General features: G+C 55.0%; 2 protein-coding genes across 2 annotated transcripts in view; both read left to right on the top strand.

Moving 5' to 3' along the window:
• CBR3 (carbonyl reductase 3) overlaps window positions 1–882 on the top strand; it is a 7,709-nt gene extending 6,827 nt beyond the window's left edge. The window contains exon 3 of the mRNA XM_056119529.1: window positions 421–882. Coding sequence (XP_055975504.1) covers window positions 421–857 — 437 coding nt within the window. The 3' untranslated portion in view covers window positions 858–882. The remainder of the gene's footprint in view (window positions 1–420) is intronic.
• Window positions 883–10,656: 9,774 nt separating this feature from the next.
• Window positions 10,657–93,004, top strand: DOP1B (DOP1 leucine zipper like protein B). The gene is made up of 37 exons (XM_056119525.1): window positions 10,657–10,799; window positions 17,157–17,304; window positions 33,965–34,146; window positions 35,393–35,563; window positions 40,612–40,801; window positions 42,679–42,777; window positions 42,995–43,118; window positions 45,893–46,002; window positions 46,272–46,386; window positions 48,003–48,123; window positions 49,372–49,491; window positions 51,952–52,057; window positions 52,691–52,876; window positions 55,078–55,732; window positions 56,954–57,225; window positions 59,330–59,482; window positions 59,999–60,099; window positions 61,293–61,483; window positions 63,381–64,956; window positions 65,773–65,884; window positions 66,688–66,876; window positions 70,599–70,721; window positions 71,100–71,234; window positions 73,967–74,022; window positions 75,931–76,035; window positions 76,126–76,192; window positions 76,530–76,674; window positions 78,692–78,774; window positions 78,977–79,086; window positions 79,182–79,328; window positions 80,157–80,218; window positions 80,823–80,951; window positions 88,962–89,098; window positions 90,097–90,152; window positions 90,385–90,525; window positions 91,696–91,825; window positions 92,351–93,004. Exons 2-37 carry the CDS (start codon window positions 17,167–17,169, stop codon window positions 92,600–92,602), a joined length of 6,789 nt encoding a protein of 2,262 aa, XP_055975500.1. The 5' UTR covers window positions 10,657–10,799; window positions 17,157–17,166; the 3' UTR covers window positions 92,603–93,004.
• The last annotated feature ends 14,048 nt before the right edge of the window (window positions 93,005–107,052 follow it).

The raw sequence follows: 107,052 nt of genomic DNA on the forward strand, positions 1-107,052 counted from the left end.
GACAAGTGCCTTACACCCTATACTATCTCTCTGGCCCAAGTGTGCTATTTTGGAAATGTGTTCTCTTCTCTGAAAAAATGATTAAAAAAAAATTTTTTTTTCGAAGAAAACCAGAAAAAAATAGCACAGCTGTTAGGATGCTTGCCTTGTGTGCCACTGTCCCGGGCTTGATCCCCAGAACCCCATGGGGTCCCCCAAGCTTGAAAGGAGTGAGCCCTAAGTGCAGAGCCAGGAGTAAGCCCTGAGAACCACTTGGTGTGACCCAGAAACAACAAAGAAAGTCCCAATCATAGGCATCCTCTAAAGAGTTGTTTTCCCTCCTCTCTCTGGGCAAGGAGCCCTGCCCCAGAGCCCAGGGCAGGCTGGAGGCTGCTGCCCACCATGACGTCCCCCCACTGTGTCCCTGTGTCCCCGTTTCAGGCCGGGTGGTGAACATCAGCAGCCTGCAGGGTTCCCGCGCCCTGGAGCACTGCAGTGAGGAGCTGCAGGAGAGATTCCGCAGTGACACCCTCACTGAGGACGACCTGGTGGACCTCATGAAGAAGTTTGTGGAAGATGCCAGGAACGAGGTGCATGAGCGGGAGGGCTGGCCCAGCTCGGCATACGGGGTGTCCAAGCTGGGGGTCACAGTGCTCTCGCGGATCCTGGCCCGGTGTCTGGAGGAGAAGAGGAGTGGTGACCGCATCCTGCTCAACGCCTGCTGCCCTGGCTGGGTGAAGACGGACATGGCCGGTGAGCAGGGCACCAGGACCGTGGAGGAGGGGGCCGAGACCCCCGTCTACTTGGCCCTCCTGCCTCCGGATGCCACCGGGCCACACGGCCAGCTGGTCCGGGACAGAGTCGTGCAGACCTGGTGAAAGGGCCCGGGGCTGAATAAACATGTGTGGAATGCAGAGCCGATGAGCTGTGTGGTACTGGGCTAGGGGGGCCAGTTCCACCCTCCTGGAGAGAAGAATCTGGGTCTGGAATGGACCTAATGGAGTTGGCAAGGCCTCAAGGCTATAGCCCGGAGGATACCCACGTGACAGCATCTGTTCATGCTCGGAAGTGGCTGGGGCCACTCTGGAGGTCTGTTCTCGAGAGCCCCATGTCTGGAATGTTCATTCTTCAGGTGTCTGGCTGGTGGTTCTTCTGGGGTATATGTGTGTGGGGGTGGTGGTTTGGTGTTGAGAAACAGTTTTCCCTTGGTCCAGGCAGACATGGGACGAAGGATGAGGGGCACATGGAGAAACACCCTCTGGGAGCAGCCGATGGCTATTCACTTTATTGCCAAATACACACATATTTTATAAAGGGCTTTGGCTTACGGGAAGGTCTAATCACAGAACGTTCAGCATTATTGGCCTATCATCTTTCCAACTCTGCTTTGCCCCAGCCCAATCCCAATCAAGTCTAGATGCTGCAGGTAGGATGACTTGCTAAGCTTACGTTACAGTTTCTGTGTCTTAGGCGAATGTGACTAGGAGGTCGAGTGAGGCTCAAGGCCAGACACCTGATGCTGGCTGACACCCTATTCTTGCCAACTTTGCCCAGATACTCCCTCTTGTGAGGCTTCACGTCTGGGCTGCCTTGCAAGGTCAGGTCTTATCTGCTCCAGTGCCCATCACCATGCTCCACAGTTTGGACCATACCTGGGAATGCTCCGGGCTTACTCCTGGCTCTGTGCTCCAGGATTACTCCTGGCAGGACTTGGGATGCTATGCATATGGTGGCCACATGCAAGGCAAGTGCCCTCGCCACTGTCCTGTTGCTCCAGGCCCCTGGCTAGTTGCTTTCTTGAGGCTGCTAATTTGTCCTGAAGCCCGAGCCTATCCTGAAGACTGTGCTAGGAGTCTGTTGATCTGACGTACATTGCTAATGGTTCTTACACTTCCCAGGACTCCCCATCTGAAGGGCTGAAGAGAAATGCCTCTTTTTTTTTTTCAGTACAGTTTCCTCCATAAGGATTCTTCTTCTGGGGTTGGAATTCTGTGTTTCTGATCTGAGTTGGATGTTGCAAGGTTGGGGTGGGGGAACTTCTCCAGGGATAGAACAGGGAGTGCTGGGGACCGAGGGGCACATGAGGATCCAGCTCAGGGTCTCACACAGGCGAGGCGAATGCTCTGCCCTCCCAAGCCCAGTCCCCGGCCCCTAAGCACTGTGTTCTTTCCAGAGGGCTGGTCAGGGTACCTTGCCACTTCTGACTAGTTCATCCTGTTCATGGGTTTGAGCTGTGTCCCCACCCACTGGACCCCTTTGCTCTGATACCTGCGGATATAAGGCTCTTTAATCTGTCTCCACTGAGTCACTGCTGGGGCGACCTTTCAGATGCCCCCAGCACACCTCACATGATCCTGATGACAGATGACACCTTTGGCCTTTGCTACTTTCAAAGGATGTGAATGGGCCAGAATGATGGCACAGTGGGGAGGGCACTTGCCTTGCATGCAGCCAACCCAGGTTTGGTCCCTGGCATCCTTATGTGGTCCCCTGAGCACTAGCTGGGAGTGATTCCTGAGTGCAGAGACAGGAGTCACCTCTGAGCATCACCAGCTATGGCCCAAAAAGAGGATGGCTGGATTGGAGCAATAGCAGAGCAAAGAGGGCATTTGCCTGGCACGTGGCCCATCCAGGTTATATTCCTGGTCCCACATATGGTCCCCTGAGCACTGCCAGCAGTCAGCCCTGCGTGCAGAGCCACAAATAAGCCCTGAGCACTGCTGGGTGTAGCTGCAAAACCACACACACACACACACACACACACACACACACACACACACACACGAATAAAATGGGATGGGTTTAGGGGGGTTGTTTGGTTTTATTTGTTCTTTGGTTTGGGGGCCACACCTGATGATGATTAGGGCTTACTCTGGCTCTGTGCTCAGGAATGCTCAGGAGACCATACGAGATCCCAGGAGTCAAAGCAGAGTCAGTTCTCTGCAAGGCAGGTACCCTCCCCACTATACTGTCGCTCAGGACCCTGGGATGGATTTTTGCACCAGCCTCCTAAATTCTGGTTCTATCCAATAGGAAAAAAAAAAAGATTTAGATCTGGAGAGACCGTGCAGCAGGCAAAGCGCTCCCTTTGCGTGCAGTCGACCCTGGTTTGATCCCTGGCATGATATATGGTCCCCAGAGCACCACCAGGAATGATCTTTGAGCACAGAGCCAGGAATAACCTCTGAGCACTACCAGCCCCAACTTTCCCCCTCCTCATTAAAAAAAGAATTGGAGAGGAAAGGTCTTATTAAAGAAGATGTAAAATAGTGGACCAAACAGCACCAGGTGTCCCTTCTCTCTCTGACGTGGGCCTACAGCACAGAGCACCCTTCCACCTCTTGTTACAAAAATCTGACCAGGAAACAGATGGGTGCAGGAGAATATAATGGAGGCACCCCAGTATATTTTGAATGCGTGTGGGCTCTGCCTGGCTATTGCCGAAAAAGGGTCAAGCCCCAAATGCAACTCACAAAGAGCTTTCAGAGACCGGACCTGTTTCTGAGGAAAACACTTTGCATTTAGCATAGACGGTGGTTACTAATGTGACTGTTCACGCGTCCAATAACCGGTGCAATGACGGTTAATACATTTCAGTTCCATATGGGCATTTCCTAATTGTTCAAGCAACCTCATTCTGGCAACGCGGTCAGACTCGCTCCCTTGCCATGTTCCGATGGAAACTCTGATTTACAAGTCTTTCATCTCTGCTACAATGGCTCACTCAGACGTCCTGAGTTTCCCTCTTCAGTACCTAGTTTTCCTGCTTCACCTTTATCTCACTTCTCTAGCCTTTAAAGGGGGGCAAAGAACCGGAATCCCGCGGCAACCCCCTTGCATTTCTTCACCCCGCCCAGCTGTGCCCTCGTCAATCCTGTCTGCTCTGGTATTTCTCTCACGCCAGAGCCTCTAAATATCCTAGTGGCTTGTCCACCGCCAAACCAAGGACTGCCTTTCAGCTCATTTCCTGAGACTCTTTCCAGCCCTGCAGCGAAGCCCAGAGCATAATAGAGCCTGTCCAGGCACGGTCCATGCAGCCACCCACTGATCCTGCCCCTTCCTCCACCCTTTCCTCACAGCACCAACTCCTCTTGGCCTCTAGGCAGGAGACATTCACTGGGCCAGAGGGATAATACAGGGGGCCAGGTGTTCACCAGGCCTGCGGCTGACGCCCTGCCCAACACCACCAGGAGTGGTCCCTGAGCACCAGGAGTGAACCCTGAGCACTGCCAGTTATGGTCACTGAGCACTGCCAGGAATGATCCATGAGCACCAGGAGTGAACCCTGAGTACCACCAGTAATGATCCCTTAGTACCAGGAGTGAACCCTGAGTACCGCCAGTAATGATTCCTGAGCACCAGGAGTGAACCCTGAGTATCGCCAGTAATGATCCCTGAGCACCAAGAGTGAACCCTGAGTACCACCAGTAATGATCCCTTAGTACCAGGAGTGAACCCTGAGTACCACCAGTAATGATCCCTGAGCACCAGGAGTGAACCCTGAGTACCGCCAGGAATGGTCCCTGAGCACCAGGAGTGATCCTTAAGCACTGTCAGGTGTGGCCCAAAAACCATACAAACAATCGATGGGAGGTCATGGGCAATCCTCAGTGTGATCTGCTCAGCATCTTCTTCCCCAGATTGGCTCCTGCCTGCCTGCACCCCTCCCCCTTCCCTCCCTGCCCCGGCACCTACCCCAGCTGTTTGCAGCTGCAGCCACCACAAGGTGGCTTTGCCCTGCTCGCCTCTGTGGGTGGCCCCAGCTGAAGATCCTCTTTCAGGAGAGCTTTCAGGACAGCTGGGCTGGATTAGGGAAAGTTCAGAACTGTCTAGTGAGTGGCCATGGACCCACACCCGGCGGTGCTGAGACTACAGAAGGGTCGGAGGAGACCACCAGCTCCCTCTTGTGGCCTCAACACAGCCCAGTTCTCACCGGGATCCCTTGCCTGGTCCTGGGCTTTCTCGAGGTACAGTTCTAAGAGGTGTACATCCCTAGTTTGTGTTGCATGCTCATGGCTTGGAACCCAAAGGAATTCAATTAGTTTTCTGGCATGATATAGTCGAGGGGGGTGGCGGGTGGGGGGAGGTGCAGTCAGACTTGGAATCAGGAGGTTTGGGTTTTTTTTAATTATTATTATTATTATTATTTTTTTTTTTGCTTTTTGGGTCACACCCGGTGATGCACAGGGGTTCCTCCTGGCTCATGCACTCAGGAATTACTCCTGGCGGTGTTCGGGGGACCATATGGGATGCTGGGAATAGAACCCGGGTCGGCCACGTGCAAGGCAAACCCCTACCCGCTGGGAATCAGGAGGTTTTAAGAAAACCAACATCCTGAGCTGGGAACCCTTGGCATACTAGGCTGGCTGCCTCCCTTCATGCTTTCCTAACTCTGCTGTACACAATAGTCCTTTGGCCTGGGTCCTGATGCCGTTTCACACGAGGAAATAAAGACCCGGAGATGTAGGTGGACTTGCCAAAGAGAGCCAGGGTGCTACCCAAGTTTGACCACGAGGTTCCCTGGAACATCCAGCTTCACTCTTACGAGTCCAGAGACCACGGGCCACTGTCCGTTTTACACCACTTAACAGGTGTCAACATGAGGGTGGAACAGGGCTGGAGACAGAACACTGGGCTGAAGGCACAGGCGGTGCCCTCAGTTTAATCCCTAGGGTCCCTGAGTACTGCTGGGTATGATCCAGCACCCTCAGCCTCTTTTTGTCCGTGTTCCCTCAAGAAATGAACTGAGCTCTGGAAGTTACCTGTGTCAAGTGGGCGGTGCAGGTGCAAGTTGGAGGGTCTGTCCCAGCTGCGTTTCCAGGTAAGCGCAGATGTGGCCAATCTCCACAGTCCTGGCTCCCGGCCTGTCCCTGGGCGTCCCCCCCTCACCTACTGAACTGTGGTGAGAATAGTGACAGGCCAGGATCGTGAACGGTGATGCAATGTGGAATGCGGCAGGTGACAAAGAGTCTCTTGTCACGGCAAATTCACCTCCCCAAGTAAGCCTGGCATCCCTGACGGAACCACAGGCCTTCTGGGGGGTGGATCAGGCAGAATCAGTGGCGGGGAGTGGAGCACAGTGTCTACTTACTGCATCTCAGCGAGCATTGGGCCAGTTCAGCCCTCAGTAGGCAGGTGGGCCGGCCTCAGAGAATGCCTTGTCACTGATTGTGTAGGATAACATGATCCTTCTCACTGTAGGATAACATTGGTTTGTCCTTTCCACCTTGCCACAGGGAGCTTAGGTTTATTGGGTTGCTCCCTTCACAGTGCTCCCATTCCTCTGTGTTTACTTATAGCCTCTTTCTTTGTGTTCGGTTGACTTGTAAATATTGCTTTTCTCTTCTCCTTAAGTCCTTTGCATAGTTAATTCAAAGCAATGTCCTTTTTGTATGGACACACGAATACAGTTAATGCTATGCTTTTGTAACTTGGAAGTTAATTGACTGAATAATATTTATCTCCTGGACATCTGTCCTCTCAACTTATGCTTCAGTTGCCCTTATTTCCTAGCACCCCGAAATCGGGGTCCCGACAAGGGACTGGATAGACCCAGGGCAAGCGGTGAGCTGTGTGCTACCCTGGCTTCGAAATGGGCCTGGTCAAAGCATCATAATACTTAACTATAAGTTAAGGGCATGGTCATGGACAATTTCTGTCATGATCCAAAAAGTAATAACTGGATTTGGACCCTGCTAGGGTTAGGAAAAATTAATCTGGCCTGAGCACTATAGTCTGAGTCTGTAGCGAGAATTTCCCAGGAGAGCCACCCTACAAGCTCAAAGTATCTTTTCCTGTGTCTATACAAGATAACTAACATTAAGAAGTAGAATTAAGATGTTAATTAAGATATTAAGTTATTGGACTGAGGAAAAGAGAAAAGCACTTTAAGTGGTATTTTGCCCAGAGCAAAGGAAGGGCTTTCTTATGTTGATTTTGCTGGCTGTAGTGTCTGCCCCCAGTGCTGGGGAGTTGGGGAGAGTCTGGAGAGTTGGAGAGAGACTGAGAGACCAGGGCAGCAAGATGCAGTGCGGAGAGACTAGCAAGGGGGACAGAGGGAGAAGAATGTAGGGGAGGTCGGGCCTGGAGCAATAGCACAGTGGGTAGGGTGTTTGCCTTGCACATGGCTGACCCAGGTTCGATTCCCAGCATCCCACATGGTCCCCCAAGCACCGCCAGGAATAATTCCTGGGTGCATGAGCCAGGAGTAACTCCCCAAAAAAGCAAGAATGTAGGAGAGGAATGAGGAGCAGGTTCATGGAGAGGTGAGAGACGTGGCTGACAGTGGGAATGCAGAGAGATGAGAGAGACAGGTGGAGACAGGAATGAGGGGCAGTGTGAGACTAGAATGGGGGGCTTAGTGAATCTGGAACAGGCACGTGGGGAGAATGGAATAAACGGCAACTGATCACCAACCAGCTTGGCCCTTATTTCCTCCTTCATCCAACCCATGACATTGCTGTCCTGAGCAGGGAAGTGGCCCAAGACCACTGAACCCGGGCGGTAAGAGGGAGAGCAACCGGGGCCCTCCCTAGCCGCCCGGAAATTACACAGTCAACTGTGTTGTCAAAAGGGGTAAGGAAGAAACAAAATCTCCCCAGCCCCAGAGTATCTGAGAATTCAACAAGCTGACCATCCTAGTTAGCTATGTTCAAATGACAAGAAAAGTTGACCCATGAAAACAGGTCTCTGGTTTTGGTTTGTTTTCATCTGCTGCTATCTTCAGTTTTTGTTTTGCTTTGTTGTTGTTTTATTGCATCACCATGAGATACCCATTTACAAAGTTATTCATGATTGAGTTTCAGTCATCCAATGTTCTAACACCTGTCCCTTCACCAGTGTGCATTTCCCACCACCAATGTCCCCAGTTTCCCTTCTGACCATCCACTGCTGGCCTTTCCCCAGCTTCTGCCTCTATGGCAGACACTTTGCTTCTTTCTGTTATTCAACAGGTTTCTTATAAGAATGAATGATTCTTAATGCACATGTGCTGTCAATCTTGATCATAAATGGGATTTCTTCTCCTAAGGATTTGCATGCAATTTGTTCATGTAAATTTCCCACATAACTTAGAATTTATGAGAGAGAGGTGACATAAATGCCAGGGATGTATATGATTTTAGATTTGTTTAAGGACAAAGTTGTATTTGGTGGTCTCTCAACACCAAATCTGCTGGCTCTCTCCAAACAGGGAGAATAACTATTATATCATCTTAATTTTATTTATTTGCTTTTTGGGTCATATCCAGTGGTGCTCAGGGGACCATATGGGATGCTGGGGATTAAATCTGGGTCGGCCACTTGCAAGGCCAATGCCCTACCCATGTACAGAAACAGGAATAACCCCTGAGTACTACTGGGTGTGCTCCCCCGAAAGAAAAATTACCTGTTATTGAGGCTGGAGTGATAGTACCAGCAGGTAGGGCACTTGCTTTGCACACAGCTGATCTGGGTTTAATCTCCGACATCCCATGTGGGCCTCCAAGCACCACTAGGAGTGGTTTCTCAGTGCAGAGCCAGGAGTAACCCCTGAATATCACTAAGTGTGCCCCCCTAAAAAAAACAACAAAAATTACCTATTGTCAATTTCATGTTTGTAAAACTGAGATTGTCATATCTTCATCAGGAAATCAATTCTTGCCACATCTTTTTCTTGTTAAATGTGGTTTAATTTTCTGGTTTTCCTCAACTTGTTTTGTTTTGGGGCCACACCTGACTATGTTTAGGTAACACTCCTGGTGGGGCTTGGGGAACCATCTGAGGTGCTTGGAGAATTGAACCAGGGTCAGCTGCATGAAAAGCAAATGCCTTATCCACTATGCTCTCTCTCGGGCACCTCAGCTTCTACTCTTTTGCCGGGAGATTTTTGGGCCACATCCTAGCCCTGCACTCAGGGATCATTCCTGGTGGGCTCGGGGACCATATGGGGTATAGGGGATTGAAACCAGGTCAGTTGCATGCAAGGCAAGCACCCTACGACCTGCACTACCACTTTGACCCTCAGCTACTTTTTAAGACTATTTTTAAAGTGACCCTTAGAGAATTTATTTGGTCTATGCCAGCTGGAGAGGAAATCAGAATCTGAAGCCTCTCTAGGTCAGAGCACTGTTAAAGTTATTAAAATAGACTTGCTGTTTGGAAGGAGAGGATAGAGTCCCTTGGGAACCATATGCAAGCTAGGCACCCTCCATTTGCCTTTCTGTTTGGGGGCCACACCAGGCAGTACTTGGGGTCTATTTCTGGCTCTGTGCTCATGAGTGACCCCTGGCAGTGCTCAGGGGATCATAGGTGATGCCGCGAACTTGGACCAGCGTCAGTTATATGCAAGGCAAACACCTTAACCCCTGTAGTATCTCTCCAGGAGCACACTGCTATATCCTTCCTACAGAAATATGCAAATATAAAAATGTTCCATATAATTTCAGAATGTTCACAGACATCTCTGCTCTGACTGCCATGACTTTCAGGGATTGCCTAGTGATTCCCCACCCTAGATCCAAACATTCCTTAGGGACCATCAGGGGTTAAATTGGCAGAGGCCTTTCCTGGAATTATAGCCTCTATCAACAGGTGGCATTGCTTGGCTTGGCAGGAAGTCCCAGCTGGGGTCCAGGATGCTCGAACCTGACTCCTGACCCTCAAGGTGCCTGCTGCATCGCAGCTGTCGGTCAGGTTGGGTGGGTCTGAGCTGTCCAGGTTCCGAGGCTGCTGAGCATGACAGGAAGACGTTAGAGCTTACCTGGAAGCTAACTCTGTAGAGTTGGCCTGAGGGATCCCCTTTCTGAGTCAAAGTGCACATAATGAAATTCAGTCCCGGAATTAGTGGACACAGAGGGTCATAAAGATCGGGCAGTGGTCATCTTAACCACAACCCTCTGGCAACCCTCTGTCTGAAGGATTCCCTGTTTCTGCCACTTCCCCGAGGGTGTGACCTGGACCTAACGGGTGGGGTGAGTTAGCAGCCAGACACCTTCCACGGTTCTCCTTGTTTTCATAACCCCAAAGCTCCTCTTTGAATAGGCTTATTCATGGCCATTCATTTGGGTGTCTCAGAGAGTCTCCTCTCCTAAGGGCTACCCGGGTGGGAGCTTGGGACTTTGACCCCAAACTGCATCTACCTCCAGGAAGCATAAGATGGGTCAAGGCAGGAGGCGGGCACACCGGGAGCCCGCCTTCGCAGCCCGCCCCATTCTCCCAGGGACCGCCTTGTGACCACGCCCCCCAGAGAAGGGCCCGCCTCCCAGCCCCGCCCTGCCTTCCTAGGACCGCCCTCTTCTCCCGCGAGCCCATCTAGGCCCCGCCTCCTCACGAGGATTCGCCTCGCAGCCCCTCGCCGCGCTCACAGGATTCGCCTCCTAAGCCCGCCCCTCTCCCACTGGGACCGCCCTCGACCACACCCTACACAGAAAGATCCGCCTTGACCACGCCCCCTGAGAGTCGTAGGCCCGCCCTCAATCCCGCCCCGTTCTCCTAGGTCACGCCCTACACAGGAAGATCCGCCCTGACCACGCCCCTGAAATTTGTAGGCCCGCCCCCCAACCCCGCCCCGTTCTTCTAGGTCACGCCCTACAAGGAAGGTCCGTCTTGATCACGCCCCCTGAGAGTCATAGGACCGCCTCCACCCCGCCCCCAACCGTAGGCCCCGCCCCGGCCCCGCCCCGCGCAGGAAGGCCCGCCCCGCCCGCCGGCCGAGAGCGCGGCTGCCGGGCCTGGGGCGCGCCGCTTCCTCCGCGGTCCCGGCTCCTGGCCGCTGCGCAGTCGTCGTTCCCGCTGCCTGTCGCATCCCGACGGGCTTCTCCGCGCCGCACGTGGGCGCGCCGGTAAGCCGCGGGTGGGGGGGGCCGCGGCGTCACCTCCCGCGGGCCCGCGACCGGCCCAGCCCGGCCCGGCGGCGCCCCCCTTGCCCCGGCGGGTCAGCGCAGGTTGCGGGCGGCGCCCGCGGGGGCGTCCCCGGGGCGCAGGTGACTCCGGGGAGCGCGGCCCGGGCCGGCTGCGCGCGCTGCTGCAGTGCGGGGGCGACGCCGACTCCGGGTTGGGGGGGGGGTGGACGGAGAGGGCGGCCGCGTGGGGGCCTGGACCCGACGCCCAGGGAGGGGCTCCCACCCCCGCCCCTGCCCCCCGCCGCGGGGAACGTGCTGCCACGCCCTCGCGGGGTCCCGGCGGCGCCGCGCAGCCGCGCGTCCTGCAGGTGGAGGTCAGGTGGGTCGCGGCCCGCCAGCCTCTCGCCTCGCAGGTGGCCGGGAAGGTGCGCCCGCCTTTGTTTGCTCCATCGCTTGCTGGCCGGGCCGGGCCCTCCAAGGGGGCTGTTGGCGGTCTCGGAAGACCCCCGCAGTCTCCCGTCCGGCCCCCAGGAGAAAGGATGGGCCCCAGGGCGCGGACTCTGCCCACCCGCCCGTCCCGGTGCCTTGCACAGTGCCTCGGCCGCGGCTCCTGGGATGCAGCCACCGCCCGCAGGTGTATTCCTGCCCCAGGACTGTTACCCCACACTTGCCCAAAGCCTTATAGGATGTTTTTCTCTTTTTCTGGCTTGGTAATAAAGGCCCTTCCTCCTCCACCCCCAGCCTCTACGCTCGAAGGGTCTTAGACGCCCCGCCCCATTGCAATTTATTTTGTTTTGCTTTTTGGACCACGCCCAGCGCTCAGGGCTTTCTCCTAGCGGGCTTGGGACCTTTAGGGAGTACTGGATCCAACCCAGGTGGGCGACTGTCCTACCCGCTGAACTAGGACTCTGCTTCCCTCCCCTCACTCCAATTTAATCAGCACCTTCGAATCAGGTGCCCTAGAGATGGTTCAGCAGGAGCTGGGCGCTGGTGCGCAGGGAGACTCGCCCTGCTCCGGTGCGTTCTCGCTCCCATGCCCACGGCATTTTTCACCTGCTGTCCCTGCATCCCATTCAGATGTTTCTTAATGTCAGATATGTTTGCAGTTGCCTCCTGTCGCTGATTTACCCGTTGATTCCCGCCCCCCCCCCTTCTCTTTCTTGTTTTTCGAAGAAATTCAGAACGGGAAAAGGTAAAGCTTAGGGCTTCTTGGTTGTGGTTCAGTTGTACGTTCTAAGGTGGCTGCTGTTTTGTGCATCTGTTAGCTGGCAGAACTCTGCTTCGGTGCTTCACCGGGTCTGTCATGCTTTATGGGAATCAAGTTCACTGTTTGAAGAGGGAGGGGGAGAGCTGTTGACTAGGGAGCTGTCCATTCAGCCTCAGCATCTGACCAGCTTCTGCTGGAAGTCAAATGGTTTTTGTACTAGGGCTACACCTGGCTTGCTCAGGGCTTACTCCTGGCTCTTCACTCAGAAATTACTCCTGGCAGTGCTTGGGGGACCCTATGGGGTGCCGGGAATTGAACCTGGGTTGGCTGTGTGTGAAGCAAGTGCCCTCCCACGCTATGCTATCTCTCCAGTCCCTGGAATCCTGATTATTGTGCCAATGGCTTGCTCTGGGACCTGCAGTGAATTTTTTGGAAGGGTCTTTCCCAGTATCTTCATCTTGTGGCCGATATAACACTCCCTTTGGTGGGACTCTGGCACCTGGGGTGAGAGCAATATGTGCGTACGTGGTAAGTTTTACAGGCCTGCCTAGAAGACTTGGCTTAGTGGCAAGGGTCAGATGCCCCATTCTGGAAATGGTGCTTGGCATTTGCTTGAATTACTGTTGCCAAATGTGGCCTCAGTGCTATTACTGTGTCTTCATGGAGCGGGTTGTAATACCCAGCGCCCCTGGAATCTGACCTGTCTCGGTCTGCAGTGAGCTAGGTGCCACTTTGCCACATCCTCCTTCTCACACCTTGTCACTCCTCCTTGTGAGCTGACTAACCCCAGGGATGCTGGGGACGCATCTGTGAGGTTCCCTCTGTCCACTCCACTGGCTAGCGCTCACTCACCGTCACTTCAACCTGCCCCCTGGCTTCCTGTGACCCAAGTTACATTTATTTATTTATTGCTTTTTGGGTCACACCCGGCGATGCTCCGGGGTTACTTGGCTCATACACTCAGGAATTACTCCTGGCGGTGCTGGGGGACCATATGGGATGCTGGGAATCAAACCCTGGTTGGCCACGTGCAAGGCAAACGTCCTACCCGCTGTGCTATGGCTCCAGCCCCCAAGTTACATTTAAATGATGTGTTAAGGTGTTTCCTCTTTCTCTGGGCTTCAGTCTGGAAGAGCAGATGTGTAGGGAGTTGAACCTGGGTCAGCCCTGTGCCAGGCACACCCCTTCCCTGCTGTCTCTCTCCAGCCTGCCCCCCCGGATCCTCCATCTTGTTCCAGCCCCTTGCCCCATGCTCAGACTCTTCAACCCTTGCTCTCCAAACCCGACCCCCCCCCCAGGTCTGACTTCCTGCTCCTACCTGACCCCATCCCCCTAACTTGCTAGCATCAGCAGGAGCTAGGAACTGTTTGGCTAGACTAACTGCAGATGTTTTCACTGGGGAAGAAAGACTGCCACCTCTCTTTACTCTTCTTTGTATATTTTTAAAAGTGTGAAGTATGTTTCAAGGAAAAGGGTGCCGGTGATTCCCGATCCCAGAGAAGGAGTAGGCCAGAGTAGTGGTACAGAGTGGGGCGTGTGTTGTGGGGGTGGCGCAGAGCAGCTGCAAAGGCCCTGCAGTAGGATGAGGCGGCCTTAGGAGCAGCAGAGCGTGTGTGGGGTTCCGACACACTGAGCAGAAGGGGCAGACTCCAAACTTGGTGGTGCCGTGCTGGGTTTAGAGGCTTCTTGGGGCCCCATGTGAAAATCCATCAGTGGGGCAGGAGCTGGGGGCACGGGTAGGACCCCTGCGTGTTGGGGTGGTGTGCAGTTAAAGCCAGAGTCACGTGATAGGCCCCAGGGTCAGGGATGGTGTAGGAGGAGGTGCAAGAGGTCATCCAGGGCTGCGCACTTGCCTTATGTGTGGTTGCCTGAGGTTCTGCCCTCTGAGCCCTGTTAGGAGTGACCCCTGACTTCAAAGTGAGCCCTGAGCACAGCTGGGTGGAGCCCCCGAACCAAACCAAGGGACAGGAAGCAGCGAGAAAGAAGGTCCGTGGGTGAGGTCACTGCTTTGCTCCAGACAGCTTTACAGGCTGCTCATTTCCCTGCACCACTGAATGATGTGTTGGAAATACCACAGTCCTGAGACCTTCCCCAACCCGTGACTGTCCCCAGTTGCAGCAGGTGCCTGTCTTCTCCCCAGGGTGCCCTGTTCCCATGCCCCACCCGGACAGCCCTTCCTTCTCGGCTTAAAGGGGCATTTGGGGGGCCACGAGCCTTGGCAAGGGCCTGCTGGTCCAGCCCTCCCAGGAGCCTGTCCTTGCTCCTCGCACCCGGGCCGCATTTTCCAGGCATGGGCCAGGCCTGCACTTGGTGGGTGAATAGGCCCGCGTCTGCTTGGGGGGCGGGGGGCTCCAAGTTCCAGAAGCACCTGTCGCCTTGGAGCCTAGGAGCAGAGGAGATGCGTGCCAGAGGCGCCCTGAGAATGGCCCTGCAGGGGTCCACGGGGGGGAAGGAGGCCTCTGCACGGGAAGCCAGGAAGGACAGAGGAGGGAGAAGGGGCAGGTGCACATGCTGGGCTCTCAGGGAGGGCAGGGAAGGGGATGGAGCAGAAGAAGCACAGGTGGGGACCCCCCGGCCGAGGAGGAGCAAGCGGTGGCAGTGGCCGTGAGCTGCCCTGTCCAGCAGAGGTGAGGTGACGGAAAGTGAGACCTGTTCTTGGTGGTCTGACTCCAACTGGCCCCAAGTGGTGGGCAAGTGTGGGGAGAGACCCAGGAGTCTCGCAGCGCCCCCTGTGGCCAGAGGAGGCAGAGGGTCAGGCTGTATCTCCCATGGACGGGTTTGGGTTTGGCCTCTTTCTGACCCCTCAACGTGTCGCTTGGCTGAGCGTTTCAGCCCGTCCCCATGACTCTGTGCTTCTCTCCTGCTTTCCAACCTGACTGTGGGCTGGGACTTGGCTGGGACTGAAGTAGGGGTGCGGGGAGGGGACCATGGGGTGGGTGCCCTCAGGCACCTTCACTCTGCCCACGTGGCCCCTCGCCTGAGATACTCTGGGCTTGTTTGGTGGGGAGGGGTGTCTATGGGGGTTGCTAGGTGTGACCTCACCTCCACCATCGAGTCTCTGTCCTGGGCAGAGGGAAGGAACGCTTGGGTAGCAGGAGCCAGGAATGGGGGGGCGGGCAGGTGTCTGTGCATTTTAAACAGATGTTGAACAGAGGAAGGCTAAGGAAGGGGGGGTCGCATTGGACCCCCAGAGCACCACGTTTGAGAGAATCTTGGTGTGGAACCAAGTGTGGATTTTTCCTTTTTTAATGCATGACATCCTTAGTTCTTTCTATATTTCTTCATCTAAGAGCATTTTTTTTCTTTTTTTTTTTGTGTGTGTGTGGGGTCACATCTGGCGATGCTTGGGGGTTCCTCCTGGCTCTGCACTCAGGAATTACTCCTGGCGGTGCTCAGGGGACCATATGGGATGTGGGGAATCGAACCCAGGACAGCTGCATGCAAGGCAAACACCCTACCCGCTGTGCTATCGCTCTAACCCCTAAGTGCATTTATAATCCACATTATAAATCCATGAGTCCGAGATCAAGCCAGAGCCCGGGACACCGACATGTGGTGGCCAACGTCTTCAGAGGCCGACCAGGCCTGTGTGCCACTATCAGGCTCTTGGGGCGTTGTTGGGTTTTTGTCTCCTTGGGGTCGAAGATAAAAGGGGGTATCTGGCAGCCGTCAGGCTGAGTGCAGCTCTCAGGTCCTGTACGCAGAAGGCCCAGGTATGGCCATGCCCCCCCCCTCCACTCCCCACCAATGAAGGGCGTTTGCCCTTGGAGTTGGGGTACATCCCATTCCGTCTCAGGCTTTGCTGGCCTTGCAGGGGTCCATCTGAAACAAGACTGAACAGTCCTTGAGAAGGGCAGGAGGGGGCTCCAGCCATGCTCGGGCTGCTAGCACGCCCCACGCCTGTACCCTGAGTCCCGGCCGGGGCAGGAGGGCCCTAGACAGGCCAGGGGGTCAGCCGCGGCTACATGACAGGGCAGGAGTGAGGGGGTCCTGCCACTGTGGCTGTGCTCCACCTCTCACCAGACATTCTTATAGTTTGTTTGGGGCTGGGGGAACAGCTGGGGAAGGGAGGGGCTCCCACTTGCAGAGTGCATGCTCTGCCTTCTAAACTGTCTCCCCAGCACCCCATCCTTAGGTTTGTTTTTTTAAATTTCCCCACCGGATTTGAGCCAAACCTCTCTCCTAGTGAGAGGAGGCAGATTGCTAAATAGATACTTCAGGCCCAGGGCAGAAACACCTGCTTCCCCGCCGCATATTAAAATGCCTTGAGGGGAGGCGGGATAGTCCTGCAGGAGGTTGCTTGCCTTGGACAAGTCTGACTGGGTTTGACCCAGGTCCCCTGAGCCCTGTGCCGGGAATGATCCCTGAGTGCAGAGACAGAAGTAAGCTTTGAGCTTTTTGGGTGTGACCCAAAATAAACAAACAAAACAGACTTTCAGATAAAGCACAGAGAAATAGGAATTCCCTGGTCCAGCTCTCTCTGAAATACTTCAGGGTCTCCTCTGAAAGGCTTCTGAGACTTTTCCCATTTGAGATCTCTGTGGGCCAGGAAGCTTTGATGTCACCCCTGATATGTAGTGAAGTACACGGGGCCGGAGGGGTCGAATGAGGTTATGTGCTTGCCTCACATGCAGTGGGCCCTGGTTAAATCTCTGGCACCCCGTATGGTCCCCCGAGCCTGGTCAGCAGTGATCTGAACACAGAGCTAGGAGTAAGCCTTGAGCATCACCAGGGGTGCCCCACAGATAAAACCATAGGGTTCAGAGAGAGAGTGCAGTGGGTTAGGTGCTTGCCTTGCATGTGGCTGACCTGGATTTGATCCCCGGCATCCCATACGGCTCCCCAAGCCCCACCAGGCGTGATTCCTGAGTGTAGAGCCAGGAGTCACCGAGTGTGGCACACCTTTCCCCCCCCCCCCCCCAGAAAATCAATTTAAAAAAAATCATACTCTTACTAATAAACCCTAAAGGAATTTATCCCCATTCAGTTCTGCAACCCCGCGTGGGCTCACGGCCCCCGGTTGAAGCAGCTGGGTTCGGTAAAATGTAAGGGAAAGGCCCATGCCTCCGTCGTGAGACAGGAGAAAGCCCGGCTGTGGGGCTGAGGCAGGGGTGGGGGCTGGGTGCTGACTCGCGCTGCTTCTCTTTCAGAGGATGTGAGATGGATCCCGAGGAGCAGGAGCTGCTGAGCGACTACAGGTACAGAAGCTATTCATCGGGCATCGAAAAGGCCCTCCGGAACTTCGAGTCCTCGAGCGAATGGGCCGACCTCATCTCTTCCCTGGGCAAGCTGAACAAGGTGAGGGGTCGGGCCCGGGGAGGGGAGGGAAGGTCTCTGCTTCCTGCTCTCACACTGAAATGCAGCCAGGAGGGACCCTCCCAGACCCCACGGCCCACCCAGTCAAGCAGGTGCCCCTCCCCCAGCTTGTTTGTCAGGGCTTCGAGTGAGCGCCTACACAGGTGCGCCCCAGAGCCAATGGTTTTTCCTTGGTGCTCAGCCCACAGCCGACACCATTATTACCCAGAAAGGGGTGGATCAGGGCCCCTTGTGTCTCCGCCGAGGATTTGTCCCACTTTTGTTGCCCATGAGCACAGTTACCGCCGTTTTACTGCTGGCTAGTGACTTCTAGAAGAACTTCCAGATGAGGAACTAGGCCCAGGAATTGCGTGTGCGGATGGATGAGCATGTGTGTGTGGAGCAGAAGGGTGTTCTGTGGGAGGAGGTGACGTGAGCTGCTCCGGCTCAGGGCTTTCACTCAAGGCTGCTTTTCACCCAGGAAGTTCAAACACAGCCCCGGGTGTATAAAATAGTTACATAGAGTGAGGAAATATTGATAAGATGTTGTGCACTTTAAGATCCAATTCTGCATGCACGACCCCCAGTTCTAAAAAGCGAGGTTCATCACGTTTTACTTGCTGAGGTCCGCCATGGTCTGGTGTGGGTGACTGGGTGAGGCCGCCATGGTCCGGGGTGGGTGATTGGGTGAGGGCACCATGGTTGACAGTGGTCCACGATGAGTTACTACTTGAGGTTCTGGATGTTTCACTGGTGAAGCGCCTGACTCCCTGATCTCAAAACAGTGTGGTCTGGGCAGGTGGCAGGGGAAGTTTTCACTGTGTTTTTGATGGTTGTGTTAAAAATTCCTCTAACACCCAAGCCCACCATCGAACTGCGTGTTACAGATTACATAGTCAAAGAGATCTTAGTGCCTTCTTGGGGTCTCATGACACCCACGATATAGAACTACATTTTCAGCACCCTGAAAGGAGACTCCCCCCTCTTCTCCCTGCCCCCACTCCTGGAAACCAGAAGTCCACTTTGCGTGTACATGGGTATTTCCTGTGTATGGAACTGTATGCCGTGTGACCTTCCCTGTTGGGCTCAGTTCACACAGCTTGTTCTAGGGTTCTCCTGAGTTGCAGCCCGTGTGGGTACCTCATTCCCATTTACATTCTGACTGTATGCACGGGCCACGGCATGGGCCACGCCATGTTCACCCACTTATCAGTGGATGGCTGTTTGGCCATTTGAATCGCCCTGCTGTGGAAAGGTGTGCACAGGTTCATGCTTGAACACCTGACTTCACTTGTGGGTCTATACCCACGGGTGGCATCCCTGGGCTGTGTGGTACTTATTTCTTAGCTTAGAAGATCTTCTGTGCCATTCTATTATTTTATTTTTTATTTTTTTATTTTTGGGGTCACACCCAGCGATGCACAGGGGTTATTACTGGCTCTGCACTCAGGAATTAGTCCTGGCGGTGCTCAGGGGACCATATGGGATGCTGGGAATCGAACCTGGGTCAGCCGCGTGCAAGGCAAACACCCTACCCTCTGTGCTATTGCTCCAGCTCCTTCTATGCCATTCTAAAGGACTCTTCTCTGCCGTTCTGCCTGCCACCAGCAGCCCATGGGCTCCGGTGTCTGGCTTCAGACCCGGGAGCTTTGCCGTGGTTCTTGCTGACAGTGTTCTCAGATTTTCTGTCGGCCACCCTTGTGGCTATAAGGCAGTATCTTGTGCTTTCTATTTGCATTTCCTTAAGACTGATGTTAACTGTGTCTCTTCATGAGTTTGTTGACCAGTTTTGTTTGTTTGTTTGTTTTTGGGTTACTCCCAGCTGACACCTGGCCCTGCACTCCACTCAGGTGACCAGTTCTCCAGAACCATACCGGATGCCGGGGATCAAACCCAGTCAGCGGCGTGCAAGGCAAATGCCCTCCCCGCTGTGCTATTGCTCAGCCCTGTGGTGGCCATTTTCAGGGCTTTGGAGAAGGGGCCTATCTGCGTGCCCTCCCATTCTCCGCCCGGCGTCTGTCTTTCTGCTGCTGACGTGTCAGACTCCTTCCTATTCCTTCCTATTCCTGTTCCGGATGCCAACCCGGACTGATGTTTGATAGGGTGTGGCCCCCCACCCTTGAGTTTTCGACTGCCCCTCATTGTGGAAAAGGGTGACCATGCAGCCTAATTGCTCTTGTCCTGCCCCACGTTGCCTGCCCTCTGGGGGATTTATCTCAGGCCCCACTGCCAAACCGAAGCCCGAAACCCAGCCCAAAACCCGGGGACAGTGGCCTCTGACCCCTCCTTAGAATCGCCTGGCCTGGCTTCTGCTCTTTGATCTGTGAGCTAATTTCTGTGCCCGGTGAGTGATAGGGCTTATCTCACACAGGCCTTGCACCTCGGCTGCTCACCCCTGCTCCCCAGCCCCGCCCATTCAGGAAGTTCTCTCTGGGAGTCTGAGGAACCTGCTGAGTCAGCAGCCCCCTCAGGCACTTGGTTCCTTTCTCAGCTTTTCATTTCCTTCCCCCCCCCCCCCCCCCCAGTCCGTGGGTCAGGGGCCGCCACCAGGTGTGTTTTGGTGGTCACAGCTTTGTCACAAAGTTTTGTTGTGTGAAAGTGAGAGTTCCCTGATGTTTCCCTTGACATTCCAGGTGAATTTTAGGGTCAGTTTCTCAACTTCTGCATCACACCCAGGGGAAATGGTGATGGGGATTGCCTGGGGCTGGGAGATTGCTGGGGGTGGGGGGGGAGGTGTTATCATGTGAACACCTGAGTTCTTTCTGGCCTGTGACATCAGGTGTCTGTTTCTGAGGGACATACGCTTTTGAGCCAGACATTATCCCAAACTCATACGTGTGATCCTCAGCTGTGAGGTCATCTGACCAACAGACGTTGTTTCATCATTGCTGGAAAAGGCCTTAACAAGTTTTCTTTTGCCTACTTTTTCATTTTCTTTACTCTTTTTTTTGTTTTTGTTTTTGTTGTTGGGTCAAAGTTAGCAGCGCTCAGGGCTGACTCCTGGCTCTGGGTTCAGGGATCACACCTGGCAGGCTCAGGGGTGATATGGGGTGCCAGGGATGAAACCCCGGTAGACAGCATGCAGGGCTGCTGTCCTGTCTCTCTGGCTGGTTTTATTTATTCCTTCAGCCTCCTACCTTTTCCCTGTTGCTGTTGTGATTGGGGGCTTCCCATGCACATGCCCACACCCCCTGGCTGCAGGACAGCGGGACAGCGGTTATGAAGTCAGGGCTTGAGGCGCGTGCCTGGGTGCACTTAACCCAAACTGAGTTCCCAGCAGCACGCCTCCCCTGGGGGCCTCCGGATATGGACCCCAGTACTGCATCCCAGGGCCCCGACACTGAGCCATTGGCCCATTGGGCTGAGTATCTTTGGAAGTGACCCCAGGGTCCCTTGAACACATCTTAGGCGGGAAAAAATAGGAAACCACATTGTCGCAGCCCATCCTGGGTCTGTCCCCGGCACCCCGTGGATTCCCAAGTCCCAATAGGAGTGATCCCTGAGACTGTTTGTTGTAGCCCCTAAATCAACACACACACCCCTACCAGCGCTGAGGGGCACAGCTCCCCAGAAGAGGGGCCAGGGGAGGGGTGGGCCTACCAAGGCTGAGCCCTGCTGAGTCACCGCAGACTGGGGGTGCCATGTGCTGGACACTTAGAACCTGCCTGCCCATCTCCAGAGCTCCTGGGGTGGGGTGGGGGGACACGGAGCCACCTGGTTCCAGGCTCAGGGCCCCGGGCAGCACCCCACGTCGCTGAGCGCAACCTTCCCCACCACAGGTATCCCCCCTGCAGCTCCTCAGTACCGCAGCAGCTGAGGGAAGGGAAGGGGAGGATGAGGAGCAGGGAAGGGGACTTGAGGTACAGACTCAAGGAAGGCTGGTGCTGTGCGGGGGACGGCAGGAACCCTGGGATCCCCCTGGGGCGAGGCAGGAGGGGCCCTCTAGCTGCTGGGCCCTGCAGACACGATCAGGGAAAGGCTTCGGGAGGGGCCCGTGGTGCAGCGCTCTGATAAGGCCCAGCTGCCCGGGCGAGTGGGCAGAGAGGCCATGGGGGGGCGCGGGCAGGGCTGCGGTAGGGGATAGTGGCAGCCCAAGGGCGAGGCCTTCCACCTCCTGGGCACCTCATGTCCCATCCCGGGGAAAGGAACTGCTGGGGGGTGGGGAGGGGGTGGCCACGTCCCACACGGGCAGCTCCAGCACCCAGAGCAGAGTTGGAGGATCCCCGGCATTGGATCAGCTTCGGCCTTTCTTGCTCCTGGGCACGTGGAGTCGGCGAATGAAGACTAAGGGGCAGAGCACACGCCTGTGAGGGGCGCCCTGGCTCCCCCGACCCCAGCAGCGGTCTGGGAGCACCCTCTGAGCTTTTAGCTGTGGTCTTGTTTCTTGGACTCAGACACAGCAGTCCAGCGGGAAGTGAGATGAGACGTTGGCCGTCGAGGGTGCAGCCAGAGCTGGCTCTGCAGACGGGCGGGTGGGCGGCCAGTGTGCTCCATCAGAAGGGGGCCTGAGCTCCAGGATCAAGGCGTCACTTCCTCGGGGGTCTCCGAGCACGGCTCCCCGACTACCCCAGTGCCCTTGGAGATAGGCCCGGACATCAGTGCGAGCTTCCAGGGCAGTTGTCCGCGTCCTTTCCAGGGCTTTCAACATCGGGTGATTTTGCTGAGCTGTTTCTCCGGAACGATGGGCCACTCATCAATTATTGCTTGTTTTTCGGGAAACTTGAGTGGGCGAGTTGGCATTTTGAAACCCTGATGAGCAGAGCCGCTGGCCCAAGCCTGGGCGCCAGCTCCGGGTGAGGGAAGGAAGCCGGCGGAAATGAGCCGGCTCTGTGGCATTTAGAAGCCTTCCCCCCAAGGGGCATTGCCGTCGGCATGACGTTACCCATCCCTCATTTGCTTTGCAGAATTAGAAAATCCTGGGCGCCCGTTTCACACCGTGATTGGTGTGTCTGCCTCGCCTCAGCCCTCTCTCCCCCTGCCCCCCACGCTCTCCTGCATCTCCCTCCCCGAAGCAGGCCAACCCTCCGTCCTCTCTCGCACCCACCTTCGTTTTGTTGTTTTTTGTTGTGATTTGTTAGTTCGTTGCAGAAGCATCCCCCTGGGTTTTGCTTAGTGAGTTTTTGTATTCCTTGGCGCTGGGGAGAGAGTCCGGGCCTCCCGCATGTGGAGCCTGCGCCCCCCGACCTACACCGCTAGCTGCCAAGTTGCTTTCCGACAGTGCTGTGGTCCCACGTGAGCCTCTGTTCTTGGAGGGGTTTGTTTTTGTTTTTGATATTTGTCTGCTGCTGCTTTGGACTGCGCTCAGCACTTCCCCCCCACCCTCCGGTTCTGTGCTCAGGGGTCACTTCTGGTAGGACCTGGGGACCCTGGGTCGCCACATGCAAGGCACGCAACTTCCCTGCCGTCCTGTCTCTCGGTCCCGAGTCTGTTGCGATGCTCATTCACTGCCTCATCTTTCACGCTGTGACCAGGAGGCAGGTCAAGGGTGTGAATGACCAGGAAATGGCTGCTCTCAGCGTCCGTGAGCCCTCCCTGTGCAGACCTGCTGTGTAAGGCCACCTGGTGGCTTCTGTGTGGGGACCGTCAGTGGGGAAGGCTGGGCTGTGTATATGCCTCTGTGTGTGTGTGTGTGTGTGTGTGTGATTCCCTAGAGTGGAGGATGTGTGTGTGTTTGTGTGTGTAATGCCTAGGAGCTGAGGGTGTGTGTGTGTAATACCCAGGAGCTAAGGGTGTGTGTGTGTGTGTGTGTGTGTGTGTGATTTTCTGGAGCTGAGGGTGGGTGTGTAACTCCCAAGTTGAGGACTGTGTGTGTGTGTGTGTGTGTGTGTGTGTGAGATTCCCAGGAGCTGAGAGTTTGCTTCATTCCTGGAGCTGAGGGTGTGTGTGGGATTCCCCGGGGCTGCGGGTGTGTGTGGGCGTCCTTTCCCAGGGAGGGGATTTGGCCGAGGCTGTTGCTGAGGTCAGAGAGGATGTTTAGAGAGAGACTGAACGGCCTTGAACTCCAGTCTTCAGTCAAATGCACGCATTCCATTTCTTTGTAGTGGGGGGCGGGGAGACTCTGAGCCGTGTGTAGGGGCCACCCCTGGGCAGGCGCCACCAACGTGGAGATGCGGCTACTCAAACCCACCATGAGGGGCCGGGATGGAACTGGGGGTCGTGCGTGCTGGCACGAGTTGCAGCCCTTTGAGCTTGTGTCTTCATAGATTATTTTCTCCCTTTTCTGTTGGTGGTGTTGATGTGCCACAAATGCCGCGTGTTGGGGGATCTAGTAGGTCAGCAAAGCCTGTCCCTGGGGAGTCAATGTCAGTGGGGATGGTGGGGATGGGGTAGGGGGGTTTGTGCCCTGCCCAGAACCTTCCAGCTCCCCCCACCCCTAGGCTACGTCTGCTTCCCATCACTGGAGCCGGGCCTGGCTGTTGTGACCCTGGGCTAAACCAAATCAGGTGTATGAGTGTATTCTCTCTCCATTCCCCCTCTTCCTCCCCTCTCTCTCCCTTCCTCTCTCTCTCTCCCCCCCTTTCTTCCTCTCTCCCTCCCTCTTCCCTCATTCCCTCTCTCTCCCCCCTCTCTCCCTGTCCCTCTCTCCCTCCCTCCTCCTTGTCTCTCCCCCCTCCTCTCCTTCTCCCACGTGGCTTTCACTTAGCCAACCTAGCACTGCCCTGTGAGGCTCTCATGAGTGGTCTGCGTGCTCTGCATGGGCGGTGACTGTGGGTAGCCGAGACTGTACCCCGACATCACTGTGGCTCTGAACCTGTTCGCAGTGTCTGTTTTATTTTATTTTATTTTATTTTATTTTGCTTTTTGGGTCACACTCGGCGATGCTCAGGGGTTACTCCAGGCTCTGCACTGAAGAATTACCCCTGGCGGTGCTCAGGGAACCATATGGGATGCTGGGAATCGAACCCGGGTTGGCCGCATGCAAGGCAAACGCCCTACCCGCTGTGCTATTGCTCCAGCCCCAGTGTCTGTTTACTTTTAATTCAGCCGCATTTTCTAATAGGTGCGGTGAATATCTGTTTAAATTCCCTACACACACACACATACAAACACACACACACACACACACACACACACACACACGGTCTCTTCTAAGTTGGTTGGGATTAGGCAACAAATTGACAAAATAGCAGCGACCAACGGGAAATCACACCTTTCCCCAGTGGCTCACACGCACGCCCAGAACGGAGCCGTTTTTATTTATTTTTGTTCTGTTTTTGTGGTGCCGTGTCTCCCTCGCCAGGAGCCCTCCGGGTGTGGAGAGTTTGCCAGGTCACCCGGAGTGAGCTGCTCCCCCACCTCATCCTGTTCCTGAGTCCAGACAGATGTCCGTCAGACCTCTCCTGCCTGCTTGGCTCCATTTGGAGCGGTTTTAAATAGATCACTGCCCCGAACCGACCGGGACACTTGGCGTCACTTCTTTGCATGAGGGGGTGGGGGCTTAGGGACGGAACTCGCCACCAGCGAGCACTGTTCCCCAGGGACCCTCGCACCCCCCAACCCTCCACTCGGCGTTTCAGCTCTCCATTCGGTGGCATTTGAGAGGTGGCCATCGGAGTAACATGGTTTCTAAGGGTTGTTGGTTTTCTCCCCCAGCTGATGGTTTGGAGCTCTTCTGCTAGACATGCCATCAGCCAGGCCAAATGTGTTTCGTCCCCCACCTCCCCCCCGCCCCCCCCCCCCACGCCACTGCCGGTAGTTTGCTCGTCTTTCTGGAGGAGTGTTAGATGACAGTGGTACAGGTGAGGGCTCTGTGAGGCCAGCTGCCGTGACGAGGATCCCAGCATTCCATATCACCTGTGTGCTGCAGAGTTATTTCTTGGCCCCGTAGACCGGTGTCTCTGACGGGGCAGTGAGCTTTCATCCACGCGACACTCGGGCCAGAGACGGCCCCATCTTTATTCATCTGTGGGTTTGGAATCACTCCTGGGGGTGCTCTAGGGACCACTGTACAGTTCCGCAGAGTGAACGGGGTTTGGCTGAATAAAAGGCAAGTGCCATATCCCCTGGACTGACTCACTAGCTGAATTTAATTAATAATAAAAGTAAAGTAAAGGCCCTCCCGTTGTTCGTCGAGTTTCTCGAGCCGGCCCAGTAACGTCTCCATTGGAGACTTTGTTGTTCCTGTGTTTGGCATATCGAATACATCATGGGGAGCTTGCCAGTTAATTATACTAATTAATAATGAAGTTACTTTTTTTTTTAATTTTGGGCCATTCTTGGTGTTGTTCAGGGTTTACTTCTGGCTTTGGCTTTCAGGAATTGCTCCTGAAGGGCTCGGGGAACCCTAGGGGATGTCAGGGATCGAACGCAGGTCGGCCGCGTGCAAGGCAAGCACCCTACCTGCTGCACTTGCCCCATCTCTCTCCAGCCCTGTTTATTTTTTGTTTGGAGGCCACACTTGGTGCTTGGGGCTGTTCCCAGCTCTGTGCTTCGGGGAGGCTCCTGGAGGTGCTGAGGCCATCTTCGTCCTCCTGGAAGCATCCGTGCGCTGCCTGTTGAACCATCTCTCCGGTCCCTGGCTGTCTTTTTTATATTTTGATTTTAGGGCCACGCCAACAGATGCTTAGGGGTTACCCCTGGCTCGTTGCTCAGGAATTACTCCTGGTAGTGCTCAGGGCGACCATATGGGAAGCCAGGGATCGAACCCAGGTCAGTCCCGTGCAAAGCAGGTGCTCTATCCACTGTACTGTCACTCCGACCCCTTGGTTATCTTTTTAAAAGTAGTGTTTTGAGGGGCTAGAGAGATGTGTGGCTGATCTGTGTTCACTCCCCACACCCCATATGGCCCCTGAGCCCTGCTAGAAGTAATCCCCGAGCATAGAGCCAGGAGTAACCCCTGAGCACCACCAGGTATAGCTCAAGCCTTCTCACCTCTGCCTCTGCCAAAAAAAAAAAAAAGTAATAGCTTTCTGGGACTGGAGTGATAGTGCAGCAGGGAGAGCATTTGCCGTACACGCAGTTGACCCAGGTTCGATCTCCGACATCCCATATAGTCTCTGAAGCACCACCAGGAGTGAATCCTGAGTGCAGAGCCAGGAGTAACCCCTGAGCATCGTCGGGTGTGGCCCATTTCAAATAAAACAAAAGTAGTTTTCTAAGCTAGTATCCAGATCTTCAAGGTTTTTTTTTTTTGTTTTTTGTTTTTGTTTTTGTTTTAGTTTTTGGGCCACACCCAGCAATGCTCAGGGGTCACTCTTGGCTCTATGCTCAGGAATCACTACTGGTGATGCTCAGGAGACCATATGGGATGCTGGGGATCGAACCCAGGTCAACTCGTGCAAGGCAAATGCCCTCCCCGTTGGGCTGTGTCACTCTGGCCCCAAGATCCCCAGGTTTCTTTAATGAGACTGGGTCAGACTCTGAAGCTCATGCCATAATACGTGCTGTGCATCTGTAGGCACACATATTCCCGTGTGTGTGTGTGTGTGTGTGTGTGTGTGTGTGCTTGTGTGCATGTTGCGTGCAGGCACAAACATGTGTGCAAGCCCGTGTGTGCACCGTGCATCCTAATACCCCAGGCGTGGGGAGGGTACCCCGAGCACCGCAGCTTCTGCTGGTCTGGAGCCGGCTGGAGAGAAGCTGACATGACATCCATGTGGCGGGACCGCATAGGCCAGGCAGGCAGCACAGGTGGCAGGCGAGTCCCAGCCAGTTCCAGCTCCATTCTCTGCCTGCCTCCCATTTGCCCCCCCCCCCCCCACCCCATAGGAAGGCTGTGACCTCATTCCTAGAGTGTGGCCAGCAGAGCCTCCCCGCGGGGCAGGGCAGGGCAGGGCCAGTCCAATCTCCACAGCTGCCAAGCCCAGGGCTTCTGAAGGTTCTTCTTTCCCAGGGGGTGCCCGCTGCACCCTGCCTCCAGGCCTGGCCTCAGGAGCGGCGCCCCCTCACTCCCCCCCCCCCCCCCCACACACACAAACGCACTTCTGTTCCTACTGCGTGAGGCCTCCAAGTGCTCGTGCACCTCCGTGACAGGCGGCTTGGCATTTGCTCGGAGAGCAAAGTCAATATTAGCTCCCGTCATAAAGCACAGCCGATGGAGGCCCCAAGGGTGTGGTGTGTGTGTGTGTGTGTGTGTGTTGGGGGGAGCTTGGTGTGCTGGCTTTATAGTCACTGCGATGGCGGTAGACCTGTCCCAGCCCTGTCATCCTGCATACTCGCTGCTGACCTCAGAGGCGGACGCTCCCAGCTGATGATACAGCTGCGTGGCCGTTCCCGAAGCCGGCAGTACCGGTTCCTGAGAAACCCCAGTCCCTGCCCTCCCGGCTTCCACAGAGGCTGCAGCCGCACTGCACTCCCTTGGTGTCTGCTCCGCCTTCACCCTATATGCAGGGCACTTGCTGGGGTCCCTGGGTTCAGTGTCCAGGAGAGGTGACCAGCCTGACGGGACACGGTGTTTGGACTGGATGACTGTCTCCAGGCAGCAGGGCCAGGCTGGCCCTCCTGGGAACTGGTAGTTTGTTGGTTTTGTTTGTGTTTGTCATTGTTACTGTTGGGGCGCCACCCCTGGTGGTGACTGGGGGACCCTGTGCCATGCCAGGGATTGAAGTCAGCTCAGCTGCGTAACATGGTGAGCGACCAAACCCGTGTGCTCTAGTGCTTGACTCCGGCTCCAACTCTGGGAGCTGAGAGGAGGAACATTTGTAGTTTGATGGATTGGCCAAAACCTTCTAAGTCAGGAAGATTCCCCCCAGCCCCACACCCCACGCACAAGCACATGCAGGCAAAGGTCCCAGGCTAACTGCCAGCTTGGAAAAGTTGAAATGTGACGGACTGCATAGACACTATATCATCGTCATCACGGAATGTATTTATGTTTTGTTTGGGGGCCACACCTGGTGGTGCTCAGGGCTTACGTCAAGCTCTAGGGTCACTCCTGGTGGGGCTCAGGGGACCCTGTGGGGAGTTGAGGATCGAGCCTGCATCAGCCATGCGCAAGGCAAATGCCCGACCCACTGTAGTAGCACTCTGGCCCTCATCATAGCCATTTTAAAGTTTCTTGCTTACCTTGTGTGTGCCTGACCTGGATTTGATCCTTGGCTCCCTAATTGTCTCTAAGCCTCTCCAGAAACGATCCCTGAGTGCAGTCAGGAGTAGGCCACCAGCACTGCTGGGTTTGACTCAGAAACAAAAGAATAAATAAAAAACAAGGTGACTTGCATTGCTTTTGGAGGCCTTGTGTGGCCTTTTGGAAATGTTTCGTGGGTTCTCACATGGAACCCTTGTAAGCCGTGTGTGGGTCCGGCAGAGGGAAACCCCGCAAGGCGTGGGCCTTCCCTGGGCATCTGTGAAAGAGGCTCAGATGTGGCTTGGGCCTTTCGTGTCAGCTCACAGCTTGGGGTTCATTATTCGGCTTTCAGGTCAGTCTCCCACGTCCAGGAGACGCAGGCTGGAAGCTCATAATTATCTTAATCACTCTGTGAGGGAAGCCCAGTCCAGTGCTGGCTGAGCCCTGGAGGGAATCTTCATCGGCCCTTTCTGTTTCCTACTCAGCCCACGCTTTGGCAATGTGGCTCATTTCTTGCTCTGAGGTATTCTCGCGCTGTGGCGGAACTCGCTCTGTCCATTGTGTTTGCTCATTGTTAGATTGGATATTCTGCCTGGCCGGTTATTTTTGGATTTCTGGTTTCCGGAAGCTGCGCCAACAGCGAAACTGCCTGGGAAATAGGGAGCAAGGTACTCTCAGCCGAGGGGGAAACTGGCGGAGAGACAGGGCAGCCCCGGACCAGCCCATGCTGGGGGAATGACTGGTCAGTGAAACCAGGGAAGATTCTAGAGAGAAAGGCAGATGCCTCCCCGCTGACCTCATTGCTGCTGGGCGGGAGCGAGGCCCTCGAGGACGTGAATCAGAAAGTCTGGATCCGCCCTCGAGCGGGGACTTCCTCCTGGCCGCGGCCTCCCTTGCTTCCCTCATGTGCACCAGCCTGGTCCGCCTGAATGTCACCACCTTGCCACTTGGGAGGGAGCCCGGAGTGTTTCTGGGCAAAAAGGGAAGAAGTTGCAAGAAGTTGCTAATGTTGGAGACAAGACCCCACCAGGGCGACTTTAGGAAGCAGTCACACACACACACACACACACACACACACACACACACACACACTGCACACAGACACTTGTGCGTACAGACACGTCACAGGACATGTGTGCAGAGACATGTGCTCTGTTACAGGTGCAGAGGCCACAGAGATAGCACAGCAGGGAGGGCGCTGGCCTTGCACACGGCCGACCTGGTTTCAGTTCCCAGCATCCCATGTAGTCCCCCGAGCTTGCTAAGAGGGTTTCCTGAGCACAGAGCCAGAACTCAGCCCTGAGCATTGCCAAAAAAAAAAAAAAAAGAGAGAGAGAACCACTTCAAGACACAAGATGCATATACAGGCACATATGTGGGCGGACACATGCACACGTATGTTTGCACCTGTGGTGTGCAGAGACACACAGAGACATGTTCATGCATATGTGTCACAAGACAAATAGGTGCGTGCTGATACTTGGACCTAAAGAGATACGTGTGCACACTGGCTGTGCAGATGCGTGTACATACAGATGTGTGTGGGGGGGGGGAGGCTTGGCACACACGTGCGCACAGTGGCATGCATGTGCTTTAGATGCGATGAGGGTGTCTCTGGCGCTGGAACGGCCGGGGCGTTTCCCCACCCCCCCACCCCACTCTCTCTGCACTCCGCTCCCCTCTGCAGGCATGGGCCCACGGGACAGCTGCGTGAACCCCCAGCACATGGCCCTGGTCCTTTCTGCATGGTGCCATACCCTCAGCGTGCTCAAGTCCAGGAAACATCACCCCCGTGTCTCCAGACCCCAGGAGCCTGGAAACACTAACTTTCCGCCCAGCCCATCCCCTTCTGTCCACTTCGCCCCTTGCTTACTCTCAGCCCGGGGCGCTGGGTTCTGTGCGGGCTGGGTCCCACCAGTGGGACCTGGTCACTGTCCGCCTCAGGACACTTCCCCCTCATGCCCCTCGTGTGCTGGGCACATGCCTGCCCGTCTCTGCTTTTGGCTCTCTGGGGTCTGGACCCACAGGGGGCAGGGGGCTGTAGGTTGCACGGTGAGTTGGGAGCCAAGCCAAACGGTCCAGGATGTTGAGGTTCCTCCATCCTGATACTCTGCCTGCCCGCCCCTCCCTGGCCAGGCTGCTTCTCCTGTCCAAAGCAGAGGTATCGGGTTCCATCCCGCCTCTGGGAGAGGTTACCCCAGAAATGGCAGGGGGTCCCTGGGAGCCTGGCCCCAGGGTTGGCCGCATGGAGTGTAGCGCACTGCAGTGGATCGCTCTTAGGGGAGAGGGGCCTCTGGGTCAGGGTGTCAAGAATAACACCACCTGCTGCCCGAGCTCTGCAGGGAAGTGGCCGAAACAGAAATGAAAGAGAATGGCTCCACATCCTCTTCCAAAGCTGCCCTGAAGGAGGGGATGTTGGGGGGGGGGGGGGGTTGGGGGGGTGGTGTTCTCTGTTCCCTGTGCAGAACCCCCAGGAACACTAGGCGCAAAATCTCACAGGCCTCGGGGCAGGCCCTGTCGTGTGGCCCTGTTTCCTGCCAGAAGTACCACCCCGGAATGGGGGACACGGGAGCACTGGGTGCAGGAGGGAGTGTGGAAGACCAACCTCTTCCATACAGGGAGGGGCTTTCCCAACCATTGAAGCCCCCAGGCTTAGATTCAGCCAAACATCTCTTTGAGATTCTTTCCTGTGAAGCAGAGATGGCCCAGTTGACGGTGCAGAGCCCTGGGGGTCTGTCCCCCACACCTCAGGGTCCCCTGAGCACCACCTGGTGGGCCCCTCCCAAAAAAGGAAGAAGAAAAGAAGATGTTGATGGGGCGGTATTCAAGCCTGAGGGTCCCTCACAGCCACATTTTTCCCTTTCCCCTCGCTGGCATCCAGCCTCGGTTTTGTGGTGGGCTTGTGTTTGAGCCAGGGCCACCTCAGGGCTGGGGAGCAGGGCAGGGGCCTGGGGGCCTGGGGGGGAGAGGGCGATAGAATCCATCCGGGCCTCACCTCTTCATAGCCTGCTTTCTCATTCGCCCGCCTGTTGTGTTCTGGGGCCACTCCTGGCTCTGCGCTCAGGGGTTGCTGTTGGTGAGGCTGAAGAACCATACAGGGTGCTGGGGGTCGGGCCAAGGTCCCTGCCCACAGATTCTCTCCCTGCCCCTCCTGGCGAGCATCCTGCAATAGTGCGCAGTGCCTGGGTTAGGATTGACCCTCCCCGAAGCCCAGCGTGCACCTTGGTCCTAGCTGAAGCCACTCCCAGCGGGGGAGATGCGTGCCCAGCACCCCGTGTCAGCATCCCTACTGCTCAGGCGACTCCCCGCACCTCAGCTCCCGAGACCGGCTCTCCCGACCTTGTGACCGTCCGCGTAGCAGTTGTGGGGACCCCGTGAGACTCCGGGCTCGTGGGGCTGCATAGACACAGACCAATCGCTGGAACCTCCTCACGAACCCCCACTCCCCCTTCTTTCAGCCCCGTCATTAGCCAGGAAGCAATGCTATGGGATTCTTGGTCACAGCTGCCACCAGCAGTGGTCGCACAAGACCCGCGTGGCCACATCCTGGATGGGACCCCCGACCGCCCCCGTCCCCTCCCATCCCCGTCCCATATGCCTGGGACAGATCATGCCATCGGGAAGCTGAGAAGACCTCGCCAGGACAGACAAGCCACCGGGGCAAGGCAGGGGGTCGGGCCTCGTGTCCGCTCTGGACTCGCCTCTTCTCCGCACGTGTCTCAGCTTGAAGAGGGGCGGCAGGGGCAGGTCCCGGTGAGAAGAGGGGCAGCTGCCTGGCCCGCCCAGCAGCCCCTGGGGTGTGGGTCCCCGGAGACGCCAGAGGGAAGCAGGTCTTTGCAGCAGCAGTGGGGGTGAGCAGCTGTGTCCTGCCTGGCCCCCTGGGAGCCGGCTGGCAGGCTGCTGCTGTCTGGAGTGTCTCCAGAGGGGCTCGGGGACCCGAGAGGCAGGAGAGAGAACCCGGGCAGCTTCCATGCCTGTGCCTCCCTGCTCTGCCCCCCACCTGGCACTTACGTAATGTTAGAATGTCGTGTTCCTCCCATAAAAATAAAGCAGATGCAGCCTGGGCCGGCAGTGACCCATATCCGTCCACTCGCTGCAGAGGTCAGCGTGATCTCCTTGTCGCCAGGCCAGAGGGATGGGCACCAGGTCCCTGCATGGGCGATGGTCCCGACCAGACTAAGAAGATGCTTTGGGCCAGGGAGGCCACCCAAGCACTCAGAGGCACTTGACTGGAAGCATGTGTGAGGTCCTGGGTTCGATTCCCAGCATAGAAGAGGAAAAGAAGAACAAAAAATCAGGGTATTTTTTTAGTTTTGGGCCATACCCAACAATGCTCAGGGGTCAATCCTGGCTCTGCACTCAGGAATCACTCCTGGCAGTGATCGGGGGACCCTTTGGGATGCTGGGGATTGAACCTGGGTCAGATGTGCAAGGTAATCGTCCTACCCGCTGTGCTATCACTGTGCCCTCAGCCTCTCTGATGCAGGGAAGCACAGCGGGGGTGAGGTCTCACAGTGGTCCCACCACTGTCTCTGAGGGCCTCTCTCTGCTTCCTCCTTGTAGGTCAGTCCGTCCTGAGTGTGTTCCTGCACCTTGCCCGGGTGGGTTTTCTCCCCAGAAACCCATTGTCGGGGCTGTATGGTTCTAGGGATTAAACCCAGGTCCCCCCGCGCAGGAGGAGGCTCCCCTTCTGCTCCTTGAGCTGCATTCCCGGCCCCACAGACTCATTCTGGATCTTTGCATGTTTCTTGGTCGGCTTCCTGGTTGTTTGGGGACAGAAACTCTTATAGTAAACAGCCTCTGAAGGTGTGTGTTTCAGTGCGGCTGACACACCCAGCGGTGCTCGGGGTAGTGTATGCCACACCAGGTGGCCGTGTGCAGGGCCAGCACCTTCCCCGCATGCTGTCCATCTGTTCAGCCCCGCAGAGGTGTCTCTTGCTGCCCAGGGTTTGGCAGGCTTCGTTTTGTTGAATCTGAGCGTGCAAACGGGCGCTGAGCAGAGAGCTGACAGGAGTCCCAGCACCTGGCTTTGTTGTGGGTGTGTCTTTGATTTGACTTTTGGGGTTCTCAGGGGTCATTCCTGGGGGGTTTCGGGAGACCTGTGTGGTGCCAGGGATCAGATCTGGGTCGTCCCCCTGCAAGGCCAGCACCCTCTCCCCCCCGCCCCCCGGTCCTGTGCTGTCTCTCCTGTCCCAGGACTGAGGGCACTGGGGCCACCCCATGGGGTCCCTCTGACCTGCCTGGGTGCAGCACGGACTCGTGTCCTGCTGAGGAGGCCTGACTGGGGTTGCTGATGGCCCAGATCCGGGAGTCCGCCCGGACCCATCTCTCCTGCGGTGATTCCTAGTGGGAGGCCAGCAGGGAGGTACGGCCCCAGGTGAAGGCTTGTTAGGGATGGCGGTCTCCCTTCTCCTGACCATCTGTGTCCTGCTAGCCTCCCTGAGAGGTCACCTGGTCCGTGTGTGGCCCGGAAGCCAGCGGGCTGGTGCACCTGCCTCTAAGGAGATCCAGTCCCTTTGCTCTGGACCCTGGGGCCTGCCTCATGGCAGGATTAACCCCCCCTCCCCCCACCATGGCCCATGGTTTTTCTGCCCTGTCCAGCCTCGTTTGGGGCATTCCTCCTGCTCCCCCTCAGGCCCTCCTTCCTGCCCCGTGCAGGCACTGCAAAGCAACCTTAAGTACTCCCTGTTGCCACGACGGCTTCTCATCAGCAAGAGGCTGGCCCAGTGCCTGCACCCTGCGCTGCCCAGCGGTGTGCACCTCAAGGCCCTGGAGACCTACGAGATCATCTTCAAGATCGTGGGCACCCGATGGCTGGCCAAGGACCTCTTCCTCTACAGGTAGGAGAGCCCCAGGGGTGTCCAGCAACCCCTCTCCACTGACTGTGTGTCTGCCCACCCGTGGCCCCGCACTCTCACCCGCCTGCGCCTCTTAGCCCCTTCCCTGCCTGCCCACTGCTGTCTGGCACCCGCTGTCCCTTCCTCCATGCACTGGCCCGTCTTTGTCCCTCATGCAGCCCAGCCCTTGTGCCAGCCACTACTGGCCACCTTCCCTCTGGCTCCACTCGCCAGCACCTTCCACTGCGTACACCCCAACAGCCTTCCTCACCCCCCAAAGCCACAGACATGCCCCACGGCCTCTTTCTGGCCTCTGTTCCCATGCTCCCAAACCTGTGGGTGCTGTGTGTTGGCGGCTGCCCGGGACTCTCCTGCTCTTCCTCGCTCCTGTCTCAAGTGGAATCAATCTCTCTCTCTTTCTCTCTCTCTCCCCCCTCCCCTGTCTTTCTTTCTCTCTCCCCACCCTCGCTCTCATCCCGTTTGGGGGGGTCTGGGCCACACCCAGAGGTGCTGGGGTCAGATGGGGACCAGTCGTGTGCCCCAGCCCCAGGACTGTCTCCAGCCCCGTTTCTCCGAACTCCTCGGGGAAGCTCCTTCCTGTGCTCCCAGACAGCATGACTGGGCCTGAGCCATAGCATAGCAGGGAACTTACCTGGCACATGGCCGACCCGGGTTCAATTCCCCTCGTCCCACATGGTCCCCTGACACTGCCAGGAGTGACTCCTGAGTGAAGCCTGAGCACTTCAGGGTGTGACCCCACCAAAAAAAAAAAAAGAAAGAAAAAAGAAAAACAACAGAAAAATCCAGCTTTCCAGGGTACACCCCCCAGCAGCAGACTCGAGGCTATCCCCCTTCCTCCCTCCTTGCCTTCTCTCAGCCCAGCCAGCGCCCTCCCTGCTGTGTTGCCTCTCCAGCCTCTGTGATTCGTTGTCGTCGTCTTCTTTTGAATAGGGGTCACTCCCTGTGCAGCCAGGGCCAGAACTTGGGGCCAGCCCGACTGGTGCTTTCGGGGTCCTGTGCTCTGGGCCCTTCTCAGGCCCGAGCCGCTTCCCCCTCGGGTTGGTTCTATGTCTCCTGGACGAGCCATGACAAGATGCGGCTCTTTCCGTCCTTTCATTCTTTCTCGCGTGCCCAGGCGCCGTCCATCCATCCATCCATCTGTCCATCCGTCTGTCATCACCCTCGGCCCTCGGGTGGTTTCCCCTCCCGGCTTGGTGCCTCACTGACTACACCCCGTCTCTCCCCCTAGCTGCGGGCTGTTCCCGCTGCTGGCGCATGCGGCCATGTCGGTGCGGCCGGTCCTGCTGGGCCTGTATGAGAAGTACTTCCTCCCGCTGCAGAAGCTGCTGCTGCCCGGCCTGCAGGCCTTCATCGTGGGGCTGCTGCCCGGCCTGGAGGAGGGCTCGGACATCTACGACAGGTGCGCATCCGCTGGGAGGTGGGCACGGGATGGGAGGTGCCCCGGACCGCTTGGACGGAATGAAGCAGCCAGTGTCACCCAGGCAGGGGCGGGGGCAGGGTCACAACAGCAGAGGTGGGATCTGAACACAGGGGTCGGCTTCTGTGGACGCCCCCACCCCTCCTCCAGGCAGCATCTCGCTGGCAAGTACACAAGGAAGCGCAGGTGCGATGTGGCCTCCTGAGGGGGCCCTGAGCAGAGCAACCTCGGGGGGGTGGGGGGGTCAGGCACGGGCAGCTTCCGGGCGGGCCAGGAGTGAGTGTGTGTGTGGGCATCGCCCACGGAGGCAGCTGACTGATTGAGGTTGGTCGTGGGAGAAGCATATCGGGGCCCTGCAGTTTCCAGGGCTGCTGCGCTGAGTCACCTCTACTAAGAGGGCCGGGGTCCGAGCCCAGGCAGCCAGACCGGAGGCTTCGAGTCCTTTGTGGTTGGCGCCGGAGCCATAGGCCAGCGGGGAGGGTGCTTACTTTGCGTGTGGCAGACCTGGGCTCATCCCCAGCATTGCATAGGGTCCCCCACCCTGCGCGGGCAGGAGTGATCTCCGTGCAGAGCCACGGAGCACTGAGAAAGCCTGAGCACTGCTGCGTGAGGCCCAAGCTCCTCCCCTATGAAGAGGAAACCTTGGCATTTGCAGAAGTCTGGCCTGCTGGCGCCCTGCACTTCTGGATTTTCCCCGGCCACACCCTTTAGTGTGTTGGCTGACGCTGGAGGGTAGCCAGGACTCGGTCCTGGAGTCCCTTCAGCGGGTTCCCCAGCCCTCAGGGAAACACGTGACAGTGGTCTGAGGGATCGTGGCTGATGGCCATGGGTGCCTGTGATCCTCTATGTAGGCATACGTGTACACATGTGTGTAAGTGCATTTATGTGCATGTTATCTTTGCAGACATATGTGTGCATACTTGTGTGCATATAGATGTGTGACTTGTATATGGGTGTGTATGCATGGCCATATTTTTCACATGCTGTGTGTTCAGGCTTGTGTGTGTTTCCTGTGTACGTGTGTATATACGGGTATTTTGTGTTTGTGCACACATTGTGTGTGTGTCCTGCTTTCCCATCTTTTGGCTGCTGGCCACGTGAGTCCCTGAAAGGCAGCGCTCAGCCGGCCCACACTGGGCTGTGTAGTGTGGGTGCTTGGTGGGTTCTCACGTTGAAGAATGACGACAGTCCATTCATTGAACAAAGTCCTTGATTCCCTGGTGTGATTTCTTGACAAGGGCTGTGTAAAGTGACATGAATGAGCTGTGACAGAACTGGGTCACTGGGCCAGGTCGTGGGCCTTCCATGCGGCTGCTCCAGAGGTGGTGTGGGAGGTCACGGACCTTCCTGTGGGGGCTCAGAGGTTGCTCAGTCTGAGCGGGAGGTCAAGGCCCCTTACAGCAGGGGCCGAGAGCTTGCTCAGTCTGAGGTCACAGGCCTTGCCCTGGGGTCTGAGAGGTTGTTCGGTCTCAGAGCAGAGGTGTGGGCGCACTGCTGCCGTTTCTGCACGTGAATCTCCTGGCGTGTTTGTGTGAGTTGGAGAGAGTTGACGGTTCTCCTTCCCCCAGTGTGCTGTGGAGCGGATTCAGCTGTCCCCAGCATAGTGCTGTGGGGACAGGAGATGAGGGCACCTGTGGGCCAGGGGGTGTTAGGCTGTTATGATTAGGAGCAGGTGCGGAAGGGGTCTTAGATTGGAGTGGTGGTTGGGTGACAGTGAGGCTCCTCTGGGCCCTCTAGGGGCTCACTGGGAAACCAGGGAGCAGAAATCCAGATGGATGCTTAATCACTTAATCACTTAACTTCCCGTTAGTCGTGGATTTGCTCGAGCGGGTGCCAGTAATGTCTCCATTCGTCCTTGTCACGTGCCAGTGTAGCCCAATGGCATCTGTTCGTTCTGGGAACATGAAGAGCCTCATACCGATCGTTCATGATTTTGATGAAGAAGTCTGACCATCTGGTAGGTGGGCGGCCACGCGGTCTTTTGACATCCCGTGGGATCCAGTCGGTAACAGCTCTAGTCCAGCGGTCATCTTTAAATCTCATTACGTGACCAGCCCATCTGATTTTTGACACCTTGGCAAATGAGACAGCGTCCCTGATTCTTGATTGTCGACGGATGTCGGAACTCCAGATTCTTTCTCTCATTTGAGTGAAACGTGATATTCCAAGCATAGCTCTTTCAATTACTCTTTGGGAGACCCGGGTAGCATTTTCATCCTGTTTACGTAGGGCCCAGGTCTCTGAGGCATATGTTAATGCAGGAAGAACAGTGGAATCAAAGAGATGTGCCCGGAGCCGGAGGTTCTTCGTCCTCTTAGCTATTTCTTCGACGTTCTTGAAGGCGTTCCAAGCCGCTCTCTTCCTCCTGAGCAGCTCGGGTGCCAGGTCATTTGTCATGTTGACCTCTCGACCCAGGTACACATAGCTGTTGCATTTGGAGATGGTTGTTCCGTTGAGATCAAATGGGGCATCAGGAACGAGGCTGTTTCTCATAAACATTGTCTTTGTAAGATTCAGCTGTAGTCCTACCTTTCCACACTCACGGTCAAAGTCGGCCAGCATTTGTGCCGCTTGGCTGATGTTTGGTGTTACTAAAACAATGTCATCAGCAAAGCGGAGGTGGTGTAGTTGCCGACCATCTATCTTCACTCCCATTCCTTCCCATTCCAGTCGTCGCATGATGTTCTCGAGGGTGGCACTGAAGAGTTTCGGTGAAATGGTATCACCCTGCCAAACCCCTCTCTTGACATCAATGATTACTTCTTTGTAGAATGGTGAGATCCTGGTAGTGAATCCGCAATACAGCTCACGGAGGATCTTGATGTATTGGGCTTGAATGCCCTGATTGGCTAGGGCTTCAGTGACCGCTTCCGTCTCAACAGAATCAAAGGCTTTCTTTAAATCAATGAATGTTAAACAGAGCGGCATCTTGAACTCCCGAGAAACCTCAGTGAGCTTGGTTATCGTGTGGATATGGTCGATGGTGCTGAATCCTTTGCGGAACCCGGCTTGCTCGCATGGTTGTCCTTCATCTAGTGTTCTGCCAATCCTAATTAGGATGACTCGAGTGAACAACTTGTAGATGACAGACAGTAGGCAGATCGGGCGATAGTTGCCAATGTCATGGATGTCTCCCTTCTTGAACAGTAGTATGGTCCTGCTGGTTTTCCATTGGGACGGAACCTTGCATTCAGACAGGTAGCGTGTGAAGAGTCGAGCCAGTGTATTGATGAGTACTGACAGCAGGTTCTTCAGGTGTTCAGGTCTGACCTTGTCTGGGCCAGGTGCTGTTCGTTTCTTTACTGACGAAATGGCGTGTCAGATTTCGGAAGGGAGAACGTTGGTAATGACATATCCATCCTGTGGAATTTGGTATGTCGGCAAGTGGACATGGCTATCGAAGAGATTTGAGTAGAAGTCGTGGATAATCTTCTCCATTGCCGTTCTGGAGGATGTAATGGATCCATCAGGACGTCGGAGGGCAGTCATCTTGGTCTTGTAGTTGGCGAAGGACAGGCGGGCGTTACGAATACTTTTCCCGGCTTCTGCCGCGTCTACCAGCACTTCTGCTCTTCTCTCTTTGAGGTCTTCCTTGATTGCATCTCTGCACTGCTTTGGGAGCTCAGATGTTAGCTTGCAGTTGCCTGAGGCATGCGCCAAACCACGTTGGCGAATAAGCTCAAGAGTTTTTGAAGACAGGCGTTTTTTTGTGGCTATCTCTCTTGGCGTTCCTCCACAATCATGGAGGTGCTGAACCAGTGGATCGTATTCCTCGTCAGTGTTATCAACAGTGGCATCTTCCCATGTTGCCGCAATAGTGCCAAAGAGCTCCCAGTTGGTGGTCGTTCTGGGAGTTCTCTTTTTAAACTTTGCAGCCCTTTCTCCCCGCTCTGTGAAGTAGATGGATGCTAGGCATCTTTTTTCAGAGTGGGGCACAGCCAAGGCATTGCCCTGCAGGCCGAGAGGCTCCCGGGAAGTGGTCTGTCCATCTCAGATCCTCTCCCTCACCATCTCTGCCTCAGCTTGTGCCATGTACCAGAGTTGAGAAGCAGACAAAGAGTATGGACCCTTGAGGACTTGGGACAATTCCCACCAATGCCCCCTTCCTGCCTCTGTGCTGGGGAGCCCCTGGGAGAGGCAGCCCCTGGCATCTTCCGGCCTGGGTCAGGGCCCGGCCAGCGTCCCTGGCTTTACCAATGGCAGGGAAGATGGGAAGGGCCAATCTGGGTGAGCCGTGGTGGGCAGCCTGACAGGACCACACAGTGTGTGTTTGTGCATGCATTCCTGCCTTCGTGCCTCTGTGTGTATGTGTGTGTGTGTGCGCGCGCGCGCGCTATAATAGCCAGAGGTCACACTCCAGCATTCAGCGCTGGGTCCCTTGGCTGGGTGCTGACTGGAGTGCGTGCATGTGGCTGGGGGCCCTTCCCACACTTCTGCTGGGTCCCTTGTGCTGTACTCACCCACATCCCGGGGATGCTGGAGGTCACAAACTTTGTGGTAGCTCTAGGGCCCCCAAATAGCAGAGCTGATGGCACCACAGGGTGGAGGGGGGGCATTGCCCAGCTTGAAGTCGAGGCACTGTTGCCACCATTTCTCCTAAAGGACGTGCAGGAGGTGCCGACCTTGTGGGGGTGTCCAGTGGACTCGGGAGACCCCTTGCGTAACAGAGAGCCCCTGAGTGCCAGGTTCCAGCACAAGAGCCCAACTCTCGGGGTGGGGTCGGTCAAGAGGGGGCAGGTTCTGCTGCCCCCTCGGGAACTAGCAGAGGAGTGGTCACTGGGTAGGCTCTGCCCCAGACTCTGCAGTTCAGGCGTCCTCACGCCTGTGGGGCTGAGCCCAAATCAGTGCCTCTGCCCTTCCCCTGTCCGCCCCGCTCCCCACTCCCCCCCGCAGTGACCCACGGTGATCCCATACAGAGGGGCTGGGAGCACACCAGACGCTTCCTGTTGGCCAAGAGGGACACGTTTGTGTTAGCGGCGCCTGAGAGTGGGCTGGCTCACCCTCCACTCCTGTCTTCTGTTGCCCCCCAGGACGGACGCACTGCTGCTGAAGCTGTCGCTGGTGGTGGGTCGGGAGGTGTTCTACGCTGCACTCTGGGGCAGCGTCCTGGCCAGCCCGTCCATCCGCCTGCCCGCCTCGCTCTTCGTGGTGGGCCACATCAGCCGGGACACGCCTGGCAAGGAGCAGAAGTACATGCTGGGCACTGACCACCAGCTCACAGTGGGTACCTGTCCCCGGCTTGCCCCAGGACCTTTGGGGGTGGGGGGGCACACCCAGCTGTGCTCTGGGCATCCTCAGGGGCTGGGCACCACATTGTGCATTCCCAGCGTCTCCCTGGCCTACACCTCTGGGCCCTTCCAGGGGAGCTCCCTGCCCCGACAGCCGTGACCTGAACCTGAGACCATGGGAACTTGTGACTTTTTTTTCTCTTGCTGGCCCGTGGTTCGGGGCCTGCTCTCTATCGCCACCTGGTGGTGTGCCCACGCCTCGCCCTTGAAATGTTGCCTTTCCCTTGAGCCAGGTTGGGATCGGAACCCAGGGCCTCCTGTGCATGGCGTGCAGTTCTACTGAGCCGCACCCCAGACTTTATTTCAGGGGTCAGGGTGAGGCTTTTTATTTTTGCATTGCTGGGGATTGAGCCCAGCAATTCATGTTACTACCCAGCCACGTCCCCAGCCCTGCAAATCTGAAATGTTCAACAATTGCATTGGCTGGATGAAGGTCAGATTCGTCTTTGGCTTCCGGGCTGCAGCCAGCTGCCGCATCTTCCCTTCCTCCGATCAGGACATCCAGCGCCCCCTTCAGTGGTTTCAAAAGACAAAACAAAAGCGCTTGTCCTTCTGTCCCCATCCTCCCTGCCACGTGCCTGTCAAGGGGTGGAGGGGAGTCATCTTGGTCTGGAGAGATAGTAGGAAGGATGAGGCACTCAACCCCTGGCACACATAAAGGATCCCCAACCCTGCCAGGAGCGACCCCCAAGCACCGCCGGGTATGACCAACCCCCCTTCCCCCCCCCCCCCCCAAAATACCCAGCCGCCAAAAACAAACCAAAATGGGGGTTTTCCTCCAGGTCGATCAGGGTTAGAGAGAAGTTGGATGGGGAAGCGCCTCCTTCTGTCACATCTGTCTCAGACCCTGATAGATGCGTCCCCATCTCTCGCCCCATCAGCCTCTTGGCTGCCTCTGTCCCTGCGGGTCCCTGCCCTGCTGCAGTGTTGAGGACTGGTGCCAGGACCCACAGGCGAGGTTTTTAACTGGCTTCTCCCCGGCCCCCTCCCCACCGTCCAGTCCTTGTAAATTGCTGCTGAAATGGAAAGATCTGCCAGAACACACACACCCCTCCTCCCCCGGTCTTTATCTACAGAAAAACCCCCAAATGCGGGGCTGGAGCAATAGCATAGCGGTTAAGGCGTTTGCCTTGCTATAAGGCTGACCTGGGTTCGATTCCCAGCATCCCTTACGGTCCCCCAAACACTGCCGGGAGTCATTCCTGAGCGCAGAGCCAGGAGTAACCCCTGTGCACTGCTGGGTGTGACCCAAAAAGCAAAAAAAAAACACCCAAATGCAAGTGTTTAGCGGGCTTCAAAACTCCCCTTCCAGTGGCTTTGGGGTTCTTGTTCAGCTGTGTGTTCAGGTTGGACCCTAAGGACCTTCCTTTCTGGTACTGTGGAACAGGAGGTCTTTGGACCTGGCCAATAGGTCAAGGACGCTTTTGGGAAGCTGCAGGTAATCGGCCCCCAGATGTCTGAAACCAGAACCCAGGGCCCACTCCACCCCTAATTGTTCAGGTCCCCCTGATGCCCACCCAGGGACTTGCAGGTTCCTGTTGAGACTCATCCACCTGCCCCCACAGTTGGAGACATGTGTCTGGGGGTGTGGGGTTCAGGGCATTGTGTCACCCCCAGATGAAACCTTTCTGGTTTTTTTTTTTTTTTTTTGTGAGGGCGGCATACCCAGTAGTGCTCCCCCAAGGATCTGGCTCTGCATACAGGGATCACTCCTGGTGGTGCTCAGGGGATCATATGGGGTGCTAGGGATCAACCCTGGGTTGGCCTCATGCAAGACAAGCTTCTTACCCGCCATACTGTCGCCCACAGGTGAAGGCTTTGTGTGCCTCCCTGTTGGATGCCAACGTTCTGGTGCAGAGGAACAATCTGGAAATCGTTCTCTTCTTCTTCCCGTTTTATACTTGTCTAGTGAGTTGGTGCGCGCCTGGGGGTTGGGGGGAGGTCACCCATGGGGCAGGGATGTCCCTCCATGACCATCTGTGTCTGGCCAACGAATGGCCTTGTTGGTTTCTGGGATCGGCCGCCCTACCCGACCTGGGATGCCCTTCCAGGATGGGGCCCCAGCGGGCATAGAGTGGCTGCCCCCAGGAGGCCCAGCTAAGCACCATCCCCTATCTGCCTGCAGGACACCGAGGAGAGGGCCATCCCGCTGCTCAGGGCAGATATTGTGCGCATCCTGGCCGCTGCCACCCAAACCCTGCTGAGAAGGGACATGTCTCTCAACCGCAGGCTCTATGCATGGCTCCTGGGTACGTCGGGACATGCCAGCCCAGGGCACACGCTGGCCTCTGGGGAGCTGAGGCACCTGATGCCCAGGTGGCTATAGTTTGGTTTGGTTTGGTTTGGGGGCCATACCTGGCACCCAGCGGTGCTAAGGACTTGCTCCTGGAGGGGCCCAGGGGACCATATGGGGTGCCGGGGATCAAACCTGGGTTGACCACATGTAAGGCATATGCCCTGCCCACTGTCCTATTGCTCCAGCCCCTGAATTTCAGTCTTGGTGACAGTCCCAACTGCTGACCCACTGGAAGGTCATCAGCAGCTAGAGCCGGCACCACTCAAGAGCACTATCGCCAGCACTCACTGCAGCTCTGGTGGCTTAGCAGTTTTTCTGGGGAAGGGAGAGAATGGAAGAATGAGGCTGGTTGCGCAGCATTTGCCCAGAGGGGCCTGGGCACCCCTGCGCTTTGTTTGGGAGTCCAGCACACAGTGCTGTCAGGAATTATCCCAGGGGAGGCCGTGGATGTGTTGACGGGGCTTGGGAGGAAGGGGACAGGGAGGAGTGATTTTGCTCTGGAGAAGGCTGCGTACACCTGACTCGATCCTGCTGCCTGGCATGGATCCCCGCCCAACTTCTGTGGGCACAGAGATCATAGTTGCGGGACTGGAGAGAGAGAACAGGTCAGTGCCCTCAGCAGCGTCCTGTCCGCCAGGCTGAGGGTGGGAGTCTCCCGGTCATTGCCCTCAGCAGCGTCCTGTCTGCCAGGCTGAGGGTGGGAGTCTTCCGGTCAGTGACTTCAGCAGCGTTCTGTCCGCCAGGCTGGGGAAGGGCGCTTGCCTTGCTCTCAGCCGACCTGGGTTCGATCCCCGGCATCCCCTGAGCATTGCTAGATGTAGCAAAGAGAGAGAGAGAGAGAGAGAGAGAGAGAGAAAGAAAGAAACCCAGTGCCCAACGGCTCAGAAGATGGGCAGTGTATTTCCGCAATAATGTATTTGTGGGTGGGGGGTGGAGACCCTAGGTCAGCACCCTCAGCAACATCCTGTCCGACAGGCTGAGGGTGGGAGTCTCCCGGTCATTGCCCTCAGCAGCGTCCTGTCTGCCAGGCTGAGGGTGGGAGCCTTCCGGTCAGTGACTTCAGCAGCTTTCTGTCCACCAGGCTGGGGAAGGGCACTTGCCTTGCTCTCAGCCAACCTGGGTTTGATCCCCGGCATCCCCTGAGCATTGCTAGATGTAGCAAAGAAAGAAAAAAAGAAAGAGAGAGAGAGAAAGAGAGAAAGAAAGAGAGAAAGAAAGAAACCCAGTGCCCAACAGCTCAGAAGATGGGCAGTGTATTTCCGCAATGATGTATTTGTGGGTGGGGGGTGGAGACCCTAGGTCAGTGCCCTCAGCAACGTCCTGTCCGACAGGCTGAGGGTGGGAGTCTCCCGGTCATTGCCCTCAGCGGCATCCTGTCCGTCAGGCTGAGGACGCGCTTCTGCTTAGCCCCATTTGAGGCAGCACTCGGGGCTCCACCAGGGGGCCGCACCAGCCTGGGTTTGCACTTCTGCCCAGCAGCTGCCAGTGCCCTCTGACCACTGAACTGTCTGACTCTCAATGACGTACTTTTAAATTCAGGCACATACACTTTTATTCTTTGGCATAGGCTTTCGTAAATGGCAGGGCTGAAAGGTCAGAACTCCTAGTTCTGTGAAAATTCTCAGCGGGGGACAAAGAGAAATTTTAGGGGTCAGCATGCGGACATCACATGTGGGAGACTCAGCTCCAACCCAGCTGCCTCACAATTCCCATGAGCACAGACCCAGAAGAAGCTCCTGAGTGAGCACCATTAGGTGTGGCCCCAGAACAAAATATTTAAAATTTTTTTTAACTTTTTTTTTTTTTAAACTTAGACATTTTCTCAGACCAGAACCAGGAAGTCCTCTCCCACAAAAGTCATTGCTTGGGAGCTTCTGAAGACTTTTGAAGATATTCACAGGCTCTTGAGGCACTTTTAACAGAAGGTTTTTGCTAAGTGCCTAGTTTCCTTCTCTTCCCGGGCTGGAACCTACTGTGTGGGCAGTGCACCCTGAGATGGGGTCATAGCGAACTCGGCCGCTTTCTCACTGCCATTGAGGGTCCCGGGTGCTGTTTTTGTCTGAAGACCGTCCCCCACGCCGGAGAAGCTGGGCTCCCAGTGCATGCCAGTGCCCATGTGCATAAGTTTTGGCTTTTAAAACTGAGCCTAGGGGCTGGAGAGATAGCACAGCAGGTAGGGTGTTTACCTTGCACGCGGCCGATCTGGGTTTGATTCCCAGCATCCCATATGGTCCCCTGAGCACCGCCAGGGGTAGTTCCTGAGTGCAGAGCCAGGAGTAACCCCTGTGCATCGCCGGGTGTGACCCAAAAAGCAAAAAAAAAAAAAAAAAACTGAGCCTAGTGGGGCTGAAGCTATAGCACAGCAGGGAGGGCACTTGCCTTGCATACAGCCAATCTGGGTTCGATCTCCAGCATCCTGTATGGTCCCCCGAGCCCACCAGGGGTGATCCCTGAGTACAGAGCCAGGAGTTAGCTACTGGGTGTGGTTTCCCCCAAATAACAAAATAAAACAGTCTCATTGCATTAGGTCTCGTGATGGTACTTGTCATGACCAAGGAGGGCGAGTTCCAGCCCAAGCATGGCCGGGCCTGTTGAGATGGACCCTGGTTCCTGGCAGGGCACTGGCCGGCTGCATCTGGCGTTTCTTCTCTCAGAATCATATTTTAGTGTCGGAGTGGGAGGCCTCGGCACCCGCGGCTCTCTCCAGTCTCAGTGCTCTTCCCACAGGCTCGGATATCAAAGGAAACACCATCGCGCCCGAGTCTGGTGACTCAGATTCTTATGAAGACCAGTCCTTGTATTTTTTTGAAAAGTATTCCAAGGATCTTCTCATTGAGGTAAGGCAGCACATCTGGAAAAGCAGCCAGATGGGGCTGCTTCTGCCAATTCTAATATGAAGCACCCCCTCTCCCCTCAAGGTAGTCAGCCCTGGGAGGGCAGGTGTCACTCAGATCCTTAATGAATGGCCGGGAACCTGCCAGCAGCTGGTTTCCAGCGGTGGGACAGGTTTTCATCCTCTCCCTGACTGGTCCGTGATTTGAACCACCGTGATGCCATGCGGTGCTGCTCGCCGCCTCCTAATGTGTGACTTTATGGCAAACAACAGGGCCTGGCGGAGATACTGCACCAGAAGTTCTCGGATGCCGACGTGGAGGAGCGCACCCATGCTTATCTGAAGCCTTTCCGGATCCTGGTCAGTCTGCTGGACAAGCCAGAAATAGGTAAGCTCAGGGCAGGGGCGGGCTGGCTGGGAAGGCCAGATGGGAGGGGGCAGTTGCAGGGAAGCCTTGGTGCACCTCCAGTGTTGTGAATAAAATGGCAACATGGGGCCTGAGTGACAGCACAGCAGGTAGGACATTTCACTGCAAACGGCCAACCGAGGTTTGATCCTCAGCATTCCCTGAGCACCACCAGGAGTAACCCCTGAGTGTGGCCCCAAAACCAAAACCAAAAACAGGGACTTGTTTTGAGCGATTTGTCTTGCGGGAGCTGTCTATGGCTCTCCCTCACTGGGGTCTCCCACCGCCCTGGTGGCTTTTCTTACCAGACCCAAATCACAGGTGAAAGTGGAGGAGGAACAGTCTCTGCACAAATCCAGCTCGGTCCTGAGTCCAACTCTCAGCCCCCCAGAACCTCCCAGACACCCCTGAGTTCAGGGCTCAAGCCCCGGCACCCCGCGACTCCCTCTGTCCCAGCTGTGGGGGGTTCTGGGGTGTGGAGAGCCTCTGCCTTCCTGGATATTTGGCCTGTCACCCTCCCTGAGCTCTCAGGACCCTCCTGGAGCCTTCCCTTAGGTGACCAGTCCCACCCCCACTGTGTGTCCAGCGCCCCCTGGGGTGGCGCTGCTGCGCTGTGTGACGAAGGCCTGGTCTTAGTGGGGCAGCCGAAGGGCTCTTGAGCAGAGCAAGGTGGGAACGTGATGCCACTCCCGGGAGGCCTGTGAGTCGCATTGCAGGTCACCGGCTCTGGCCCTCTGGCCAAGTGTGTTGTGAGAAGCAAGGGCGGTCACCTCAAGGACAGTGCTACTACTTGCCTGGGCCCCCAGAAGTGCCCGGTGCTGAGCAGGGCTGCTCGGTCAGCTACGCCCTGACAGGGCATGGACATCAAGTGCCACCAGCCCTGAGGTCAGCATGGGAGCGGGCCCCCAGCCCCATGTTCTCAGGATCCGGACTCTCAGGCTGGAGTGGGGAATTGCTCTTTGCAGGAATGTCAGTCCCAGGTTTCCCAAGAACGTTGCCGTCCCTTGCATTAGAGAATTCAGGAGGAGGTGAAATTTGGGGGTGGGCGGGGCGAGAGAGAGAGCAAGGACTTATCTTGGGTTGAGATGCATGTGAACCTCCGGGATGGAGAGCATGCCCCACGGCCTCTCTAATGCAGGTTTAATAAGCCGGAATTTTCCCAAACTGCCCCGCCTGGGTAATTGTGTTTCCTGGGCATTGTCAAGCAGAGCCTTGAGTTCTTGGGGGTTTTCTTCATCTTATCATAACTTTGATTTTCTCAAAGCTTCCCCTTTCCTGCTTAGAGCTTCTCACTTGCATCTCAAGGATGTGGTCTTCATACCTTGGGGCTAGTTCAGTGCTGGTGCCTGAGCCCCTTCCGAAAGGTTAATTACTAAGGGGCCCTTGGGTCTGCCTGTCCCCCTCACCCGAAGTCAGAGGCAGCGCTCTGCCACCCCAGGCCACCTTCATGGTTGGTGTCCCCAGATTCAGGCCAGTGTCGCTCCGCAGGTGCTAAAGCCGTGCTTGCTGAATTTGCTGGGCTGCGGAGGGCAGGGCTTGGTTGGTTCGGAAATGTTAGCAAGCTCATCTTGTTCCAACTCTTCACCGTTTCTTTGCAGGGCCTCAAGTGGTTGAGCATTTGTTTCTCGAAGTCATCCGGGCCTTTTATTCTTACTGCAGTGATGCACTCGGTTCGGACCTGAGGCTGAGCTACACGCAGAGTGGAAATTCGCTTATAAGGTAGGGCTTGGCCTCCACCTTTAGGCTTCCTCCGGCCTGGGGTGGTTCTGTCTTCCCGCTCTTCACTGGAGAATGGTGGAGACTGCTGGAACCAGAGCACTCACTCTGGCTAACAGCCATAGGCCAGGTGATGGACCTTGCCATGGGCACATTTAACTGGAATTTGATCTCTTCCTGTCCCGGTCTGGGAAGGGATAAACCTCGTTTCATGAAGCAGTGACACAAGTTCATTGTGGGTTGCACCAAGAAAATCAAGAAGAAAAAGAAGAAAAATACCCTCATATGCAACCACCTTTCATTTCTTTTCAGACTTTCATGGCATATATATGTAAATGTCTATCTTTACTTAAAGAAGTTAGACTGTCTAGTTGCCTTTCCAGACTTTCAAGGCATACTTATATAAATGCTTATCTTTACCTTAAAGATGTTAGACTCTATCTAGTTGCCTTTCTTCTTTGTTGTCATTTTGTTTTAGAGGGTGCCACACCCACAGTGCTCAGGGCTTGCTTTTGTCTCTGAGCTCAGGAATCACTTCAGTGATGCTTCGGGTGGGGGAGGGGGTATTATAGAATAAACTTCCTTTATCAAAGATAACACATTTGAATTTCAGCTTAATTTTCATCCTGAGTGTACCATGTCATTCTACCAGTAGACTGTCTACAATTGGACTAAAACGAGGAGAGATAGCACAGCTAGTAGGGCACTTGCCTTGCACATGGCCGACCAAGGTTTGATCCCTGACACCACACATGGTCCAAGCACTGCCTCAGTTGTAGCCCTCAAACATGGAAAGATTACTTCCTCAAAATATTGAGCCAAAATTATTTTTGTCATCAGATTCTTTATTCTGTTATTTTTTTCCAGTAGAGCACGTATACTTCTCAGAATGAAACATACCAAAAAATTTATAATGTATTGTAAATAGTAATGAATATAATACAGTATTTAATATATTCAATATACAGAATATCTTAGATTCTTTCCTATATAAAAAAAAAACAGCTTTTTCACCTCTTTAGAAGTTGTAAATGGTAAAAATATGACAACTTTTCATGGAGCCAGAGAGATAGCACAGCAGAAAGGTACTTGCTTTGCATGCAACCAACCTGGGTTCTATCCCTGGCACCCCATAATCCCCCAAGCCCCACCAGGAGTGATTCCTGAGTGCAGAGCAAGGAGTAACTCCTAAGCATCACAAAACAAACAAAAACCACAACTTTTTAGACCCATATCTCCCTATCTTCACAGCACGATAAAAGAAAATAGAAATGCCTCTGAGATTGTGAAAACAGTGAATTTGCTGATCACCTCACTCAGCACTGACTTCCTCTGGGATTATATGATGCGGTGTTTTGAAGACTGCTTTAGGTAAGTATCTAGGTGTGGATTGTGGGCTATTTGGGAAGGATTAGAGGGTTTCATGGTCTGTAGCTGTAGATTACACAGAGCTGGATGGAACGGGGTGGTCCCTACTGTGTACAGGATTGGAATGAATTCCCTTACAGAGGCAAACAAGATCAAGGACACTGCCACTAACAAGTTTGTCACTGTCTCTGCCGCTGGCCGGCACCCAAAGCTTCTTTATTAAAACTGGACTGTGGAATGCTTAGTGCATTTTCTTCTGATGTTGCCCAAGTCCACGTACTTCCCACGGCCCTCTCAGCCCAAATCTATTTAAAGCAGATTTGTCCTGCAGTTTGGAGACTAGAGTGTCTTTGAATCAGCAGTCTTCCTCGGTCCCCTCGAAAGGAAATGAGTGGGTCACTGGCCGGATAACTGCCGAAGGAAGCTAGAAACCCGCCTTTGCCAAGCGGCCCTTCATGCTTTCCCCCGGGGACAGTGACATCTCCCCAGGCTCCCATCCTGCATGTGTCATTCTTGCCACTCCCTTGGCGTGCTCCATGCTCTCCCTCTTCATCCTGTAACTTGGAGTCTTAACAGACTTGGGGCTGTTTGCCACTGGCCAGTCTCTGCTGTGGACGCCATACAAGCATGTCATTCACTCTTCAAGACACCCCCAAGAGAGATAGGGCGCTTCTCTCCCAGGAGAGCTGGTGCCCAGAGACACAAAGTGCCTTGGGTGTCACCGCAGCAGACTAGAGACTTGAGCCCCAGGAATGCCCGGCTTCTCCCTGCCACCTGCTCCGCCGTCCTCCCTCCCCTGGCGCCAGTGCTCGGTACATCGACTGTAACTGGATCCGGGGCAGCCGTGCGCCCTGCCAGTATGGAGTTCAGAGTGTATTCTGGTCCACTTGGTTCTATTTCAGACTTACCAGGTCCTCTTGAGCTCGGAAACATTCCGAATGTCACCAGACACACAGATGACAGATGACATTTGGCCATTTTTCCCCCCCACATCTTTATTTGAAGGGATCAAGTGTTCCTGCCAGACAGCTGACCCCCACCCCATTCCTGGCATGTTTTCCTCCTCTCCTTCCAGCATTAGTCACTGTCCTGAAATCCATGTCCGTCCCGGTGGTGACGTTCTCCGTGCCTTTAGAGCAAGTGTGCTGGGGCTCCAAATGCTGTGGTGGCTCCTGTCCAAGTTGGACAGGAGCGGGAGCAAGCTGTTCTTGCACAGCGTGCTGTGGGGGAGGGGCGCAAGGGCTGGGAGCCACCTTTGTCCCAAAATCTGGTAGCGCTGGCCCTTCCGCTGACAGGCTGTGGATCCACTGGCGAATACCCCGCTTGGCACGTTTTCTCTCTTGTGCAGTGGTGACTGCTCTTGTCCTCTCTCTCCCTCGGCCTGGGTTTCTTTAGGTTGGAACTTAGACGGTGAACCACGGGGGTGTAATCTAAGCGGTTTTCCCATCGTTCTCTAGCTAAGCTGATAACTCAGCGGTAACTGACAGTGAATTTACACCTGGTGGTGCCCAGCGGGCCTTATGGGGTGGTAGGGATCAAACTTGGATCATCTGCATTCACGGCAAGAGTCCTGCCTGCTCTGCTCTTTCGGGCCTCTAAAGTTACTCTGCTTTGAAAAACAACAGGAAGATCGGAGCTTACCTGTTTATCCAAATGCCCACATTAGTGTGTGGGGTGGGAGAGAGCTCAAACAGTAGAAGTCGTGCCTGGCATGTAGCCACCCAGAGTTTACCCTACCACTGCTTGTCTCTCCATCGCAGAAGTACCCCTGGGGGCCCCCGGCCCCCAGCACTGTCAGGCCCCCCGACCTGACCCCCAGGCAGAGCACTGCCAGGAGTGGCCCAGGTACCCCAGGCACCACCGGGTGTGGCTCTTCTGACGAACAGACCCAGCTGCTGCAGCAGCTGCTGAGGGCACTGGGCCTGCCTGGTGTGACCTCTCCATGGAGCTGAGGAATTATCCGCAACACAAGTGCAATGAGCTCGCAGCTGTCATCCCGCTGTCCTTGTGACCAACTGGGCGACGAGCAGCCCTCCTCATGCAGCCGGGCTCCTTCCCAGGGGAACATTCCTGTAGTTTAGGGTGAGGGGCCTGGTGTTGTTGCTAGCACAGTCCAGATCTGCTGCCTGTTCATGCCCAGGCGGGCACACCCCCACCCTAACTGAATGGGTGACACTTAAATCAGAGCAAATCCACTGTGAAACCAGGAGACCGAAGACAGTTCTCACTGTTAGGGATTTCCGGGCTGCCCAAGGCTTCCAATCATAGAACCCCCAGGTGCTGTCTTTCCATTACCTTTGTGACAGAAGTAGCTTTAGTGAAAATCCTACGAAAAGCTGAGACTGAGAAAGGATTGCTTTCATGGAGCAGGGACACACCTAGCAATTGTAAAGCCCTGACATCAATCCTGGACACTGGGGGAAGAAAAGAACTGATACCTTTTCTTTCCTGTGCCTTCTGTAGACCCCCAAAGCAGAGTGACGATGCTGGTGGGGGGACCATCAGCCCGCCCCCGAGCGTGTCGGAGCTCTGCACGCTGCTGGTATTCCTCCTAGACGTCATCCCCCTGGTAAGGTGCTCAAATGCTCGCCAACGCCTGCCGCCTTTGTGCGTCAGCCTCACCCGCCCCAAAGGAGCTTTACGTGACCCCTCAGCAGGGCATGAAACTCCTGTGTGTGTCTAAAAAGGGTTCTTAACTTCTGAGTCTGTGCTAAGTGAGCTCAGCTGCAGTTTCCTAAAGCAGATAACGAACAGGGGTGACCTCTGCACTCTAATTATGCAGAGCAAAAATATATCCCCTAGTTCAGGTGATGCTGCGAGCTGATACTCTGCAAGGACACAATTTCCTCAGTACAAAAGGAACCATGGCCATTCTTTTTCTGAGGAAAGTTATGCAGCCTTGTGGACCTGGGCAGATCAAATAGAAATACTTTTTCCCCATTCAGAAATGAACTGGGGGTGGGTTGTGGCCACTGCCGGATGGTATTTGAGGACTATTCCCAGGTTCGTGCTCAGGGGTCACTCCTGGTGGTGATCAGGGAACCCTATGGTACCAGAGCCTGTACCCCAGCCCTTTGGTTCACTTCTGTGGCCACTGATAAGGAAAGTTATGCTCTGAAAAGACAGAATCTCCTAAGATGCCATTTTGTGGTGCATTGTTAGTCTCTAGAACACATTTGCTGACCGTGTTTCTCCTTCACAGGAACTTTATTCCGAGGTGCAAACGCAGTACCTTCCACAGGTGCTTGGCTGCCTGGTACAGCCCCTGGCTGACGAGATGGAGGCTTTGAGTTTGCCTGAGCTCACACATGCCTTGAAGACATGTTTCAAGGTGCTCAGCAAAGTGCAGATGCCGCCCTCCTACCTGGATGCGGAGTCTGCGAGCTCGGTGCGTGCCAGTTGGGGAGGAACTGCAAGGAGCAGAAGGGAGCAGGGCCTTTTCTGACAGAGAAACATGAGAAGGGTGGTAAAGGGAATGAACCCCGAGGTTGTAGAGGATGTCTCAAACACTCTTCTCAAATCCTCGGGCACATTATAAGAGACTTCTTAGCGCAGGGGTGGGTTTCTGCCCCAACCTGTGAGGAAAAGTGGTGAGAGGCGGCTCCTACCTCAGACTGCTGTGAGGTGTGTGAAGGAGATGGTTCACTTGGGCTCCAAGACACAGTACCAGATGAAACTTCAGGTTGTACGGTCTGGAAGTCCCTGGAGCTGATCACAGAGCAAAGTGTCAGCAGAGCTGGTTCCTTCAGCACAGGGAGGCAAGTCTAGAGACCAGCTGGCCATCTTTGGCATTCTCAGGCCTGAAGACATATTCCCCAGCTCTCTGCCTTCATGCCGTGTCCTCTCTCTGTGACCCCTTGTGTCCAGATTACTCTTCATAAGGAAACTTGCTGGATGCAGGCCCACACCCAGGCTTTATCCCGACTTCCTGCCTACAAAGAACCTATTCCCAGTGAAGGCTGCATTCCTTCCCAGCACTCGGCATTCAGATTGGGGACACAATTCAATTCTTGACGTACAGGGTTGTCTTTGATTGGCTTGGTTTTCATCCAAACAGTAGTTTGGGGACATCTTCCAGTTGTAAGTGTACATACTTTCAATTTCTGCTTGAGGTCTACCCTGTACTCTCTTCCCCTGGGTTATTTTGGTTTTGCTGTTAGAAACAGTGCTGGAATCTGCATCCTCACACAGTTTATTCGTGGCTGTAAGAGTTTCGGAAAGATAAACCACTAGAAATAGGTTGTAATCAATCCCATTTCTTTTTAAAGTGGGAGAGATATGGGGGTTCAGGGTAAGGTGCTTACCGTGCACTCAGCTGACCTGGATTCGAACCCCAGCACTGAATATGGACCTTTGCACCCCACCAGGTGCAATTTCTGAGCACAGAGCCAGTGAGCACAGCTGATGTGGCCCAAATAAATAATAAAATGAAAATGAAAGGCGAGGTGCATGTTCTTTTAACATTAAGAGGGATGCTGCCAAGTCATCCTCCATACTCGGTGGTGCTCAGGGGAGACTCCGGGCTCTGTACTCAGGAGGGCAAGGCAGATGCCCCTCATACACTGTTGCTCCAGCCTTAATATCCTCTTTTCATTCTTTCCCCTTTCCTTTGTTGCTATTCATACGGTTGAGAAGATTGGGGGGGGGGGGGCAAGAAGGGGGAATCACACACAGGCCAGGTTGTGGTCCTCACACCTTTTGTCCAGTGGCAATGCTCACAGGCCAGGGGCGGGGGTGTGCTGAACATCAGGTTGCGGCAGTGGCCACCGACAATTGCACCTTCAGTGTGATGCTCACACATGCGTACCAGGGTCTGTCCTCTTCATTTGCACATTTTGGCTTTAGGGTTCACTGGGGTCCACTGTAGTGTTCATCCGTGTGTTTGTCAGGGTCACTGACAGATTCGAGTTGTGGTGCTTGCAGGGGGTTGTACTCTTTTGTGGTGTTTAAAAACACTTGGCTGCAGTGATGCCAGAAACTGCTTTGCATGCAGGATCTCATGTGGTGTGAGTGGTGATATCGGGAATTGAACTTGTGACGTGTGCTAGAAAGCAAGGCCCTGGAAGTCACCAAGCCATTCCTCCAGGCCCATACCTATTCATCCTCCCCTCAAGAGCACAGAGTTAAATGCGGACGTTTGAATTTTCATGTATTATCATTAACAGTATAAGAAAAGAGATTAAATCATTCAAGATCGATGTGTTGATCCACAGGAAAAGCCACAAATTATAAAACAATTCTTCTGCATCCTATTATTTCATATCTTTATTTTACTCTCAGTCTCTTACCTTGTTCATATTGTAAAATCTGTCAAATATTTTTTTGGGGGACCCTGAAGGCTTTAAATAAATATCACAAAGTGCCCTTAAAGCCAGCCTCCCCAGAGGTCCTCTATACACACCAGTACTCTCCTTCCTCCTGAGAGGTTGTCTTCATTTTATTACACATTTCCATGCAGGGATTCTTTTGGTGTCCAGAAGCTTGCATTTGAAAAACCAAAAGTACACCTTCACGTTCTACCCAATTTCACTGATCCTTGAGTCCGGGGATCTTCAAAGATGCCTGATACAGTCCTGCTGTGTTTTGCAGAGTCCAGTAAAAGGTGACAACAGCGAGATCGTGTTAGAAATCAAGGCGCTGGTCTCTGGGGACGAAGACGCCGCCTTCCCTCCGCTGAAGTCCGAGGACAGCGGGATCGGGCTCAGCGCGTCCTCCCCGGAGCTCTCTGAGCACCTAAGGGTCCCCCGGGTTTCTCCTGAGAAAGACGACGTGTGGAAGAAGGGGGGGACCATGCAGAGGACGTTTCTCTGCATCCAGGAGCTGATCGCCAACTTCGCCCACAAGAACATTTTTGGGGTGCCACTCACGACGGCGGCCGAGGAGAGTGCATCGGAAGAGACCGCGGGCTCGCGGGCGGAGGGTGACGGCGGCAGGAAGAACTCCTGGGACGCCAGGCCCCTCACCGTGCCCCAGTTCAAGCAGATGCTCTCGGACCTGTTCGCCGTCCGCGGGTCTCCGTTCAAGGCCAAGAGCGCGGGGTCGCCGCGGCCTCCAGACAGCCCGAGCCGGAAGGAGGGCGAGTGGGCCGTGGAGCAGGCGGCTGCGGCGCTGCGCGGTTCCCGGGAGGGCTGCAGGGAGGCCTTCGCCGCCGCCTGCCACCTGCTGCTGGAGTGCGCCACCTTCCCCGTCTACCTGTCCGAGGACGAGACCGAGAGCCTCTACGACTCACTCTTCCAGCTTCCCGGTGAGCGGCCGCCTCCCGTGGCGCTGGGCGGGAGACGGCTTCCGGGTTAAGGGCCACTTCCGGGGGCGGGGTGGACGTCGACTTCCGTCGCATGCGGAAGTGACTTCCAGGGCCGGGTCGGCTCCGCTTGGGGTCCGCGGCGCCCTGTGCACGGAGCTGACGCGTGAAGACCCAAGTCCTCTAGGGATGAGGCGCGTCCCCCACTTCCTTCCTCCCTGCTGCTCTCAGCCGGGAACTCACCCTGGCCGGGGTCTCCTCCTGTGTCCCGATCCCGCTGTCCGAGATGCGCAGCGCTGTGTGCTGGAACGACGGCTGTGGCGGCGCGCCCCGGGGCAGTGTGTGGTCCCCACAGTTCAGCCTCTACCCCCACTGCCAGGCCGACCCCACCCCTGTAGAAAGATATCTGGGGCTGACTCTCTAGAGCCCGTCTTCTCACTTGAACACGTAGCTCTCTGCCTTTTTTCCCCACTCTGGGGAAACCTGTGTTTTCTTTTTTTTTTTTCTTTCTTTCTTTTTGGGTCACACCGGGCAGTGCACAGGGGTTACTCCTGGCTCTGCACTTAGGAATTATCCCTGGCGGTGCTCAGGGGACCATATGGGATGCTGGGAATCGAACCCAGGTCGGCCGCACGCAAGGCAAATGTCCTACTCACTGTGCTATCGCTCCAGCCCCAAGTCCATGTTTTCTTGAATGTTACTTTTCTCTTTTTTAGTCCACCCTCACAGTTAAGTCAGTTTTATTCATTTAAAAACTGCTTTGCTTCACAACAACGAACACTCATTATGTTTTTGTATTGTGGTCTCTGTGCCACCCGTTCCATCTACAAAGGCTTTCTAAGCAATATCCCCACCTCATGAGGTCGGAGGGGGTTAGAACTTAACAAAAATAGGGGTGGGGGGGAAAGGGACAGTACCGTGTACCCCCACACCAGGCAACATCTTGGTGCCCGCTGCCCAGGGCGGCAGTTTGACCCTGGCACTCCATGGTTCTCCAACCACAGCCCATTGTGGCTAAGCCAAAATTAAAAGGGAGATAGAAAAAAGGATCTCAGAGCCCTGAGATTTACACCTGTGGAGTATGGGTGAGCCCCACGAAAGCAGACTCAGTCTCATTTGCTGTCTCACCACTCGGAGGCTCAAAGGTGTCTTGGCACCAACCCTCCAGGGTATGTCCTCACATGGCCTGTGTGTGCCCACCGCCTGTGGCGGGCTTCCTTTTAGGAGCCAGTGATGCAGCCTTTCCCCTGTGGCTGCGGTCCCTGATGACCATCTGCTGCTGCGTGAGTGACTGCTACCTTCAGAACGTCGCCATCTCCACACTGCTGGAGGTGATCAACCACTCCCAGTCCCTCGCTCTCGTCATCGAAGACAAGATGCAGCGGTACAAGAGCTCGGGACACAACCCGTTCTTCGGCAAGCTGCAGATGGTGACAGTTCCCCCCATTGCTCCCGGGATCCTGAGGATCATTGCCGAGAAGACAGATTTCTATCAGGTACAGGAAAAGCGGGGCCTCTCTCCGCAGCCAGCCCTGTGAAGCTGTCTCTGAAGCTGTGGCGAGAGCCTTCGTCGAGAGGGCTGCTCATACCCAGGGTGTCTGTCTGTGTATCTGTGTGTCTGTGCCAGGTCCCAGCACAGATTGTGGTCCTATTGCTAGTGCTCAGTACATAGAATAATCGAGACTGGAGAGAAACCTCAGTGGGCTGGAGCATGTGCTTTGCAGGTAGAAGGCCCAGGTGCTGACCCTGCCACTTCGAGCCAGGAGTAGCCCCTGAGCACCGTGGGGTGTGACCGCAAAATAAGCCCATGCAGTCATCTTGTTCGGTTTGAGATTTGACTGGATTCCCTGTGTAAGGATGTGAAATTACTCTCAGTACACAAAGTGACCATGTCCTCTAAGGAAGAGGCCCAGTTATCTGAGCACTCACCATGCATGCAGGATGCCTGGGTTCAATTCCCTGGCACTGCATGTTCCCTAGCACCACCAGATACCAGATGTGCCCCCCTCCTCACCCCCCCCCAAGTGAAAGGAGTGTGTTCCAGTTCCTAGGCATCAAGCTTGCCCTGGCCTCTGCCTGCCCATCCCCTGTTGAGATTGAAGTGACATGAGTTCCTACATGCTCGGTTGAGGCGTGGGGTCCTCTAGTTGCGGTGCCTGCTCAGGAGCGCACACCGGTGACTGTCGGGCTGTGTATGTTCTGGCCATGCGGCTCACACCCCTCCCGGCCACAGCACACACAGGGCCAGGAGCAGAGCTGCCAGGATCACGCCCGCTCAGAGCACGTGACCAGGGGCTTGCAGCATCTCCCACACCCACCAACGAGAGGCTTTCAGGGGAATCTTGTCCCAAGGAAAACTTCCTACTTTTGTACACTTGGAGGAAGGTCGCTGCCGGTGATCCGGCCAGGGGTGATCGTCCCTTTATTGGGAAGAAAAATTGTATTTGTTTCCGAGGCCACAGCCAGTGGTGCTTGGGGGCTACTCCCAGCTCAGGTGACCAGGTGGCGTGGGGGTTGACCCTGGGCCTCCCACCCATGGAGCACGCATGCGATCCCTTTGCGCCACCTCCCAGGAGGAAGGAAAACTGTTGAGAGTGAATGTGTGTTTGGACGCATTCATTGAAGGAGGCCCAGCACTGGCACAGCTTGCGCGTGAAAAGGGACAGAGGTTCTTATCAAGTCCCTGCGTGTCCACAATAGCTAGAGGGCAGGAGTGGAAGGCGGTGGGTGTCACAGGGTCTCACCTGGGAGGCCCACACTCCTGTCTCTCTGACCCTCTTCCGCAGCCCTCCTCTGGCCCCTTCCCATCACTCGGCCTCATCCCCCTCGGCCTTGGTTCTCCTAGTAGCTAATCGTGTCTGTGTCTGTTACAGTTCTGAGCTCAGGACAAGGTGATTAACTGCCAGGCAGCGTCTCGTCCAGTTCCATCTATGCCCCTGCGGCCAGAGACGCAGCTCTTACGCTGGAGCGCAAGTCCTGGTTCCATCCCCTGGCCCTGAGCTCTGCCAGTGGGAGACTTTGTGCCCCCCAAGCACCACAGCAGCATCAAAAATGAAAAAAGAAAATAGGGGCCAGAGCAATAGTACCATGGGGAGGACACTTGCCTAGCACGCGGCTGACCTGGGTTTGATCCCCACCACCCATTTGGTCCCTGAGTACTGCCAGGAGTGATCCCTGAATGCAGAGTTAGGATTAACCCCTGAATGTCACCAACATGGCCCCAAACAAAATTAAAATAATTTTTTAAAATGGAAACAATGGTCTCTGTGGGAAAGTTTGTTGAGCCCATGCTGGCACCGAATCCTTCTCTCCAGCTGTCTCGCTCCTGTTTTTGGACAAGCTGGCCCGTGCCTCAACTCACTGCGTTCATGGACCCAGCTTCCAAGGTCTCTGTGTTGTGGCTGGGAATGTTCTGGGCCTTGACCTTCCTCCATCTGTGGCCTCTTGTCTGAGCAGCCTGGGTGCCTCTTTGCCGGGCTGTTTTTCACATTGGTCTTTGCTGGAGGCTTCTCACCTGAGTGTTGGTAGAAGCCAGTTCTCTGAGGAGTGGCCCTGGGGGGGACAGTGCGGATGCCCCATGCTCCCCCTCCCTGTCCCCAGAGAGTGGCCCGCGTGTTGTGGAACCAGCTGAACAAGGAGACCCGGGAGCATCATGTGACATGCGTGGAGCTCTTCTACCGGCTGCACTGCCTGGCGCCAACGGCCAGCATCTGTGAGGACATCATCTGCCATGCCCTGCTGGACCCCGACAAGGTGAGGCTCAGCCCCCGCTAGCTCCATGCTGCCACGGCCCAGTGCCTGGCCTCCCGCACCTCAGGGCCTGGGGCAGACATCCCTTCCTTCAGTGGCCAAGGATCTCAGCCCTGCAGTTTCGGGGCCGGAAGTCTCCAGAACCTTACTCCATTTTTCTCAGCCTTCCCGCAGGTGTGCTTTTGTCTGTATTAACACGCCCAGGAAAGCCTGCCCCGACTCCCACAAACCTTGTCTGCAGGGTCCCCGAGTTCCCGCATGCCTCCCGGAGTCCCTGGAACTTGGGCCTCACTGAGAGTGCATCGTCTCGTGGCACCCTGGTCTCCCCTCCAGGGCAGCCAAGCCAACATTACACAGTGCCACACTCTCTTGTATTGTCACCCTGGGGGCCCCAAATGGAAGAGACACTTTCCTGCAAGGGTCAGCATGACTTGAGCAGAAAGAGAAAGTGGCCCCTACCCAGCTGCATGGCCCCTGCACACACCTTAGGGAGACTCTCACTGCCCTCTCCTCCACCAGGGGACCAGACTGGAGGCGCTGTTTCGGTTCTCGGTCATCTGGCACCTGACGAGAGAGATCCAGGGCTGCCGAGTCACGTCCCGCAACCGCTCCTTCGACAGGTGACACCTCGGGGTTGATTTCACCTGGGGGGCTGGACTGAGGTGGGGAGAGTTGACCAAAAAAACCGTGATGGCCAGCAAATGACTCCTGGGGTCCCCCAGGGCCATGTGGGTGCCCGTGACTGCTTGTGACTGAGCTAGAGGGAGGAGAGCAGTGAGCACCAACTCTCCTGCTTCCCTGCGCTCCCATGGGGGTGGGGGGTGGAGGGGCTCTGGTGGGGGCCGCGCTGGTGTGTGTCTGTACTGCTAACATCGCCAACTCCATGCTAAGCTTGTCGTTGTAAAGACCTGTACAGAGGGGCCGGAGAGAGAGGAAAGGATTGGGGGAGGGGTGGGTTTAAGGCACTTGTCTTGCACATGGCTGCCCCCAGTTCTATCCCTGGCACCCAAACTCCACCGGGGATAATCCCTGAGTCCTGCCAGGTGTTGCCCCAAAACAGACAACTTATAAGAAGGTGAAGTTTTGTAAAGGGTACATTTCTATTCTGTTGCTTTGCTTTTGTTTGTTTTTACTTTTTTCCCCCCCCTTTTGGGGCCATATCCCACAATGCTCAGGGCTGATTCCTGGCCATGCTCCAGGGACTGCATGGGATATCAGGGATCAAACCCGGGTCAGCCACATTCAAGACAAGCACGTACCCAATCTAACTGTCCTGGAGGGTCCTTATTCTGTTGTTTTTTAAAAAGACAAAGGACAAAACCTCAGGGACAGAGAGAGAGAGAGAGAGAGAGAGAGAGAGAGAGAGAGATCTCAAAGCTGAGTGCATGCCTTTGCATGCAGGAGAACTGAATTTGATCCCAAGCATGAGTGGTGACCCCCACTGGGAGCACCCCTCACACCCCACAGCAACATAGAGCTGGCAGTAGTGCTCCAGCCTGTCCAACACACACACACATTTGCCAGACATGTCCCGAAAGTTGCGCACATGAGCAACTCTCCTGAGGCAGGAGTGTTCCCTTGGTTGTCCCGTTGATTCTATGCGTGGGGCTCCCCTGGACAGTCTGTTTAGCCTACTTGAGGTGAGGTTGAGCCACCTGGATTTTGGAACTGCCCCCTCTCCCCACCCTGTCAACTGTCGCTTGGAACCAGGACGGAAGCTCTTTGTCCTGCCAGCTCACCTCCAAACAGTGGGCTTCAGAGAGGTGCCCGGGTGGGCCTCCCCCTCGCTGACTCGACCTGCTTGCCACCGCAGGTCCCTGTTCGTGGTGCTGGACAGCCTGACCTGTACGGATGGTGCCATCGGCGCAGCAGCTCAGGGCTGGCTGGTGCGGGCTCTGTCCCTTGGGGACGTGGCGCGCATCCTCGAGCCCGTGCTGCTGCTTCTGCTGCAGCCCAAAACCCAGAGGACCTCTATTCGCTGTTTCAAGCAGGAGGACGGGGCGGGTGAGCACAACCCGGAGGGGTCTGGGTTGCAGGGGGGTCAGGGGGCACGGGCAGGCTGGCCTGCAAGTTAGCATGCAGTTAGCATGCTGCTTCCATGGGACTCACATGGTGACAGGCTCTGGAAACCTTTAGGGATTTGTCCAGTTAATAATCAAGGGGCTGGAGTGATAGCACAGCAGGTAGGTTGTTTGCCTTGCATACAGCTGACCGGAGTTCGATCCTTGACATCCCATATGGTCCCCCAAGCACCACCAGGAGTGATTCCTGAGTACAGAGCCAGGAGTAACCCCTGAGCATTGCCGGGTGTGACCCAAAAAGCCAAAAGAGAGAGAGAATCAAGTAAAAGGAGGTCCCGAGGGACAGTACAGCAGGCGGGACCCTGGCCTTGCACGAGGCCAACCGAGTTCAGTCCCTGGCACCCCCATATAGTTCCCTGAGCCCTGCTGGGAGTAATCCCTGAGCACAGAACCAGGAGTGATCCCCAAGTCCTGTGAGGTGTGCCCCAGTTTTCCCACACACCACCACCACCACCAAGAGAAAAAGAAAAGAATCAACAAATCAGAACTTGGAAATGCTCGGCAAAGTGATATGTTTTATTCACTAATAAAATCGGGTTTTCTTTTTTCTTGCTAATAAAGGCAAATTCGGAGTTTGAGGAAACAGCTCAGAGGACTGAAGCCCAGGCTCTGTGAGGAACCTGAGTTAAATCCTTGCCCCCTGAGCACTGCTGAGAGGGGCCTCTGGCCCCATGCTGGATGCAACCCCCAACCTCCCTGGGTATGACCCCCAAACCTGAATGCAAAAAGGAAATTCTGTGCTCATGTTCCAACGACAGTAAATGATCCTTGGGGTCAGAGATGGGGGCGGAGCACTAGCCTAGTGTTTGTGTTCTCTGGTTTGATTCCCCAGTGCTGCGAGGCATGTCCCCAGTGGCCCCCGAGTTCCCCTCAAGGTGGCCTTGGTAGAAGTAAAAAGGCCCTGGAGTGGGCAATTCAGGCACGCTGTGAGAGGTAGGTAGGTTTTGAAGACAGAAAGAAAAACCCAGTGTTCCCTCTCTAGAGTTTACTTTTAGGAAACGTGCTCTGCAGCATTGTGGGCAGCGGGTTCTCTGAGCCGAAAGGGTGCCCGCTGAAACGTCCCCTTGACCCCCAAGCTGGGGACATGCTCAGAACCTCACTGTTTGCTCCCTGGCTGCTCTTGTTCGTGAATGGAGTTCCATGGACAGGCTGCAGTTTCTTTTGCTTTTTTTTTCTTTTTGGGTCACACCTAGCGATGCTCAGGGGTTACTGCTGCTGGCTCTGCACTCAGGAATTCCTCCTGGCAGTGCTCAGGACCAGATGGGATGCTGGGAATCGAACCCCCACTGGCCGCATGCAAGGCAAACGTCCTACATGCTGTGCTATCGCTCCAGCCCCCAGGCTGCAGTCTCTTTTGCTCTTGGATGTCAGGGGTGGTCCCAGCGCTGCTAGGGCTCACACTCCCGGCTCTTTGCTCAGGGATCATTCCTGGCTGGGGCTCGAAACCTGGGTCGACCATGTGTGAGGCAAGCGTCATGCCCGCTGCCCTATGGCCCGGCCCACAGGCTTTAGCTTTCTGGACACTGGCCCATGGTTCCAAGACAGAGTTCATCCTTATAACTCACTCCTCAGAGCCCTGATGTTCTCTCTCTCTCCTCTCTCTCCCCCTTCCTCTCTCCCTCACTCTTTCTCTCTCCTCCCTCCTCTCTATCTCTTCTCTTTCTCTCCCCCTCTCCCCCCGTCCTCCTCTCCCCCCCCCCGTCCGCCTCTCCTCTCCTCTCCTCTCCTCTCCTCTCCTCTCCTCTCCTCTCCTCTCCTCCTTCTCCTCTCTTCTCTCTTCTCTCTTCTCCCCCCCCCCCCTTTGTTTCTTTCTCTTTCAGAAGACTTGCAGCGCTGGCTCCACCGGAAGAAAACATCTTTCCGAGAGGCGAGTGGTGCGCCCGAGCTTCCGGACAGCGGCGTGGACGAGAGCATGCCTCTGAGCCAGCTCACCACGGTGGACCGCGAGGCCATCTGGGCCGAGGTGGAGAAAGAGCCGGCCAGGTGCCTGCTGCCAGGCCGCACGCCCAGCGAGGACGACCTGCCCGGCTGCATGGAGCCGGCCGACAGCAGCGAGCACACAGAGTCGGCCGACACCTGCTCCAGCCACACGGACAGCGAGAACACGTCCTCCTTCTCCTCCCCGTCCCACGAGCCGCCCGAGCTGAGCGCTGAGGAGAGCTGCTGCGCCCCGGTTGTCATCCGGCCGCCGCCGCCGCCACCCCCGGGGGACAGCTGCGTGAGCCTGCACCGCGTGGACTCGGACAAGACCCAGGCCTCGGAGTCGCTGTCCAGTGACGAGGAGGCCGAGGTGGAGCTGCAGGCGCTGGCCTCCCCACCGGGGCGGCTGGCTCGACCCGCGCAGGACCCGCGCGAGGGCCTGGAGGCCCTGTTCAAGCACATCCTGCTCTACCTGCAGCCCTACGACTCCCGGCGCGTCCTCTATGCCTTCTCCGTGCTGGAGGCCGTGCTCAAGACCAACCCCCGGGAGTTCGTGGAGGCCGTGTCGGCCACCAGCATGGACACCAGCTCCACTGCGCACCTCAACCTCATCTCCAACCTCCTGGCGCGCCACCAGGAGGCCCTGGTGGGCCAGAGCTTCTACGGGAAGCTGCCGCCCCAGAGCCCCCCGGCCTGCCCCCACGCGCTGCTCATCGAGCTGCTCACCTACCTGTGCCTCAGCTTCCTGCGCAGCTACTACCCCTGCTACCTGAAGGTGACGCACCGCGACGTCCTGGGCAACCGCGACGTGCAGGTCAAGAGCGTGGAGGTCCTCATCCGCCTCGTGACGCAACTGGTGTCCGTGGCCAAGGTGGCCGAGGGTGCGGGCGCCGACTTCATCCACGGGCTGCTGCAGCGGTGCCAGCTGCAGGAGTTCGTGCTGCTCTCGCTCTCGGCGTCCATGCACACCAGCCAGCGGCGCCACGGGCTGGCCACGGGCGCGTCCCCCGCCCCTGGGCGGGACGACGGCCTCCTGGAGGAGCGCCTCATCAACCTGGGCCAGGAGCAGGTCTGGAGCGAGCACCCACTGCAGATCGAGCTGCTGAAGCTCCTGCAGGTGCTCATCGTCCTGGAGCATCACCTGGGCCGGGCCCGCGAGGAGGCCGAGCGGCAGCCCGAGCTGGCCCGGGAGTGGCGGCGGGCCGTGAGCTTCCAGCAGGCCATCGGCGCCAGGAGCTACGTGCAGCCGCACCCGCTCACCTCGCAGGGGCTGCTGGTGGCGGCCGTGGTGCGCGGGCTGCAGCCGGCTTACGGCTACGGCATGCACCCGGCCTGGGTGAGCCTGGTCACACAGTCCTTGCCCTACTTTGGGAAGTCGCTGGGCTGGACCGTGACTCCCTTCGTTGTCCAGATCTGCAAAAACTTGGACGAGCTGGTCAAGCAGTATGAGAGTGAGTCTGTGAAGCTGCCCGTCAGGTACGGGGAAGCCAGCCCTGCCTTCCTGCCTCTGTGTGTCTGCAGGGAACAGTCGGTTTGCAGATTGCAGAGCCGGAGTGATAGCACAGTGGGGAGAGTGTGTGCCTTGCACCCAGCCTACCTGCATTCTATCCCTGGCATCCCATATGGCCCTCCGAGCACCACTAGGAGTGATCCTGAGTGCAGAGCCAGAAATAACCCCTGAGCATCACTGGGTGTGACCAAAAAAAAAAAAGTCCTCGCAGCATAATCAGAAGCCCATGTAGCACTGCCAGGAGGGGTAAGGCCGAGATATACAGGTCCTTTTTGTGTGTTTGTTCTGGGGCCACACCTGGCAATACTTGGGATACTCCTGGCTCTGAGATCAGGAATTAATTCTTGGTGAGGTTCAGGGGACCATATGGGATGCTGGGGATTAAACCTGGATTGGCCATGTGCACCTTCCCCACCATACTCTTGTGCTGGTCCCCCTCCAGGTCCTTCCTTGACTTACCCTTCCTTTCTTTTTCCTTCTTTCTCTCTTGAGGGAAAGCAGCTGTTCAGTGCCTTACCCAGTTTACTGCTGGTTCTGTGCTCAGGGAATTACGCCTGGTGGGGGCCATATGGGATGCTGCAGGTTGAACCCAGGTTGGCAGTGTGTGAGGCGAGCACTGTACTATCTGTTTACCCTATGGCCCCGACCCCATTTTTGCGTCTAATCACTTCTGGAAAATGTTTCGTTTTCAGACTATGGCAGTAATTCATGTTTTTATTTATTTACAAATGTGAGAGCTGAGATGACATTTTCAAAATCAGTTTCTGCTCTCTCCACCAAAGCAATACCTCCAAGAGGGAAAACGTTTCTCCGGATTACCCACTCACACTACTGGAAGGTCTGACAACCATTAGTCACTTTTGCCTTTTGGAGCAACCCAACCAAAACAAAAAGGTCAGTTATTTGTTTTCTGTAAGATTGAGGCATTATTTTATGTATTGCTTGATTGGTTTCATTGGGATCTGACTGTTTCAAATCAGAAAAATCTTTATAGTAAGCAAGTGCGTGTTGTTGCAAGTGCAGATGAGCATGTAAATACATGCAAATATATGCAAACCATGCCCCATGTCTCTACATTGTATCTCCTGTTACACCTCCCAGTGTCCCTCAGCAACTGAATACTAATGTAGACAGTCGCTTGGTCTGAGGCCTACGTTGATCTATCCCCCATGTATATTTTGTTTGGCCTGGTTTTGTTTTTTGTTTTGTTCTTTTTTTTTTTTTTGTAAGCTGTCTTAGCTCTGGGTGGCTCTCCCCTCTCTGGGGTGAAAGTTTAGAGTGTGCCCCATGCTTTGGCTGAAGGGTAGAGAGATTGGTCCTGGGTTGCAGCTGACGGCAGCCATCCGTCTTCGGTGGAAGGCCTCAGCTCTGCACCAGGAAGCATACTGCTTCAGAGGACTCGTGGGGCTGCCAAAGAAGCCCTATGTGAGGCCACAGGACCTTCACCCTGCTGGGTAGAGAAAGACCCAGTGTGAGGCCGTGGCCCCTGTCCCGCCCTGCTGGGCAGAGACACCAGGGCCCATGTGAGGCCTCGGCTCTGCACTGGGAAGCATACTGCTTCAGAATACACGAGGGGCTGCCGAAGAAGCCCTGCATGAGACCACAGGACCCTTACCCTGCTGGGCAGAGAGACCAGGCCCTGTCGCCGCCCTGCTGGGCAGGTGCAGCAGGGACTCATGGTGCCTTCTTGTTTTCAGACGGCGGCTGTCGGTGATCCCAGCAGCTTGAAGAATGCCAAGAACGCCATCCTGGAAGAGCTGCCCCGGATCGTCAACACCATGGCTCTTCTCTGGAATGTTCTCAAAAGGGAAGAGACTCAAAAGAGACCCGTTGATCTTCTCGGAGCCACCAAGGGATCCTCGTCTGTGTACTTTAAGACCACCAAAGTGAGAGCCTTTCCCTGTGCTTTTGTGATCACGGTGTGCAGGGCTTCAGATCTGGGTGTTGCCTTGTCCCATTCACCCACTTGTTTCTTTTTTTGGGGGGGGGAAGGACCAGACCTGGCAGTAAGACTTGGGGTCCTACTCCTGGCTCTGTGCTCAGGACCACTCCCGGCTGGGCTCGGAAGCCTATATAGGATGCTGGGGATCGAACTTAGTCAGCTGCGTGCCAGGCAAATGCCTGAGCCTGCTGTGCTATCGCTGCGGGCCACCCCTCCCCACCCTCCGCCCGACACCACCACCACCAAGTGATTTATGCAGGATCGGGCGTCAGCAAGCCCACCTAAGCAGCTGAGGGAGACCCAGGTTGGAAGTCAGTCAGGAGCTGAGATCACAAGTCTTCTGCGCTCTCACCGGGAGAAAAGTTGTGTGCTTGTTTCTTCTCCTGTGCTGCCCTCCCCCACCCCCCTTTGCCTTTTTCTCTTTTTCCTTGTGTGTTGTGACTGTGTTCGTGCTAAAAGTAGAGTCCCTAGAGCTGTGAGGTGGGCTGTCTCCGCCTGCCTGGGCTGCTTCTCTATCTCCTGCCTCAGTGGTTGCCGGGGCACCGGACACATCAGGGTAGAGTGCCAAAGTGTCTGAGGGTCTTACGAGACCTGAAAGGCACTGGCCAGACCTTCCCGGTTCACTATCCTCGGCTTCAGCCGTCTCAGCCTGCAGCGTCTGGGCACATGACTAAGGCTCTGACTGCATTTCGCTGTGACCACCTCTGCCATGGGCCAGGGGTCTCTCGGGGCCAACGGTGACAGCGAGGAGCCAAGCCACCTGGTTCCAGCCCCTGCCCAATGGCTCCGTGGGGCCATCTGAGGAAAGGCCTTGGGGCTGATGCTGGAGCCCAAGTGCTTGGCCTCCCCACGGGAGGGCCGTCCAGAGCAAGTCGGGGTAGACAGTGCTCAGCACGGGGTCCGGGTGGGCTCACTGGTTCCACGCAGATACACATTCCAGGGCAGAGTAGGTGAGCTTCAAGGAGCCTGGCTTCTGCAGGTGTCTGTAGGGACGACACTGCAGTATCAAACAGTGACTCAGGAAGTGCCTGGTTCTCATGGTGTTTGGAAGAGGAAGAAGAAGGCAGCCCCCACATCCTACCCAAGCTTGGTCTTGTCAGGGGTTTGCGCGGCCGCTACACACTGTCATCCTGAGCAGATGATGTTTGTGGTGTATTACAGGGAACATATAATGGGTGGGAGTTGTCTATTGGTGTATCTGTCAGTTACCAGAATTAATGTTTTCATCCTGGTCTCAGTTTCAGGCCTTGTTGTTTTCACCCTTTGGGACCCAGCATCTGTTTTTGGGTCACACCAAGCAGTGCTCAGGGCTTACTCCTGGCTCTGTGATCAGGGCTTATTACTGGCAGAGCTGGGGGGTGGAAACCATATGGGACCCCAGGGCAGCTGTGTGCAAGGCAAGCACCCTCCTTGCTGTACTATCGTTCTGGCCCCTGGCCCCAACATATGTGACTCATTAAGTTTGTTGGCAGAGACACAGCAGGATTCCTAGTGTTTCTGCAGGTTTGCAAGAAGGGCCTGGCCAGAGCTGGGAGGGGAGAGGGAGGTCGGTGTTGGCAGGTTAAAGGACAGGCCTGAGCAGTCACTGGCCTTTATGCGAGCACAGAGGTGTCGTGTTTAGAATCACACCATCACACCATGCTGTAGTTGGCAAGACATGCGTGCTGTCTCCGCAAAGGAATGTTTAGCCCAGAGAAGCAAAGCTTTCTGATTCCTTCTCCACCTGGGTCAGTGGCCTGTCGCCTTCACGCGATCACTCCAGTCTCAGGGCTGCGGGTGGGCTCCTGCATTGCCCGGGGCTACAGTTTCCTCACTGGCAGATTTAGCCCCGCAGAGCGGATCCCATGAGGGTGTCCGTGGGTGGAGAGAGGGCCCGTCTTGCGTGGGCAGCAGGCTGTTACCCAGCCACGCTGTCACCAGTCCCAACCAGACCCTTTCCGTGAAACATGGGTTTCCAGAATGTTCTGTCCGTTCCAGGCGTGTCCTCCCAGGGAAATCTGCTGTATTTCACGCTGCCACGGGACCCTGCTTAAAACCCAGGTCTTCTCGGCACGAGGTTCCGCCGCGGCCGGTGCCCTCTCTCTGCCCCTGTGTTCTCTCTGTGGCGTGAGTCTGCTGGCAGGGGCTGGCTCTGCCACCTGGGCTGACCATGCGCTCCTCGCTGAAGCTTGGAGAGCTCCTGCCTCCGGGCCTGTCCCGCAGGACCCCTGAGGCCGGGGGCGGGGGTCCCCCCCACTCCCACCCGCAGGTGGAAAGGGAGAGCTTCCCGCGTCTGTCTGGTGACGTGAGCACTGTGGGCCAGCAGCTCCGAGTGGGTTGCAGGGGACGGGGTTCCGAGGGTTGCTCTTGATCGTTGTGTGACAGGCCCCGTGCTCACTCGGGCTCCTTTATCAGAGACAGACCACTGGCCCAGAGCTGTCCTGTATGCAGAAGGCCTGGCTTCCATAGCCAACATGGCAAAAAAAAAAAAAAGTCACAAAGGAGATTATTTTGTGCAGAACGTTCCCAGCCAAAGACGAGACAATGAGCTCAGAGTGAGTCGATGATAAAGGAGAAGAGTTATTCCTGCCTACCCAGCTGCCCTCAGTGCTCACAGCGTCAGCCTGGAGCCGCTGTATGCAGGAAGGGCTAGGACCAGGTCCCACTGACACTGACCCTGCAGGAATCCCCCAGAGCCATGAGGGTCCGCCTGGCCTCTTCCTCTTGGCACCCCCTAAGCATGACAGGTGCACGCTCCCGGGGGCGCTGGATGCTCCCTTGGCTTTCCTGCCCCCAGGGTTGGTCATCGCTAGGGCAGCCTAGGGGGAGGCGGCCATGCCTCGAAGGCAGAACGGAGCCTGTGCTGTTCCCTGCCCTCTGGGCCACGTGGTGTGTGCGCAGAGCTCAACCTGCCCTGGGAACTGGCCACTGAGCCGGAGGAAGATGGACAGCAAGTGACTGTGTGGCCTCCAAGTCAGGGAGCCCGGCAGTGTCTAGGGCTCAGGCAGATCCGGGAATAACGAGAGGAGAGGGTGGCGAGTGATGTCCAGTGCCACCAGGGCAGGGTTTATTTACCTATTTAATGTAATTATTTACTTCAGATCTGGTTTAGGGTTCATGTGTGGAAGCCTCGGGGGACCCTATGTGGTGCCAGGGGTGGAACCCGGGGTAGCTGCATGCAGCACAAGTGCCCTTACCGCTGTGCTGTGGCTCCAGCCCCCAAGGATTGATCTTTAGTGAGACCCATAGTCAAAGCATCAGAGTGACGGGATGGGTATTTTCTGAATTTCCATAAATTGGGAGTGATGAACTGAAGCCCTTTCTGGGCCCATGGAGACGAGCCAGGCTGGGTTCTTCAGGATGCGAGCGGGGCTGGCCTGATGCTTGCTGTCCACCCTCTCTCACCCCTGCATCCGATCCCCCTGCCATGCTCTGTGGGGCCGCCTCGGGCCTGCTCTGCTGCCTTGAGGCTGTGTGGGGGCGGCGGGGGGTGGGGGGAGCCCGTGTTCTGCCCCTGCCCTGCTCAACTCGCTGTAGGTTCCAGGGCCTTCTGCCGGGCGCTCGGGACCATCGCTTGGCCCAAGGCCCGTCAGACAGGTTCTCATGCAGCTGCCCTTCCCAGGGTCCCTGCACCTCACTGAGCCTGGGCACAACTCTGCCTGAATTCCCCTTTTCCCCCTTTTCTAGACCATCCGGCAGAAGATCCTGGACTTCCTGAACCCCTTGGCAGCCCATCTCGGTGTGCAGCTGATGGCCGCGGTCGCAGCGGTGTGGAGCAGGAAGAAAGTCAAACGGCACAGTAAGACGAAGGTGAGGTGGGCCAGTAGACACTGGGACCCAGGCCACCCAGGTGCCTCAGGCCAAGCGGCCTCGTGCCAGGCAGCAGCCTCTCTCCTGTCCTGTGTCTCCAGCCCCTCCCCACCTTCTCCCTACCTACCATGCATCTGTCAGGAGCCCTCTCCGTGCTTGACAGCACCTGTCTCTGCCTCCTTCCTTTTCACCTCTGGTGCCCGACAAGACCTGGGCCTGCCGTGCGCTGCTCCTTTCCGCAGTTGAGGACACCTCTCCCGCTTGGATGTTAGGTTTCAGGGGGTCCAGGGAGCCCCTCTCCAGAGCAACCCCCTCCATGCCCCCGCACCTCTGGCTTGTTTCTTGCCGGTCACGAGTCGCGTGTTGGTCCTCCTGCAGATCGTCCCGGCAGCAAGTGTGGCGCAGCTCACGCTGGTGGACCTGGTGTGCGCACTCAGCACCCTGCAGACGGACGCAGTGCTGCAGCTGGTGAAGGAGGTGGTGAAGCGGCCGCCGCCCCTCCGTGGAGACGAGGTCAGTGCTGCCCGCGGGATGAATACATCGGAATGGGGGGTGCCAGGTGCAGTTGTGTGTGCTGAACCTTGGGGGGCTCGCAGGAGTGTGCCTGGCGGTTCCCATTCAGCCAGGCAGTGCCCCATCGAGAGCCTGAGGATGGGGTGTGTTTGTATGGGCTGTGAGGCCCCTCAGGGTGTCAGCTTTTTCTTTTCTTTTTTTTTTTTTTTCTGGTCTTGGGGCCCACACCTGGCGGTACTCGGGGCTTACTCTGATTCTGCTCAGGTCACTCCTGGTGGGACTCAAGGGATCACAGGGGGTGTCAGGGATGGAACGTGGGTGGGCCGCGTGTCCTGGGGTGAGTCTGCTGTTGGCCTCGGCAGCAGGAAGCCCTGACTTGGAGGCCTGTCCTGTCCTCAAACTGCACCTTGAGTTGGGACAGGAAGACAAACGACACCGTGAAGCCAGTCTGGGGGACCCTCTAACTGCCGCGGGCAGGGATGGGAAATTGGCCTGGGGGCATCCATAGCACCTCAGCCACAAACGCGTTCAGTCACGGTCTGGGTCGGGAGCAACATGAGTCTCATCCGTGACTGACAGACACACTTCAGGTGTCAGGAAAGTCGCCTTCCCCGCTGGAGACCAGTCCCTCTCAAAGTGGGTGGCCTCGGGGCCCAAGGGGTGCCCGTCTACTGCCACAGTGCCATCCCCACCCCCATGACAGGCCACAGGTGCTCTGAGCTTCTGGACCTTCACATGGTTCAATTTTTTGTTTCATTTTGGGGCCACACTCGGCAGCGCTCAGGGCTTACTCATGCTCTGTGCTCAGGGATCCCTCCTGGAGGGCTTGGGGGACTGTAGGGAGTGAGCCCGGCAGGCCACATCACATCCAAGGCCAGCGCCCTTTCACCGGATTATCGCTCCAGCCCCCACGACCCAATTTCTATGGATATCTGCAACTTCCTGTCGTGCATTTGTTCCGTTGTTTGGTTTTTTTGTTTTTGTTACTTTTAAGACCCAGGTCTCATCGGGCAGACTGGTTTCTAGCTGTTCAGATGATAAAATTGCGTTTTGTGTCCGTGTCTGGACCGTGGAAGAAGTCAGCCCCCCTCCTCCCGGGCATGGGCTCCTGTCAGCATCTCGGAAAAGACTTGCAGTGAAGACAGCGCAGTAGAATAGCACCTACTCAGGGAGTATGAGAGGGCCAGGGGTGGCAGAGAGTCCCCTCAGCCAAGGCAAGCCAACCTTCAGAGTACGCAGGCCACTGTCAGGGAAAGATTCCCCACCCAGAGTTGGGGTGCGGCAACCCCCAGCGTGGAGGGTGCCGAGCTGCGTTGGAAGGCAGCTTTTAGGGTTTTTTCTCCAAGCTGCCGCAGGGTGGACAAGGGGTCGTTACTTGGGAAGGCGTCAACAGGGAAGACTTGGAGCTTTGCAGGGTCCCTGGCTCCCCATGTGACCTGGCCCGGCTCCTGGCACCCAGTGGGCTTGGGCTGGGATTGAGGACTGGGGCGGGGTGCCTGCTCCCTTTTCAGGAACTGGCTCATCTCTCCCAATGTTTCTGGGTGTTTGTGAAGCTGTTTGCTTCACCCCCGAAATGCGCTTCCGTGGGGCCCCCTCTCTGCCTGCCTTAGTTTATTTCCTTAGCTCCACCTTAAAAACCTTTTTTTAAAAATTTTTATTAGTGAAACACCATGAAGTACAGTTGTAGACTTACAAATTCTTGTGCTTGGGTTTCAGTTATAGAATGATTGAGTACCCATCCCTCCACCAGTGCCCATTCTCCACCTCCAATGCTTCCAGTATCCCTCCAACCTTCCCCCGTTCCCTCATCCCACCCCACCCCCGTGGCAGGGCATTCCCTTTTGTTTTCTGTTTCCTTTTGGGTGTTCTGGTTTGCAAAAGAGGCATTGAGTGGCAACCATGTTCGGTCTATAATCTACTTTCAGCATGCATCTCTCATCCTGGGAAGATCCTCCCAACACTCTTTATTTGGTGCTCCCTTCTCTATCTGAGCTGCCTTTTCCCCTAGCATGTGTGGCACCACCTTGAAAACTTCTGCAAAGAACTTTTGGCAAGCCAGAGCAAGTATTTTGAAAACCGATTTCTTTAGAGCAGTGTCAGCTCGTGGAGTTTGGGGGCCAACATTGGGGCTGGGTCTCAGGGACTCCAGCTCGGCCCCCCGAAGTGGGATCATCACTGAGCCCCAACTCTCTCCAGATGCTGGGCCGGATCTTTCCAGCAGGCTCGTTCAAAGCCAGGAGTGGGAGTCGGGTGAATCTGGGGCTCGGTGCAGAAGGGGAAAGAGCTGCCGGGCTTCGTGGGCTTGGGGACCCCTTGCCAGGGGTCCTTCATCCACATTCTGGCACAGAGACTCTCACTGAGCACTTGGCTTTGCTGGGATGGAGAAGCTTCATTTTGTGTATTTGATTAGTTTGTGATACTCAGGGGGACTGCCAGTGGCCAGTGTCACTCCCAAGGGAGCACCGCTTGGCCCCAGCAGTGCCAGGAGCTACTGGCCTGGCTGACACCCACGGGACTGGGGTGGGGGATGGGAAGGTGGGTGGCACCCTGCAGGGCTGGGGTCAAACTTGGGGTGTTGTGGGGAGTGGAAAACAGCTGCCCTTCTCTGACCGGGTAACACCCCGACCCCCTACCCCACCCCTCCAATCTGCTGGTTTTGCATTTCAATGTTGTTTCCTTCCCCCCCCCCCCCCCCCAGCTTTGAGTAACTGGAATTTCATTTCTGGTTCTAGAAATCGCCCCTTGTGGATATTCCTGTGTTGCAGTTTTGTTTCGCTTTCATCCAGAGGTAAGGCTGCGCCGTCAAGCCTTCCACACTCACGTGAGTCGCTGCTGCTGCTGCTGCATCTGACTTATGGCTGTGGAGGGAGGTGTGGGGGCGGGGTGGGGGGGTCCGCTCAGCAGAATTCCTTGGTGCTGTCTTCACTGCCCCTGAGCCGCCCTACTGGCCTGCCTTTCCCTTTCCTCCTGGCCTACATTTCCTTTTCCTCCTGGCCTGCCCTTCCTTTTCCTGCTGGCCTTTCTGTCCTTTTCCTGCTGGCCTGCCGCTCCTTTTCCCAGAACCCCGAGTTGATGGTTTAAGATCTGTGAGTGCTGTCTGTGCTGAGGGCTCTGCCATCAGAGCTGCTTATGAGGCCTGGCCAACTTGTTTTTGCTTTTGGGCCACACCTGGGAGAGCTCGGGGCTGGGGCTACTCCCAGCACAGTGCTCAGTGGGGGTCTCTCTTGGTAATTAGTAGGGGACTGAGTCTCCTGCAAGCAAAACCTGCACTCCGGCCCACCAAGCCATCTCCCTGGCTCCATAACCTGGTCCGCGTTAAACGGATCCCACACAGCCAAGAGAGGGTCCACAGACCCCTTTGTAAGGCAGGGGAGGCGCGCCTGCTGGGTGCACTGGCCCATGTCTAAGCTTGCGCTCACTGCTGGGACTCAGGGGGCGCGGAAGCCCACCTCCTTGAGGCTCAGTGGGGCTGGGGCAGGAGGTCAAGGGCACCAGATCCCTGTTGCCCAGAAGCCTGGGTGTCCCCGGCCATGGGTCGGGGTGCCAGGAGAAGGCACTGCGCGGAGTAGTCGCAGGGGAGGGTAAAGGGAGGGGCCTTTCCTCGCCAGGACCGACGCATGTTGTCACTCAGGCAAGCATTCATCTGTCCGTGACAGTGACATCTGCACTGTCCCAGCAGCTTTCAGGGGTGACCTGTGTCCTCTGCCATGGTCCCCTGGAGCACCAGAACCTGAACCCAGGCCCTATAGGCTCTGCTGTGCCTAGCTGAGACTAGACCTGGGAGCTGCTGGAGATGCCCGCCCCCCTCCCCCCCCCCCCCCCCCCCCGGCTCCCGGCAGGTGACCCCTGACCTGACCTTGCTGCCCTTCTCCTGGTTGGCTCCAGTTGCCAACAGCAGAAATCCAGGAGCACTGTCTCACTTAAAGCTAGTGTTTCAGGGGCCAGGACAATAGGACAGCAGGTAGGGCCTTGGTTTTGCTGACCCAGGTTCCATCTCTGGCATCCCATATGGTCCCTCAAGTCTGCCAGGAGTAAGTCCTAAACACCGCCGGGTGTGGCCCAAAAACTGATTATATTTTAAAATCTTGTTTCTAGGGCTGGAGCAATAGCACAGCGGGTAGGGGGTTTGCCTTGCATGCGGCCGACCCGGGTTCGATCCCCGGCTTCCCATATGGTCCTCCAAGCACCGCCAGGAGTAATTCCTGAGTGCAAAGCCAGGAGTAACCCCTGAGCATTGCTGGATGTGACCCAAAAAAGAAAAAAAAAATTTTTTTTAATTGGCTTCTAAAAAAAAAATCTCGTTTCTAGCAGCAGAATCCCAGGTCCCCAGACTCCAAGTGCTTGCCTGTGTAGTTTGCATATCCAAAAAGTGAAAGAGACTGTGAGAGATACCACAGCAGGGAGGGGGTTTGCCTCACACACTGCTGCCCCGGCATCCCATATGGTCCTCTGTGTATGGCCAGGAGCAGTTCCTGAGTGAGAGCCCCCAGTTCCCCAAAAGTGAAAGATTTCACGGCCTGAGGATGTGCCTCACTTATAAGTGTGATGATAAGGGTTCGATGCTAGCGCTTCCCGCCCCAGCAAAAAAGAATATATATCCAAAACCAGTAGGTCCGCCTAGATTAAAAACACTCTTTGAGACGAAGGTTTTGTTTGGACTGTTCATGTGAGCGTGTTTTTCTGTCTTTCCGAGCAGACTCCCAGGAGCAGCCTTGCAAGAGAACTTCCCTTCCCTGCTGGGCGTGTTCAAGGAGTCTGTGCAGCTGAACCTCGCTCCCCCCGGCTACTTCCTGCTCCTCAGGTACCAGGGTCTTGGCACTCGCCTCTAGTTCGGGGGTCCAGGCACTCCCTTCCAGCAGCGGGCTGAGTCTGAGCCCTCTCGTTTCCACAGCATGCTGAATGACTTTGTGACGAGGACGCCCAACCTGGAAAGCAAGAAAGACCAGAGGGACCTGCAGGTACATGGTGCGGGTATGGAGCCCCCATCTCTATGTTTTCCTTCGAACGGGGCCCCTTGGGGGGGCTGAGAGATAGTATAGCAGGCAGGGCGCTTGTCCTGCCTCGGCCTATCCCAGTTCCACATCCAGCGCCAGGTATGGACCCCCAAGCATCACCAGCCATGAGCCCTAAACTCAGAGCCAGGAGTAAGCCATGAGCGCCGCCGGGTGTGGGCTCACCCACCCTCCGCCCCAAAAACAAATCAGTGTCACCCCCAAGAATCGCCCTGTGACTGTGTGTTCCTGAGGCTGTGTGTTCACACCCTTAGCTCCTCCACCCCACCCCCCCGCCCCCCAGGAAGTCACGCAGAAGATCCTGGAGGCCATCGGGAACATCGCCGGCTCTTCCTTGGAGCAGACCAGCTGGCTCAGCAGGAACCTGGAGGTCAAAGCCCAGCCCCAGATCACTCTAGAAGAATCTGATGCCGAGGAAGAGCTATACGGTGAGTGCAGCTCAGAGAGTCCAAGCAGCGGATGTAGGCTTTCCTCCACTGGGCCAGCACAGCGGGAAGCACACTCACCTTGCACGCAGCCAATCTGAGTTCGATCCCCGGCATCCCCTACGGTCCCCTGAGCACTGCCTGGAGTGACTCCTGAGTGCAGAGCCAGGAGTAATCCCTGAGCATCGCAGGGTGCGGCCCCAAAAGACAAAACGAAACTCAAAGCAAGTTGCCTCAGGGCCCTGTGTGTGGGAGGCTCGAGGCAGAGTTCTATCCCAGCACCACCCAGAGCCCCCAGTGCAGTGTGGAACCCCAACAGCACACCAGCACTGACCATAGAGGGAATGGGTGTGGGAAGCTCCAGAACAGGTGTTTTCGCCTCGTAACCAACCACCTAGGCTGTGGCTCAGTCTACAGCCCAGGAGCCAAAATGGGAAGAGACAGATCCTGCAAGCTGTGCTGAGCGCAGACCTATGAGCTGTCCACACGGAAAGCAAGCCGGCTGCGGTCGCAGGCACGCTTCCACCCATGGGGTCCAGAGGGAAAGTGCCACATGCCACGTGTCCTGCCTAATCCCACCTGCGTCGAAAGGACTCACAAGACCCTGCAGTGCTTTGGGCAATGGACCACTCTGGCTTGGATAAAAGCCAGGTTGTCTTGAAATTATGGATGGATCGGATGCGGTAAAGCCCTGGCTTCCAGCCCAGCACCCCTAGAAAGGCTGCTGCCCAGGGTTAACGTTAGGTTTGCAACTTACTGAAGCAAGAGCGTTTCCGAGTGGAAAATGGAGCATGATTGGGGAGGCTTAAAGTACTGGCTCACAGGGGCCACCAAGGATGAGTAAGCAGGGCACTGAGCTAGGAAAACAGCAAAGAGAGGAGGAGGTCGGGAGACCGCCCCTTCGAGGGGAGAAGTTCTCCAGACTCGCTGGTGGGAAGGCGCAGTGGGACAGCAGCTGGCGAGGAAGAGACAGGAAAGGCTTTGGGGCTTGCCACTCAAGAGAACCAAGGGTTCGCATTCAAGACGGAGAATATTCACGCACGCTTGGGTGATGATGGGGTGGGTTAATGCCAGAGAAAGAAGGGAGCATCAGAAAGCAAGCACCTCGATGGCCACGGGGCCCGCTTGACTGTCAGACGGGGCAGCGTTGGCCTTGGGTGGGGGGCCAGGATCGGCCACGCCCCATGACAGGGCAGGGAACCTGCACGTGTGTGTTCTCATTTACTCAGTAGCACGTTCCCACTAGCGCACGCTGACCATGCAGTAGCAAGTGCGGCTACCTGGGGAGACAGAACCAGATTGCTGGTTCTCAGGGCAGGATGCCACAGAATCAGGTCGGAGATTTAGAATAGGTCACTTTTGAGACTCGGGGTCATGGACTAACCTGAGGGTGATTTCACAGTGGCGGGGTTTTCTCCAGAGCATTTATCTCTGAGCTGTTATTCAAGCAAGTCATCAGGGTTAGTGTGGCATTTTCCTGAGGGGGCAGAGGGCAGTGGAGCAGCTCTGGCCGCAGCAGTGGCAGATGGCCAAGGGCGCGGGCTGCAGGGACCAACGCCTCTGTGAGGGTTTAGGAGATTCGGGGCCGGCTGGGAGGAGTCGCTGAGCAGGGAGGTGAGATGTGGTCCCAGGGCCCGGGAGCTCTGCTTGGGGGAGCCCCGGGTTCAGTCCCCGCCTAAGCAGGTCCTCCGGGCACCACCAGCAAAGATCTCATCAGAGCATGTTGTTGGAAGAGAAGCTTGTGGACAGGAAGATTGGTGGGGGGCCGGAGAGGTGGGGGGCTCTGCTGGGAAAGGCGAGGGGGCTTGGGCTATGGAAGTGGGCAGGCCGAGGAAGTGGCCAGGGTGGAGGGCCCAGTGTGCCGGTGCTAGTGGGTTTGCCCCAGACTCCCAGTTGGCCACGTGGAGCCTGATCACAGAGAGAGTATCCCATCGGGGTGAGAGGTTGGGGCCCAGGCCGGGGTGGGGGGGCATGAAACGGCACCCCCCCCTTGCTAAAAACACACCGCCTCTTTCTGCAGATGCTGCTGCCACCGCATCGGCGATGGTGTCCTCGTCCGCCCCTTCCGTGTACAGCGTGCAGGCCCTCTCTCTCCTGGGAGAGGTACGCACAGCCCCATTGGCCCCAGGAGCCAACGGGGCCTCGGCCCAGCTCAGGACTCTGGGATGGGGGGTGGGGGTGGGGCCTGGGCCACAGGGCATTTCCCTGCTGTGACCCCAGCGTGAGCCTTTTGGTGACAGCTTGTGGACTCCCGCTTGCGCCCCTGACTCCCGATCTCCCTCTGCTCACGGCCTCCCTCCTCCAGGTGCTGGCCCCCCTACTGGACATGGTGTATCGGAGCGACGAGAAGGAGAAGGCCGTGCCCCTCATCTCCCGTTTGCTCTATTACGTTTTCCCTTACTTACGCAACCACAGGTAAGGGCGCCTTTCGTGGAGGCTGCCGGGAACCCCCCCTCCACGCCCTGCCCGCCCGATGACCTGGCCCCCCGCCCTCCCTTGCCCCCCTCTAGCGCCTACAACGCGCCCAGCTTCAGGGCCGGCTCCCAGCTGCTGAGCTCGCTGAGCGGCTACGCCTACACCAAGCGGGCCTGGAAGAAAGAAGTGCTGGACCTATTCCTGGACCCCGCCTTCTTCCAGATGGACACCTCGTGTGTGCAGTAAGGGAGCCCACCAGTCAGCCGGTGTGGAGAGCGGGCGTTAGCCCCGAGGCGGGGAGTCCCAAGCAGCTCCCAACACACACACACTCGCCCCCTCCCGGGGGAGGGATCCTTTGGGATCCAGCTCCCCTTTCGTCCGGGGCTCCCGTTTCCCTCGTCATGGGATCACAGAGTAGCCAGCCGCCGTGCAGACAGCGTGTCCCAGGGACACCATGGCCTCCTCACCTCTCTTCTCCACAGTCAGTCCCGAGTTCTCACGAGATCTTGGATATGGCCGGGCAGTGGACAGACGCGGGGTGGGGGAGGGAGGGCAGGTGGATATCCTCCCGGTGTCCTGTGCTTTGGGGTCAGCCAGACCCTGCAGTGGGGAGCCCGTGCCACCTGGGCCTGGGCTGTCACCCTGTCACCCTCTTCTAAGAGAGCCCAAGTAGAAGGCAGTGGAGCCTGTGCTCATTCTCCCGGCCCCTCCCCCATAAACACTTTCCACCATCCTGGAAACCATCCCCCTAGGGATCATGTGTGCGCACACAACCTTGGGTGGGCAGAGGGGCGTGGCAGTGAGCTCAGAGTCAGGGAGGGCTAACAGTGGTGGTCATTCCCCCCTCTGTTCCCACGCCGTTCCCTGTGTCTGTGGTGATAAAGGAGACGCCGTCGCTGCGTCCCCCTGCCATGGAAGCCGGGAGCTGGGTTCCCCAACTTTTCCCCGGGTTTCCTCTCAGACGGCCTTCATTCTGCGTCTCCACGGGCCATGTGCTCCTGTGGTAGCTTTTCATCCCATGGTTGCTCCTTGGCACTTTGCATTGATTTTGGGCTCTCTCTCACTCCCAGCTGGAAGTCCATCATTGACCATCTGCTGACCCACGAGAAAACAATGTTCAAGGACTTAATGAGTAAGTGCGGGGCCGCCTGCGCAGACGGCACACACGGCAGCAGCGCTGCCCAACCTTGTGCCACTTCACCCGGCATGCCCCGGGGGGCCCAGCTGGGACACGCCGACCTGGAGCATCACTTCCCCATGGGCAGCCCAGCCCTGGACTCCTACAGCTCCTCAGAGAGGGGGGCTGAGGGCAGCCCATCCAGGGCCCCCTGAAAACTCCTCTGCAGCTTTCCCAGGAGACGCCCTCTGAAAAGCAACAACCTTGCTATCAGAATTCATGGGGGAGCCCGCTAGACCCTCTTCGGAGGACCCTGTCATTGACCACCATTGAAGAAATAAGAATGGGGCAGGGGGCAGAGCTCCAAGAGGTCGTGCTTCAGACCAGAGTGCATGCTCTACACGCAGGAGGCCAGGGTTCCATCCCTGGCACTGCCCCCGGAGCAGCCCCCGAGGGTCCCTGGGTGTGAGTCCAGAAACAGGAACTGTGACGGGCAAATACGCCTCAGTCACTGTGGCCCGTAGGGAGCTGGCACGGTCCCCGCAGCGCTCCGCCTCTCGCCTTCGCTCTCCGACAGCAGCTCCCGTGCTGACGGGCGCCTTTGCTCTGTTCATTGCAGCCATGCAGAGCAGTTCCCTAAAGCTCTTCTCGAGCCTCACCCAGAAAGCCATGCTGCTGAAGCGCCAGGCGTTTGCTGTCTTCAGCGGAGAGCTGGACCAGTACCACCTGTACCTGCCCCTGATTCAAGGTATGGCGACACCCCTGCCCTCACACCCGGCGTTGGTGGGCGTGGATGGGTCCCAGCGGGGCCCCGGGCACCTTTGGGCACAAGGGTGACCTGTATTAAATAGGACTCACGGAGTAGGACAGCTTTGGATGTGTCTCAGGAAGGCTGAAACTCCATATCAGAAAAGAGTTCAGGGAGCTGGAACCATAGCACAGAGGGCATTTGCCTTGCACATGGCCGACCTCAGTTCGATCCCTAGCATCCCATATGGCTCCCTGAGCACTGCAGAAGTAACCCCTGAGCGCCACCGGTACCAAAAAAAGAGTTCAGAGAAAAAACACAGCAGGTAGGCCACTTGTCTTGCACACGACTGATCCAGGTTCAATATACAGCACCACATATGGTCCTCTGAGCCCTTCCAGGTGTATCCCCAAAACAATAACAAGAGAAAACTCTTTCACTACACTTTTTTTTGTGTGTGTGTGTGCCTTACAACTTTTTTTTTACAATCTCTTATTATTATTATTATTATTATTATTGTTAGTGAAACACCATGAGGTACAGTTTCTTTTACTACACTTTTTAAAAGAGCGACATGTCCTCCCTGCACAAACACCCCTCTCTGGTCTTTGCTTAAATGCTTTCTGTTTTGAGGTCGTTGTAGGAACCACCGCCATCACCCCGACAGCCCCACCCCATGTTCCTCTGTGGGTCATGCTGACTTCCTGTGGTGTGCACAGCCTCCTCCCTACCCCAGCGCGGGAAACCAGGCCGAGCTCACCCAGGACACTTGGCCTGCACCCTGGGGTGGGGATGTTGGTCTGATTGCATGAAATGACACACCACAGAAATTGTGGGAAGCAGCATCACAAGCTGGGTGAAAACTCAGCCCCTTCCCCCCCACCCCTACCCCTGGCACTTCCTCACAAGGCTGCCTGGACCGCTCGCCCTGCGCCCTGCCCCGCCCTGCCCCTGGAAAACCCCTGCTTGGTGGATCTGCAGCAGATGCGACTTTCTGAACTGGGTTTTTTGTACTCTGTGTGATGCCTTTGAGGGCTGCCCAGAGGCAGGCAGGAAATATCCACTGGTTATATATCTGGAGGCCTCATTCTTTTTTGTTGTTGCCGTTTGTTAATTTGTATTTTGGGCCACATCCAGTGATGCTCAGGGTTTACTCATGTCTCTGTGCTCAAGAATCTCTCCTGGCAGGGCTCTAGGGATCATTTATGGTGCTGGGAGTTGAACTCAGGTCTCCTGTGTGCAAGATCAAAACCAGATCACTCACGCCTAGAAGCCTTGTCCTTTTGTTTGATTTTGGTTTTTTACTTTATTTTTTTGTTTTGTTTTGTTTTGTGGCCATAACCAGAGGCGCTTCTAGCTCTGTGCTCAAAGGGTTACTCATGGTAGGGATCAGATCAGAGGACCATGTGGGGTCCTGGAGGTTGAGCCCAGGTCGGTTGTGTGCAAGGCAAATGCCCCCATCTTCTATAGGATTGCAACCTCATCTTTTCTAACAAGTAATATTCCGTTTGTGGATGTACCAGAGTGTATCCATCCCCCCTCCCCCACCACCACCAAAGGACATTGGATGGTTTCTGATTTTTTTATGATCCTAATAAACCCTCTTGGAACATTCACCCAGAGGAGTTTGTGGATATGGCTGATACCGTCTCTCCAAAAAGACACAAGGGTCTGCTTTCTGAACCCTAAATGAGTCAGTGTATGTTTTAAGTTCATAAGAAGCTGCCAGGGGCTGGAGAGATAGCACAGTGGGTAGGGCATTTGCCTTGCATGCGGCCAACCTGGGTTCAATTCCCAGCATCCCATATGGTCCCCTGAGCAATGTCAGGAGTAACTCCTGAATGCAGAAGTGCAGAGCCAGGAGTAACCCCTATGCATTGCCAGGTGTGACCCAAAAAGCCAAAAAAAAGAAAAGTAAAAGAAGCTGCCAGACACGTTTCCAGGGTGGACATACCATCTGACAGTTCCCACTTCAACAGTCATTCAAGCATCCTCCTGTGGGTGTCCCGAGGGTCTGTGGAGAAGAACCCCCCTCCTCTTTCATTCATGATTAGTAATTTGTGCCTTCTCATGTCTGTCAGTATCACTGGAGGCTTTTCAGTTTAATGGGCCTTTTCCAGTGGCCAGCTTTCAGTTGCTTGTCCTCCGTGTGTGTGTGTGTGTGTGTGTGTGTGTGTGTGTGTGTGTGTGTGTATGTAGTGGGAAGGGGGAAGGAGGGAGAGGGGGAGAGAGAGAACTTTCCTTTATTTCTGGTCACATCTGTTTTATCTTCAGGTAGGAGCTTAGATGATTGATTCCAAGTGTTACTTCTTTCATAATGGGAGATTGAGGACTGTAGACTTTCCTCTCAGCAGCACTTGAGCAGTGCTTCAGCTGTATTCCACTAAAGCTGACATCTTGTATTTTTATTTTCAGTCGTTTCTTTGTTTCTACTTATTTTGATACTTTTACTTATGGCTGGGGGCACACCCCTCAGTGCCGAGGACTTATCCCCCCACCCCCTGCACTGAGAGACCACATGGGATGCCCGGGCTCGAACTCCCATCAGCCGATGCAAGGCAGATGTCCTACTCACTGTACTGTCCTGTCGCTCCAGCCATGCCAAGAACAATGTCATTGAATGAGACTTACTTAGATGTGAGGGAGAGAGAAAGAGAGGAAAAGTGTTCAAGAGAGAACATGGGCTTTTCCAGAGTGAAAAAAAGCAAGCAGTGAGGCATAGAAATGATCAAGCATGATGTGTGTTCAAGGGAGAACACGAGCTTGAAGAGCAAGGCCTGTCTCACAGCCATTTAAAGATCTCTCATGCTTCTTGTAGAACTGGCTTCAAGGCTCTGGATTTCCTAAACTCTTGCCTGTTTGCGAAGCTCGGTCTCATTCCTGCAGATAGAGTGTCCTCCGTGACATGTTCAGTTCATCGAGTTTCCGTACTCTCTCTCCATTCTCTTCTGGCTCATTTGATAGGTCTGCTGTGAATCTTTCTGTAAGGTCTTTTTTCATCTTGCTGCTTTGAATATTCTGTCTCTGGCTTGCTTTGGCTTTGCATTCAGGAATTACGCCTGGTATTTCCCTTCAGACTATTTCCCACCTTTTATTGTTTTCTAGCAGTTTCCTCCATGTCATCTTGGAGACCCTTGATCTTTTCTTCAGCACTGTTTTTCGCTGCCTAGGACTTTTTTTTTTTTTTTTTGCTTTTTGGCTTTTGGGGTCACGCCTGGCAATGCTCAGGGGTTAGTCCTGGCTCTGCACTCAGGAATCACTCCTATCAGTGCTTGGGGGACCCTATGGGATGCCGGGGCCCGAACCCATGTTGGCCATGTGCAAGGCAGACTCCCTGCCCGCTGTACTATGGCTCTGACCCCTGCCTAGGACTTCTAACCAGTGTTTGATATCACCTACCACGCTCTTCATTTCTGCTTGTAGTTTTCTCATTTCGGCTGTCATACTTTCTTGTGCCTTGGTGACAACCATGCCACGATTTCCCTGAGCTCACTAGAAGCGCTCCCCGTGGTGTCCTACAGGCATTCTCTGAGGATTTCCTGAGCTGGTTGGTGCTGGGTGAGGTGTGTGTGATTCTGTTCTCACTGAGCCTGGCGGGCTTCTGTGCGTCATCCCAGTGGGTCTACTGTGCACCTGCGGCACTGGGGGGAATCCAGGTAGCTCGCTCCCCGGACTCTGAGCGATTCGGCTGGGAGTTGCTCTTTCCCTGTCCTGCCCGTCTTCACCCAGAGGTGGAAGGTGTAACTGTGAGCTGTGTGAAATTGCATGAGGAGCTGTGCAGCCGCTTGCTTCGGAGTGCCGGGGATCTGCCTCCGGTCCTAAAGCGGTCGGCCGGGGGCTCCTTCTACCCTAGGATGAGGCGAGAGGGCTCAGGAACTGCTGGGCAGAGGTCCTACTTGAATTTTTTTTTTTAATCTCCCACGTTGACTTATTTAAAGTGTCTTCTCGCAGGGCTGGAGAGATAGCACAGCAGGTAGGGCATTTTCCCGGGTTCGATTCCCAACATCCCATATGGTCCCCTGAGCACCGCCAGGAGTAACTCCTGAGTGCAAAGCCAGGAGTAACCCTTGTGCATCACCAGGTGTGACCCAAAAAGCAAAAATAAATAAAGTGTCTTCTCGGGGCTGGAGTAGAGCTGCACACGGCGGACCAAGGTTCAATCTCTGGCATCCCATATGATCACCCCGAGCACCGCCAGGAGTAGCCCATGAGCATTGCAAAAATGTCTTCCCAGTGTATCGTTTTAAATAGCTTTCACAGAGGTTGTGCAAGAAATTATACCATATGTACATAATGTGCACACGTGGCATGGTCTCCTGGGTTGACTTTTGGACACCATGTAGGATGCTTTTCTCCTCGCCTGGAGTGTGTGCGATATCCTCGGTAGCAGTATTGCATTTTTCACCCTTGTGCTACCTTAGGTACTTCCTTTGACTCTGTTCAAGTCTGTCCTTCCCTCCTTCCTCCCCCCATCTGCTCTTGAACTCACCAGTGAGTGTTTCCGGTTTTGTTTTGTTTCGATTCCGAAATTCCCATTTGGTTTTTGTTGTATTTTCTATTTCTGTGCTGAGAATTCCAGTCTTATTCTTGTTCCAAATGCTCTTATTTGAATGCGGAGTGTTTTAAACGTCAGTGTGAAAACCCTCACCAGTGACTACAGCCCCGTGTCCTCTCCTCATTGGTATCATTGATCTTTTCTCGTTCATGCTGAGGCTTTCGGTTACTGTATTCTCTAAGGCTCAGGCTGGAATAAAATTGAAGAATAAAATCTTGGTGCAGGGGGAGGTCCAGGATCATGGCTTTAGCGGCAGAGAAAAAGCCCAGGGTTCTAGCCCTGGTGTCATGTGTCTCCTGAACCTTGCTGGCTGCCAGGTGTGCCCCTATAATAGTAACACATTCAAATCCCGCGGCTGTGGCTGGAGAGATTGTCCACTGGGGAGGGTGCTGGCCTTGCTTGTGGCCGATCTGGTTTCAATCCCCAGCCTCCCATACCGTCTGGAAGGTTCGCCCACCAGGAATCATTCCTGATTGCAGACCCAGGACTAAGCCCTGACTGAGCACCGCTGGGTGTGGCCCCAAAACCAGCAAAACAAACCCAGAAATCTCGCAGGCCGGAGAGGTAGTGTGGGGCTCACTTCTGCTGAGTATCGCCCCAAAACAAAACAAAAATAATCCAAAATCTTGGAACTGCTGCCCGTACCGCCCCTCGTCCCCCAGCGCTGCCTCCCTCTAACAATAAACATTTCTAATTCTGGAGACCTCCCCTGATGCCCCGCCCAGGGGCCCCTGCCTTCCCTACCCCCTTTCCATCTTCCCATAGTTTGTGTGTGTGTGTGTGTGTGTGTGTGTGTGTGTGTGTGTATGGTTTTTTTTTTTTTTTGCTTTCTGGGTCACACCTGGCAATGCACAGGGGTTACTCCTGGATCTGCACTCAGGAGTTACTCCTGGCGGTGCTCAGGGGACCATATGGGATACTGGGAATCAAACCTGGGTTGGCTGTGTGCAAGGCAAACGCCCTACCTGCTGTGCTATCTCTCCAGCCCCTTTTTTGTTGTTTTTTTTTTTTTAAGGCAGATTTTATTTGGAGGATTTTTGAAAGGAAAGAGAAAGTGGGAGAGTGGAGAGTAAGAGATAGAGAAACATGCTCAAGAGAGAACACAGGCTTCACCAAGGGCGGAGAGAGCCCCTACACACAGCATTCGATAGGAAGCATGAAAGTCCACATCTCAAGAGGGGAGATGTGGGCGACACATGTCCTCAGGAACCACATGTGCTCAGCCACACGGGCACAAGCCGCACACGGGCTCAGGCAGCATATGTGCAGTTTATGTGTTTTGTTCGAGGTGTTTTGCCCTCCGAATTAGTGGGGAAACAATATGATCTCTCTGCCTCTGTGGCCCACGACCAGGCATGCCAGCCGCTCTCCCAAATGTTCGCATCCGGTGCTGTGCCCTGGGAGCAGCCCCCAGGCCCGGTCCTGCCAGCCCCTCAGCTGCCGAGCAGACGCTTCTGCTGGAACCACCAGAGACGCTCACTTGGCAGGCCCGCGGCCCTGGCCTCATTCTGAGCCGCAGCCTCTGACCTGGTGCCATTTGCCGAGACGCAGGCACGGGGCCGAGCTCCCTGGGGCGGGGGCTGCCCTGGAGCTAGAGTGGGGACTGGGACTGGGAGCCTCGCCAGCACGCATGTCGGGAACCTTCCAGAAGCAGCAGCTCTTTCCCGTCACCCTCCTGGGCTCTGGCTGCCGGGGTGGGGGGTGGGGGAGGGATTTCCTGTCCTTGTGGCTCCCCCCCTCCCCCCATAGCTTTTTCTCCCACTTCCCCCAGTCTGCAGGAAAAGGTTGGCTCAGGGTTTGACAGAGGGAGGACAGATACAGACTTAATGAGGGACAAGTCTATCAGCTTGTAGGGCAGGAGGGATGGTGCAGTGGGGAGGGCGCTTCCATCCCCAACACCATCTGGCGACCCCCGAGCACAGCTAGGAGTAAGCCCTGACCACTTGCAGGGGTGGCCCACGCACGCACACACAAGCGCACACACGCACACATGCGCGCGCACATGCACACACATGGTGAGCACAGAATCCTTCTTTTCAGTCAAAGGTGAAAGTCCAAATGAAGCAGAATCATTTGCATCGTGCTACGGCACCTCTGAACTTGGCGTGGCCGAAGGGCAGCTGCCAGCTATTGAGGGACAGGAATCACAGTGGACACGTAGCGAAGGGAGTCCAGATTCGAACCCACAGCACCTGCCCACGACTTGGGGCTCCGACAGGCCACCTTGCTCAAAGGCTCTGTCCCCTGCCCTGACCCTGCACGACCTGTGGTTTCCGGGCCATGGCTCCACCCTGGCTTCTGGGTTCCAAGCCACACTTTGCCATTTAGCAGGACCAGGACCTTCACAGAGAGGCGACGGGGCCCAGTTGGAGGTGTAAACACATTGTCCCTAGCAGGGCGGGGTCTCAGGCACTTTGCTGGTGGGGAAGGGGTATTAACTTTGTCCAGCAGAGTCATGCATGGCGTTGGCGTCAAGTACAGGGCAAGCGTTGACATCAGCGTTAGCGAAGCACAGAACCTCAATCAATACAAAAGATTTTGGAGGGTGTGGCATGCGGGCAGAGTTCAGGGCTCACTCCTGGCTCCGCTCTCAGGAGTTACTCCTCACAGTGCTCAGGGAACCCTGTGGGATGCCAGGGATCGAAACTGAGTCATCTGCATGCAAGCCAAAGCACCTTACCTGCTATTCTATAGTTCCAGCTGCAATACAAAAGAAGGTTTCTTGTTTTGTTTTGTTTTGTTTTGTTTTTTGTTTTGTTTTTTGCTTTTTGGGTCACACCCAGCAATGCACAGGGGTTACTCCTGGCTCATGCACTCAGGAATTATTCCTGGTGGTGCTCGGAGGACCGTATGGGGTGCCAGAGATTGAACCCGGGTTGGCCGCATGCAAGGCAATAGAAGTTTTAATTAACAACAGTAATAATAGGACTAGAGAGATAGAACAATGGGTAAGGCATTTGCTTGCATATAGCTTACCCTGCTTTGAATCCCATTAACCACATTTGGTAACCTCCGTGGGTGGTCCCTCCCTGTGCTCAGAGCCAGGAGTAAGCCCTGCTAGGTGTGGTCTCCAAATTTTAAAATAATAAGGATTAACACTATTGTAATCATGTTACCTAAACCTCAGTCAGAATTTTAGTCAGAGCGATAGATAGTATAGCATATCAGGAATGACCCCCCCACATGTGACCCAAACATCCCCCCACCCACATAAAAAAAAAAAAAGGACCAAGACTGGGCAGAATCCAAAACTTTCTAAAATTTTTTAAACAAAACAAAAAAATGCAGATATTATTTTCAAATCAGAAAATTTTGTTTGAAACAAGAAATTCTCTTAAAGACTGCATGTTGTCTAATGCCAGAGCGGGTTATTTTTCTGCTTTTTGTCTTTGGACTAGCAAGAAGTGCCCCAGCGACATAACCGGTCTGACGTCTCTAAAATCTTCTTTCTTTAGAACGCCTGACGGACAATCTCCGCGTGGGACCGACATCCACAGTCGCTGCTCAGATGTTTCTTTTTTTCAGAGTTCTGCTGCTCAGAATATCCCCTCAGCATCTGACTTCACTCTGGCCCATCATGGTCTCTGAGTTAGTAAGTACCCGCGCTTTCCTTCTGGGGACTGCTAGGAGCCAAACAGTAGTGCAGCGAGGACAGTGCTCACCTTGCCCCTGGAAGCCCAGCATCCCAAATGGTCCCCTAAGCACCACCAGGAGCCATTCCTGAGTGCAGAGCCAGGAGGAACGCCTGAGCACCACTGGGTGTGACCCAGAAACCAAAATTCTGTGAAATTGGGGGCTTTTTATATTCTGCTTGAGAGGTCGAGATGTGGCTCAGTGGTAGCCCACTCATCCTTGAGTTTGATTCCTGACACTCACCTCCCACCCACCCCTCACCAAAAAAAAATAATAATAGTAATAATAATAGGGCCTTTATTTGGGTTCAGTAGTAGAGTGTTTCCTACCTTCGGTGTGCAAGACTAGGATTAGATCTCATCACAAACTAGAAATGAAAAGCTTCTTTAGGAATTACAGACTAATTCCTAGCTGATTGCGTCTGCCAGACTTTCAGCTGGAAACACATAGTCTGTTCTTGGTTAAATGCAGAGGGTTTTCTCCTGTCCCATAATCTGTTTCATCTCTCCCTCTGTCAAGTCTTTTTTTGTCGTGTATATAAACACGTTAAACATCAGGCCAGGGGCTGGATCAATAGCAGAGGATAGGGTGTTTGCCTTGTACAAGGCCTACCTGGGTTCTATCCCCAGCACCCCGTATAGTTCCCCGTGTCCAGCCCAGAGTGGTTCCTGAGCACAGAACCAGGGGTTACCACTAAGCACTGTCGGGTGTGCGCGTCCCCCCCCCCCCCCCCAACAAACCATCAAAATAAACAGCAAGCCAGGGGCAGGAGCTAGCTCAGCAGTTCAGGAGCTTGCCTTTGCACGCCACTGGCCCTCATCCCCTGACCCATAGATGGTCCCCTGGAGGCCTGTCCAGGGTGGTCCCCAAGCACAGCCAGGGGGACGCAGAAGCAAACAAAAAGTGAGCCATTTTGAAGCGCCCCAGATAGTAACCCGAATGTGTATTCTCTTTAAGATTCAAACCTTCCTGCAGCTGGAAGAAGAGCTGAAAGAGGAGGAGGAGTCTTCAAGGTACGGGGTTACAGGGGCTGTGTGTGGGGGCAAGTGACTGTCCACATCATCTGTGACCCCCACCATAGATGTAGACCCCTCTCAGGCCCCGTCCTGTTTGCTTCTCGGAGTCCTTGGTGCAGGATCCAGAGGTGTTCAGCGCTCCTCCAGGGGCAGAATGTCCTTCTGGACGCGTGGCTGCGGCAGACGAGGTGTGAAGGAGCTTGTAACCAGGGTGTCGTTCCCTCTGCAGAAACAGCAGCAAACCGGGCCGGGCGAAAGCTCCCGAGGCCGCGGGGGAGCCCCCCGCCAGCGCCAGCGTGTACCTGTCAGCTTGCAAATTCCTGGACACGGCCCTCTCCTTCCCCCCAGACAAGATGCCACTGTTTCAGGTGTAAGTCCCTTAAGCCCAGAGACCCCTCACCCTCTCTCTCCTGGTCAGTCTCTATGGGTGGGTTTCTTTGGGTGTCCCTGTGTGTTGATCGGGGTCTGCTTCTGCCGTCTCTTGAGACACAGACTCCCCACTGGCGCACCAGGCTGCATTCACCTCTGTTTCTAATGAAATAAGTGGAACGTGCCATCCCCAACTCACTCTGCCCCTGATTTAATTTCATGCCAGCCCCAGATGCCATTTCTGTTAGGCCCATCTCCCCAAAAAGCAATATTGAAGCAGAAATGTTAATGCTTAAAATATGGCTTCTGGGGCTAGATAGTACAGCTGGGAGGGCATTTGCCTTACACATGGTCTGCCCCGGTTCATTCCCCAGCATCCCATATGGTCCCCTGAGCAGTGCCAGGAGTAATTCCTGAATGCAGAGCCAGGAGTAAACCCTGAGTATCAAAACATCAACAACAACAAATGGGCTCTCACAAAAAGGGTGGGGGTTTTCTTTAACTACCAATTGTTTTGTGAAAGGAACTATTGTAAAAGGTCACATAGTGGGGTCGGAGAGACAGTGCAAGGCCCCTGCCTGACATGTAGCTGAACCCAGCACTGCTGGGAGTGATCCCTGAGCACCGCGCCTGGAGCAAGCCCTGAGAGCCGCCAGGTGTGGCTGGAAAACCTGAAAGGAAGTGAATGGCCACATAGAGCGATAGCACAGCGACAGGGCATTTGCCTTGCACGCGGCCAGCATGGCCGAGCTCAGTTCAGTTCCTCTGCCCCTCTTGGAGAGCCCGGCAAGCTACCGAGAGAATCTAGCCCGCACGGCAAAGCCTGGCAAGCTACTCGTGATATATTCGATATGCCAAACACAATAACAACAAGTCTCAAAATGGAGACATTACTGGGCCCGCTCGAGCAAATTGATGAACAACGGGAGGACAGTGCTATAGTGCTACTAGATTCTTTATTTTGAATTCATGATTTCCTGTGAAAACAAAGCTATAGAATGCTGGAGATGAGGAAGATGAGGGTAGGTGTGGCAGGGCGTACAAGAGCGATGGCTGAAGTGGGCAGAGGGAGATTCCTTGGGGGCGCTGACGCCACCCTAAGGTCGATGTGCGCGTCCTTTCTGTCACAGTGCTCCCAGAGTCTGCCTGACCTTGGGCTTCTCCCCTCCAGTTACAGGTGGGCCTTTGTTCCAGAGGTGGACACGGAGGGCCCTGAATTCTTGTCCGAGTCAGAGGAGAGTCACCAGGAATGCAAGCCCCACACTGTCCGGATCCTCAAACTGCTCAAGTTAAAATATGGGGTAAATAGTCTCCCTTCTCGAGGCCGAGGGGCGGGGCGAGTGCTTCAGGAGGCCGCAAGGTCAGTGCCATGGCCCCCAGCCGGCTGTCCAGAACAGAGCTAGCACTCGATGCCATGTTGATTTTTCTCACTTCTGTCCACCACCCGGGCAGCAGCTCTGAGACCCCGGTCTGGACAACCCAAGTTATGTGGAAGTACTTTCCCAAGGGCCAGAGCGACAGGACAATGGGGAAGGCGCTGGCCTTGCACGTGACTGACTTGGATTCTACCCTCAACGTCCCATATGGGCGCCCCCCCCCCCCCCCAGCCCCTGCAGGAGGCATCCCTGAGCACAGAGCTAGGAATAAGCCCTGAGCACCGCTGGGCGTGGCCTTAAAACAAGAACAGCACAAAAGTAGTTGGCCCCAGTCCAGTCCTTCCATAGCTAGGGGCGGACCTGGGGCAGGAGACCCTGGAGGTGTTCTGGGAGGACCTCGAATCCCCACCCCATCATTGGCTCCTCCATCCCCTCTGTGTGCTCCCGCAGGAGATCAGCAGCTCGGATGAGATCACCCTGAAGAGGGAGTTTCCTCTTCTGCGCCAACATTCCGTTTCCAGCATGAAGCAGTTAATGCCGTTCTTCAGAACGCTCAACTGCGCGTTCAAAACCCAGAGCAAACTGCCTGCTGCTGGCCCTGGCCCACCGTCCATGGAGTTTCCCGTCACCGACAGCCCGAAGGTCCTCAAGCAGCTGGAGGAATGCGTGGAGTACGACTTTCTGGAACATCTGGAGTGTTGACCTTCGAGAGCCGAATTTGGGAAACGTGCTCGCTGGCGCACTGTGGGGGGAGTGCTGGGTCCGCAGCTGGGCCTGAAGCCGGGCCTGAAGCCTCTTCCGTGTCTGGGCTCCAGACCACAGAAACATCAAGCCACACATTTCAGACCAACTACAAGTTACATTGGAGTTTTGGCACTTGGGGGCACAGGGGTGGTGCCTGCCTGACCTTGGGCTTCTCTCCTCCAGTTACTGGGCCAGGGTCAGCTCTCACTGTCTTCTGAAGAAGGAAGGGGTCAGGGTCATGCTCTAAAACAAGCCTGTTCGAGTGGGGGGGCGGTGGCGGAGCGAGTCTCCAATGTCTGGGGACGGTGCATCCCCCTTGTAACATACTTGGATTTACGTTTTCTTCCTCATTTTATGTAAATAAAATAAAGTTAATATATCCTCTAACAGGACCACCGCCTTTGTAATAGGAATTGGGAGGAAGAATGAAATGCAGCATGGGTCTCTTGGTAGTGCAGACATAGGGGTCTGTCTCAGCAGAGGTTCTCTATGAAGTTCAAGTTGCTGAACTTTCTTTTCTTTACCCTTTCATATCCTTTAAGATGTTTATTTGAGGCCTGGAGCCATAGTACAGCAGGGAGGGCACTAGCTTACATGAAGCCAACCCAGGTTCGATACCCAGCATCCCATATGGTCCCCAAGCACTGCCAGGAGTGACCCCCGAGACCCAATAAACCAAAATGCTTATTTGAGGGACTGGAGAGACAATTCAAAGGGCTAGAGCACATGCTCGATGCCTGGGATCTGATCCCTGGCACCACTGGGGAGGTCGGACTTTGACACTGTGCAGACTTTGACACCATCTGAAAACAAAGATCTGTTTTCTGAGAGTAGCCGCTGCCCCTTACCACCCACTATTCAGCAGTGGCGGGCACGGAACGGGGGCATCACACATCTCACTCCTGCCTGTGGGGACCGTGTTCAGCCGTGGGGCCGGCATACTTTCGCAAACCCTGACGGCGACGGCCTCACTAGTACCTTGCCAGCTCTTTCCCTCCACACTGGCCGGCAGATACCTGGAGCCTCTGTGCCGGGAACCGCTCAGGGGCTCCATCCTCCTGGGGTCTCCTCATCCCCCAGAAACCCCCATGGGTCACAGAACTATCCCTTGCCCAGGCACAGACTGACCTGCAGCATGTCTCCCCTCTCCCAGGCCCTTTGTCGGTACCAGCACCCTCTCCTCCAGGGCCATGTGTACACCTTCCCCGCAGCCAACACACACAAATGTGTGTCCAGGATTGCACGGCAGCTGGGAAGTGACTCCCGGGGCCAGAGCACACGCTGTGCACATAGGAGTCCGGATTCCATCCCTGGCACCGTGTTCTCCCCCTAAGCAGCGCCAGAAGTAACCTAAACAAACACGGGGTATGGCGCAACTCCACCCCCCCACCCCACACAGTCACACGGAGACCCAGACACACTCAAAGGACTAGAGCACGTGAAACCTTCAGCCCAGCATCATGCAGGGAGTCCACCAGAGCACCACCAGGTGTGGTCCCATAGCCAAAGTTATAAGGGAAAAGCTTTGCCAAACATTACCATCTGAAGCGACAGAAGGATGGAGGGAGTGCAGGGGTGAAGGAGCGTCCCTTGCATGTGGCCAACCTCGGTTGGGTCTACAGCACTGCATGGTCCCCCAAGCATCACCAGGATTAGCCCTGGAGATCCCCAACCCCTCAGGAATTGAGCAGAACATTCCTAGGCCCCTGCAGCAAGCTACCAGCCCGGCAAACTGAGAATCACACAGGGGCCTCATGGGCATCCTGAGCACTGCTTGGGAGGCTCTGCACGAGAATTCAGTTAATAAAATGTTCAACATTGAAAGTGTAGAAGTATCAGTTCTATGTATGAACCTCATTTCTACCATGAGTTAACTCTGACTCGGGTTGTAAGGAGATAATCACACCCAGATGAATAACATCAAAGTGGTGTGTGCACTCCCCTAGCATAAAGGACAACCGTCGACTGGGGTCAGCGTGATGGCACAACAGGTAAGGCACTACCCTTGCACGCAATCAACCCAGGTTCGATCCCCAGGACCCCATATGGTCCCCTGTGCACCACCAGGAATAATTTCTGAGAGCAGAGCCAGGATAACCCTGAGCACCAAGTATGACCCCAAAACAAATGAACAAAATGACAAGAGTCAGACTGCAGAGACAGTCCTGCGGGTAAGGTGCTTGCTTTGCATGGAATCGACCCAGGTTCAACCCCCAGCACCACCAATAGTGATTTCTGAGTGCAGAGCCAGGAGTAAGCCCTGAGGACCGCCAGCTGTGACCTCATACTCACACACACACACACACACACACACACACACACCCTCAAAAGTGACAACAGTACTTTTATGTGCAGTATCTGAGTGCTAATGGAATCGTATTGGGGAACAAGTCAGAGCTTACTATGAGATGGGTCTGGAGAAATAGCGCAGCAGGTAGGGCATTTGCCTTGTAGGCACGCGGCCAACCAGGTTCGGTTCCCAGCATCCCATATGGTTCCCTGAGCACTGCAAGGAGTAATTCCTGAGTGCAAAGCCAGGAGTAACCCCTGTGCATCGCTGGGTGTGATTCCCCCCCCCCCCCCACAAAAAAAGGAAAGCTTAGTGTGAGAGAAAATGGGTGAAACGGAGCTTTCTATGCCCAACAATTTCCATGAGGGACGGCCCTACCCTCAGCACTTGGTGGCCAGCTTTATAAGCTGCAACGTGAACGTGAAGAGCTCAAAGCTGTTCTTCAGGAGACGTTGGTTAATGTTTGACATTTACAGCTAAGTGGTGAGCTTAGTGAGCCTTCATCTGGTTGAGAAAAGAGGAGAAATGTTGCTCCTCTTTTCAGCTCCATCAGCCCGGAGCCCCTGTGTGTGGGAAGGGCAGGACCTACTGACTCTGACCCTGCAGGTACCGCCAGAACCGTGAGGGTCCGCCCAGCCTCTGCCTCCTGATACCCCCTAAGCATGACAGGCCTGGGCTCTGGGGGGCGCTGGATGCTCCCTTGGCTTTCCTGTCCAGGGTTAGTCAGCGCCAGGCCAAGGCCAGTATCTTGTTAACTTTGGCAGCCCGGAGGGGTGGATATTCCCTCCCCAGCCAAATGTTGACTCCTTCCTGCTCCACAGTGGTGTAATCCCTCAGAATGAAAAGGGCGGGGAGCTGGGGCCAGAGAGACAGTAGAGTCGGGAGGGCGCTTTCCTTGCACACAGCCAACCCAGCTTCAATCCCCGGCAGCCCATATGCTCTCCTGGGCACCGCCAGGCGTGATCCCTGAGCACAGAGCCCTGAGTAAGCCCTTAGCATCGGCAGGTGTGGCCCCAAAACCAAAACAAAGTGTGAGGGGAAATGAAACTGACCGCGCTGCCCAGAGGGGCCCAGGGGCCTGGGGGACAGGGCTGGGCCTGCCCCGGGTGACATTCCTGGCATGAGTTCTCAGCACCCCTTGGAAGATAGGGACTGGGACTCACTGAAGTCTGCAGTCTGCAGCACCAGGCTCGGTGCAGAGCACAGAACCAGGAAACAAAACCCAGAGCTCTAGAAGGTTCTCAAGTTTGGGGATGGGGAAGTTAAACAGAAAAAACCCCAGGAGGGAGGCTGATCCTCAGTAGAGCCGGGAGACACGGATTCTTTTTTTTTTTTTTCTTTTTGGGTCACACCCGGCAATGCACAGGGGTTACTCCTAGCTCTGCACTCAAGAATTACTCCTGGTGGTGCTCAGGGGACCACATGGGATGCTGGGAATGGAACCTGGGTTGGCCGCGTGCAAGGCAAACGCCCTACCGGCTGTGTTATTGCTCCAGCCCCGAGACACGGCTTCTGAGCCCAACACAGGCACCTCCCACACCACCCAGCCCACTTCCTGCAGAACCAGCTCTTCGTGGTGCTGAGGAGGCCAGCCCAGGGGTGGCCCCAGCTGCTGGGTGTGGTGAGTATGTTTTGAAGAGGAACAGTTCGTTTTCTAGGCCTGATGTGTTAGCCCTCTGATGGTAGAAGTCGTGACAAGCGTGAGACGGTTGATGGAGGCCAGGCCAGAAATTTTTCTTTCAGTTTGGTTTTGGTTTGGGCATTATACCTAGCAGTGCTCAGGACTTACTCCTGTTCTGTGCTCAAGAATCATTCTGAGGGGGCGGTGCTAGAGAGATAGTACAGGAGTTAGGGCGCTGACCTTACACGTGGCAATCTGGGTTTGATGCCCCAATTCCCATGGTCCCCTGAGCACCACCAGGAGTGATCCCTGAATGCACAGCCAAGAATAAGCACTGAGCTTCACTGGATATGGCCCAGCACAAGGACGAAAACCAGAAACAAAAAGAAATCAGTCCTGACAGAGCTCAGGGATCCTATGCTGACCTGGGGTTGTTCATATGCAAGGAATGTGCCTTAACCCCTGCATTATCTCTCAGTGAAAAACTTTCACTTGAAAGTTTTTGTTTTATTTTACTTGGTTTTGTTTTTGAGGGACACCTGGCAATGCTTAGGGGATACTCCTGGCTCTGCACTCAGGAATCACTTCTGGTGATGCTCAGGGGACCATATGAGGTGCAGGGGATCTAACCTGGGTTGGTCACATGCAAGTTAAATGCTCTCTCCCCGCTGCACTATTGCTCTGACTCTGGACTTGAAAGTTTTATTATTTTTATTTATTTATTTATTTATTTTGCTTTTTGGGTCACACCTGGCGATGCACAGGGGTTACTCCTGGCTCTGCAGTCAGGAACTTCTCCTGGCGATGCATAGGGGTTACTCCTGGCTCTGCACTCAGGAACCACTCCTGGCGGTGATCAGGGGACCATATGTGATGCTGGGAATCGAACCCGGGTCGGCCACGTGCAAGGCAAATGCCCTATCCGCTGTGCTATTGCTCCAGCCTCTTATTTTTTTTTTATTTTTTATTTTTTGCTTTTTGGGTCAAACCTGGCAATGCTCAGGGCATGGTTACTCCTGGTTTTGCACTCAGGAATTACTCCTGGAGGTGTTTGGGGACTATATGAGATCTGGGAATCAAACCCGGGTCAGCCATGTGCAAGGCAAACGCCTTACCCGCTGTGCTATCGCTCCAGCCCATGGACTTAAAAGTATTTTTTTTTTTTTTTTGGCTTCTTGGGTCACACCCAGCGATGCTCAGGAATTTCTCCTGGCTTTGCACTCAGTAATTACTCCTGGCGGTGTTCAGGGGACCATATGGGATGCTGGGAATCGAGCCCGAGGCAGCCGTGTGCAAGGCAAACAACCTACTCGCTGTACTATCGCTCCAGCCCCTGGACTTGAAAGTTGTAAACAAGGTCCCTGAGAATGTGGTTTTGGAGCCGAATGTGGACCTAACATGACTGACACCTTGGGTTCAATCCCTGGCAATTTCCATTGCCAAGTGCAGCCATCAGCACCGTTAGCATCGCAGCAACAAAGTGAAGAAACAACAGATTTTTACATTTTTAATTTTAAATTAAAAAATTTTTTTCTCAGTTTTTGGGTCATACCCGGCAGCACTGAGGGCTTCCTCCTGGCTCTGTGCTCAGGCGTCCCTCCTGGCAGTGCTCAGGGGACCCTACGTGGTGCTGGAGATCGAACTGGACTCTTCTGTGTGTAAGGCAAGCACCCTATCACCGTCCTTTCTCCACAGGCCCTAAAATTAAAAAAATATATATTTGATTTTTTTGAAAAAACAAGTGTCAAACAACTTCCTGGGAAACCAGACAGATTTCTGTGCCCCTGAAAGGAAATGCCTGCACGTAGCCAATGCCTCCTGCCAAGGATCACCTGCTCAGCAGGACAGGACAGCCAGAGTGATGAATGTGCAACAGGTATACCTTCAGGGCCCACAAAGATAGCATAATGGGTAGGGTGCTTACCCTGCACTGCGGCTGGCGCAGGGTCAATCCCCAACACCTTATATGGCCCACTGAGCCAGCCGGGGCTGATCCCTGGACCACTAGGGAGTCCCTAAAACAAACCAAAAAAAACAGAAGGCCCCTTCAAAAGGTGTGGGTTGACAATCATGCTTCTCCGGCAGAAGGTCTGCCGTGGGTAAGAGGCCCGCAGGGTCCAGCATCAGCAGGGGTGGCCCCTGGCAATCTATGTCAGGAGGCGCCCCTGAGCACTGCCAGGTTTGGCTCCAAAACCAAAAAAGGGAAGGAAAATAAAGCAACACTTTCACATAAGGGAGCTAAGTTAGCAGCAGGAGGAGAGCCAGCTAAGGAGTCCCCCACGCCCCGGCGAGACTCACGGGGCAGGGGAGCTGCTGAGCGGGTGTGTTTCTGAGCAGAGCGATCCGTCTCGGGTCCTCATCCTTCACACGCCATGCTATCTCTCTTGGGTCAGTATCGCTAGATCTCCGCCAAGGCCCCGGAGGACAGGATGAGGTTCTGGGACTGGAAATGTGACAATCTAGGAGGAATCAGATGAGCTAAGCGCACAGGAAGACTCTAGGCTCGGATGTGTGCATGAGAATCGCTGGACAGTCCATGAGTAGTCAGAGCGCTGGTCCCCTCTCCAGAGAAGCACCTGCGAGGGGCAGTGCTCAGAGAAGCAGCCAGCTGGGGTGATGTGTTCCCAAAGGGGAGGAGGAAGACACAAGGAATCTTTCCAGGAGGTTCTCTGTCTAAATTAAGTAAACCCACCTCGGGGCTGGGACAATAGTACAGCAGGTATTTGCCTTGTACGTGACTAATCCAGGTTCAATTCCCAGCATCCCATATGGTCCCCTCAGCACTGCCAGGAGTAATTCTTGAGTGTAGAGCCAGGAGTAACCCCTCAGCATTGCTGGGTGTGACCCAAAAAGAAAAAAAAAAGGAGGTAGTTGAACACCCATGTTTATACACTATGGTCCACAGAAACCAGAAAGCAGAAAGAGCCCTGGCATTCATGGGTGGAAAAACAGGTAAACAAGGAGTGATCTTTCCTTTATATATGATAGAATACCTTAAAAAAGAATGGAATTTCTGACATGGTTGAACCTTGATGGCATTAGGTTAGTCGAAATAAAAGTCACCAAAGGACTAAGACTATATTTCTACTCAAAACAGTCAAATTCAGACTGAAATTGGATTAGTGGTTGGGGCAAAGGACAGGAAGAGATGAACATCTTTAGTGTTCAGCAGGTACAGTGTCAGAAATAATAAAATAGTCCTGGAGATGGGGGTAGAGGGCAGGAATGAATGAGAAATTAGCCCTGACTAGGGACAAAGGTCAGTTAGGGAAGAGAGAAAGTTCTGGCGGTCATAGGGACGGTTGCACAATACCCAGAATGTGCATGTAATGTAATGTCACAGCACTCACAAAAGGCGAAAACAGTTAAGTTTCATTTTCAGTGTATTTTACCACTGGAGAAATGAAACTAAAACAATAGTACCAGCTGTGTGTTTTTTTTTAAGAATTTTTTTTTTTTTTTGTGTTTTAGGGGCACACTTGGCTGTGTGCAGGATCATGGTGCTTGGGAAAGCTTAGGTGGGCTGTGATTTGAACTGAGAGCAACTGTGCAGATCAAACACCTTAGCCTCTGTACTATCTCTCTTGCCCATCAACGTGGGGGGTTTATTTATTTATTTATTTATTTTTAAATGTAGGAATACTACTCCTACCCTGTGCCTGACTGTCTCCACCAGGGCCCAACAGCTGAAGACCACCGGGGCCCAGCCAAGGCCATGCTGGGACCACTCTCCACACACTTGGATGAGCCTCACGCATAAAAGAACTGGCAGAGGAACCCAGGTGTGTGGGACCCGGGGCTGAGATCTCCAAGCCTGCACGGTTTGGGACTGGATCTGCCAGTAACTAGACAGTTACACCCACCAACTGTCGTGTAACTCCAACAACGGCCAGGATCCAGAGATTATCACACTCAGCTCCTGGGAGAGAACAAGGCAGAGTCTCCTACCCTGTGCCTGACTGTCTCCACCAGGGCCCAACAGCTGAAGACCACCGGGGCCCAGCCAAGGCCATGCTGGGACCACTCTCCACACACCTGGATGAGCCTCACGCATAAAAGAACTGGCAGAGGAACCCAGGTGTGTGGGACCCGGGGCTGAGATCTCCAAGCCTGCACGGTTTGGGACTGGACCTGCCAGTAACTAGACAGTTACACCCACCAACTGCCGTGTAACTCCAACAACGGCCAGGATCCAGAGATTATTACACTCAGCTCCTGGAAGCGCGGCCGCAAATGCAGAGTCTCCTACCCTGTGCCTGACTGTCTCCACCAGGGCCCAACAGCTGAAGACCACCTTATCATCTTATCATCTCATTCCTACTTTGGACAAACTGGCAGGCTACCAAATGTAACCTGCCCACACAGCAGAGTCTGGCAAACTCCCCGTGGTATACCCAATATGCCAAATACCAGTAACAATGATGAGTCTCATTCTCCTAACCCTGAAAAAGCCTTGAATACGGCACTTTAAAAAAAAAAAAATCTCAGGGCTAGGACAAAGAAGACGTTACTGGCACCTGCTCGAGGCAATCGACGAACAACAGGGTGGTTGTGGTCGTGACTGCTATTTATTCAGCCACTGATTCGCTGATTGAATTGGGCATGAACTCCACCTTACTTTTTTTTTCATAGTTTTATTTATTTATTTTTCATCTTATATTTATTTATTGAATCATTGTGGGAAAAGTTACTAAGCTTTCAGGTTTAAGTCTCAGTCATGCAATGATCAAACACCTTTCTCTTCACCAGTACTTACTTTTCACCACCAAGAACCCCAATATACCCCCCTCCCACCCCACCCCATGCCTGTGAGGCAGATGATTTCTACTTATCTTTTCTCTACATTGATTACATTCATCATTTTGACAAAAGATGCACCATTATTGTTTAGAATTTCCCCCCCAACAATCAGAATTGCTGAAAAGGCATTGTGAAAAACTTTGTTTTCTATAGCTGGTTATGAGAATCATATAATGTTGCACGGCCGCTATCGCAGCTGCGCAATTTTGGATTTCTGCAAAGAGCCAGATAATTACAAGATTGGTTTCTGTGCGTCTGGTGTTATGGCCGTGCCAGAGAGCCGCTGGGGGTGGGGAGGGGTAACTCAGGACCTCAGTAGGGCGTGGAGGACGAACTGGCACCGCCCCCCATCCCATGAGACTGCAGTTGCTCTGTCACCGCCGGCTCATACCTGGCACTCCTATAAGCTCTGAGGCGGTGGCCACCTTGCTACCGGGAGAGGGTGGGTGAGGGGAAGGCGGAAGGGAGCAACACCATTTCCCTCCTGGGGAGGCATGGTGCCATAGTTTAATGCATGGTCCATTCACCTTTCCCCCGCAAGCTTCCGGGCTCTGGATTAAGTCCTTTTGCCTCTGGAGCCATGGTCATGCCAGAGAGCCGCTAGTGGGGGGCAAATCGTGACCTTGGTGGGATGTGAAGGATGAGCCAGTACCACCTCCCTTCCCATGAGACTGCAGTTGCCCCGTCATTGCTGGCTCATACCTGGTTTTCCAATAAGCTCTGAGGAGGCGGCCACCTTGCTGCCAGGGAGGAGAAAGGCAGAAGGGAGCAACACCCTTTCCCTCCCAGGGAGGCATGGCGTCATAATTTAATGCATGGTCCATTCACTTTTCTGCCGCAAGCTGCCGGGCTCTGGATTAAGTCCATTTGCCTCTGGAGCCATGGCCATGTATGCGGTCCAGATGCATTTCTGCCAAAAGCCGCTAGGTTTTGAGATTTGTTTCTGAGTCTCTGGGATCATGGCCATTAATCAGCTTGATCAGGAGCCAGAGAGGCCATTTGTAGGCAGCGACTCGAGGTCTCGCTGGGTCAGGGAAGAAAGGGCCGGTTCCACCCCCATTTGGTGAGGCCCCGCGTGTCTTGTCACTGCAGGCCCAAACCTGACTGTCCAGTGGTCTCTGGAGGATGACAGTCACCAGGCCGCCAAGGGAAACAGGCCAAGGCACAAAACCTATTCCCACCTGGAGTGGCCCAGCCCCAGTAACCAGGAACAGGACGCGTTTCTGCCAAACTCTTTGGGTTCCGAGATTCGTTTCTGAGCCTCTGGGATCATGGCTGTAAAGCAGTTCGATCAGGAACCAGAGAGGCCATGCCTCCAATTATATAGCTGAGCCGGAGGTGGTTTGTGGGTGTATCTCCCACATACCTAACTTTTGGCTGTTTATTTTCTTGGTAAACTTTGCCCCAAGTTTTGGGGTCTGGCCAAAGGCACAGCAGCAATTTTGAGGTATCTGAAAGTCTGACTGTGCCATCAGGCTGCTGATGCACTCGCCTCACAGGTACAGATTGACCTGTTAGTGGCACCATATCACCACAACATGGGGGTTTAAAGTAAGAGCTGGGTCTCCAATTTCTGAAATAACAAGCACTTGACCCAGCCTGACTTGCACCCATTCCAAGTCACAGAGATAGGAGGTGGGAAATTAAGGAGAAATTTACCCTTTAGTGTTCTGGATTTAAAATTAAAATAAGTATAAAGAAGAAATTGTTTCACGCTGCACTGCACTGCACTGTCCACTGTCCTCCCATTGTTCATTGATTTGCTCGACCGGGCACCAGTAATGTCTCCATTGTGAGACTTTTGTGAGACTTGTTACTGTTTTTGGTATATTGAATATGCCACGGGGAGCTTGCCAGGCTCTGCCGTGCCAGTGGGATACTCTCCGTAGCTTGCCGGGCTCTCTGTAATCAAATATTGTGAACGACAGCAGGTAGGGTGTTTGCCTTGCACACGGCTGACCCAGGTTCACGTTCACACTTAATAAAAATTGCAGTGACTTTTAAGACTTAATGGGGCCAGGGTCAAAGAGGACAGCAAGTAGGACAGTTGCCTTGTATGCAGCAGACCTGGGCTCGAACCCTGACACCCCGTCTGATCCCCTGAATCCCATCAGGAGTGATTCCTGAAGTGCAGAGCCAGGCATAAGGTGTGGGCAGTGCTGATCACATGTCCTTCCCCTCTAAAAAAAAATACAGACAAAACTACAACTGAGCAAGTTAGGGCACAGGAGGATGTCAGCATGGCTGGTGTTCCCCATTCTTTCCAGTCATCCCCAACTTCATGTTACGGTCAGAACCAATCCACCCATGGGGCACTATCTCCACCACCGAGTCTATCGTTCACGGGCTCATCTAAAACCTGTGGACCTTCTGACAATTCAACACTTCCGTCCTATATGAGGGTGGACTGTGACTGTGCATCACTGTGCCCAATGGGGATGAACACGTGACTGTGCGTCACTATTGCGGATGGGGATGAATGCGTGACTGTGCGTCACTGTGCCCAATGGGGATGAACACGTGACTGTGCGTCACTATTCCGGATGGGGATGAATGCGTGACTGTGCGTCACTGTTCCATGGGGAGGACCGCATGACTGTGCACCACGATTCCGGATGGGGATGAATGCGTGACTGCGGTCATTATTCCATACGGGGATGAATGCGTGACTGTGCGGTCATTATTCCATACGGGGATGAATGCGTGACTGTGCGGTCACTATTCCAGACTGTGTATCACTATTCTGTATGGGGAGAAACACATGACTGTGAATCACCATTCCATGGGGATGAATGTGTGAGTGTGCATCACTATTACATATGGGGATTAATGTGTGACTGTGCATCACTGTGCTGTATGAGATGAACGTGTGACTGTGGATCACTGTGCCCGATGGGGAGGAACAAAGAAAGAAACAGTCACAAACAAAGCATGACATTTTCTTGAGAAGAAAGACACACGCACACACACACACATACACACACACCTGTGTTTTGTTTCATTTTTGGTTTTGATCCACATCTAGTAGTGCACAGAGGTCACTCGGGATTCTACACAGAGCCAAAGACTAAACTGGAGTTGGTCACATGTGAGAGAAGCATTGGGCTGGAGCGATAGCACAGCGGGTAAGGCATTTGCCTTGCAAGCGGACAATATGGCCGACCCGAGTTCGATTCCTCTGCCCCTCTCGGAGAGCCCGGCAAGCTACCGAGAGTATCTCGCCCGCACGGCAAAGCCTGGCAAGCTCCCCGTGATGTATTCAATATGCCAAACGCAATAACAACAAATCTCACGATGGAGATGTTACTGGGCCCGCTTGAGCAAATCGATGAATAACGGGAGGACCGTGACCGTGACCGTGACTATCTCTTCAGCCTTTCAAACCAGCCTAATGTGGAGCCGCTGCCATGGAACACCCGTCGGCCCGGCTTACAGATCACGACTAAGTCTCCAAGGAGAGGCAAGCTGAGCTGCTAAATTTCACAGGTATACCCGTCTCCTGGCTGAAAACTCTGGGCACCCTCAGGAGGAGGATGGGCTGAGTCCCCAGCAGCCACACCTCACACAGCTGCCACCATGACAATGGCCCAACTCTGCTGCCTCATGACTAATCTCTGTAGAAGTGCCAAACAGATAGAATTTCCACATACAACGGTTTCCCTGCTGAAAACTCTGGAATCTCCTCAGAGTGGGGACGGGCAGCCTCCCCCCACCCCAAACCCCTGTACTGTCACTCACTGCCCCACTCACTGCCCACAGCCAGTGCCATGTAAACTCACAAGCCCAGTTCTATAGATCCTAACATTTCGTGCAGTGGTGTATGGCTACCCGACTCCCCTCAATTCCACAGTACTGAGAGCCGGGAAGGAGCTCACGGTTAGATGGAAAGTAACCTTGAAGCAACAAATAAGCTCGAGAAACAAAAACAGTAACACAGAAGGTTCAACCATCAGCAAGGTTCAACCCTAAGCTTAGGAGACCCTTAGACAAGGATTTACAGACCCCCATGGTGAGATGTGACAATTTTCACACCGTTTTGTTTTACTGACGTATGTTTTTGATAATTCCATTAGCCATTTAGTGGTAAGAATCAATAGAAAATAAATTATTCTGTGCCTGCGGAGGGGGCAGGTGTAAGCGGTGGTTAGAAAAATGGGGACATGGTGGAGGGAAAGTCACACTGGCTTGGTGTTCAAACATTGAAAGCCCATAACAACTATATTATGAACAATTTTGTGAACCATGGTATTTAAATAAAGCAAAAAGAGAAAGAAAGAAAACATACTTGGTATAAGACAGTAGAACCTCCAGTGTCTATCTCACACATACTCTATGTTAGCATGAGGTTGTGGAGTTCCACAATATATGACAAAGTTGTGTTCAAAAGTGGAACGGGGCTGGGGAGATGGTACAGCTGGTAGGACACTTGCCTTGCATGTGACTGACCCAGGTTTGATTCCGGGCATCTTATATGGTCTCCCGAGCCTGCCAGGAGTGACTGCTGAGTGCAGAGCCAGGAGTCATCTGAGTATCACTGAGTATGGTCCAAAAATGAAACCAAAAATGTGGGAGAGGGGTGGGACTGAGAGATAGGGCACTTACCTTGCATGTGGTCAACCATGATTCAGATCCCCGGCACTCCATATGGTCCCCCAAGCCCCACCAGAAGTGATCTCTAAGCACAGAGCCAGGAGTATGTGGGGAGCCTTGCTGGGTGTGGCCCAAATACAAAAGAAAAAAAAAGTGGGAAGGAATTGGAAGTCTCTGTACATTGTTAAGCATTCATACAAGGAAACTGTTGGTTTCTATTGATTCTTCAATAAATGCCCACAAATGTAGATATTCAAAACTACAGAAATTAATTCTCTTGTAGTTCTGGAGCTCAAATGTCAAAAATGAGATTTCACGAGGAAAATCTAGGTGCCTGCAGGGCCTCCCTTTCTGTGAGCTCATGGGTTCTAGAGTCAACTTGCCTTGCCAGGTTCCTAAAGGTACATCTCTAGACTTCCAGCTCCTTGTCTTCTCTCTTGCTCTCTGGGGATGGGTGTACTAAAGCATGGGCTCTACTTTACGCCCCATTTTCTCCTTTTTGTTTTTCTTGCCAGTGGGGGTTCTCTGGGTTGACTTATGAGAAGTGGGAAGGAGAGCAGCCTCAAGAAGGACATCTAGGAGCTGGAGCAATAGCACAGCGGGTAGGGCGTTTGCCTTGCACGTGACCAACCCGGGTTTGATTCCCAGCATTCCATATGGTCCCCCAAGTACCGCCAGGAATGATTCCTGAATGCAGAGCCAGGAGTAACAGCTGAGCATTGCTGGGTGTGACTCAAAAAGCAAAATAAAATAAAATAAAAATTAAAAAATAAGGACATCTAGGGGCTGGAGTGATAGCACAGCGGGGAGGGCGTTTGCCTTGCAAGCAGCCAACCCAGGTTCTATTTCCAGCATCCCATATGGTCCCCCAAGCACCACCAGGAGTGATTCCTGATGTAAAGCCAGGAGTAACCCTTGAGCATCGCTGGATGTGACCCCCCAAAATAAAAAAAATAAATAAAGAACATCTACCGCCTTCTCTCTGTGCATCTCAGTCATCCCAGGAAGCAGCTGGGGAAACCTAGGACTGATCAAGTCTGCATGGTCCAGGCCTCAAATCTCACCAGCTCCACAAGGCAGCTGTCAAACTGTGCCTGGGGTACACTT

The sequence above is a fragment of the Sorex fumeus genome, unplaced genomic scaffold (assembly GCF_029834395.1).
Source record: "Sorex fumeus unplaced genomic scaffold, SorFum_2.1 ptg000041l, whole genome shotgun sequence".
Classification (NCBI taxonomy): domain Eukaryota; kingdom Metazoa; phylum Chordata; class Mammalia; order Eulipotyphla; family Soricidae; genus Sorex; species Sorex fumeus.

Coding starts and splice junctions, on each gene's coding strand:
- DOP1B (XM_056119525.1), top strand. CDS start 17,167: ATGGATCCCGAGGAGCAGGAGCTGCTGAGCGACTACAGGTACAGAAGC. Junction 71,235..73,966: donor CGCCCCTCCGTGGAGACGAG/GTCAGTGCTGCC, acceptor TTCTGGTTCTAG/AAATCGCCCCTTGTGGATAT. Junction 89,099..90,096: donor CCATCATGGTCTCTGAGTTA/GTAAGTACCCGC, acceptor ATTCTCTTTAAG/ATTCAAACCTTCCTGCAGCT.